Consider the following 144,179-nt stretch of genomic DNA (forward strand, 5'->3'; position numbering starts at 1 on the left):
CCAAACGTTGCCTTTTCGATACTTAGTTGCATGCCAAGCCTCATGGCTCAAGGACGCTCGCGAGCGTTTCCACTTCTCGGATGCTGCAGTACGGGAGGCCTTGCGTAACTGCTTTGCTAACATCAACTCTCTTGCTTTCTCAATAGTGCGAGTTCTCCCAAAGGTGTGCCTAAAAAACCAGTTAAACATCTCTTGGAGGTAATTGGAGTGTGAACCACCACCACCATGCTGAGTATTCTTGAAATAGACTCCTTTTGCTCGATAGTGGGACTTCTCCATGCCTTGTGTACTCCATATATCAAGCGAACCATAGCGGTCCATGAAGTATGCACCATGCGCATAGAGAATGTGCTAAAACAACCAAAAAGGAGATAAGCCAATGGAAAAGTTGCATTTTCAAACATTGCATATGTATTAAGTCCGTTAAAACAAACCATGTAGTGTGTAATCTTGCTTTCAGACCATCCGTCCTTAGCGGCCTTTGTGAACTCATAAAGCACCTTCTTGAACTTCTCTCACTGCTCAACGGTGGTGCTTGAAATATTCATCAATTGCACAACCTTTTGAAAAGATGACCATACTAGCTTGTGTTGGTTAGCAACCTCCACATTGGGATCTTTGTCCGTCGTGCATGAACACAAATCTTTCCACAACTCCCACCGCTTCTCACTTGCTAGATCGACACTTGCCTTGGGTACCTGCATTGGAGACTTTGACATCTTCTTGAAAAATTGACTGCCTTGGCTCCATTCATGGAAACCTTCTGTGCCACCTCATATGTCTTCTCCCTATTAGTCTCTGCTACAATGTTCACCCTTGATTGGTGACATCCAATCTCATTAAGGAGCGTCTCCACCCCTTGCAAGGAGTCTTTTGACCGTTGAAGGGGCTTCATTGTGAAAGCATAATCAATGTGATGCTTTACGATCCTATCAAATATTCGCATAAACGCATGCAATGTACGAAAGTGAACATTGTTGAGGGAGAAGGGAATTATGGGGTTCCACCCAGGATCTTTGCTATCCCTATTGGGCACCTCTAGCATATCACATGAAAGAACTGAAGTTTGCCACTCCCTATTTATATGATCATCATTATCTTTGTCTTGACCTTCCACTTGAGTTGCTCGACTTGTCTTGTGCCCTTTCACACAAAATGGGCAGGAAGGTAAAGAATTTGCACCTTGTTTGCATCCAAGCATGCACTTTATGGTCTTTAGATCACCACCTAAATGCCATTCAACATCAAACTCCCCACGCCCTGGAACCATGAGCTTCTCACCATTTATTTGAGCTTTAATGACCTTTGTGACCCATGGGATTCTACTAAAAATCCATGCAAGGACTTCATGTGTCTCTTTTGGAACTTCAATTGCACCAAGCCACCATATATCCTTCTCTGATTGCACACTAAAAGAGGGCTTTGGCGCTTCACTCAAACTGCAAGATTGTTTGGCATAAGCTAGGGCTTCATTCATAAGCGTGATGCTCATTCTCTCCAACTTTCTCCCTTTTACAATTACACACTCATCCAACTTCAGCACAAACACAAGCTTGCCTTCAAGAACTACCAACAATATAAAGCCTCAGAATGCATGTTATGACACATCATAGAGCATGTAGGCAACCCTAAACTAACCTGCATCACTCAAATTGTAAAAAACAGCCATGGACGCTGCAATCGTATCAAGTCCACAAAGATATTGTCGAATTTGATGTAAAAAAAGCCTTCGGTCCGCAACACACTGTTAGAAACAGCACCGCTTCCCTTCCCGCGGCCCTTCCTTCCTTGTGATTTGCTACGGAGCGGCTGAAGAGGCATCGTGTCTTCAATATACAAGTAGTCCCCTAATCGGTGGACAACATCTTCATTTAACACCCTCTTGGCAATCGCCACTCTGTGAGGAAGTGGGAATAGGTTTTCCGTGACTCCTCGACTTCTTAATGCATCTTTTAACACTTGATGTATTGCTTGATAGCCCTTCGTACTAATCCCAACAGCATCACAAATATCCTGAACATCTAGATCAGTGACAATATTAGAAAAATCACTAAGAACTCTCTTAGTGATTGTGTCTTTCAAGTGTTTTGCATGTGGAGCATCAAGCATCCCAATAAAGTCCTCTTTGTTGAAACAAGAACGAAGTAAAGATGCCCGAGCTGACGCATTCTCGTCGTCGCACATTTCTTGACGAAGTTCCTACTACTTAAAACAACAATGATGAGCGGTACTAGACTTAAACAACATGAGGGGCAGAACATCTTACCTCATAGCTGTCACCCTTCGTTTTCTTGCCCCACCACGTGGTGCAAGAGTCTGAATTTCGGACAACTCCCATTTCCTCACCCTACCTCCCATGGCAGTACTCTTCATGTGTGAAAGAGTATCCCCAAGCTTTTTAATTACATTTTCCTTGGTTGCGATGGTGCTCTTTGCCTCCTCAAGTGCACTAGTAGTTGTTTGCATCTGATCTTGAAGATTGTGGAAACTCCCATTCAACAACTGCCAATGATGCAAGTAGATCTGAGACCGAGCAATCTCATGTCTGTTGAGTCTCTTGTAGTAGCCCAACAAACCTTGCTCTCTATTTCCAACATATTGCAACAGTGATGGAATGTTTGTAAAAGGCGGATGGACATTGAGAGAAGGATCCTTTGGGTACAAGCATCCCTCTGTCCAGAGATCCACATTCTTCTCCCCTTGAGCGCGGCGTTCGTTGGCTGAAGGTAATGTACCCAAGCATGTCTTCTTTGTCGGAACATACTCTTGAGGTAGGCGTAGGAAAAGCCCTGGAGACCTACCGTGTGAAGAGCTTTCTAGGACATTGGTCACGTCGTCAAGAGGCATCGTAGGATGGAGAAATGGAGCTTGAAGGATGGAGAGATGGGTGTGTAGGTACAGCAGCAGGTGCAGGTGCAAGGGGGATGGGTGTAGGAGAGGAGCTTAGATTAGGAGGGAAGGTGGTCAATTTTGGGGGGAATTTCCTAAAAGTTTTGGAGGGAGTCAAAAAATGCTGAATTATAAGTAATTTAGCTTTAAAATCTTTTTTTTATATGCATATATGTTGGGGCTACTTTTTAGGGAGAAATAGAGTTTTTTTGAAAGTTTTTGAAAAAAGTCACTTTTTTGACCTCTTTGACCCACGGATTTGATTAGGTGGCATGGGAGAGTTAAGAGGCCACTTACAAGTTGGCTTTTAAAGCTTAAACCCCCCCCTTTCCCCTACCTTTTTAGGGGTCAAAGGTGGAGGAGACCCTACCAAAATAGCCCTATTCAAAGCCTTTGTCCCCCTTAATCTTGGCAAGCTTCCTTGAAATTAGGGATTTTTACAAGGCCCATGGAGAGTCCATATTTTTCCTAATGTTAGTGCTACATGGCACAAACTTTTTTTAAAATTATTTCTTCTAGGTCTTTGTGAGAGGTGTTGACAATTGTGTACCTCTGTATTTAAAGATTTAAAGAGAGCCATTAAATATTGGTTTAGTCATCATTTTTTATGACTTTGGAACATATTGTAATCTAAGTAAGTCATTGTTACACTTGTTTCCAAAAACTGTAATTCTCTTCTGTGAACAGAAAATGCTAGTGTCACTTTCTCATTTTTCCTCTCACGAAGAGTCCTCTTATTATTATATTCCTCTTAATAGCGTTATGTAGGCCATAGACTCATAGTGAACTTTCACCTTGTTTGAAATGGAATTTAAAAATCCATTTTGTTAATGGATTGCTGTTAATTTGTTTAAAATGTTTGCATAAAAACTTTTCTTGATTAACTCACGTAATAAACTAACATCATTACATAGGACATCCTCCAACACACACATACACGCACATTAATTGGACCACATAGTACGATTGTGGATTCATTTGTTTTAATAGAATCCATGAAGATGCTTCAAGGGGAAATAAAGGCAAATGAAAGATCCGTAGGACGGAAGGGGGAACACGTGGAACATTATGCAGGCACTCCTAAGCGCAGGGTTGCAAGGGAGCTGCGACGCTACCATTGAGGAGACAAGAGTGTGTGGGGGGTCTCAGTTAGGTGGCGCAAGCCAAGGAAAAGCGATGCCAAGTGAAGAGTTGAGGTGTCGGAGCTGGTAGTTGCACTAGAGGAGATATGCTTAGTGTTTTTTATATATGATTGTCTTGGCGTCTTTGACAGCCCTCAAGCTGCGTGAGGTTGTCTCAGGCCGTTGACGAGTTCTCTAATCGTGACATCGTGAGATCGATGCATGCATCGTCCTACTTAATTGGATGGTTGGAGCGGGTGGGATCTCTGAAGATCCACCTCATAAGGTTGAATAGAGGAAGCAAGCTAACTTTCACATTTCCACGCACATTGTTAGATATTTTTAATCCATTTTGGTGAACACATGTGATATAGGAAAATTTTACATAAGCCTTGAAGAAGAAAGAATATATCATGAGCATAGCAAGTGCAAGAGTTATGCAAGGTTGACAAATGTCGATGAAGAACAAAATCACAGTATTATCTCTGAGATACTAAAAGTACTGTAGTGATCAGACCCAAATCATGGAGAAACTAGTAAATTTTGAAATCCTTAATTGAATTTTGGAGCAAAGCCTAAGGTAGGACTAGGCATGCCAAGGGCCTTAACACACATGCAATACAAGGGGCCTATATTTAGCATGGTCAAGGGCCTATATACGGCATGGTTGGGTGTAGAAGAGCATGTGCCAGTCCCCACTCTCTATAATGATATCAGAGCTCAGGGAATCCATAGGGGAGGGGGAGAAGCATGGAAGAGGCATGAATGATTTTTGAAGTGTGCATGGACTCTCTCTCTCTCTCTCTCTCTCTCTCTCTCTCTCTCTCTCTCTCTCTCTCTCTCTCTCTCTCGTGAAGTTTCCATGGTGGGCCGGGCATGGAAGCCATCCGTTACACTCACAAAGAAGGCATTAATGTTGAACTTCACCAAAGAGGCTCCAATTTCTCTTGACAGGTTTGCAAGGCTAGAGGCAACAATTTCTGTTTTTGAGGCATGCTTGTTGAAGCTTTCCATCACCCGTTGGTTCTTCCTCATGCTCTTCACAGGTGTCGTTGTTCACCATAGCCGTGGGTGAGGCTTGGATTGACACCCTAAGGTTAAAAAGAGGGTGGCCAAAGGTTGTAAGGGGCTTTTCACCCGTTGCAATAGTTTCGAGCTATCGGGCTAAGGAATGCAAGGGGATTTTTTCTCGTTGCAACAGTTTTGAGCCCCGTAGCTTCATGCAAAGGCAAGCCCAAGTATGCATGGACATACAAAGAAGCTCATTGTCGATGACATGGAAGATCTTTCATGCAATGGCCAAGCAAAGGGAAGAAGATGTTGGCAAGGTGAAGGACAAGGTGCCAATGTGCAAGCATGACTGACAACAAAGTGCAAACGTAGAGATGGTAACGGCAATGGCCTTAGGATGAAATCCATGTAAAAGAATATGCATCGCATAAGATTTCAAAACTCGGTAATTACACAACAAAGAAACCTCAAGCTTGAAATTGGCGATTTTTTGGAGCTATATCATGCAATGGCTCAAGTTGTATCCGTTGATTGTTGTCGACAACAAAAGCTTGAACACACAGACCATGCGGTCGACAAAGAAAATCGACGTGAGTAATTAATAAGGTACGCATTTGATTTAAATGTTTTCAAGAATATGTCGGGTAGCTATGGCATGCAACGCATGTACACAATGCCATGGAAGTTTTTCCATACTCATGCAATTTAAGCCATCAGGGCACAAGCAAGGCTTGTGAAAAGTACCATAAACAACAATTTTTTTACAAATACACTATTCGCAAAGAACAAAGATTGGTTTGACGACCACAATCAAGCAAGGCTTGTGCAAGAAATGGCCTCGATAAGAGGGCTCGCTCTCAACAAGGTGGCCTTCTCAAGAGACACTTTCAAGCATGACTAAATAGAAACATGGGTTTGGTAAGACAAAAAAAAAAAAAACATTGAGAGCAAGATTTAAGACGTGATTTTGCATGTGGAAGCGAGGCTTCTACGCACCAAAGGCAAACTACACCACGTGTGGATACGACTTCAAATGCCAAGGGCAGTAATTCAAGCACGTCGATAAGCAAGCTAAATTTAAATTTTACAATTTTGAACTGATTAAATCTTGCAAAATTTTCTCCAAAGCCAACTTGGCAAGTGAAAGTTGCTTGGATTACAAAAGGGCTTGGCACTCAGATAAAAGGGCTTGGCACTCATATAAAGTTTAATAGTTAAAGTTCTTGAGCTATCTCATTTCAGCATTGGGCAATCTAAGGCACTTTTATGATTCTCCATAAGACATTCGATTTGATAAGGTCAATTCTTTGTGAAAGCTCAACACGGTCGATTTTATTTTTCCATGACATAGGTAGTGGCAAGAGCATCCGTTAGCTAGAGCACATAAGTGCCATCATGTTTTATTCTTACAATGTCCTTATATGAATCTCAGCTTGCATATTGGAATACGCTATCGACATATGAACTTAGGGGGCCTTTGCAACATGTCTGAATGATATTTCATTGGGTGTCAGTATGAACCAAGCCAAGAGGGCATTCGTAGTACATATGAAAGCTCTCAATTTCTCAACGCACATGGCTATGAACCAGATTCAAGCAAGGACAACAAAAGCAAACTAAATTTCACTCTCAAGCGAGAATTCACTATTGAATTTTAGGAAAAGCCGCAACAAAGGGGTGACAAGTTTAGAAAATTTCACGCTCTTCTTGTTTTTCCATGTTTTAACCTTTAGCTTGGATAAGTTTTCATGTTGTGCAAAGAAAAGTGCTTTGAAATACTTAATGAGAATCAAGGCTTCTAACCCGCACCAAGGTATTACCCATTGACTTTGGATGGGCATTGGCACACATGTTTGGGAAATTGATATTGTAGGAATATAAGCTCACATTTTACGCATGCTAATTTTGAATTGTGATGTATCCATGCCAGTACATAGATTGTGCAAGGCACTTATGTTATCAGCTCAAACTATTGAGGCCATCATTCTAGCCAAGGGCTTATCACTTTATTTTTCTCATTTGCATACATGGCGTACTAATAAGGTGGAATAAATTCCACCCCATTTTTGTTTATGCTTTGGCTATAACATCAACTACTCTTTCAAGGACAATGTAAGATTTTGTTTGTTTCAAATAATCTTTATTGATGATTCTTCTATTAATGTTGTTGTCGTAGCTACTTATAACCATAACCTTCTATGTAATAACAGTTGAGGCTGGTATACTTGCTTGTGTTTGTTGCATATGATTGCAGGGATTGATAGTGTATTTCTTTGGTTATATGCACAAGGTACATATAACCTTCGATGCAATAACAATTGAGGCTGGTATATTTGCTTGTGTTTGTTGCATATGATTGTAGCGATGTATAGTGTATTTCATTGGTTATATGCACAAGGTGCATGCACTACAGATGATGTTTTTTGTCTATACCAGGTAGAAATGGCCTCGCTATCAAGCAAATAATTTATGGGATATCATGAATCTGCTAAGAGAACCTCAAGGTAGGTAATTTCTTGTTTTAGAACATCCAAAGAAAATCTAGTATGACTACCTTCTGTTTGGTTTGGGGATCTTTCTCTTCTTTCAATGAAGAGATATGATTGTTTCAAGATCCAATTGTGAAAAAGATTCCAACTTGAGAGGATCTGTTGTTTAGTTTATAACATTAATTGTGTCTATAGAAGTGGTATTTTCAGGGGGACGGCTGAGCTAATGAAAAATACCTCAATAAGTATTGATGGTGGTTATTAATTGGCCTCTTCACAATTGTACTTTCAAGGAAATAAGTTTTCAATCTACCATGGGGTAGTACATAAGTTCATTTTTCCTAGTGCTTACAATCATTATTAGTAGCATGGCAGCCTATGCTAGTCTCAACTACCTTCTTCTTTGCAGAATCAAACCAAGGGGTTTGGATTGTTGAGGCTACACCCATCATCATCAATTGAATGTTGGATTATTTTCACTAGTTCTCATTTAGTGCTTAATAGGTTAAAGAAATACTATGCCTTTTGAGGCTACACTTTTGGTAATGTACCTTTTAGGTTTGAAAAGTTCACTTGACCTTTAGATAAGTGTAAGATATTTTCCACCTTATAATAAGCATATGATTTGCTTTAGTTCCATTTTTTACTATCCTTTGATTGAGTTGTCTAAGAGGGACATATTTTTTGGAATGCTTTCATCCATTTTTCTCTTTAGACACATGATAAGGTCATGTAGGAGAAAATAATTTTGGGACGATCAAGTACTACATTTCTACAACCTGCAGTTAAAGGCCCACATGGTAGGGTTTCATTTGACACATGTTTTTGTTAGTCACAAGGTGTGCAACATGGTCTAAGAACTCATGGAGTTTGGTTTAGCCAGTATGGAGCAAGGCTCATGAAGGTCCCTCTCACTCATGTCATTGAGGGTTTATAGTTACCTCCACACACAAGTACATCTCATACTTGATGGATGTCACTTTTTCTAACATCATTCTATGAGACGAGGGATTTAATATTCATGTGATCACGTGAAACTTCTTGTCATCACAATGTTTATAATCACAACTAACGTGATCACAAAAAAGCCGATAAGTGGTGATGTGGCAACCCACCAAAACCCCACCGAGGTATGTTTTTTTCTTGCCAAGTTTACTAGGAAACTATGTGAACCCTAAACTGAGCCCATTAAGAAATGAAAAAATTACAACGAGCTTACCAAATTGGATGATCTTTATAGGTTAAGGGGAAATCACGTGAATGTTTAACGTGATACGTATTTTGGAATGTTATCACTCAATGTTATTAATGCGTTCACATGTTTGTGATCACGTTAAAGAAATCCCTATATGAGACATATTCCACATGTGGAGAACATAAGTCTTTGGGACTCACGCTAGTGCCTGTTTCACTAATTATGTGTTGCAAAAGAGTCCCTAGGTGCTGGTCAAATATGTTTATTAGACCATTTTGAGCCATAGTGTCAGGAACAATATCAATGGCCATAAATTGTTGGATATCTAGTATGAACTGTTAAGGTTACAAGTACTATTAAACAACATTAATTGATGATTGTTTACGCATATAGCATGTCTATGTATTGTTAATGAAAATGTTATTGTTTGTACCTAGAATTGATTATTTTTCATGTTTTATTATGGCTCAAATGTTTTAGAAAATCTTTTAAGTGATTGCAGGGGAAGTTTACTCTCCTCTTCCTGTGCGCTATGAGCATAACATTTGCCTTAAGCATTGGCAACTATAGTCATGGAAATGAAGGTTCGAATCAATTTTTGCTAAATGCCTGCACACTAGGTGTTATGGGCCCTAGTGTCTAGTAGAGGCAAATTTGGAGCCACGTGCAAAGCATAAAATTGATAGCTTATGAATAATTTTGCACCATAGGTATAATATCTGAATGAGATTCATTGTTGCAGGTCTACCAACCACCATATGAAGTGATCTCCCGGTATGGGTGCTTGTAGATGTTACCATATATATGTGGTAATGACATGTGTAAACACACTTAGGACCGTCCAGACATACAAAGTGATTTTTTAATATGGGTGCTTGTAGATGTTACCATATGCGGTCCTAAGTATGTGTGACCGTCATGGCATTTTTTCCCTCACTAGGAGGTTTTTTCCCCTGTGAATTGTATGTACGCCCATCACTCTAGGAATAACTTATCTTTCCCTGCACACTAAGCAATACTACTCTCTGTTGTGTGCCTTGAGCTTCTTTGTCTTCTCCAAGCTGTGTGTGTTTCCTTGCAGCCATAATTCCAACAATTGGTATCAGAGCAAGTTGCATCCTTCCAAGCATAGTTGCCAGCACACGCCTGATCACTTTCTCTGATTTCAGTGTGCTTTGATGATCGTCAGTACTTCAAAAAGTCTTGTAGAGCCCAGTTTGCTTAGATTTTCCATTCGGGCTCCATTTCCACTACAGATAATACTATGCAAGCAATTTGGTCATTTTGTGTAGAATTTCTATCGCAGTGTCATTTTTTGCATAACATGTTGTTGGTGGATATACCGCGAGTAGACACTAGCATAGCAAAAACTAAACCAACATACCAAAATGTCGGCCAAGGATGTAGCTCAACCCGTAGGCACGTGGAAGCAAATAGATGGTTGTCAATCACCTGCTCTACCTTCAATAAAAATCACTAATTGAGGAATTCAAACCCAGACATCCTATGTGCTTACGATTGCAAAACAATCTACAACGCTCATGCTACCAAAATCAAGAACAAAAGTCCTCCAATTCCCTCAAAAATCACAGGGCATACTTACCTAGATGTCACTACTCTATGGACTTTGACCCTATATCCTACCCATAACCACTTGGTGTAGAAAACGTGTATGAAGACAAGCAATCTATTACAAGTTATCGATTCTCAACTTGTATGATCCTAATGTGTAGCTCTACTCACTGTGAACCTACTGGTATGAAGAACTCGCAAAGCAGACATGGTTTGCAAGATAACTCACTCAGAAGCTCGTGGAAGCTCGCCTCACAACAGAATGCAAGCTTGGCATTGGTGTGCAGCCCTCATCGTTGCTAACTCTTTGGTGGTGTTGGCTTCACAATGGCTACTCCATAGCGCGCGTAGCAAAGAGATAAGACCTCTCTCTCTCTCTCTCTCTCTCTCTCTCTCTCTCTCTCTCTCTCTCTCTCTCTCTCTCTCTCTCTCTCTCTCTCTCTCTCTCTGTGTGTGTGTGTGTGTGTGTGTGTGTGTGTGTGTGTGTGTGTGTGTGTGTGTGTGTGTGTGTGTGTGTGTGTGTGTGTGTGTGTGTGTGTGTCACACGGACATGGCACAATAAACACAATAGTTTGATTAATTCCAAAAGTCTTCCCCTTAGGGTTACAAAACTTTGGCTTATATACATTCCTCTTGAGAGGAACATTCCCATAAAAAATAATCTCTCTGATATATCAGAATTAAATATTACAAAAAATGGGTGATCCTTCTCAATGTTTTATCAGTCAACACTTCCCCCCTCCACGTCCATGTCGTCCGATGACATGACTGGTCCATGACTTTGTCTTTATTTCATTCCTTTGCTCAATAGAACCCCTATGGCTTAATCATCTTCAAGTAAGGTTCGTATTTGATGTTGCCGATGCTCATCATTGGTCCAAAAATCTAGTTGTCATATGTGAAAAAACCTGGGTAGAAAGCCTCTTCAAAGGCTTGCATGTGGAAGCTAGGTAAAAACAACAATCGTTGGTAGAAGTGATGTAGCACTTGTGGAGAGGTTGTAAGCCAATTTGAGGAGAGTTTTGCCCATTGACAGTAGACTTGAGTCCATAGCTTTGTGTGGTGTGAACACCTCAATGCAGGCTAGCAGTGTTTTCCAAATCTTCCTGAGAATCAGCACGTCAAATCAGGAGAGCCACTAAAGAGCTAAATGGCACCCGTTAGGGTTTCCACCATATAAGTTTCACTTATTCTGTCTCCTTCTTTGGGTGGTGGAAGCTTAGAGTAATTAAGCCAGGTTGGATGCTTCTCCAAAATCCTTGAGTGGTCCTTTCATGTTCTCATCCTGGGTACTGGGCAGAAAGAGATCATCTCTAACAGACTTTGGAGCATCAACCAGACATACTAGGTATGATGGGTACTTTGTAAGCCAGCCTTTTCTCCATTTTGGTTGTGAGTCTACCATTCTCTTGGATACTACTTGATCTTTGATGTCTCCCTCAAATAGTGGTGTCGTCTCTTCTGCTTGAATCATTTTCTTTATAATGAACACTTCATACTTGAGAAAAGGGTAAGGGAGGGATGGCTGCATCCACTCTTCTCTGATTACATTCATATCTAGCCGTAGCACTCCCACAGAGTGCACCATCTTCTGCTCCAATTCTATATTTGCTTTGACACCTTCTTCAATGGATTTCTCTATCAAACTTCAAAGACAAGCCTCGTCCTCCGTGCTGTCAGCTCTTGCCCTTCTTCTTGAATTTGTGGAGGTATCTCCACCAATATAGGTTCCTCAAAGATTTCTAGAATCTCCATAGGCTCTTGTTGGGTGTTGACTCCTTAGTCACTTGGACTCGGATCTGTATCTTGACCTTTGGCTCTCTCCACCTCTTGTCTTTATTCTGCTAGTTGTTGTTGTATCAACTTGTCTCTTTTGGTGGCCTCCTCTACATTGCTAACTAGAAGCTCTTGCAGCGTTGATAATTGATGATTCAGTTGGTTATTCTCTTCTTAGAGCTCTTGCTTCTCTTTCTTGAGTCTTTCTTCAGCTTCCAAGCAGCCTTCTGCTATGTGAACTCTTTGCCTTTGCTCCAGATTCAATTCTTTTTGCAATGCCATGATCTAAGCTTCCAAGGCCTGTATGGCCTCACTATTCGCTCTTACACTTGCTCTTGCATCGTGCTTCTTGCTCTCTCTCTGCACTTTTTTCTCTCTGAATCACTCTTTGCAGTTCGTTGGTGAGGTTGTCATGCTCTTCTATCAAATTTTTCTCTCTCGTCTTGGGCATGCTATTTTCCTCAACCACAGTGAGAGATCTGGTTGTGATTCTATCCAAAATTTTGTGGGCAGCTCATACATCTTCTTCATTTTCTGCTAACACACTCTTTGCCATTGGCCTAGGTAGTGGTCCAGCCAAGGGAACTTGGTGGCCCATACTTAGCGGAACTCCCGATGGAGGAGGACACCACGGTCTTTCCAAAGGCCTCCACCTTGGTACTAGTGCGATCTGTACAAGTCCCGGTACTCCAGGTGGTGATAAGTGCACTTATAGTGCTCATCTTTGAGTATCTAAGGGTCGAGAGGTACTGCCGCTAATTTTCTTTGGGTCTAGTACCCAATACTCCTCAAAATCTCCATTTATGCTCGCTCGACTTTGAATTGCTCAATCATTCTCTCGATGCAAACTGCCTTTTGCCTGGTGGTCTCTTTTGGCTTCTCCTCCCTGGTCATTACGATCTTTCCTTTCTTCTTTGGTGGCTCTTCAAATTTTTCTTCAGGCACTGTCTCTAACTTTCTTATGAGCCTTGTTGAAACAGTCGTTGCCACTAGTGGTTCATCTTTTGCATCCTCTTTCAACCTTAGCCATTCATTTTTGAGTTGGTGAGTCTAGCCACTTTCCTCTTGCTACAATAGCTTCATATGAAATTTTGGTTAAGACTTTCACTCCACCAATGTATGTGGGATTATCAGCTCCCAAGCCCACTACCTGTTCACATCACTTCTTCTCAGTGTCCAAGTGAAGGTGGTGGCAATGGCATGAGGTGGTGTAGTGTACTTTTGTGTATGCCAACATGTCACTTTCATGGAAATTTGAGAAGCGTTATTCTTGCATGTTTCAGTAACTTCAAATTTTTTGAAACCTAGTCATTCATTTAGTCTTAGTTGTGATAAATCGTTTGAAATACTCAAGTGAGCTATAAATAGAGTCTACACACTATTTTGGATATAATTTGGTTACACAAACGGCTACAAATGGACAACAATGTGGACAATCAAGATGTTTTTCTTAGTTTCATTGAACCCCCTACTGAACCATGTATTGGTCAAATGGACAACTGGACCCGGGAGGGATACTGCTATGGAAAACATTAGTGTTCTTACAAATATATCACCACTTTTGTTTTGGAGGAAAACTCTTCTTCAAGGGGGAAATTATGTCAAGCCTAAGGTAGGATTGGGTAGGCCAAGGGTCAAAATGCACATGCAGTATAGTGGACCTATATTTAGCATGGTCAAGTGACTATATATGGCATGGTTTTGTGGAGAAGAGGATGTGCCAATCCCTAGCTTCTTATAATGTGATCAAACCTTGGGGGAGGAGCACCAAGTGCAAGCAATTTACTAGCCGATTTCTAAAACACATTATCAACAATTTCTAAGCAACCCTAAGAAAAGGACGAGTTGTTTTTGAAGAAACGTGTTTTGGCAATGCTTATGAGTGCATTTGGAGACTTGCACATGGCTAAGGTTGTAAAGGTTTTGCAAGTTTTAAATACATCTTTGTAAAGGGAAAGGTCTAGTGTCCAAGACACCTGTGATCATGGATTCGGCTTATTCTCATTAGTAACATGTTGAAAGCAACAACATGGCAATACCATTTTTTAGGAATTTGAAGGAACTACTTACTCATTTTGGCAATCCAAGTCATGTTTTCCTCCCAATAAGAAGGATGTTTGTAGAAAAATAATGGGGATGAACAGTGACATCAAACACCCAGTTAATCTACTTGTTGCACCATACATGGTGTATTAGGCCCTTTTATGCCAAGAGGATACACAAGTAGTACTAGGAAGACATCACCTACATGCACCAAAAGTGCCTTAGTTACCCCTATATATGGGACTCTCCATTCTAAATATGTCTTTTTGGCTTACACAAACCCCTATTGTACACTCACGTGACATCATATGGTAACCCTTAATGAATGCCCTTTTATGTCATTGGGCATAAAAGGACCTAAAAGAGTACCCACAAATTCTCTACTGAATTTGGGCTGATTTGGAGCCTCTTATGATGTCATGTATGATGCTAGATGAGATACCTATGCTAGCTCTATATAATGTGCCTCTACACTATATAATAATCTAGTTATCATTTTGTGCCTACACTCTACTCTAGTATCCTTTGTGTGATTAAGATTGTAATTAGCATGACATTACAATGAATGGTGATATTCTTTATCCTCCATAATCCCTACAAATGGTGTCACAACCATTAGAGGTGATTAGCATTTTCTAATCATCCATTAGGATCCATAGGTTAATTACTATTTAAGCGCTTTATGTGAGCATTTTCTTGGGCCCATACATTCAAGCCACTACTCGCCATTTTGATTAGAATTTCAATGATCATTGGACATTTCCGATTAAGAATTTATGCATTTGCATTGTGCACTAGATTTCTTGCATTTAGAGGTGATTTTGTTCCTCTTTAAGATCTAATTACTCCACACTTAACCACATATTCAAGACTCATTTATGTGTCAAGAACCTCTACTATGAGAGCTTTCATATGCACCCTCAAACTCTCTAACTAACCATCATTAGCACTTTTTAACAAAATTGATTGAGTGCTAATGTGTGTGTATGTGGTTTTCCTCTACCGAGCCTAATTTGACCTTCAAGGTCATGGGCTCAAGTCTTACAACCACTTTGGGACATTGGGCAGACACAAAAACCAAATTTCAAATTACATTATAAAGGCAAATAGGGTCAACAAGGGTAGGCTAACACAGAGGTCTCTTTGGCGTAGCATGCAGATGCAAAGGCATCATGCAAAGGGACTCAATACAGTTTCAAGTTTGTAGGGGTCCCATCCCGTACTATAGCCTTTTTTTTCCACTAGACCAAATGCCCTCAATGTCTCCCTCCCCCAAAGAGTAATTTTCCACCTCTAAGTGTCCCTCAACTTCAAAGGGGAGTTCTCACTAATAGTGAAGAAAGCATTGGTAATATTCCCTATTAAGCAGAGTTTTCCATGCATAGTAAAAATTCAAAGAAAACAAAGTCCTCAAGGTATTTTAGCAAAGAGGTTTGCCGTCATCAAGCAAGGGTGCCTCAAGATACCAAGGCCTACCCAAGGTAATTTCAACCAATCAAGTGGCTCTTCCGAGATCTTATAAATCAAAGGATAAATCATCACCTCTCTTCTTTCCTCTCTCTTACTCTCTACCTTTGTGCGATTTGATGCAGGTCGACGAGCTGGATGTCTCCCTCTGTGAGCGGTAGGTCCCGCGCTTTGCTTGTCGAGCACAACCCTCGAGGTTTGAGCCAAAGCTCTGATACCAGTTGTTGTAACTTGAGCTAGGGCGGGTGGAGCCGGAGGATAGCCATGGTGTGGTGCTGAGAAGCAGATGCGAGAAGGAGAGAGAGAGAGAGAGAGAGAGAGAGAGAGAGAGAGCAGAGATTCGACACAGAGATGCAACAAAAAAATAACGCTATTTTTCCTTGATTGACAACCTTACATATATAACTTTGGTCATGCAAACTAAAAGTGCTTTGCATGCCTTTAGGAGGCATTTCCCACTGACCGGCAAAGGGCTTGAACCCAACAAGAAGAGGGTGTCAATCTCTTGGAAAACAACAGACAGCTCGCGTCTAACTCAAGCTACACTCAAATGACCTAAGTCATCAAAACCTAGTCGCTAATCCTCAAGTGAAACATGATCGTTACATCATCAAAAGACATCTGAATGCTATAAAACTTCTAGGACAAGTATATAAGACTTAAGCACACATGCTTATGGTCTCAAAACTCACTTTCAATGAGTAGCAAAAAATGCGATTATTAACAGCAGTGAGATTTTGACCTAGTCATTTCTGACCCCGAATGCATCTAAATGCTTAGCAATGATGCCCCGATACCCCGTCTATACTTACTTTGTAATTTCCTAGCTTAAATTTCTACTTATGATCATTTTTAGGCCGAGGATCGATTTAGCATGATATGCTTACGTCAATGCGTAGAGCTCTTACCCATGGTTGCAATGCAACAGACGACACTGCAATGTGACAATCAACATGGGAGATAGAAGCATGAGAATGAGAGAGAAGAGCGCCATAAGCTCATGTTGTGTATTTTATTATCCAAAAACTTAATAAAAACTTTACAAAGTTGGATTATATACCTTAGCCAAGGTTTCTTAGGTCAAAAACTAATCATCTGAGAGCTCTAACCAAGGATTAACTCATACAATCTGGAAGCTTATAGCTCTCTGGCTCATAGATTACAATATCCACTCCTCACATAGGAGTTACAATATTCCCAATTTATCAAAAGAATAAGTGTTTTTACAATAAAGCTGCCGAAAAATGTTACATGGGTTAGCTTGCTGCTAACATTCCTCCCCTCCTCGATTGTGTCATCCCTTAACAGAGTTTCATGGACTAAAGTAGTCTTCGGGTTGACGGCTGGCGAGGCGGTCTTTAAGTGCTTGAAGAGATTTTTGATATCGGATGCACCGTTCTTTCTCAGGGACTCGCAAAAATTGAATAGTAACTCTATTCTTTAGTTCTAAGGCTAAATATCCAACAAACCTTGCAATTAAATTGTTGATCATCGGGCTTTAAAAAAATGTACGCCATGTGAATAATGTTGGGTTTCCAAGCCCTCGTTCAGTGGTATCAGCCCGTGGGAAACGCCTCATAAGGCATGCAGATACACTTTAGTCTCCTTTTAGAATTTTGCATGGCAAGGCCTCTGATATTGTAAAGTTTTTTGTTTTGTTGTGCCGAATCTCTCTCTCTCTCTCGTTCATCCCTCTCGTTCCTTGCACCCATCTCCAAGCTCTCCATGGCTCCTCTCAGACGCCACCCTCCATAGCTGTCATCAAACCTAACACTGGTATCAGAGCCTTAGGTTTTGTCAAACCCTAGGCGTCTTGAAAGGCGCTTGTTGCAGGCGAGCAAAAACTCTTAGCAAGCGGAGACAGGGTGTTTTAAAATGCCACTTAGATGGTGCTTCAAAGAGCCGATTTCGTGCAATTCGCAGAACTTCGTCGTCCCAGGCAGGAAGAGCCCCAAGCGGTTTTGCAGGCAACATTTCAAAATGCCATTTTCTTTCGTGGCCAGTGTCGAAGAGCCCAAGTCGTGCGCTACGTAAAAGTCGACAATTTCGGGCATATCCAAACGTTGTCGTCTGTTGCTAGTCTGTGAGTAATTGATGTGCATCTCAAAACACCCATTGTGTTCAAAACAAAAGGCCTATCAACGAAGGCATCTCAAAACGTTGCTATAGAGCAAAGCTAGTAAACGAGCAACTTTTCAGAGCGCTGTGTATGCTTGGTCACGTAGTCGGCAGGTGAAGGTGCTTATTTTTTGTATCATATCAAAAGGCTGTCTTAGGTCCTTTGCAACCAAGCTTAACAGTTTTTTTAGCATTTCAAAAGGCAAGCAATAGAGGACCAGTTCTTTCGCACTTTTCACAGCATCTCAAGATGTTTATGTGTACCACCTCACAATTGTTGCCGAACACCTACTACTACTGAATCTCAAAACTTTGATATGGCATGGATGCAAAGGAGGATTTGGGTATTTTAAATCTTTGACAAGAGTTCAAAAAGTGGGAAAAACAACATGCCATATATGTGTTGAAGGTTGTTCCAGGAATGCATTGTCTACATATGAGTTGTGTCTGAGGCACATGAAAGAGAGGAGATTTTGGAGCCATGTTGTTCTATATGAGGCATCGACAGTTATGCACAAAGACTTGCTTGAAGAACTTGGTCCATCAAATTTTTTTTATCTATCTATTGTCAACACAATCACAATTATCTTTTAAAAGCCTTACTTTAGCCTATAAATTGTCAACTATTGCCATGATAATTTGTACGGGTTAGACACTGCCACACATACATACGTGGTAAGACCTCCCAAAAACATTTGTTCTCAGCCCATTTTTGTCCTGCTTCTCATGAGGTTATTAGGTACACCTTAAACCCCAAGGTTTGGTAGTGAACCAAAAACTCCATTTATTGGTAGCTAATTTTTGACATACACCCTATCTGTTCAAGGGGAGGTTTATTATCATAGCAGCAGGTTATGGATACACTAAAGTCCTTGGTTGTGAGAGAACCTAAAACTCACCGTTGACGAGAACACCAAAAACTCGAGGTATCATGAGAGTGGTCTGCCTAGTTCGGGCTTGAGGGGGGGATTGTTGGGTTTCCAAGCCCTCATTCAGTGGTATCAGCCCGTGGGAAATGCCTCAGAAGGCATGCAGATACACTTGGAATAATTGTGCATGTTCCTTTCACAAGTTTCAAGTTGTCACAAAGACATCCAATGTCCATAGACAACCAACTCCCTCTTTGATCGAACTACAACCAAATAGATTTTAGAACAGCAATCACATTCACTGTAAATATGGCGTATATAGAACACTCTCTGCTTTGGTTTGATTTATTGAGAGCTGATCTAACACCTTATATCTACATATACATGCCTTATGCATGTATTGACTTGCCAGAGGATATGGAAAAAATCAATTGCATAAAAATAGACATAACATGTAACAAACATCAACAATTCTAGTTTGACGGTTTTTGTGCCATAAATGGTTATAAATTAACCTCCAATCTGATCAAAAGCACAACATTGCAATCATGCCTTCTACTATTTTTGGTGCACTCTCTCTCTCTCTCTCTTCCCCTCTCCCTCGTGTTCGCGCAATAGTATTTAAAAGTTCCAGCTATGTCTGTGTGATTGAGTAAAATGAATGTACTCAGTCATCCCACTATGAAAACACTTTTCTTCAACCTTTCTTTCCCTCTTCAAGAGAAGATAGAATGTGACGGTGCGCTTTTACCTACTGCATCTCCCTACATGCAAAATGCTTCAAGACATCCAACTGTGGGTCTTATCTTTTGATCTCCACTTTTTTTATGCCTCACGACCATAACTCACATGTCTGCCCATTGCCTAGCCGAACATGATCTTTAGTGGTCACATAAGAAGTAAACCACTCCTTGTTTGGAGACACATGAAGTGATGCCCCTGAGTCTATAATCCAGTCACTCAGTGTATTTCCATCAGATGCTGCAAGAAGAGCTGAGTCCATTGTATTCTTCAAGAAGTAGATGTCTCCTGATACTAGACTGTCATCCTCTGTAACAGTGTTTGTCACATTTATTTCTTGAATCTTCACTGAGGACTTGTTCTTCTCACCATGGTCTTCAGCTTTCTCTTTGCCTTTTTCTGCTTTCCATTCTCTGCAGTCTCTTTTCATGTGACCCTTCTTGCCACAATGGTAGCATTCTATGTCACTCTTGCCTTTAGCACTACGGGACTTGCTACGAGACTGATTCCTCTTTCCACCTTTGTACTTTTCTTTGGTCCTTCCCCTGACAACTAAGGTTGTTCCTTTGCCTTTGTCCATTGTCTTTCTATTGGTTTCTTCAGTAAGCAGACTTCCTTCTACACCTGCTATGTTCAAACCATCTGGAGGTGCAGAATTACTCAAAGCTGTGCGAAAAGTGTCCCAACTTTCCGGTAATGTGATCAACAGGAACATAGCTCTAACAGGTTCATCAAACTTGACACCTTGAGCTGACAACTGATTGTAGATTGTGTTGAATTCATTCAGATGATTGGACATAGGTGTCCCTTCTTTCATCTTCAAGTCAACAAGCTTCTTAAGCCAGTATACCTGTGAAGCTGCACTCTGCTTCTCATAAAGATCACTCAGCTTTAACCATGCTTGATAAGCCGACATCTCGTCTGCTACATTGAAGTAAACGCTTTCTGCCAAAGTCAGCATAATGGTAGAAAGTGTCAATTCATCCATTTCGCTCCATTCATCTTCGTCCATATCTTCTGGTTTTATCCCCTTGAGCTTTATAGGTTTTATCTGCTTCTTTTGTACCAACACATGCCAAATCTGCTTCTTCCACAATGGGAAATTAGTTCCATCCAGCTTCTTGATATTGTAAAGATCGAGCAGTGTCCTGTGATCCAGCCATAGCTACGCTTCACAGTGGTTTACTTTCCTGGGAAAAATTCGGCAGAGTTTCCCCTGTAAACTGACCTCTGAACCAATATCAACCTGTCAAATGAACCAAGAAAGCTTCAGATTCTGCATAAATTTCAGCAGAGTCTCCTTTGTAAAATGGCTCTGGTGTACTCAAAAAACACTGTCTCTCTGACACTGTAAGCTGCGGGTAAACCTGTCCTGCACCTGTACTGTCTCTCACTGTCCTGTCACTGTCCTAGAAGCATAGACTGTGACAATGCCTCAACGGCAGTAAAGCAAAGATGCAATCCCAATTGTCTAACTCACAGTCAATACATCCTAGCTGCCTATCTAAGGGTGCTCGAGGGATCGCTCCAAGACCTGTATCACCGAAAGGATCTCAACATTCGAGAATCTCCCAGCTCAATAAAACCTCACTCGACCCTCAACAAAGGCTGCAGTAAATCTGACACTACATAGACTTCCCACAAAGTCATACATCCACAAATTTCCCACTGTATGTTGTAACCGCTGCGGCGGTTGTTTGCTGCGTGACTCACAGCCAGCAAACCCTCAACAGACATACATCATCTCTGACAATACATCCCATGTGGAAGTACCTGCAATGTCAGGATGAAATCTGGAATATCAAGCAGCAAACACAAGCTACATGATGAACTAGTGGATGTCGCCTACAGTCTGTGTGTAGATGCGCCCGTGTCGTATGTGACACGCCTCCAAGAACTGTGAGACGTCCTTCGATGTGTAGACAGCCACAAATCAACACTCTGGGAGTGTCGATATCCTCAGCACCTGCAGTCGTAGGCTGAAAACCCCAAATTTGCAGAGTGGGATCTGCACCCGCTGAAACCACGTAGTCGAAAAAGGCCTGCGCAGACCTTTGTCGAAGCCGAACGGTGGCCGAGATGACCTCAGAATGAAATTTTGAGAACACCAAGCCGTTCGGGCTTTCCCACAAGATTTGGGGCCGTGTCTTCGCCTGTCGAATTTCACTCCAATTTGAGCTGGTGACTCTAGCCTCCTGCAGTGTTGCCCCGAGCCTCGATCTGAGCTCTGATACCAGTTGAAGGAGTACGAGCGGAAGCGCGACACGAGAGAGAGTGCGAGAAGAAGAGCACGACGATATGGTGAACTCGCTCTACTGTAATGTGTAGAGCATAGTGAGTTATTATTAGGTTTTTACAAAAGAATATGTGTACATACCTGGCGGCCCGCCCACTTACCTGGGCGACCACATTGGGCTTTATACCCCAACAAATAGTAAGCCACACATGAAAGGGACATGTGTGTGTGTGTGTGTGTGTGTGTGTGTGTGTGTGTGTGTGTGTGTGTGTGTGAGAGAGAGAGAGAGAGAGAGAGAGAGAGAGATCCAACTACTAATACCTGGTGGGGATGGTCAATACTATTCATATTGAATACAGCCATCATCTTATGATTAACTTGAAACTTGCACTTCCTTTTAAAGATAAATCTAAGCTCTTCTTGGATTTCTCTAAGTAAATATGGTATGTAGCGACAAATGAATGGTAGGCAAAAGCAAAAAATGCACCAAAAACCTGAAAGTTTGTTAAATTGGATTTTGCATTTCTATGCTTGAATAGAGAGCTGGTTATTATATGAGAAAGCCAAGAAGTTTGTGAGAGGTGAGCAAGCCTTATATGACCTTTGTGTATTAAAATACTCTAAAAGATATCAAAAAGATTTTCCTCAAACGGGAGAAAGTTTAGCTCCCAATTTGTCCTATGGATTTGGAATATAATTAGTTGTGTTTCATCTATAACTATTCTATAACAACGACGTATCTCTGTTGTTCATGATGAGGCCGACGGAAGGCAGAAAAAGAGTAAATGAGGGAATCACTTTTGTAGTTTTGAGGGTGTGCTATGTTTGTATCTTTGCATCTAAAAATGCTTGCTTATTCAAAATGTGTTCAAAAATCTAATCAAACTTTCAAAGGACAGCTTCACTATTTTGAGTAGATGGATCAATAATTATATAGGTTATTTAGTGATGGTCGAAAAAAAACTCATTACAATCGCATGATGCCAAAGTGAAGCAAAGCTTCATTTTTCAGCTTGTTTAAATCAAGAGCTATGTTTAAGCCACGTGGTTTCTCGAGGAGCTTTATTCCAAAAAAAATCAAGATACACAAAACAAGAACAAGAAAAACAAGTGATAAAATCACTAGGCCTGCCAATAAAAGGGGCGCATCAATCCAACCTAGCTTTATCAAAAACATTTACACTAAGGTTAAAGGTTTCTTTCTCGCAAAAAACTATCCTCTATGTACAATCAAACCAAGGATTGGTCAGAATTAGCGAGGGCTATTGGAATCTCTCCTATTTGGAGAGCATCTTCTCCAAGGCGGAGGATGGATGTTCTTAGAAATTTGTACTTGCAACATGCCTCCTCGCGTGTAAGCATGTCGACTTCATAGTGTTTCCAATATGAGTCCCAACTTATGCACTTGGATTTGTTGCGGCCACGTCGTCGTCAACCTTCATGAGCTTATCCTTCTGTCTAATTTTGGATGGGATAGATAAGCTTCAACGGGCTAATAGTCAATATTGTCAATAGCCGGGTACATCGAAGCAAAGGGCGTCATCATGCCGATGATTGAGGGAAATCCGCCAAGGCAGGAGCATCAAGGATGAGAGTGGAGGCTTGGTAGCTGAAGTGCACGTGCATGCGCTTCGGCTTCAAAGCTAGTGACTATTCATTCACAAGAAGATTTAGAAATTTTCTCATGTAGGAAAATGGAGTTTTTTTCAGTGTTTTTCATACAATGCATAACATCATGAGCTTCTGCTCGAGAGGCACCGCATACCTAGCTAGGTACGATTGGGGGCAAGGGCGGTCCCCTGCCCCCAATCGTACCCAGCTAGGTATGTGGTGCCTCCCTCACAGAAGCTCATGATGTTGAGGTAAGTCACAATGTGAGAAAGCCGGCGGTCCCCTGTCCCTAATCGTACCTAGCTAGGTATGCGGGGTGCCTCCCTCATAGAAGCTCATGATGTTGATGAAGCACGAGTCGATAGACATGGAAAATGATCACTACAAACTCTCTCTCTCTCTCTCCTTTTTATTAGCGAAAAGTGTGGAGACCCTTTGGGTTTGCCAAAAATACACAGAAGATAATAAATATATCATAAAAATGTAACTTCCACCCTACGAATGCATGGAAAACACTTCAATCGCCGGCCATGGGGCTCGAACCCATGACCACAAGGTTAAGAGCCTTGCGCTCTACCAACTGAGCTAGGCCGGCCGGTGAAAACCAAAGCAAACTTAAAAACTTTAATTAAAATCCACTATAATATACTATATTATAAGCGCGCCTTTGAATGCATTCTACTGTGGTGAACTAGCATCAACCTTCCCATCTTAGGTAAGAGGACAAAGTTGAGAAGGATATTCAGTTGGATCAGATAACAACAACGCCAGCTTCCAAGCCTCTTTGCCCTTCATATTTTTAGCACACCATGCTGCATTAAGTTTGAGACGATTATTATTCCATAAAGAGGCTTTCAACTTCTAAACCACCAACATGGAGTGTGTGTGCGTGTCTGTGTGTGGTTTTTTCGTGTTAGGGAAAATTACCAGTATTCCCCTGAAATTTGTGGAAATTTCGTACCATACTACAAAAATTTCCCAAATTGCTCTAATCTTCTTTCTTTTTTTTTCCCAAAATGCCCCATATCATTTTTGGACCCAAAATGCCAAAAAAATCTCATAGGCCCTTTAATTTTTACAAACTTCCCAAAACATACCCATGTTAAGATGTTATGATTAGGATGAGTCCAAACAAAGGCTTTCAACCTTTAGGGCATCAACATGTCAACATGGACTGATACAAAAATAATCTTTTGTTGGGTGCACGCACTCACGCAAAATGTTCGTAGGAAACCGGCTGTAGTGTATTTTCAACCAGCTAAATTTATAAAATCCACTAAAGGTTTTGAGTTTGCCTTGAGAAAACCGGTATAATTTTACAAGTTTTGGTGTAAAAACAAGGAAATTCTTCAAATTTAGACCTAAAAAACAAAAGAGTTTCAAGTGTGCCATTGTTGGAAAAAAAGTTTTTGGTGAGCCATATGCGGAGCACTTTTTTATTTAAGAGAGAATTACCAAAATGCCCCTGAAATTTGTGGAAAAATTATACTGCTCAAATTTCAAAAGATTTCCAAAATATCACATTTGGTAGATTTTGATGAAAATTTCTCATAGGCTATTTAATTTGTGCAAAATTTCCAACTGACTCCTTGTCAACCTCGCCAGCATATTTATGTTGTGCAACTCTTCATAGTATGATCATTGATGGGTTTCCCTCAATGAGATGTTATAACTGGGATTTTTTATATAATATTGTAGGCTCTTGGAATGAAACAGTTGGGGGGGAGGACTAAATTCTCAGTTTTGCTGAGTTCTTAGTTTTCTCAGGAAAAAAAATTTAAAAATTAGTTTCACATTGTTGAAGTTAAGCAGTGCTTACAAAAATTGCCATAGTAATGATCATGATAATAGAATTTATGAAAAAGGACAAGCAAAATCCTGATCCATTATGGGTCAACCATTAAAGCAACTTTTAGAACCAAAGATATACTTTCTACAGCAAATGTTTTGCAATTCACAGATCCACCATGGAGATGACCAAGAATCAGATCAAGCTTTTGATCAAAATCACATAAAAAAAGGGAAACCCTTACCTTGTTTGTTACTTATAGAGAGATTAAACTGGCTCTCTGCATCAAATTTAATGGCAGGAAAAGACATACAAATGACATTAAAGTTGAGATTGGATATAGAGCACTTTGAAAGCAAGCTATGCTACAAGTAGGATTCACACAACTGAGCATGGTGACCATAAGCTGCTCAGTATCAAATTTAATGGTGGGGTAACGTGAGGCCGAATAATAAAGCAAACAAAGAATTGACATTGTTTCTCTCGAGTCCAATGCCCCACAAAGGTCAAGGATGCATTCCTGTACTACTGTATTCATTGATTCTGCCAAAGTCCATAACCACCGACCTTGTAAAGTACACATAAATGGCTCCACCTCAATGTCATCATTAGCATGAGTCGCATCCCACGATTTGAACTTGCAGTTCTGAGCTGGCTGTTTCAACTGCCACAAGCAAGGCACTCCTCTTTATTTTCAATGGAGCAAACCATTGGTGCCATCCTGACCTCGGTATCATCGTCAGTTGACTGTGCTGACTCCTGCACCAAGAAGAAAGGCAGTTAACCCTCTGGCAAATGCATCAATTTTTTGAAGTTTTTGAAGTGCGACAAAGAACTCCAAAACTGCTACACGCATATCCCAAAACCATAGTTTTTCAGATGGGCTCATAAGCATAGATCCCCCAAGAATTCCATGTCACTAATAATAGTCTACATACGAGACTCAAAACAATTTAGGGGAGCCCAAACCATGTAAGGTCTGTGAAACACTAAAGAAATTTTAGCATCTAGCTCGATCCATGATCAATCATCATATCACCTACAATGACCATCATGACTGAGTCTCATAGTAGATACTAGATACTAGAGACGTGAGTGGCATGTATTTTTGATAGATGGGCAAGTAGGTCTCCAAATTGAACTCGTCCAGAAAAAACAATGCCTAAAACTTTTGCGACATGTTTTAGCAGACAGGTACCTTCATGGATGAGGGATCAACTGTGAACTTGATAGCATCAGCAGCTGCCCTAGTCCGAAGATAATACATACCTGTCTTCAAGCCCTGCATTATATAATAACCAGTCTGCAGATCAGACCAAAAGTACCCTTGCCACAACATCAAACATTTTCAGAAGTAAAAGTGTACCTTAGACCAAGTGTAGAAGTGCAAAGAAGTCAGTTTCCCAAAATTTGGCTGGTCCATGTGTATGTTAAGACTTTGGCTTTGGTCGATATAGCAGCCCCGATCAGCAGCCATGTCTACGATGGTCCTCTGCTTGATCTCCCAGACAGTCCTGTGCTCAAAACTCGGGTAAGTAACATGCAAACCTTCTACCAGGTCTGTCACACAACCAAACTTTCCAGTGTTCTTACTTGTACACTGCTTTCAAGTCTTCTGGAATTTTGTCTACTTTCTGAATAGACCCATTGTTGAGAATAATTCTGTTCTTTAATTCCAGGTTCCAGAGTCCCATGTCCGTCAAATCGTTCAGAAGATGTTTGTTGACGACCACAAACTCACCACTGTAAGAAGATACAAGTCCAAACCCATTCAGACCAAAGAAAAACCACTGAGCAAGTCAAAAAGACGCTAAGCCTAACTATCTCCAAACCTTAACACTCGTCTACTGTAGATGTTTGAGGTGTATGGTTCAAAACACTCATTATTGCCCAATATTTGACTGGTAGAGGCTGTCGGCATTGGTGCAACAAGAAGTGAATTTCTAACCCCATGTTCAGCAATCGTTCTCCTAAGGGTAGCCCAATCCCATCGATCGGATGGCACAATCTGCCACATATCTGGTTGCAAAGTTCCCTATACAAGGTCCAAGTGTCAAGATGAAGCTATCCTAGGCAGCAGTCACAATATTCAATTCATGTTGTACAAACCTACCTTACTCATGGGACTTCCTGCATAGGTTTCGTACGGCCCCTCTCCCATGGCAAGCTCCACTGAAGTTCTAAGAGAATGGTAGTAGATAGTTTCAAATATATCTTTGTTAAGCTTTTGAGCCTGCCACATAATTAATAGCAAATCACTACACTGGCATTCAATATTTTTTTTAAATCTCAAAAAGTAGATCAACACTACCTCTTCAGAATCAAAGGGCATTCCCATCAGAATAAAGGAGTCAGCGAGTCCTTGCACACCTATTCCAATAGGTCTGTGGCGGAGGTTAGATCGCCTAGCTGTCTCCACCGGATAATAATTCACATCAATAATCTTGTTCAGATTACGAGTGGCTACAGCAGCAACCTGTAGAAAATATTCTCATTGTCGATAGACATGATCAAGCATGAGATAAGAAGACTTTAAGGAAGGCTCAAACCTCTCCGAGCTTTTCGAAATCAAAATAGCGATTCTGATAGCCCCTGCTACCGACTAACTTGGAAGGATGTGACTCAAGAGGAACACCCTACGAAGCATTACTTGCACATAAGCAACCCTTATATGGTTTGGAAAAATAATGTATGCTTCAACATAATTGAATTCCTAAAAATACCTTTTCTCTAACAAATCGTGGTAGAGCAATCGACGCAAGGTTGCACACAGCCGTCTCGTCAGGGCTGGTAAACTCCACAATCTCTGTGCAGAGATTGGACGATTTTATGGTTCCCAAATTTTGCTGATTGCTTTTGCGATTGCAAGCATCCTGACATTTACTTCAGGACTCAGAAACCACAGCAACAATTTCAGTTCAAGATAGCAAGCAGTGTGAAAGCAGAAGACCTTACCTTGTACACCATGTAAGGATTCCCTGTCTCGACTTGAGCTTCCAAAATAGCAAACCACAGCTTTTGAGCTTGGACCACTCTCTTTGCTCTTCCCTGAGAACCATACCCCAACAATCAATCAAAAATTATTCTAATAAACTTGGAAATTGCAGTTGGCACACAACAATACCTCTCTTTCGTAGTGAATGTACAGGGTTTCAAATTCTTCACCCCAGCAATCAGCAAGGCCAGGAGCCTCATTCGGACAAAACAAAGACCAAAGCCCATTATCTTGAACTCGCTTCATGAACAAATCAGGTGTCCACAAACCATAGAAAAGATCTCGTGCTCGGGTCTCTTCCTGAAGAGAAAGGTGAGTGAGTAAACCAGAACCAAACTGTCATAAAACATCTCAACATGGCACACTTTCCAACCTTTCCATGATTCTTTCTAAGGTCTAGCCAATCAAAGATGTCAGCATGCCATGGTTCCAGATAAATAGCAAAGGCACCTACAGAATCACAGAATCGTATAACAATTAGCATCCACTACGAATGGTGTGCACATAGACATTGCAATAGAAGCAACTCATACTGGCAAGCAATCAAAATGGCTTTACCCTTTCTTTTGCCTCCACCTTGGTCCACGTATCTAGCTGTGTCATTAAACACACGAAGCATGGGAACCACTCCATTTGAAGTGCCATTGGTTCCTCGAATGTAGCTGCCAGTTGCTCGGATGTTGTGGACTGACAACCCAATACCTCCAGCAGATTTGCTGATTATTGCACACTCTTTGAGAGTATCGTAGATACCCTCTATGCTGTCATCCTTCATGCAAATTAGGAAACAGCTACTGAGCTGCAAGTTTCAAGAAGCCAAATCATAACATAAGTCCATCATTCACACTGGAATAAATTCTCGAGGAAGTAGAGTAAACGAGACTATGAACATGCCTGGGGCCGGGGGGTTCCAGCATTAAAAAGTGTGGGTGAGGCATGTGTGAACCACCGTTGAGACATCATATGGTATGTCTTGATAGCAGACTCAATTTCATACTTATGAATTCCAATTGCGACTCGCATAAGCATATGCTGTGGCCTCTCCACCACCACACCATTGACTTTTAATAGGTAGGACCTCTCAAGAGTTTTGAACCCAAAATAGTCATAATCAAAGTCTCGGTCGTAGATAATTTCACTGTCAAGACGAGCGGCATTCTGGAGTAGGGGAGAGCAAAATAGCGAATGAGTCAAATTCTCCACATTAAACTCAATCACTATTACCTATTTGGAAGAAGAAGAAAAACCTGAATGACAATCTCATGAACATCACTGGCAATAAGAGGAGCTGGCAACTTTGAATGTTGATTCACATGGTTGTACATAATCTTCACCCTGCAGGGTTATATTAACAAATTAAGCTTAAAGGAGAGTTTCGAAGAGCTCGAGAGGATCTGTAGTAGCAAAGTGTTAAATGTAGACTCTCTGTAAGAATAACTAAATTTTCACCAGCCTAGACATTATTGACAAACATGCAGTAGCCAAAGTACCCACAACTAGGTATGAAATGGAAGGAACCACAATTCAGCATGCACAAGCAGACATAGCTTAATTGGGCCAGCATCTAGAAGAAACACAATTGGCAACAGCTCATCATTCTTTTCTGAAAGAGCATAAGATCATTCCAGTAATTACAGTTACTAAGAAAATTGAGCGTACGTCTCAGAAAATGATTTTTTGGTGTTCTTGTGAAGATTGGAGACGGCAATCCTCGCAGCAAGCTGCAAAAAATGGAGGACATTCGTCAAAACTGTGGATATTCGGCTAAACCTATGAGAATGCGCAAGCAGAGAAGCATACCAGAGCATAGTCGGGATGATTAGCAGTTAGGGCAGCCGCAGTCTCAGCAGCAAGCTCGTCGAGCTGACTTGTAGTGACTCCTTTGTAGACACCCGCACAGACCTTTTGTGCAACAAGGACGGGATCACAATGATCGGCATTGAGACCATAGCTGAGCTTCTTCAAACGAGCTGTAATCTTGTCAAAATGCACAGACTCCTGCCTCCCATCGCGCTTGATCACATACATGTTTGTAGAGGAGCTTCAGCGTGGGGATGGCCCTATAGAGGATAAGTGTCTACAGAGCACGCAGGCTTCGTGCGCATGTGAGAGTAGTATGTGGCGCGTACACGAGCTTCAAAACCTTCCCGTCGCCCCCCTCCCGCGCAAATTTTTGCCGCTCACTTCTTTGCTTTATGCCCTAGCTGCTAAGAGCTGTCTGAACGGACTCTGATGCTTGGCGAGCCAGTCGGGGACTAGACATCCCTGTAAGCTGAGGTGGCATGCATTTCTCATAGGTATGCCTTCCATACCCATACTAAAAACCCCACAGGGTATTAATGAGGGCAAACCGGTGGGATCAACAGATATTGATCCTTTGTGGGAATCTCAAGGCTCAGAAAAAACGGGGTGCCTGCTTTGGGCCCCCCGTGCTTGAACCCACAATCTCCCCCTCACGAGGCTGATGCTCTAACCACTTTGCCCATGCACACGATGTGAAACCCATGGTGGAAAAAAGCCTGATAAGTAAACTTCGATGTGTGTCTCCCCTGTCCGAGTTCACAAAATCCATCCTAGTTTTCCTTTTTGAAATTAGACGGGCCTGCGCATCTTGTGCTTCCCGCCTTGAGTTCAACGTCGTTTATGCCATGGCTAAGGCTTAGTACCCCGTGCCCTTTAGTGTTGAGGGCTGATGGGGGGCTGTATAGCAAAAAGCCTTTGCTTTTGCTATCAAGCTACATTGTTTTTATTTCCTTTCCTCTAGAGTCTTTAGTCCTCTCTCTCTCTCTCTCTCTCTCTCTCTCTCTCTCTCTCTCTCTCTCTCTCACACACACACACACACACACGCACGCAGTGAAAGGCAATGCCTTTGTCTGTCTCTAAATGTGTTGTTGCAGTTTGTCAACACAAGTTGTCGATGTTGACTACCCCTCCATATATGTGTGTGCGCTAAGGTTCTATTTGTAAAATGATTGAGCCACTAAGACGAACTTTGAAGGCCTCTGCCCAATTTGGATCCACTACCATTCCTACTTAGGGAAATTAGTGGATGGTAGCCCATTGTCTTTTAACCCGTTTGCCTATTCTCGTCAATATGATGTTACTAGTATGTGACCCGCGTGTTGCTACGGCCAAAGAAACATTGCTTCTACTCTTGTAGGTCTATCTTCTCTTTCAAGTATAAAAGCACTATCAATACGCTCTTCCTACATGTATATTCTATTGCATTTCTAAAAGAGATACATTACACAACCTCTTTAAGATTCTAGCAAACATAAATATATGTAAAATAATGCAAAGCATTCTTTGATGCCAAGCTTGGGAGCTTCTCATAGACATTGTTTTTCATGAGTTTTTAGCTCTTGTTCAACAACTTAGGAGTACTCTACTTCTATTGTGGTAGAGATAGAGAGAGAGAGAGAGAGTCATCCTTTTGGTGTATCTTGGTCTAGCAGTGCTACCAATGTTGATTATACAAATTAGGTAAGTTAGCATGGTGAGAAGAGATGAAATCCGACTAAAAAGAATGTAACAATGAAGCTTTTTTTGAAAATGGAGTGGGTTCTAGGATTGGTTTCAACAATAGGAACACAATCGGGTTCAATGTCTCTACTCCACTCTGTTACTTGCTTCTATCCTTGTGTCTTCCTTATGAGCAAGACATGGTGAAGTGTACATCATAACCTCCTATATAGCAAGAAGAAAATATTTCCCTTGGTCTACCTAGGGTTGACAAAGATGCTACCAAGTCGAGAAGTACAAAGTGGATAAGCGAGCAAGTGTTTAAAGATGAGGGTCCATAATTGCTACGGTGAGTAATTATAAAACTCTTCATGTCTAAGAGTAGAGTTATGAAAAGATAACGGCTCATAGTTTCCAATGTACCAGGAAAGCTTTAAGTGTCAAAGAGATGAGCTAACTTTTTTTTAATATTAAGAATGTGATTGACCCTTACATCTATGCTGCTCTCTAGATGCTTTGCTTGCATCTCTATCTATGTTCACAAGTATGGTAATGGTTTACATCATCACTTAATCACAACAATTCATAGGTAGCTTAGTATGATAAGGTGCACACTATTTGTTCACGTACACTTTCACATCATTTGCATCTTAAAATGTGATAGAAATGAAAGCAAAATAAGGTTGCTCAATTGTTTATTTTGGGAGGAGATTTGGTCATTATGTTAAATTGAAGGACGTGGTGTAAAATTGAGGTTGTGACCTAATATCATGCACGTCGTTAATCTCTATCTCCCTTTATCCTCTAATTATAAAAGCATGTTCCTCTTTGAGAGAGCGTATTGTATTCAACCAACATGCTTGAGCCTATTTCCTTGCGCACAATCTATACTATACCAACCATTTAGCTTAGTTATTGCTCTATTAAATGCGAGATTGGACATTGAGGCAATGTAGCACAATCTTCTTTTGTGCACACACAGGCAATGCAGCTCTCTCTCTCTCTCTCTCTCTCTCTCTCTCTCACACACACACACACACATATTCACGGTCAATAACATGGATAACGACTCCTTCATTTGCATGTATTTCCTCAAAGCGAAACAACCCCAAGTCAACACCACACGAGTTTTTTTTTTCAATCTCTTTAAAGAAATACAAACTTTTATTTTTTTAGAAACTATCAATAGTAGTCTTGAAAAAAAACCTCATGAAAAGATAAAGCCAATATATATCTTCAAAATTAAATTTTAATTAAATAATAAATATCCACTAAATTTTGTTCTTTATTGCTATGTGCATTTAAACCAATACATTTATTATATGTAGAGTAGAAAGTCTTTCTATTACTAAAAAAAAAATTCTAATAAAAAAAGGAAATTCTTTTTGACTTTACATTTTGACAAAAGTTGCTTGTTATTTCTTACAATCTTACTCTCTCTTTTGCATTTTAGATTAGATGTTTTGTAAGATTTTCTGTGAAGTGAACCAATGAGTGACACATGGAGGCCCTCTCCTTCCTTGAAAATTTTAAGCTGCATTATATATAGTATAGATGTTATCTAATAGCATAACTTTATGTGGAAATGGGTTTTTACTTCAATGCTTCCACAAACTCTTCACTAGATGATATTACTGCCAAGGTATAGGATTGATGTCTTGTTATCTAGGGTTGATTTCTTACTTCAATGCATCCAAAAATTCTTTCGTCCATGTTCTTAGTACGAAGTACCAGTCTAAAGGTGTGACTATCATGAATACATGATGGAGAGGTGTTTTTAAAAGCTTTTTCGATAGGTCGAGAAGTAGAACTATAACAACAAGGTGAAGTCTTCACATGGGCTTCAAAAGGCAAAAAGTGAATTTTGAGGGGTCATGAGAGTTAAAAACCTATTTTAAAAATGTTAAAATTCATAATAATTTGAGAGAGAGAGTGAGAGAGAGTTTGTATGTATATGTGTGTGTGTATGTATCTAGGAAAGAGAGAAAGATTTAAAAATCTACTTTAAATTGATGTTTGGTTTAACATTTACTATAAGAGACTACCAACGTCCAATGTTCCAATGATGTGACAAATTATATACTCACAATTATGAGTTTGAAAAAAAAACATTTACAATATGAGATGAAATTTTTTCATTAACTCATTGCACAAGAGGCTGTTACCATATACATGTGGTAGTGATGTGTGTGAACACACTAGGACCGCCGGGGCATTTTTTCCCTCTTTAGGAGGTTTTTTCCCCCGTGCATTGTATATACGCCCATCACTCTAGGGCTATCTATCTTTCCATTGCACACTAAGTAACACACTCTCTATTGTGTGCCTTGAGCTTCCTTCGTCTTCTCCAAGCTGTGTGTGTTTCTCTGCAACCCTAATTCCAACAATTGGTATCAGAGCAGGTCACGTCCTCCCGGGCTTAGTCGCCAGCTGCTCCAGCACACGCCTGCTCACTTTCTCCGATTTCAGTGAGCTTTGGCAAGCGTTCGCAGGTCGTTTCGGGCTCATTTCGGCCTCCGTCTCCACTACGGGCAGTACTGCACAGGCTATTTCGTCATTTTGTGCAGATTTTCAGTCAGTGCCGTTTTCTGCATAACAGGTGCCTTATAGTCTTCTACGGTTTGTGCTATATAGCACAAGTTGTTCCCGCTCCATTTCTCCTATTTTCGGGCAGTTTTCACATCAGGTGCAGCATTTACCATGGCTGACAACAACAACACAGATGTGTTCAAGATGTTTGCTGCTGAGGACAGGTTGGATGGGGACAACTACCCTATGTGGGCTTATATGATGCAACACGTTCTTGTGTCAAAAGGTGTCTGGAACATTGTGCAGGGCATTGATGTACGTCCTGGTTCTGAAGATGTAGGCGATGTTGAGGATGTTGCAGGTCTTGCTGCAAGGATTGCAGCTGTTAGAGTTGTTTTGCCTACAGCAGAACAAGCTCGTTGGGATGTTAAGGATGCGCAGGCTCATGCATTGATTGCGTTGTCTGTGAAGCGCACCATTATTCCTCACATCCGTTCAGCAAAATCTGCAAAACAGGCTTGGGATATTCTAGCAGGTCTTTATGCAAGCCGCAATGAGGCTAAAATTGCTTTGCTGCGTAAAGAGCTAGAGTCGAAGATTATGCATGAGGAAGATGATATGGACACTTTCCTTGCTAGTGTCAAGGATATCAATGAGCAACTCATTTCTGCAGGTGAAGTCATTTCTGACAGTTCCCTTGTGCAGACTGTTCTTGATGCCTTACCAGATTCCTACCAGACTTTTGCTAGTACTTGGAGACTGATGACCCAAGGAAATCCTGAAGTTGTCAAGTTTGATGCATTATGCACATTGCTGTTGCAAGAGTCACTTTCTAGAAAAAACAGGACTAGGCAGCGTGCAGTTGAACAGGCTTTTATTGCTTCTCAAAGAAAGGGTGGTAACAGTAATGCAGCCACTTCTTATGGTTCTGCTGCGAGTGGCAAAAATTTTGTTCCTAATGCTTCTGCTGGCAGCACTTCGTCTGGCAATTCTGGTGATAAGGGCAAAAAGAAGATGCGTTGCCATTATTGTAAAGCCAATGATCACTTGATCAAGTCGTGTCCTAAGTTGAAGGCCAAAGAGGCTAAGAAGAAAGAGGGTGGTTCCACTGCAAATGCTGGTTCCACTACAAATGCAGCCATTGTTGAGTCTTCTGTGAAAGGAGATTGTGATGCTGATGTTGATGCAGAATGGGCTTTTAGCGCAGAGTGCACTTACAATCCTGTTGTCCATGATGCATGCTTGTCAGTTGCTGCAGATTCACATGTGTGGTATTTCGACAGTGGTGCTACAAAGCACATTACCTCACATCGTGAATTGTTTACCTCTCTCGAGTCTGTCCCTCATGGGAATTCAGTCACTTGTGCCAACAACGCCTCTTATCCAGTTCAGGGAGTTGGAAAGATTGTGCTCACTGCTGCTAATGGCAGTTCCTTCACACTTGTTGATGCACTTTATGTACCTGGGATCAAGAAGAATCTATTGTCTGTATCCGCACTTGCTAGACTTGGACTTGTAGTCAAATTTGTGGATGACAGATGTACAGTTCATGATCTCAGTTTTGGTGATGAAATTGTTGCATCTGGGCTTTTGTGCCGTGGGCTGTATAAGCTCACTTTGTATGACAAGTGTGGACAAAATTTTGCAAATGCTGTTGCAGATTCAAGGGCTATTTCAGATGCAAAACTTTGGCATGCACGTTTTGGTCATCTGAATTTTGCCAGTTTGCTGCGTTTGCAAAAATCTGATATGGTTGCTTCTTTGCCGCCTCTTGAAGCACCTATCAAACATGTTTGTGAAGGCTGTATTCTGGGTAAAATGCAGCGTTCTAAGTTTCCAAAGGATGGTTCAGTTAGGGCCACATGCAGGTTGCAGCTTGTGCATAGTGACGTTTGTGGGCCCATGCAAACTCCGTCCTTGGGCAATTACCTGTACTTCGTGACTTTCATTGATGATTACTCCAGGCATGCGTGGGTATTTCCGCTTAAAGCGAAGTCCGAAGTTTTTATGTGCTTCAAACAATTTTTGGCTATGGCTGAAAATGTCTCAAAATGTACTATGGGCACCCTCCGTTCCGATCGAGGGGGGGAGTATATGTCTCATGAATTTAATGCATTTCTGGCTAGTCGTGGGATAAAACACCAATGTACAGTGCCTTATACACCTCAGCAAAATGGTGTTGCTGAGAGGAAAAACAGGTCACTAACGGAAATGGCACGATGTATGGTCAAAAGTCAAGCTTTGCCGCATTCTTTTTGGCTTGAGGCCATCATGTGTGCCACTTATGTACTTAACAGGTGTCCTACGAAAGCTTTGCAGTCTATTACTCCATATGAAGCATGGCATGATAGAAAACCTTCTATTGAGCACATGCGTGTTTTTGGCTGTTTGGCATATGCTTTGGTGCCACAAGTGCAGCGCAGAAAATTGGATGATAAAGCTGTCAAATGTATTTTTGTTGGTTATAGTGCTGAAAGCAAAGGTTACAGGTTGTATCATCCGCAAACAAAACGTATTTTGGTTTCACGGGATGTAGTGTTTGTGGAAGATTCTGTTCAACCCTTGCTGTCATGTACTAGAGACAGTAATGTAAGCTCACAGGACATTTATGACACTTTGTTGCCTCTTTTCAGTGGTGGAAATACGATTGTAAGTTCCAATGAGGCAAATGTACAGCCTATGGGGGTTTCTGAAAATGTTTTAGAACAGCCTATTACTGATGCAGATGTACATGATGTACTTGATGAGGAAAGGGCTGAAAATGAGCAGGCTAGAGGTATGCCAAAATGGCTGGTGCACACTTTGCGTGACAGTAAATTGGATGCACCTTTATCTAGTCGTACTCGTTCAGGCTCTCGCCATGCATCTTATGCATCAGATTGTTATGCTTTGGCTGTGTCTAGTTTACATGATGTTGAGGAGCCTCTGTCTTTTGATGAAGCACAGAATTCAGAAAATTGGATTGCTGCCATGAAATCAGAATATGATGCACTTATAGAGAATGACACATGGACTTTATGTGATTTGCCTCCTGGCAAAAAGGCCATTGGTACGAAGTGGGTTTACAAGTTGAAACGCAAGCCGGATGGTGAGATCGATCGCCATAAGGCTCGACTTGTTGCAAAGGGTTATGCACAACAAAAAGGCATAGATTATGAAGAGACTTTTGCTCCCACTTGTCGTATGACTACTGTGCGTTTTCTATGTGCATTGGCAGCTCATTTTGGTTGGGATGTACATCAATCAGACATTGTTACTGCTTTCTTGAATGGTGACATATTTGAGGAAGTTTATGTAACGCAGCCTCGCGGTTTTGTCATAAAAGGACAAGAGGACAAAGTGTGCAAATGTAAGAAGGCTTTGTATGGGTTGAAGCAATCTCCTCGTGCTTGGTATGAGAAAGCTGACACTCATTTGGTTAAACGAGGCTTTCGTAACAGTCCAACAGAAAGCACATTGTATGTAAAGCGTGAGGATGATGTATTTCTCATTGTGGTTCTTTATGTTGATGATTTGCTGATCACTGGACCAAATGAGAGACATATTGCTGAATTTAAGGCTGATTTGAATGCTACTTTCAAGATGAAAGATTTGGGGCTGTTGCATCATTACTTGGGTATACAGTTTAAGCAGTGTGATAGTGGTATTGCCTTGTGTCAGAAAAGTTACATAGAGACATTGCTATGTAAGTTTGGACTTGAGGATTGCAAACCTATTGCCACTCCCATGGAAACAGGTTTGAAGTTGAGTCTACATGATGCTGGCGATCCTGCTGATGTCACTCTTTACCAAACTGCTGTTGGCTGCCTCATTTATGTATGCAACACGAGGCCAGATATTCAGTTTGCAGTCTCGCAGGTCAGCAGATTTATGCATAGCCCAGGGTCTAAGCATTGGCAGGTTGTCAAGAGGATTTTCCGCTACCTTAGTGGCACTTTACATCTTGGCTTGTTTTATCCCAAGGGGGGATCATTGCCGCCAGACTTACATGCTTTTTCGGACTCAGATTGGGCTGGTTGTTTTGACACGCGAGTGTCCACAAGTGGTTTTTGTTTCATGCTTGGCAGTTCATGTATATCATGGTTGAGCAAGAAGCAACCTACTGTGGCCACTTCGAGTTGTGAGGCTGAGTACAGGGCAGTCTTCACAGCTACGGTTGAGTGTGTATGGCTCAGACGCCTTATGGCTGACTTGGGTGTTGGACAGGACACTGCCAACACTATCTACACTGACAATCAGAGCGCATTGGCAGTTGCGAGGAACCCAGTTTTTCATGCTCGCACAAAGCACATTGAGGTGCATTACCACTATGTCAGGGAGAGGCTCTCAGCAGGAGAGATCAGCTTGGCTTATGTGCCAACACAGGACAACCTTGCAGATCTTTTCACAAAGGCATTGTCTCGTGAGAAGCTTGAAGCTTTCCGCAAAGCTTTGGGCTTACTCCCCTTTGTGGACTGATCCTGTCCTCAGGGCATGGCACTTCCCTTTACTCATGTGCCAGCTCTCGTTCACCACATCACTCCAGGGGGGATTTGTTACCATATACATGTGGTAGTGATGTGTGTGAACACACTAGGACCGCCGGGGCATTTTTTCCCTCTTTAGGAGGTTTTTTCCCCCGTGCATTGTATATACGCCCATCACTCTAGGGCTATCTATCTTTCCATTGCACACTAAGTAACACACTCTCTATTGTGTGCCTTGAGCTTCCTTCGTCTTCTCCAAGCTGTGTGTGTTTCTCTGCAACCCTAATTCCAACAGAGGCATTGCCTTAAAGTGCCTCACTCTTTTTGCCTTGACTAAAATGGACTTTGTATTTTTTTGAGAAAATAAAACCCTTCACCAAATGTCTTAATTTCAAACTGAGTAAGTTTGCTTAATTTTGAACCCATTTGTTCGCATAGGAATCTACAAAGATGCCTTGACAACTTTGAGAAGAAAATGGCACGTGCAAGAGAGAGAGAAAGAGAGAGAGAGAGAGAGACTTTGAGGTGGAAGATACAGAGAGCCTTGGCATTTGAGGACGTGGTTGAGAGCCATGGCCCACCAATCTAAGGGCATAGTTAGAGAGACAATTGATATGTACGAGCATGATGACGATGGCAGAGATAGAGATAAAGAGATGGCAAAGATTTGTGCCGACAAGGTAGAGGGATGCTTCTTTTCCTTAGGCTTCACGTATCCGGACTGAATCTGAGAAATGAATGGGTTTTGGATTTGTAGCTAGAAGAAATGTAGATTTGTAGTTTTCTAAAGTGGTTAGTTCTCCACAATTTGAAAAAAATAGAAACTCCATCTAAAATGCAAAAAATAAAGGGTGTAGAAAATGAAAAGCTTCCTGCATTTGGGAAATCAGAAAAATTTTATTATATACTAGCGCAACCGGTGGCCTTCGGCCGCCACTCTCTCTCTCTCTCTCTCTCTCTCTCTCTCTCTCTCTCTCTCTCTCTCTCTCTCTCTCTCTCTCTCTATGCGTCGGTGTGCTCTTGGAGCTGCAGGCCACACCCACCGCTTGAAGGAGCTTTTGACACGGGGGGGAGGGAATCCCTCTCCCCAGTATAATTAGTATAGATAAAGGGGTGGCCTTGCCTATATGCAATGTGCCATGCTTCTATGGAATTTAGTTGATTTTTAAATTATTAATGGTACATTTAAAAAATCAAAAGTTTTGAAAATTATTAGATTCAAACTTCAAATCATTTGTTGCACCTCCCTCCAAAAGAATTTGAAAAACTGAATAAAGCTTTTGGAAAAGATCATTCAAAAGGACATGGTTTTGGGAAAGATCATTTGAAAGGACACGTTTTCTCTCTTTTCATTTCTCTTCAAGACTTTTTAAAGCTCTTTTGAAGGACACATGTCAAGCAAGAAAATTTGAATGACCTTCATCCATATGGATACTATGGCCTTTCGAGGCCAAAAATATGTATTGATGTATTGGGTTTATAAGCAAAGAACGATCCTATGTTGATGCCTAGAGCTTAGACTGACCTTATGCCAGTACCATATACAATTTTTGAAAAGTCCATTTAAAAAATCATCTTGAGTCAAATTATATGAAGTAATAATGAGTGCCAAAAAGATATGATGTATAGCTCCTTATATCAGATCATTGCCATTAAGTATGGTTGCATCCTTTTCTTTTTACGTTGCAATTCATCATTATGAACCCCCTATTAATTGAAGCACCCACTTGTGATGTCAATCCCTGTCGGAGAATTTAATACTTACTTTAGATTTAGAGGAATTTAACTTATGAAATGAGAGAGTTTCCCTTAAGAGAATTCTGAGTTGAGGTTTCAAGCGAGCTTTTGGAGTGAGCTTTTTTCAGATTTTGCTCAACAGACCAATTTTTTTAAAAAATTCGCTCCAAAATCAATTTTTGAACGAGCTTTTCAAAGCGAGCTTTTTTATCTCTCTCTCTCTCTCTCTCTCTCTCTATATATATATATATATATATATATATATATACACACACACACACACATATCTTCCCTCTTCTCTCTCTCTCTATCTCTATCTCTCTCTATATACATATATCTTAGTCTCTCTCCCCTCCTCTCTCTCTCTCTCTCTCTCTCTCTCTCTCTCTCTCTCTCTCTCATGTACAAGTGAGAGAGAGAGAGGGGGGGGGGGATAGAGGAAGATATATATATATGTATAGATAGATAGAGAGAGAGTGAGAGAGAGAGAGAGAAGGGGGGAGAGAGGAAGATATACGTGTGTGTGTGTGTGTGTGTTGATGGCCGGTCTTCGAAGACCTTGGCTGTGGTTACTAACCCCAAGAGAAGGGGAGCTTTATAATACAAATAAAAAAAACATATTTTGTTGCTGCAGCTTGCCGCCACCACCCTGCCTCCTTGACCTTGCACTCACAGAGGGGCCGCCACCCGTGGTTCACCCTTTCTCTCTCTCCCCCCAGCTTGGCGCCACCCTCCCTCTCTCTCTCTTCCATTATCAGTAAAGCCAACTCTCTCTCTCTCTCTCTCTCTCTCTCTCTCTCTCTCTCTCTCTCTCTCTCTCCATACACACACACACACACACACACACACACTCATCCTCACACCTCTCTCTCCATCTCTCTCGACCTCAACTCTCTCTCTCCATACACACACACACACACACTCTCTCTTGACCTCATCTCTCTCTCTCTCTCTCTCTCTCTCTCTCTCTCTCTCTCTCTCTCTCTCTCTCTCTCTCTCTCTCTCTCTCTCTCTCTCTCCACACACACACGCACACACACTACACGCATACAACACACGCACACAATCACATACGCACCAACAATGCACACACAGGAAGCAAAGAAAGCAAAGAAAATGGAGATCGACGCATCGACAAACGACAACAAAAACATGCAATGGCGACAACAAATCAAAGGATGACACCGAAGGCATGCCCCAGCCGGCACCGAAATTGACGAGCGCTACACCAACGCACCAGTTAAGCCTGCGATTCACTGACATCTCATCCACGATGCACTTCCTCAGTAAACATGTGTAGGGTAATTCATTTTCCGTTTTCCAAGCCAAACTTGGTAAAAAAAAACCCATTGTATATTCCACCTCTCTCTAGGTGATGGTCACAAAGGCCAACCTAGGAGAATATCATTTTCTTATTTCTCCCAAAACAAAGCACCAGTCAACCATCTGGGACCCGGCTGCCTATTTTGTCTCTCCAGCTTAGGGCCCTAAACCTAATCAATTTATACTAAACTAAGCAGCCTCCACCTATAAAAGAGCATTGAGAGGTCAATATCGGGGGGTCAGCACTTGAAAGAGAAGTCATGCACACACACTGACTCCAAGGGTCACTATGCACAAGAGTAGGATCTCTGTACACGTGAGAAATCCCTAGAGAATGCACTATAGTCAGTCTCTCACTCTCTCTCTCTCTCTCTCTCTCTCTCTCTCTCTCTCTCTCTACGGTATGATGTGTTAGTGTTATTTGAACCGTTGTTGTCTGTGTCCTAGCCGCTCAAAGCTAGGTGATGTCCCCCTTTTCACTCCCTGTGACGAGTTATGCATGCACGGGCCTGGCATAGAGGCCACTGGGCTCTGTTTTGCGCTTGCGCTTGTCATTTGGTGCCCCCACTGAGGAGGGCTTCTCGAAATCCTTCAATTTACAGCACTAAAAATGATGCATGACGTCGACCATGGACGAGTGGCTGCGAGAATTTTCCAATTGGAGAATGGAGGAGGAAGAGATTGAAGAAGCACTAGGAGCCTTCATCGAAGTGTTGCTGCCAGAATACACCGTCGTCAACATCCAGGAAGTAAGTTCTCCATCTCGCATCTCTCATTCTAACCGTGAATCAAGAGCCACCCAAGGGAGGGCAGTAGGCTGCTCTCATTTGCCATCACCCACCGCACTCTATTAATGAGTGCCATCAACGGAAGTAAAGGAGATGCAAAAATCCTCTACATTGACGTCCACCGCCAAGAAATCATCCATATTAAGGAAGGAAAGAGGTTAGTAAAGCCTCTCTTCCCTAAGGAATCTGAAAATAGAAGTGTACCCTCTGCTCCTAAGTGGCCGAAAGGGGCTGCTTGTGACAAGGGGAAAGGAGGGCTAGGCCAATCCTAAATCACATAACCCCCAAGGAAGAAGAAACACCTGGCAACGCGAGTGCTTCAAGTTCGGCTCTAGAAAGCAGAATCGTGCCTAGGCTGTCAGATTGAAGGTCATCCAAAGTAAAGCGACGGAAGATCGCCTATCGATTCGCGGCACGCATGCGAGTGCTTCCAGTTCACTTCGACAACCCCAAAGCAGAGGTGATAAGGAGGTTTCCATGCCCTAGAGAGGAGTGGTTTGGCTACTGTCCTCGCTATTTTGGAAGGCGGGTAGAGGGCCTTCCTCCTCTCCCTGTACAACTCATCCTAAAGAAACTGTCTACCACACGGGTGAAACCCAGTGGGCCAAAGATGAGCTACAATTAAATAGTGTGGAATTCATGCAACGAGCCGATTACGGTAACTACTTGCAACTGCTGCTAGCTAAAAGGCTAGGAGTGGTCAAACATGTCACCATCACTTCATACGTGATGAGCAATGAAGTGAAGGTGGATCCTATGGCGGGCGATGACCTCCTGTGGATGTGCCGACTTGTCAACACCGGCATGGTGAGGGTATAAGTGAGTACTCTATACTCTGTGCATCATGGTGGATAACGGACCAATCGCTTTTTCGTTTAGATTTTTGCAACACATGCACGTACATATATATGTAGATAGGAAAATCTTCTATCAGCAAAAGATTGTGTTCTTGTTTGGTGCTGCGGCGCTAGGAGAGATCCTTAGCTCCCCAAATTCCATCATCCTCCCCGTGCTGGATTACCATCACTCCTTTAATCTTTCAATTTTCATCCTGTTTTGATCTATCCACCCAACCTTGTAAGAAGCCGCTAAGCTACTTGTGTTTAAGGAAAAAAAGAGTTTGAAATTTTTTTTTGTTTTGCAATGGCAAACGTTTCCTTCCCAACCTTCACGGGGAAGGGCGGGGAAGATGCTTCAGATTTCCTAGATAATCTTGAAATAGCATGTGTCATCTCTGGAAGGGATGACGATGCTTCACGTCTGCGTATTTTTCCACTGTTAATGAAAGTGGAAGCAAGATCATGGTACAACGCCTTGGTGCAAGCCACCAAGGAGAGGCGGGACCTACTAAAAGCAGCACTTTGGAGTAGGTATCTCATCAGAAAAATTATGGCAATTGCTGGATGGGATTGAAGCAAGGAAGTACGGCTGAATATGTAGCATACAAATCGAAGTTCGTGGATCTATGGGGACGATGGGTTGCATCATTGAGGGAGGGTGAAGGGGCACCCGATTTCCTAAAGACCGGTTTGTGGCTGGTTTATGTCCAATTCTTAAAGACAAGGTGAAGGGAAGGTTTCCCGCTACGTATGAGGTAGTAGTTGAAGTAGCCCACCTTAAAGATAAGAAATTGCATCTACAAGCCAGAACTACCGAGGAAGAGGAACCGAGTAGGGCTCGACCACACCTAGCCGCACTTGTAGCAGCAGTCCAGAGGAATCAGCCACAAGAACTGGTTGAAGGTCAACAAGACCTGCTCGATCGAATCACCAACCAGTTAGAGAATCTTTCAGTACATTTGGTGCAGCAAGTGCATGCACCTGCCAGAAAGTCAGATCAAGGAAGAAAGTAGCAAAGACAGAATTAAGACTACCATTGTTACAATTGTGGAGAGGACGGCCATGGCATGTACTATTGTCCTCATCCAAGGAGGCAAAACTTCAATAGAGAAGGCAGAATCAGATTTCTCCGCCAAGGGTGAGGCCACCACCGTCCATGCAACTAGAGCCGATTCCACTGGTCCAAATCCTTTGACCGCCCATACAACCACCACCACCACCGCCGCAACCTCTAATTCCACCTCTACCCCCACCACTTGCTGGAAACCAAGCAGTGAGAGTCATCAATCTTGAAGCTAAGGGAAAGGGGAAGGTAGAAGAGCATTCAAAGAGAAGGACAAAGGAAAAGGAAAAGTAGAACAAGTAGATGCCATGGGAGTGAAGTGTGTTAGGCACAAAGAGGCCTCTCAAAGGGAGGAGAAGATGAAAGGAAAAGGAGAGTCTAGCAAGCATGCGCCTAAGCCTCGACGAAAGATCAACATCGTGGATTTTTCGTTGGGCGAGTATGCTAAACCATATGGCCTAGTTCAAGATGTTTTAATGCAGGGTCTGAGAATAACCTGGCCCCAATTACTCCATCTTGCACCAAGGATGAGGAGACAATGGACAAAGATGGTAAGTACTAGAAAGTCAAGACCAAGGATAGCTGGGAGGAATCTAGACAACATCCTACCTATCATGGATGTCCACATCAAGGGGCAATGTATCTCAAACATCTACATAGATGGTGGCACACATATATGTGTCATGAGTGAGAAAATGATGCACCATCTAGGCCTAGAGGTAAGTAGGTCGGCACCCTGTCAAGCTAAAATGGCAAATAACGTCAAAGTGAAGTGCATAGGCATTGTGAATGCAGTCAGAGTGAAGGCATTCAACACAGAAGTGGAGGTAGACATTTTTGTCATGCCACACAAAGGGGAGGGCTACCCTATCATTCTCGGAAGGCCATGGCTCATGGCTATGGAGGCTAAGCAAGAACGGAGTATTGGAATGATCCAGATGAAGGATGCTAAGGGAAAGCCCATATTCTATGACATGGTAAACAATGCAACATGATCTTGGAGGCATCGGAAGACGAATTCACCAATGACTTTTCGACGACCTCAGGAGAAGAGACGACAATCATTGAAGAGAGCGACAATAGCATTGAAGTGATGGGAGTCATCCTTAGAGATCCAAAGAGATTGACACAGTTTGAAGCACCACTGGAGGACCAAGAGGGACCATCAGGTACGCAACCCTTGGTGGATACAAGTAAGTTACATCGGATGCTCTCCAATGAGTTAGCTAGCAAAGAGAGAGAAGAGTACATCTCTATGCTGGGTAACTTCACCACACTTTTCGTTGACGGTTATGACAAGATCACAGTGATGCAGCACTGCATAAGACTCAAGGAAGGAAGTAAGCCTGCAGTGAAAAAGCTCAAAAGGCTTGGGGTAGTTCAACAAGAGGCATTGCTCAAAGAGGTAAGGAATTTGCTACAGGTAGGTTTCATTTACCCCGTCGAAGACTCAAAGTGGGTCTCTCTAGTAGTGGTCACGCCAAAGAAGAACGGTAAGTGGAGAGTTTGTGTAGACTACAAACCTCTCAATGCAGCAACAAAGAGGGATCATTTTCCCCTCCCATTCCAAGACGAGCTTCTCAACGAGATAGCAGGTCATGAGCGCTACACACAGAAGAAGACCAAAAAAACACAACCTTCATAACACCATGGGGATGTTTTGCTTACAGAGTGATGCCTTTTGGCCTCACCAACGCTCTGGCCACATTCCAATGCTATGTAACGTTTGTCTTCTAGCCATACTTTGGTAAGTCAATACGGGTTTTCATAGATGATTTCTGCATCTACAGCTCTCGCTCCCTCCATTTGAGCAAGGTCTATGATGGCCTGGCTAGGCTGCAAACCTTGGGTGGCTAGCTTAACATAGATGAGTGTCAGATTGGTGAAAGCAAGGTCACTCTTCTCGGCCATGTAATTTCATCCAAAGGAATTGAGGCTGACCCAAGCAAGGTTCAAGCTTTAGTATCTTTGTCATCACCCACAACAGTTAAGCAATTGGTCTCTTTCCTTCACAAGGTAAAGTATTTGAGCAGGTTCATTCACTTACTCTCTCAAGTGGTTCTCCCTTTACAACAAGTCACCCATAGAGATGTCTTCCTATGGAGTGAAGAAAATGAGCAACAGTTTAGCGAAGTGAAACTGATCCTGGCTTCACTTCCCGCCATTGCACCCCCTAGATGGGAGGAGCCATTTTATGCTAACCCCAGTGTAGGAAGTGATACACTTGGGGTCGTACTAATGCAGAAGGACCCCCAAACCTCTTTCATGCATCCTATCTACTTCTCTAGTCGTGCCATGACCCCATCAGAAAAAGGATTCACCACGGTAGAGCACATGGTTCTTGCATTACTGTTTGCCACCACAAAGTTTCGCTCTTATCTATTACATAGACCCTTTGTAATTCTAACAATGGAAGAAGCCTTTCCATATGTGATGTGACACATGGATGTCTCATCTAAGCTAGTCTAGCAGGTATTCTTACTCATCGTCACTATGAGAAGAAGCTAAAGGTCAACACAGAAGGCAAAGGAGTGACACCAATGGTAGAAGTTCCTAAGCTAGAAGGAGCCCACTCGCTTTTCTTTGATGGAGCTTACAAAAGGACAGTGGACCAGCTGGCATCGTCATTTTTAATGAGCAAAAGGAAAAGGTCTTCTCTATTGGGAAGCTACTACACTCCCACTCCAACAACGAAGCAGAGTACGTGGCCCTAATTCTTGGATTAGAACAATGTGTTTTACAAGGGGTTCAACGCCTAAATGTGTTTGGTGATGCCATGCTCTAAATAAAGTAGATAAATGGCACTTGGGTTTGTAAAAATCAGGTTTTACTTACGCCAAGTTAAGGATCTTTTAAGAAAGTTTAAAGCGGTGCAGCTATTTCATGTCTCTAGGACTAAAAATCAAGAAGCAGATGCTCTAGCCAGGAAAAGAATACAAGATGTTCCCATAGGAGCAATCAAACCGAAGCTTCCCCTCTTTCAGGGTAGTGATGCTATGTCGGATATCATCAGCTTCTTAGATACAGGAGAACGTCCTGAAGGGTATACCAAGGGCCAAAAACAATGGCTTGTCCGAAAGGCAACAAGATACCGCCTTATAAACAACACCTTGTACTGCAAGGGCAAAGACCAGATCCTCATACGAGTGCCAATCTCCAGTGAAATCACGTGGGTGATCTCAAGTTTCCATGATGATGTTTGCGGCGGCCACTTTGCTCTAGATATTACTAGGAGGAAGATTCTATACACAGGATTCTCCTGGCCTAGTCTGAATAGGGATGTGCATCATTGGTGTAAAACATGCAGAGCTTGTCAACTATCCAGTGATCGAACACTAACCTATGAGCCACAAACTCCTATAATCTCATATGGCCCATTTGAGAAGTGGGGAATAGATGCAATTGGGCCTTTACCAAGGGACCAGTCGGGTAAACTGTACATTCTAGTTGGTGTAGACTACATGATCTGATGGGCGGAAGCAGCAGCCACCACACGCATTATAGCCAAAGAAGTGGCAAAGTTCATATTTGAGCACATCTGTTGTGCCGTTTTGGCACACCTCTAAAGATAATATATGATAGAGGGCCAGGTTTAAGAGGTGACTTGGTGGGAGAACTGATGAAAAAGCTAGGCATCACACACCGACACTCCACTCCATACTATCCACAGTGCAATGGTCTAGTGGAAAAGGTAAACGGCATGATATGTAAAATCATCACAAAGCAGGTGAATAACCACACAAGTGATTGGGATAAGCATCTCATGGCCGCTCTTTGGGCCTACTGCACGACATTCCAAACATCACTAGGTTTCACCCCTTTCCATGTGGTGTATGGAAAAGAGGCCATTCTACCCATCAACGTACAGATAGCCAGCTTGCGAGTCATGGCTAGTTAGTTACAACGCCCAATTTGCCCATCTCCGCAACCACATCTTGGACCTAGAAAGGCTTCAATTGGACAGGGAAGATGCGATCAACTACTATGCAATGCACGCATAACAATGCCGACTCACATTCAATCAAGAGCTTAAGGAAAAGGGTTTGAAGAAAAGCATGTTACTATTGAGATACGACAACAGATTCGACACTAGAAAAGATAAGAAGTTTCAACCAATATGGGAAGGGCCATTCATCATCAAAAGGGGATACGCCAATGTTAGCTACAAATTGATGGAGACAGATGGTCGAATTCACAAGACCAAAGTCAATGGCTAGAGGCTAAAAAGGTTCTTCTTAAGGTTTGATCCGGAGTTCATGGTAGATATTCTAGAGGAGAGAGAACCCTCCAACTCCGCTGCTAGAGAATCAAAAGTAGAGCTACAGACATGAATGCCTCTAGCTAGAAGGGGGGGCTAATGATGGCCGCTCTTCGAAGACCTTGGCCGTGGGTACTACCCCAAGAGAAGGGGAGCTTTATAATACAAATTATAAAAAAAAATGTTTTTTTTGTTGCAGCTTGCCGCCACCACCCTCCCTCCTTGACCTTGCGCTCATAGAGGGGTTGCCACCCTTGGCTCCACCCTCTCTCTCTCTCTCTCTCTCTCCCCCCCAGCTTGGCGTCACTCTCCCTATCTCTCTCCTCCATTATCAGTAAATCCAACTCTCTCTCTCTCTCTCTCTCTCTCTCTCTCTCTCTCTCTCTCTCTCCACATACACACACACACACACTCACCCTCACACCTCTCTCTCCATCTCTCGACCTTAGCTCTCTCTCTCTCTCTCTCTCTCTCTCTCATTCTGTGAAAGAAATTCAGCTCTCTCTCTCTCTCTGTGTGTGTGTGTGTGTGTGTGTGTGTGTGTGTGTGTGGAGACGTATGCAAAGCCTTCAAGTGCCAAGAGAATTTATGCATGCAGTCTTTCGCATCTACCAAAAAGTGATATGTCGACTACATATGGAAGATGGAATTTAGAATTTTTTGCAAGCACCATTGGTGTCAAACAAGGATGCCCACTTTCCCCAACCCTCTTTGGGCTACTCATTGATGAATTGGAATGCATGGTTCTTGATTTTATGCAGAAGGCATAGAAGAGGTCAAGATCGGAAATGCGGTGATCAAGCTTTTGCTTTATGCCGATGATGTAGTGCTCTTGGCACATACTTTAGAAGATGCACAAAAGCTTATAAGTGTCTTGGAATGCTTTTGCCTACATAGCGGGCTGATCGTGAATGGATCCAAAACCAAGGTTATGTCCTCAATGAAAAAAATCCATGCATTGTATACAACAATGAGCAGCTTGAAGTGGTAGATAGCTTCAAGTACCTTGGCCTTGAGGTTCCATCCAATCATAAATGGAAGGATTGCACAATGCGGCGCTTGGAAGCCGGAAAGAGGGCTTATTATGTATTCGAGAACATGTGCAATGCTTGAGAGAACAAGTGTTGGGCTCTCAAAAAGTATCTCTTTGACACATTGGTGACACCGGTGCTTCTTTATGGAGTGGAGGTGTGGGGTGGTAGCATCGGGAAGTCTACTTGGAAAGAGTTCAAGAATGTGCAAAAGCGTTTTCTCACCAACTTTCTCCAAGTCAAGACACAAACACCCTACATGCTCTTACTTCTTGAGTCCGGATCGCTTCCCATTGAGGTCTTGGGCATGCAAAGGGTTGTGGAGTACATGCTTAAGACACAACGTAGCCCTTTGTATCGACTTCCTAGAATCGCATATGAAGCGAGTCAAAAGATCCAAAAGACATGCAAGAGCAAAATACTAAGTTTGGGGTGGATGCTTGACATCAAGAAATGGTTTGGAAGATGGGATGCATGTCACTTGGTCAAGGATGGGTCGATCGACTCCCAAGTTAATGAGGCCTTCTTACAACGCCAATGTATCACGGCTTGGGAGAAATCCGGAGGTTCTCGCTTCAACCATTACACCACACACGTTGCCCCAAACTACAAATCTCTCTTCTTCTCCAAACAAGGTAACCAAACCCATCCCTACATCCTTGAGCCCATCCCATTGAGTGCGATCCGCATCATTGCATCCATTCGTCTTAGCTCCCATTCTCTACACTGTGAGACAGGACATTGGGGCACTGGCGAGGAGTCTCATTGACTTTGCACCTTATGCCCTCGTCAAGTGTGAGAGAGTGAGTACCACACACTACTTGAGCGTGGAGCCATCTCCGCCGAGGTGGCGGGAGACTCGCTTCTTTCTCGTTCCTTCGGTGGAGGCTCTTGAGTTCTCCTTTGGGAAGGAGATGCATCATCAAGAAGTAAATTCTTGAGCCCTTCATATGGATTCTCTTCTTCTTCTCGAATCGGAGAGAGACCTCTTTTGGTAGTCTCACAAGGAGGCTTCCTAGGTGTTCTCTCGTCATGGTGATGAGCTTGGAGAATCCCGTGAGCACGGAGCTGCCGTTGCACTTCACTTTGGAGAGATGGATTGCCCATGGCTTGTTGAAGCCTAGAAACAAGATAGTTAACAAGCATTGAAGCATCATTAGTAGCTTGCTCAGGAGCAAAATCAAAGTTATCAACATTAATTTCACTCTCTTTACTATTGTCAGCCATTCTAACAACTTTTAGGTGTAAACTTTTTAGGTGTACTTTGGCACTTCAAGCCCTAGTTGCTACTCCTCTTTACCCCTTTAGAAAAATCACTCAAGCTACTGTACCCGCGGCTCGAATACCATTAATTGCAAGGAATAGAAGAGAGGGTCTTTCGACACCAAAACAGCACCGGCTCCTATCAAGCTTCTAATAGCTCAATAGTGGTTAAGCCGTAGGCAATCCCCGTAGGACTCCACTATTAAGACCATAGCTCTCGACGGTGATGCCCCGTTAACTGCACGAAGGCAGGCGCACTGCAAGGCTGAAAAATCCCTATTCTACTTACTCACAGGCAATAAATAATACCAACCATTTGTAGCTAGCTTGAGGACCTCCCTTCTTGAGCAAGAAAAGAGAAACCTTGAGCTCTGATACCAATGTAACATTTAATGGCCTAATAACTTATGTGTAGCGGAAATTAGCATGAACATAGTGGGCATTTCATTAGAGTAGATTCCTAATGAGAATTACAAGAGTGCTTAGGTGGAGAGAGCAACAAAAAGCATAACACCTAGTTAGATAGCATCGACAATACTTTCAAAAGAGAGAGCAATTAAGCTATTGACAACAGTTGAGGACCGGATTTTCATGGAGCCGGTCCCCCCTCCAAAAGGCTTTGTATTATGGTTTCTCCCATCAAGAGAGACATTGTACAATACAATTCTTTGTGTTCCTTCAAGACTAGCTAGTGCAATGAAGATGGAAACTTCATGCACTAAGCAAAACACTTAACAAACACAACTTGAATTATCCCCTTTCTCAGACCCAAGACCTCACACACCTTCGAAGATGGTGAGAGCTAGCAGGGTATGAGAGTAGATTGAGAGGAAGAAGGAGTATCTTACGAGAAAGATGTACATCTCCTCACATAATCACTCATATGTAGCATAGCTTAGCTTAGTAATTAGCTTGGTAGAGGAGATGAGCATGCATTGAAGCTTGGCTCTTGGTTGGATTTGCATCCACATGCCAAGAGAGTGTTGATGTAGGCTTCTATCTCACAAGCTTGGAGTAGGTGATGAGTTCTCCATTAAAGCTTGGGAAGAGATAGTCTTCTCTTTCTTCACACATGAGCTTGTGTGAGTGTGTGTGTGATAATGCCTTGCAAAAATCAGCCCCCTCTCTCTCTTGGGCGAGCCCTCTTGCTAAATGCTCTTCCTGAAGCCTCATTGGCCCTCCCCAAGTCAAGCCAATTACAATTAAGCAGCATAAGTGATAGCCTTCTGACATGTGTCCCCCTTTCCCCTTTTTTGAGAGCTTTAGGTAATTAAATAATTAAACTAAACTCTCATTGGACCCCTTTGCCTCCTGGCCAATAGGAATCAGGCAAGCCATGGGGCTCCTGAATGCTCATTGGACCCCTTGGGAGACTGCCCAATAGTCTTCTAGGAGACTTAATTCTCATTGGTTTCTTTTTTTAAATGTTTTTAAATTAATTAAACTAGATTTACTCTAGCTTAATTTTCATTGGTCCACTTCAAGGGTCATCCAATAGAAATTGGGCACACCTTGTGGGCATCTGGCCTAGGGAGCTGACATGTGTCCCTCATTCCCTTTGTGTAAAGGGAGCCTGTGTGTGTGTGTGTGTGTGTGTGTGTGTGTGTGTGGCTTTCTCTCTCATCCCCTACCTTTAGGGCTCGCCCCCTCCCATGTAGGGATGTGCAAAGACTTTTAGGGCACACACAAAGCATCCAATTTTCCCTAGGGTTGACCTTTGGACACAACCTTTGAATTTTGGAACCTTAGCATTTTGGAAGTCTTAATGGGCTGAACCTTAGGGTCTTTTTAGCCCATTGTTGCACATGGCTATTTTGCAGATGGCCCCCCCTTTGGATCCCTATTTTCCCTCCTTTGGATCCCTACTGTGGCCGGTCTGCTAGCTTAACCAATATTCTAGCTTTTTCTCCCCTGGCCTTCCCCACATTAAATGATCAGTTTTAATATGAGAAAATCATTTAGGAGAATTAGATATTGATTATTATGACACATGCATTCACATCTAATGAAAAAATCTCAAAGCTTCATTGCTACATCCATGTTGGGTTGCAAGCATATCCCGCAATCGATGCACTCAAATGACATTGGTAACAAGAAGCTCGACCTCATCATTTAGTGATGCATTTTTTGATAAGCACACTAGCAAATGTGCTTGCAATGCAAGGAAAAGCTTGCTTGCGTATCCCTTGTTATGGATATCCTTCTCACAAGAAATCTTCACTCTGTATTGATTGAATATAGCCATCTTGTGCATATGCTAGAATGAATACACTCTAGGTGAAGACAATCAGGATAGAAATCCCATCAAGAAATTGTCGTTCTTATGTGAGGATGCTACATTTGGCATACATGTTGAACAAAACACTGCTAAGCATACCATGTTTTTGCAAAAACCCATAAGCATCAATCTTTGTATTCATGTCAACTTCTTATGCAATGCCACAAGCCTTTGTTGGGCAATTATAGGCAATTGCATGCAGAAACATGCCTTCTCTTCCCATCTTATGAAAACAACCCAAAGATCCATTTCCACAACCCTCCTCCGCATGCCCTACAATTAGTGTACTCCTATTGATGATATTGTTGACAAGAATCTCTTCAACAACTTTTTCTTCTTCTGCAAGGATAGCGCATGCGGCAAGAAACCCCTAGTTTTTATCCACTAAAAACAGCCTAGATATTTCTTGTTGCAACAGCCATGTTGGGTTGCAAAAACATATTTTTCAAGTCCTTCATCTCAACCCATGCTTTTAGCATGATCATAAAAGAAAAACGTGTAGCTTATAGCTCTTATCATGTCCATTGTTAACTTGTTTGCAGCTTCTATGATGACAACAAACCAACGGCACTTACATGATGCACAATTCTTTGCATTCGGACTTTAGTGATGTCCTTGTCGATGAGAACACCAAATAATATTACTGCATTTGAAGAAAATAGCCCAAATATTACTCATATCTTGGGCTTCATCTATCTAGAAACCCTGAGTTTACATCTACGTGTTGGGCATACGTGCAATCAAAGCACACCAATTGAGGATCTCCTTGTTTGAGAGAATGCTCATGAAGAACTTTTTGTGTTTTTCAAAGGGCATTGATTTAGCATATAGTTGGAAATTTGTTCCCTAATCAAGTGTCTTGTTGAAGTAGCCCATTGTTGCACATCTCAAAATGTATCCCATTGATTTGGTACACCTCCTTCATCTAAGACATGCCTTTACTATAGCCATGAAAGAAAAATTCATAGCTTTTGATGCTTATATGCTCTTCCTATCCATGCTTGACTTTTGCAATGGATATTGCTTCTTTCATATATTAGTAGGCGATTTCAGCCATACAAGAATTCAATTCTTTTATCCATATCCACGTCTTTTGCAATGCCATGGCCTTCAAGGAGTGTGGTGATTGCATTTCAAAAAATGCCTTCATTTTGCTTCTTTTTTTTAACAGCCCCAAGCTTCTTTTTGAAGACATGTTGGGCATATCCTATAAGCAACATATTCCAAGTAACAACATGACAAACAGAAAGCTCACGAAGAGCTTCTAGTGATTATGCAAGCTCGTTTGGCATACATGTCGACCAAAGCACCACGAAGCAATACAAGTTTCTGCAATAGCCCCAATCTTAGTGCCAATTTTCTTATTTGTATGAACGTCTTCCACAATGCCACAAGCTTTTAGGCACAATGGAGTCATCTAGATTTTGTATGTACATATGCGATTGAAGTGCACGAGAAGGAGAAGATCAATTTTAACATGATAGAATACGTGTAAAGGTCCCTGGGTGTGAACGAATTCATGTAACCCACAAATTGCAAATTTCAAAACAGCTTACTTGACTTGGGAATGTTTTTAAGAGGGTTCAAGCTCCTTTCATTCTGCAGTGAGTATAGAACTTTCATGTATCCATATGTATACAGAAGTAGAATGACTTAATTTGAACCCAAATCCGGAGCTGCCAAGTCTAGCAGTTGAAATCCATTCAACCAAGTATTTCCCTCAAAACTACACTTAAGAGAAAGGAAATAAACTTAAACATTTGCTATGATTACCTTGATAGGAATTTTTCACAAAAAAAAACCTCATTTGAAACCTTCCATTTTCTACATAGCAATGACAAGCCTAAGTGATACACTCCAAACCTCAATAAGTGATACCTCTTTATGGTAATATGTTCAATTGGTGCAAAAATGGGCATAGTACCACAAATACCATTGGATGGCTAATCACTTGAAACCCACAAGTTAAGCTATCATACTCCATGCATGCAAACCACTACTCTTCACACATGCATGAAGTGCATTAGAGGACAAAGTCTACCAAGTAAAACCCATAAAGCTCCTTCTCATAGACCAACTGATAGTACAGTTTAGATATAGGGTTTAGGGTATGAAATGCTCGTATTCTCTAGTTTGACACATAACGACTCTCAATCAATGGTTTAGGGTTTAATTTGTCACTATCATATCTATAGTATAAAATGTTCATATTCTTTCATTTGACACATATAATAAGGTTCAATCCCGCTAATCATAGAGAGCTTTTTGTGTTTACTTTTTTCTATCATTTGCTTCATTGGCTGAAAATTAAAAGCAACATGGGAACTATTACCAACTATGTAGATTACATGATGGTAGTTGTGTGCATGTTTGATATGATTGCTTTGTCAATTTTAGAAATTTCTTTGTGCAAAATAGAATTTATTTGTCGACCATCGGAACTATTACCAACTATGTAGATTACATGATGGTAGTTGTGTGCATGTTTGCTATGATTGCTTTGTCAATTTTAGAAATTTCTTTGTGCAAAATAGAATTTATTTGTCGACTATGTGTTTCTCTCTTGCATAATCTCACTCAAATCTGGTTTACATTTTTTAAGTTCCAATAGCTTATATAGCGCATTGTGACTTCACGTTGGTATTCTATGCAAATGGCCCACGCTACAAACGACATCTAGAGCATGGACCTCGATGGTGCTTAGTCTCGCTACAGTTTGCATGTCGTCGCTTGCTTTAGTGTATATGATTGTCTCATTTTCTCTTATATGTTTGTTGTGTGCTTTAGAGCCGTTAACGAAAGTCCGCAATTCGGGTTCACGACCAAAAACAAGAGCGAGAGATGCAAACGCCAGTGGAGAACATGTTGTTTTTAACTGACAAAATCATCTTCCAATACACTTTCAAAAGAAAAGAAAAGACTAACAAGATAAACTGAGAAAATGATGGTCAACCAATCACTTAGTAAGCTAGTTGGTGGACAAGGTAAGTATACCATTACACTTTTTGACTACATGCAAGTCTCTGCAATCGTTAATTTCAACTGTGTAGGAAGTGAAAATGTTGGTAGGTTGGCATCCATCAAAGCCCTTTGACTTGTGTTTGCTTAAACCGACTCAGACAAGTATTTCTAAGCATGAATAAATAACAATCACATGACTTTCACAAATTATTAAATAACATAATCATCACATCCATCATGTGCTTTGGTCACCAGCTACTCTTTACCTATAATCTTACATGTAACCTACTATGCACTCACATTTTGATACTTATCCATGGTATGTGTACATGCCAGCAAGCAACCTCCATGATGTATAAGAATCGGCTGCAAGTATTAACATAGAAACACTACCTTGGACTCCCATCATGCTCATACATTATAAGAGGAATCACTCACGCCCCACAATTTAACAAGAACGTAATAATGAGCAGACAGAAGTTCAAAAGCCTATTTTTTTGTAATACTTTGAAACAATCACAACATGCAGCAGCTGAAGTTTCCCTCAATTCCCTCACGCCTCAACTACCAAATACAAAAAATTAGATACGCAAATGCAACTATTCCCCTCACATATGAAATCAGTATTGAAAGAAAAAATCTTACTCTCTCCTTTTGGAACGGGATACAACAACTACTTACAAAAACTTGCTACAGATTTAAAGCACAACGATTGGGAGACAAGTTACCTACTTATTCTACTCAAAACATTAGGGCAAGACCACATGCCAACTTTTACTTCCACAGTTGACGCACCAGCTACAATAAAGAATCAAGTAGAGAAAAATGCAGCAAGAGCTACATGGATTGCTCTTAACATGGATTCACGGACTCACTCTCTTCAAACAACTAACATGCTCTCTCTATTAAATACAATACTACTTTCACTACTGTTTGTAACATTCCTCTCTCTAGTGCACATTGTCAAAGTGAAAAGTATGTGCTTCCTTTACTAAAATTTGATTTGTTCCTCTGCATAAATCCAACTACAATTTTTTGTGCATTGCAATACAAGAATTCTCACTAGTCTCCTTTTAGAAGTTTGCATGGCAAGGCCTCTTATATTGTAAGTTTTTTGTTTAACATACAAGCATCAACATAGCGTGTTTTTGTTTTGATGTGTCAAATCTCTCTCTTGTTCATCCCCATCGTTTCCTGCACCCATCTCCAAGCTCACCATGGGTCCTGTCAGACGCCACCCTCCATAGCCATCATCAAACCTAACAAAGAACACGGTGTAAAGGCTTCTTCGAATGCCAACATATTGCTCGATGGCAAGAACATGCATCTGGCATAGAAGCCGTAAAGAACTTCTTCTGAAGGTTTCCGACGTAAATCATAGCATAAGCCCTAGTTACCTTCTAAAAAGGACATCCACGGGGCTCCCGCTTATTCAGGCTTGTGAAAAACTTGGATACATGTGAGCAACATTTTTGTAAGATCCCCAATTTTTGGGTCTCTTCTAAAAATAAGAAAAATAGCTTTCAATATTTATTTTGCCAAATTTTGACTTAAGGTGCTTGATTGACACTATTGGAAGGTTCTAAAGTAAAAATCAAGGTCGTTTTTATGTTCCATTAGGTTGGACGGATGTTTGGTTCAGTTTTGGAAAAAATCCACTATTAGCTTTTTCATGCTTTTAAGTGTTTTTTTCAAAAAAGCAAGGTCGGATCCTTGATCTGCGTGTTCCAAGTAAGCTATCGTTCAATTTTGCAAAAATTTGCTTTTTGAGTGCTTTTCACTCTATTTTTAGTTTTTCATGATTTTTAATGCTTTTAGTGAAAAGCCAGTCCACTTTCTTATTCCAGTGGATGAGAGGAACCCGTGGTTCAATTTTTTTTAAAAAAAAATTGCTTTTTTCTCCTTTGCTTTTTTTTTTTTTGCTTTTTACGCTATTTTTAGCTTTTTGAGCTTTTCGGTGTTTTTGAAAACAATGTGCTTTTTATGATGACCTAAACATGAAAATAATTTTGGTCTCCTTCGGATTAGAAAATGATCACCTGGAGCAAAAACGGGACCAAACGGGATTTTCACGGGAATTATTTTTATGAAAAGCAGTACCATGAATACGCCGGGGCAGTACGGGAAAGTCATAATTATGTCGGGACATTATGATACGGCATAATCTAGCTATGGTTTCCATTAGTTGGCCAGATATTGTTCAATTGAATGGTAAGTGGGAAAGTTGACCACCAAAAGCAAAGGCTTAGTTTTAGGAAAGTTGTCAAAAGCTTGTAGCTTTTCTTGGCTCAAAAAGTAGCGCTACCTTCTGGCTTGGGCATCACTCTGACCTGCTTCACTTGCATATAAATTGCCAGTTAGTGCTCAGTTTTCAGGGTCGTCTATTGCATCTACCACCGCAAGGCTATACGTATCTATTATACAGAGTGATGCAAGCTCTTCATGACCATCTCCATGAGCTCTTCTCTCAAGAAGAAGAAGAAGAAGAAGAAGGAGGAGGATACTCTTTCTCTACTTGCTTACTATCTTCTCTCTCGTTTCACGGTTTACGCTCTCTTCGAAAGCTATAGTGGCGGATACCTCTACATAGCTCTCATCACCGCTCTCTTGCGACAAAGCAAGAAGCCTTTCGACAGCCCCTAATCGATTCTAAAGCACGGTGAGAAGCTCTAAACTCCATAGCCATCATCTCTCTCTCTCTCTCTCTCTCTCTCTCTCTCTCTCTCTCTCTCTCTCTCTCTCTCTCGTTTTTCTGAGTAGTCACCCTCTCGATGATTGTTTTTTCGTATACAAGTGCATGTATGGATTAACCGAGTACGTATGAAGTTGCCCTATGATTATTTTTATCAGTTTAACACGTTGATTATGCACATGATGCGTTTATGATCACGTGCGTGCATAAAAAGCGCTTTTTGTTTCACGTCATAGAGATGGTAGGAACATTGTTTTGGTCATAACTCACAAACCATTATAAATCAGCCCGAACCCTTTAAACCACAGATAAAACACATCATTTAGAACATTTTCTCTATTGGGTGCCATGTGAAAATCACGCACAAGCTAAGAGATATGGTCAAAAAACAGCATGCTGCCCACTGCACAACCAGATTTTTTAACTCTGGGCTCTTTGGAGAACCACTATATAGATTCACCGGATGGGCTAACCCACTTAACCAATTAAAAATCTTGATAAAACTTGATGATAAATGAATTTAGGTCTCCGTTATCACCTTGGGAATGCGAGTTATTAATTGTTCATTAACCGGTTTTACCTACACGTGTAGGGGTGCTACCTAGGGGGAGTACCATATGACGTCGTGAGTTAACCAAGCCATTTATGTATGATTTATGGTTTGTTTTGGTGAGATGATTTCAACTATTAGATGTCCATAAAATTATGTGAGAGTATATGGTTAGACATCCCGAACCGCATAGGCAGATATGATTAAAGTGGTTTCTTTCAGGGTTACCATTTGTTGCGTGAGTACCATATGGGTGAAGTGATATGATAGAGTGCTAGTCTATATTATGGATTTGAGCTTGTTGCATTGGTTTGAGGTCAAATACTTTCATTTGTATGTTATGCATGCTCCTGAAAATGCCAAAAAGTTGTTTTTTGGCATATGTGTGAAGTTATGGTTTATGGAAAGGTCGAAGCTGTTTTGCAACATGTTTATGGTGATGGAATGTTATCATATAATGTATGGGAACTTATGGATTCATGTGGATGCCTCATATGCATGGTTATGATTGCTTTCCACCTTTCTAGGTCAAAACTAGCTCTATGTGCTAGGGAGGTGAAGTACAGACGTGATGCATCAACTTTGCATGGTTGGATGTTGTCAAAATTGGATTTTTATATCATTATTAGTTGCTAGTCGGACTCTTTTATGAATGAAAGGATCACATCTTAAGAGTCACATTTGTATGGACTCCGATTGATTGCAGGGGTTATGTCAAACTCCAAGTGTGGGAGTTGGTTCAGTGTGGTTATGATTTATGGTTAAGGGCTGAGATTACCTCATGGATTATGGTTGTGATTTTATGGTGGAAGCCGGTGTGGCTCATGGTTTTTTTTATGGATATGGTTATGCTGCCCAAATTTTTGCAGCCCTGTTATGTTCTAAAGTGATAATGCAGAATTGGTCGTGGCTCACCCAAGTTGGGTGGAGTGCTCACTCATGTGATATGATTGGATTATGGTTTATGGTTTTGGGAATGGATCATGAAGTGATATAGATGGTTGATGGTAGACGTGTAAGGGTAGAGACCCTGTACAATCTAGCTGCTTGGAAAAGATTGTTTGTGCATATGGGAAGTGCTATTGTGATTGGACTCATGTGTTATGTTTCTCATGGTAGCGTCGCTACAAGATTAGGATCACCTACATCACTTAGCCTTAGAGTAAAGGGTCGTTGACCTGGGGCTTTGTTGGATTGGGGGTGTTGCCTAGGTCTTCTTCTTTTTGTTAGGCTCATCTACACGGTTAGTGCGTCGGGGGTTGAATGACCTACACGGCTAACGCATCGGGGATTTTGCCTTGGCTTTGCCTAAACACCCGGTGTTGGGCATCGAAGAGGTGCGGCACCTAAACTGGTATGGTTTGTGTTGATATCCTACCACCTACTAGTACTTGGGATCCTTTCAGAGCTCGGGTTCATGGAGGGAGGCGAAGCGGCCTCAACTTATGTTTGGCTCAGGTAGGTTTGAGGTGTTCTGACTCGCTCCCAATGAAGTGAAATTCTCTTTGTCCATAGTAGAGTGGATGTGGATGGGTGGATCGGTCGATCCCTACACAGGGTTCAGTGCACTGCTAGTTATTTTGTCATAAACTTTTTGATATTATGGTATACCCAGATTTTGTCAGTGCATTAATACATGGTTGCATGTTACATTTAGAAGGGACATTTAAAGATTCTTTGTTGTCAATTTCTCATGTCTCTGTGCACTCTACTTCACCCTTCACTATATTCTCTCTCTCTCTCTCTCTCTCTCTCTCTCTCTCTCTCTCTCTCTCTCTCTCTCTCTCTCTCTCTCTCTCTCTGTGTGTGCAATGTGGTGTACACATATATTCACCCTCCACAATTTTATATGTTTTCTTGAGTACGCTTTCATTCATAACACCCATTCAGGGGTAACACTAATCATTAGGTACCTCTGGATGCAATCTGGCTAGTGGCCTAAACTCTATGCTTGATCGGGCAGTGAGAACTCCTCCCCTATGCAAATGCTTTCGCAACTCTGATGTATATTGAAAATTTTATAAAGGTGTAAAATATATATTTTGTGCATAGACCCCCGCGGAGAGGTATCTCTCACCTGGTATCAGAGCCAATGCTTAAGGTTATGGGGATAGCCTAAAGCCTGATACTAATCGGGTTAGTTATGCATTGTGCACGAATTCATGCATGCTGTTTGAGAAAAGATATTGTATTCATGATGCATCTATAAGTGACATTGGTTGATGACACTTGTTTAACTTGTCTTCTTGGGTGGGAGTGTTTGGTTTGAGTTATAGTGAAGTGGTTGACGTGTTCAAACAACGGTCTTTTAATTTCTTTGAATGTTTGTTTTGTAGTAACAAATGGCTCCCAGAGTGACAGCTGAATGCTTTAGCCAATGGAATGAGGTTTTGGCCATAGTGTTCAACAATATGGCGACATGGTTGTCCAGGGATGAACGGGAACTCTTTTACTTGGAAATCGGGACCAAAGTCTTTGGCATGCTAGAAAGCACAACTTGTTGGAAGAGGGTTGACCATAGTTACCTTACCCGTCACCAAGAACCCTTCCGTAAATTCTTCATCTATATTGATAACAATCCAAGAGATTGGTTTGCCAACCTCAGACTACTTCAACTTAGAATATGGTTAGTCCTAGAAGACATGTTCTACTACTTGACGATGCGCCCCAAATTTTAAGGATTGCTGAAGTTGCTAAGAAGTTTGAAGCTCTTGCAGGTGTCATAGGAAAAGAAAAGTTAGAAGATAACTACAGATCACGTTGTCGCGTGGGAGGTCTGAGAGATACCCTATTATGAGAGTTAAAAGAGAATTAGCTCCAAGACACCCATATATATTGTAAAGAAGTCATAAAAATCAAAATTTGATGAACAAAAGAAGCATAGACTCAGTTTTGGTTCACATGTGTACTAAGTTTTCTTTCTCTCCTTGTCTTATTTTTAGATGGATCTTCTTAATTGTCTAGATGAACTCCCCAGTGGCTTTGCGCAAAGAGTCTTTTTCAATTATGTGGTTGGATTCACTCTCCATTGGGAATTGAAGTGGTTCGAGTTTCAAAGGGAACTAGAGATTACCTTGTACCAAACACTTACGTAGCATGGGAGTTATATGTTGAAGCTCAACATAAACATCGAACATAAGTGCTTGATAGGTTTATGACCAACCCACAACTTTGGGTAAAGGAAAAGATCCAAGAAGGTGATGTTAAAGTGCAAGGATATGTTCTTTACCTTAACTTATTGTTCTCTTTTGGACATACGGAGTTGAGAACTCATCCTTTATAAGAAGGCCCTTATGCTAAGCCAAAGGTACGGCTCTTGTGAGAAGGTCATAATTAGAGTATGGAAGAAGTCAAATAGCGGCAACCAATTCTATTATGTATCCTAGTATTGGTTCAATAGAGTCTATGGACCTATTCTCAAATACAACCCTCACAATGTTACTATTACCTTTGATGACTACGAGAAACCAAGGTGCTTTGGTGACTTTGCCCAAGCACAACCAATGGCAGTGAACTCGAGTAGATATTTCTACAGAAATGATGTAAATGAACAACATGCTCATGTAAACTGCTTTAATGGATTATGACCGAAGGATGTATCATGGGGGGAAGAATGGTACAAAAAGGAAATCGTGGCTTCTAGTGCACAAGTTGAAGTGCTAAACTTTGACACCCGAGATGTAAACAAGTATAGGGATAGAACCCCGGTTATAGGAACCAAGAATTGATACATAGGACCTTTCATATTTATGTATCTCCTTAGAAACACCATGTATCTTTTTGGTCTTCTGCGGTTATAAAAATTTGATTTTGCTATAACACATATTGAATTGAGGATATAATATTTGAGTTTGAATCTTGGTTTTATCATTCTAACTAACTTGAGTGATGGGGTTTGTGTGTAGATAACTGTCATCTTACCTCGAGGGATATGTGCGGATATACTCTCCCTTCTTATGGTGGAGGAGCATTTCTAAACTCGAGTGGAAGTGCAAAGGCTTGTCACTACCACGCAAAATGGGAAAGAGAAGAAAAGGTTGATGCCTACGGATTTTATTATACCTAATACTTTTCGAGCTTGGTATCATTATGTTGCAGGGAACCCCGAGTTTAGACCACCTGAGCATAAACCCTCACCAGTTGGGAGTATCGAGTGGATACAATCCAAGTTGGGAACATAGATTTTTGTCACTAATCAAATATTCTACTTGCCCTAAGACCGACAAAGGAAACATGGATGGCCAAAAACATACTTCTTTTAGTAATGGTTACGGGATGCTTCGACATTGTTGTTTAATGTATGGGGCCATCAATGCGAAAACGATGACCGATATTCCTTTAGTCCGGTACCTTGGAAGTTGTCCTTTGATTTGTTAGAGATTCGCTAATCTACGATCCTTGCAATGTAAAAATTTTATACAATGCCTACAATAGACCTCAATGCCTTGCAGATTGCGCAAATATACACATCTCAGTTGGATGGGACACATAGGATGTGTTTCCAAAATAATATGCCTACTTCAATGATTACTTTGGGTACAAGAAGGCGATTGTCCATACCGAAATGGGGGTACCTGTAACTAATCCTTACTCAAGAATGGTATGACTCACACGCCAATGAAGAGATGTTCCAGTCAAAGATCACAAAGGATTATTGGGATCACCCATCCGATATCCTCAAGGAATGGGACAACTATGCTTCATTGGGAAGTAAAAGTGTGTGTGTGTGTGTGTGTGTGCGTGCACGCGTGCAATGTTGTGGAGGGGGGAGGAGGGTTTCTCAATACATAATATTATGGCAAGTGCTTGTAGGGAAGTTATAGAAGAAGTAGATTTGGTAGATTGTATTGGTAGGTTGGAGCCAATATGGACAATGTGTATTTGCAATCTTTGGTGCTAGATTGTACCTTATTGAAATTGGGGAGAATTTTTTTTGGGTGAGTGACTCCATTTTGTCTAGCTCGCAAAAAAGATATTTCAGCGTATAATCATGACACTTGAGATACAAAGAGGAAAAGGAAAATATCCTTCACATCACATACTTGAAAAGAATAGTTTTCATGGAATACGGACTCTTTTAGAGTTTTCATGGTGAGTTGCACAAGAGGAGGCCCCACATGAGGACTTTGTGTCAAAGGGCTGGAGAGGTGATGAAGACCATAAGGTAATGTCGACATTAACGATCATTACCACTTGCATGCAATAGCTTGGCAATCACCTCTTATGTAGTGCCTTCGCAATCACCTCGGACCCATCTTTCGACGAGAACAAAGATGAAGAGTTTGGGTGTGTGTGTGTGTGTGTGTGTGTGTGTGTGTGTGTGTGTGTGAGAGAGAGAGAGAGAGAGAGAGAGAGAGAGAGAGAGAATAAGGTTCATCTTTCATAATTGCAAGATCACTGCCGATGATTTTTTTCTCAAAAACCAGACTTTCTGGTCGCGCGTAAAAAATGACTTTAATGCACCAATGCCCTTGCTCAACAATCCCTACCTCCACCTTCTTCTAGAGTTCCACAAAAGTGGGCCTGACTCCACCACTGGGCAACGAGCTCTGCATGGAAGGGGGGTGCATGCTCTCAACCAATCTAGCCAATTACACTCTCTCTCTCTCTCTCTCTCTCTCTCTCTCTCTCTCTCTCCCCTCTCAGACTCACCGCCACCTCTAGTATTAGTCACTCACAGTGCTAAAAAAAATTCTAGGTTTACTGTAGCAAAAATCTAGGTTTAGTGTAACCCCACCTACAAATTTTAAGATTAACCTCTAAATTTTATAGTTGAAGGTGAGAAAACCTCCAAAATTTGAAAAAAAAAAGTGTAAATTGGTATTAAAACCTTCAGATTTAGTGATTTTACCTCAATTGTTTCTAACATGTAGGTTTGACAAGTTTTTGGAAAAAAGTTTTTTTTTAAGCACTGGTCACTCACTCTCAGCCGAGTTTAGTGAATTTTCAGTGTCTGTCGTGTTCACTCGCAGGGCTTCTCTCTCTATCACGCACTCTTAGAGTCTCAGAAGCCAGTCGGCGCTAGGACGCGGACAATAGTGATTCAAATAACACTAGCACAACATACTACAGAGAGAGAGAGAGAGAGAGAGAGAGAGAGAGAGAGAGAGAGAGAGAGAGAGAGACGGAGACGGAGGGGATGAAAACCCTTCGGAATGTGAGGGCAAACTTGATTCAAGATAGTATTTTCAAAACCCTTCGTTTCGGCGAGATGGATACCGCACAGAGAGAGAGAGAGAGAGAGAGAGAGAGAGAGAGAGAGAGAGAGAGAGAGAGAGAGAGAGAGAGAGAGAGAGAGAGAGAGAGAGAGAGAGAGAGAGAGAGAGAGAGAGAGAGAGACTATAGTGCGTTCTTTAGGGAATTTTTACGTGTGCAAAGATCCTACTCCTGTGCATAGTGACCCTTGGAGTCTGTGTGTGTGTGTGCATGACTTCTCTTTCAAGTGCTAACCCCCCGATAATGACCTCTCAGTGCTCTTTTATAGGTGCAAGTTGCTTAGTTTAGTATAAACTGATTAGGTTTAGGGCCCTAAGCTGGAGAGACAAAACAGGCAGCTGAGTCCTAGATGGTTGACTAGTGCTTTGTTTTGGGAGAAATAAGAAAATGATATTCTCCTAGGTGGGCCTTTGTGACCATCACCTAGAGAGGTGGAATATACTCGAATGGGTTTTTTACAAAGTTTGGCTTGGAAAATGGAAAATGAATTTCCCTATGGATGTTTACTGAGAGAGTTCATCGTGGATAAGATACCGGCAAATCGCAGGCTTTACTAGTGCGTTGGTGTAGCGTGCTCGTCGATTTCGGTGCCGGCTGGGGCATGCCTTTGGCGTCATCCTTTGATTTGTTGTTGCCATCACTTGTTTTTTGTGTCGTTTGTCGATGCGTTTGATATCCATTTTCTTTGCTTTTTTTGCTTCTTGTGTGTGCGTAGTTGGTGCATATGTGATTGTGTGTGTGTGTTGTATGCGTGTAGTGTATGTATGTGTGTGTGAGTGTGTGTGTGTGTATGGAAAAAGAAGAGAGAGAGAGAGAGAGAGAGAGAGAGAGAGAGAGAGAGAGAGAGAGAGATAGATTTTATTATCATCCTTGGAGGTCAAATATGACCTATGGGACCAAAGTTACATGTGATGTAGTATCTGTATGGCTGGTGAGTGACTCTTGATGCTCCAAAATTGTGGTGATGAGAGTCGCAATGGAGAGCCCACACTTTGGTTGGGAGAGGAAAGTGTGTAGGTCTAAGTTATGGCTGAAAATGTGAGAGAAGCAAGTTCAGATGCGACCAAAAGCTAAGCACTCTAGTAGTGTGTGGTACTCAGACTCTCGCACTTGCAGTGAGCATAATATGCACAGTCGATTTGACTCTTCTCCATTGCCCCAACGCCCTATCTCGTATCGAAGGAAATGGGAGCTACGCCGAATGGTTGCGATAGTGCGTATTGCCGACAAGGGGATAGGCTCAAGCATGTAACTATGAGTACGGTTTCCTCTTTCAGCGAAGAACATGGTTTTGTAGTTGGGGGCAATATGGGTGGTGTAATGTATGAAGCGTGACCCAACAGATTTTTCCCAAGTCGTAATACATTGGCGTTGTAGAAAAGCTTCATTCACTTGGGAGTCAATTGAAGCATCATGTACCAAGTGTAATACATCCCATCTCCCAAACCACTTCTTTATGTCTTGCATCCATCCCGTGCTCAAGATCTTGCTTCTATGCGTCTTTTGAACTTTTTTAATTGCTTCCCATGCAATTGTAGGAAGTCGATGTGAGGGGTTTTGACGCATCTTTATCATGTACTCCACAACCCTTTCCATGCCCATAACCTCAATTGGAAGACATCCCAACTCAAGAAGTAGGAGCATATATGGTGTTTGTGTCTTCACTTGGAGAAAGTTTGCGAGAAAATGCTTTTGGACATTCTCAAACTCTTTCCAAGTAGACTTAGAGATGCTCCCACCCCACACTTCAACTCCATAAAAAAGAACCGATGTCACCAATGCATCAAAAAGATACTTCTTGAGAACCCAATACTTGATGTTTCCCGCATTACACATACTCTCAAATGCATAATATGCTCTCTTTCCCGCTTCCAAACAACACATAGCACATTCATGCCCCTTGTGATTGGACAGAACCTCAAGGCCAAGGTACTTAAAGCTCTCAACAACTCCAAGTGTCTCATTGTTGTACACAATGCATGGCTTCTCCTTATGGTTGGTTTTCACAAGCATAACCTTTGTCTTGGATTCGTTCACAATCAGCCCACTATACAAGCAAAAGTTCTCAAGGACAACCATAAGCTTTTGTGCATCTTCTAAAGTGTGTGCTAGAAGCACTACATCATCCGCATACAACAAAAGCATGATTACCGCATTGCAAATAGTGACCTCTTCAATGCCTTATTCTTGCATAAAGTCAAGTACCATTTGTTCCAATTGATCGATGCATAGACCAAAGAGAGTTGGTGACAACGGACATCCTTGTTTAACCCCAATATTGCTTACAAAAATTTCTGAAATTTCTCTTCCCATGCGCAGTTGACAAATCACCTTCTCATAGATTCGAGAAACCGCAAGCATAAACTCACTTGGCACTCGGAGTTCTTCCATTCTTCTCCACAAATTGCTTCGTGGAATCATATCAAAGGCTTTCTTAAAGTCCACAAAACAACAATACAATCGCTTGCCTTTCAACCGACTTTCCTCCTTGAGAACACAAAGAGTGACAAGATGATCAATGGTGCTATGGCATCGACGAAAACCCGCTTGTCCCTTTGCATGCTTGTCATTATCTTTAGCCCAATCACTCAATTTCATCTCCATTATGCACCCAAACAACTTTCCAATAGGAGACCCAATCATTATAGTCCGATACTTGTTTACATTCTTTACATCCCCTCCTTTATGCAAAGGCTTAATCCAATTAGTACTCCAATCATAAGGCATACCATGTTGAAGTGCAAGGTTGAACATATCACACATCCACTCATGGGTAAAATCTCCCGTCCATTTTATCATCTCCGACTTGATACCTTGAAGATCTCCCGCTTTGCGAGTGGCCAACTTTTCAAGCCCACTGCATACATCATCAATAGTAAAAAAAGAAGGCATACATGGGAGTGAACCATAAAATGGCATTTTTTCAGCATTTGCTTGCTCATATAATTGCCTACAATGTGTGTACATATCCACAAGACTCAAGTTACCAAAATCCTCAACCCGCTTGCCCCTCAAGTTTCTTGAAAATCTTTCACATGCATGTGCCTTTTCTTGGACTTGAAAAAGTTGTTGCTTTACTTCCCATCTTCTTCTCTTCTTTTGAATCAATGCCTTGTATGTATGCAAACAACTTTGATAGTTGTCTTTGTCCATAGTTGCATCAAGATTTATCAAGGACTTTTGAGCATCTTGACATTCTTTATCAAACCACCTTTTGCGTAATCTATCTTTGTTGATACCATGGAGATGCTTTATAGCAAAGCATTCTTCGGCACAAAAACAAATAACTTTCTTGAAAGCTTCCCATTTAGTTTCCAATGGTGCATCATATTGAAGCTTCTTCATCCATAGATTTTTCTCAACCATTTCAATGTACATTGGTGCCCATTTGAAATCCATACATAGTGATAATTTCTCTTTCCTTTGGCTGAGATTATCCTGCTTAGTTGGTTCTCCACATGAAAGGTCAATACATAAGGTGCAATGGTTGGATTCCGGGGTCCATTGGCCAAACATAAAACTCTTTATGCGATACATGATGGCTTCGGAGAGTAGCATATAGTCAATCACACTATCCCCATTATGTCTCCTACATGTAAATCCATTGGTTCCACTCCACAAAGATACACCATTGGAAATGAGCATACCCGCGCTATTACACATGTGTAAAAGTAACTTTCATAGTGATCCTACTCTTTCTCATCCATTGAAGAACGATCATACAAGTGAACTTTCTCCAACTCCCTTGAATTGTATGGCATATCAAATTGTTGAGTATCATGTTGCAATATTTTTGTGTGAGCATTCATATCCCCAAATACAATAACATCACCTTCATACACTGCAATTCAACATCAAGTTGAGCTAGAGTTTTTCATCTATATTGTTCTATAATATAGTAGTTGGCTTTTACAATCAAATCAATGTACTCTAGCTCATTGGCTACTTTTGTAGCTATTAATGCAAAAAGTACAAATCTGTAAAATCAACCATTCTAAATCATAAACATCAATAAGTTTTGTGTAACCATGCTATCATTACTATGATCAGCTTAGGAGCCATGGTTAATAAATGTGGTTAACAACCTATGGATTGAGTGAGCTTCACTTCTCTTGGCCTAGTCAAAGAGCAAGTTCCCAATTAATAATGTCAACCCGTGGTGGGCTACCATTTGTAAAGGCTAACATGATGTTCATTAAGTACACATTGGAGAGGGGGAATGATTAATACACTAAGAATACACACACATGCCCCTATATAGCTCGAGATATTCATAGCACCCGTATTCCCCATATAATCACACACACAAGAGCATAAATTTGTGCTTGTACACACCTATGTATACACTCAAATATAAAACCACCAGTTAACACACTCATCAATGCAATCAACCCTTCACCCTCAACAACATATACCGCTTCTCTCTCTCGCTTCCTCTACATGACTCAAAAACTTGAGAGTGAACACACACACACACACACACACACACACACACACACACACACACACACACACACACACACACACACACACACACTGTCGGTAGCACGATACAAGAGCCCAATAGAGAGGAGGGAAGGAGATGATGGCAAAGAGATAGAGAAAGTAAGGGCTAGCTTTCATTAGATAACATTTTCAAGCTTCTACTGCAAATGTTTTTTCCTGCTCTTCTCTATTGTGCAACAAATCTCTCTCCCCCCCCCCTCCGGGCCAAAAAAAAAGAAAAAAATCTTCTCCCAAACATCTATAAAAGGTGTCTGCCTTACATTTTTTAGCATCTACTTATCCATCTAACACATGTCACTCAGGGGCTAAGAGTTTCGTGCATGGCCGCATAGTAATCGCTCCCTTATCTCCACTTCATGAGGCCCTTATCACACAATAGTGCCAATTAGGCGGGAGGATGCCCTCACATAAAAGGATAGGGTCCCCCACCCCCCGGACCCGAGAAATGGCCCCAATCAAAAAACACACCAATGCATAGCACTATCGCCACCAATGCTGAGAGTGTCATCGTGCAACACCAAGACAATGTCGACACACACCCACATGAGGGGGAGATGCCATAGCTTGACTCTCTTTCTCATGCTTGTGACTATGTGTATGTTGATTTTTGATATATATATATATATATATATAGCCTACTATAGTTGGCCTCAAAACCCCATGTGGGTTATAATATTTTCACATGGTAGCTTGTGAGAGGGGGTGGGGGGTGCCTTGAGCAACCCCCCAAAAAAACACCAACTTTTTTTTGGGGGCTCACTTGATCCTCCAATTTTTGATTCTGCATTTCAAAGTCTTTCAAGCCTCAAACCAACGTCCCCAAAAAGGGAAAAAAAACATCTTGTGCCCTATCCCCGCTGCAAATTGCCAACCTCAAACCGAACATATCTTGGTGCCAGAGCCTCCGATTGTCCAGCCATCTCTTCCTATTGGCTTCATATACTACATACCAACTTTTGAAACTCACGCGATCTTGAAAAAACTCTGATGGCCTTTCTCAAGGGGACCAAAATGGTGAATATCTAGCCCCTCAATGAATCTTTATGTGCTCATATGTTGGCCATTTGGACTCCGATTGGAGATATGAAAAGACCAGCATGTACCATAAATCAAGCACTTCAAAGTTGCAATTTCACAAACTTTCTTGGTGTTGAAGATTATGGTAAGGTTGGTAGAAGGTGAAGGGGCACAAAAACCATATACAATGTAGTAGTGTATGGCTTGGTATAAAGAGACCCATTTCTCAATGAAATTTTATCCAAGTTTGTGTACATGAGGTGCAATGCTTCTTATGAACTTGTGATCACTTCCACTCAACTCAAGATCGTGTTTATGAGTCCAAGCTAGTCCATCTTGTAACCTAATTTGCTTGAGTTATATCATTTGCCTGCTCTCACTTATGCATTATGGTTAGGCATCACTCACCCTAGCTCCCTTGAATCCATAGAATTTAACATGGTATCAGAGCCATGGTAGCTAGGGTTGAGTAGCGCTCTTATGAGCATAGGATCTTAGTGGAAGGAGGTCTTGTTTTGTACATCAGGAGGGTATCAAGTGTGTATAGAGTTCATATTTAATCACTCTACTTACCCTTACATAAGCTCCTTTATATCTCATGGGAGTGTGTGGAGAGAATACCCATCATGAGTTCTTCATCTAAAGCATGACTTCAAGACGGTGTGGAAATACTCGTAGAAAAAGTTTAACGTATTTAAAAAAAAAGGATAACATTGCTCAATTAGACCAAGAGCTCGCTTAGTATCCCTCTTCTCTGTGTGCAACATCTCCTCTAGGAACACGGCTGATGCCCCTGCTTCGACTGCCCTCTCCTTCCCTTTCCTTATCAAGCACAAAGAGAAGATTGCCTTTACACCCACCTTCATTGCACACAAAAGTGAAGCTTATAAGCTGCATGTGTTCACTACTTCACCTGAAGGGGTGGTTGCCCTATGTACGTGCATGCAAGAAAGGGGGAAGGAGAAGAGGAAGAGGAAGAGAGTCAAGCGTTTGGGGGAAATGTACAAATGCAAGCATATACAACTAGTGTCTCTTTATTGCTTTTTGTATATAAAAGAAATAGAGTTAGTAAGTGTAGGTTTGTGTCACGTGGGTCAAGTTAGCCACGCGATGGCCTTTACCCAACAATCTCCCACTTAATAGCCAATGTGGCTGTAAAAGTGGCGACCATATCTAGTATGTACAACAGTGAAGCACGACAACTTCTTTCTTGTACAAAAATTCTCAACCTACACACATTAACTCAATGCAATGTGCAAACCGCTCCGTAGCTAGGCTCTTTGTAAGAACATCTGCTGGGTTGTCATCAGTGTGGACCTTGACAAGCTCCAAGCACTTATTCGTCAATGCATCCCAAATGAGATGATACCTCCCCTCAATGTGTTTTGACTTGAGATGAAACACGGGATTCCTTGCCAAAGAAATGACACTCTGACTATCACAATGCAAAACTAGAACCTACTGAATGTCTAGATCTCCCACTAAACGTGAAAACCACATATCTTCTTTGCTGGCATCTGATGCTACAACATAATCAGCCTCTGTAGTGGAAGAAGAAGTACAATCTTGGAGAGACGATATCCAAGAAATGGCTCCTCCTACAAAGATGAAAATGTAGCCAGACGTAGATCTCTTACTATCTTTGCAACTCGCATAATCTACATCCGTGTAACCAATAATAGATGCATCACTATTGCCAAAGCTTAAAGACCTACCTGCTGTACCTTCAAGTATCTAAGGATGTGCTTCATCGCTATCCAATGTTGCTTGCTTGGATTAGACTAGATTAGCCCACTGCAAATGAAATTTTTGGTCTTGTAGCTACCATAGCATATATAAGACTACCTACAGCCAAAGAGTATGGCACATTTTCCATTTTTGCTTACTCAACATCTGACTTGGGAGAATCTTCCTTGATAGCAAAGTTTTTGCTCATTATTTGCTTCAATTTGGCAATCTCCTCAGTAGACTTTCCTACAATGAGCATGTCATCTACATATAAAATGAGAATGACCAAAGAACCATCATTGAGTTTCTTTGTATACAAGCAGTGATCCTCTTGACTCCTTCTAAAACCTTGGGACCACATAAAAGCGTCAATTTTTTGATACCACTGCCTAGAACCCTGCTTTAAGCCATAAAGTGCTTTCTTGAGTTTGCATACAAGCTCTTGCCTGCTAGGTTGTTCAAAATCTTTCGGTTGCTTCATGTAAACATCCTCTTCTAGATCCCTTGAAGAAAAGTTATCTTCACATCCATTTGGACAAGCTCAATGTCCTCTATGGCTACTAGGCCAAGCGCTATATGAAATGTAGTCATCTTGACCACTGGTCAAAAGATTTCATCAAAAGAAACTCCCTTTTGCTACTTGAATCCCTTAGTAACCAATCTAGCCTTGTACTTAGGCATAAGATCATTGGATGTAAATGTCTTCTTGTAAACCCATTTGCAAGGTAAGGCATGCTTTCTTTTGGAATTCAACCAAGTCCCATGTCTCATTGTTCACAATCGAGTTATACTCAAATTGCATAGCTTGCTCCCACTTCACACTATCATCCATTTGAATAGATTCTTTGTAATCGTAGGTAGTGACTTAACACATAGTCCAATCTTGCCTCAAAACGCTCAGGTGCATGACACTTGTAGATCTTCTCACTGCCTGATTGCTGGATTTTGCTCTCTATGGAGTACTACTAGTGATAGGAACTTCATCAGTAGACTGAGTTAGTTTTCCCAAATTTGTGGAGGCTACATCCTCAAATCTAACTTTTCGATATTCAGCCTCTTTAACAGGATGTCTATGCATATTAGACTCATTGAATATTACTTGTGAGCTGCAAATAACCTTTCTAGGAGAGACAATAGCTCATCGCTCCATCTACACCATAACCAATGAAGGTGAACTTGTGTGATTTGGGATCCAGCTTTTGCATAAGCTCTTTTGGCGCATGTGAGAATGCCTCACACCTAAATACACGTAATCTATCATAATTGGACTATTTACCCATCCACACTCCTGCAAAATCTTAAGATTCAATGAGTACTAGGCAATCTATTGATGATGTGTACAGTTGTCATAATAGTCTCTCTCTGAGGTAAATTTGCCATAGATAACATGGTTGTGACTCTTTTTTGAATCATGTGATTCATATGCTCAACAATTCCATTCTAACTGGGTGTGTACGGTGTAGTAAACTGTTTTTGAATCCCTTGTTTGCTATATAAATTCTTGAAATCTATGGAGACATACTCTCCACCATTGTCCATTCAAAAAGCTTTTAGATTTCTACCAGATTGGTTCTCAAAAACCATGGTTGAGAATTTTTGGAATGTAGCAAACACTTCATCTTTCCCCTTCAAGAGGTAGATCCACACCTGTCAAGTAGAGTCATCTATGAATGTCAGGAAATATAGTTCTCCCCCTAGATATTTGTGTGGCATAGGCCCACATAAATTTCTATGAACCAAATCTAGAGGGTTTCCCAACTCTCGGTGTAATGGCGAGGAAGTTTTCCTAGCTTGCTTGCCATATATGCAATGCTCACATAAATTGAAATCAAAATAGTTTAACACTGGTAAGTAGTCCAAATATTGAAGGATTTTCATTCCTTTCTTGCTCATATGGCCTAGCCGGCTATGCCACAACTCAATAGAAAGCTGCTTGGCTACATAGATAGAACTCTCTTTGACTGAAGAGACATATAAAGAGTACAATGATCCAAATTTTTAACCTTTTACGATAACCAAATTTGCTTTACGCACCATCCAAGAACCATTGCCAAAAATAGTAGGTATAACCTAGAGTATCAAGCTGATCAACTGACACTAGACTCTTAGTCAATTTAGGAACATGTCTGACTCCACAATGCATAAATTCAGTGCTATTGGTCATGCATAACTTGACATCTCCCATATCGCATATATCAAGCTGATAGGAATCTCCAAACTTGACTGAACCATGCATAGCAATATAGGTGGAGAAGTATTCCCTACGGGGAGTAACATGGAAACTGGTACCTGAATCAATGATCCAACTTTGCGCATAACACTCATAAAGAGCCAATAATGCATCTAGACTCAAATTGAAAGTGAAAACAAGCACATATGACGACTGCTACATGCTAGGAACAACCTTTGGAGATGGAGATTCAACCACATTGATCTCCTCTATCTTTACACTGCTCTTTGGAGCTTCAAACTTCACAATATTTTTACCTTTTTTACTCTAGAAACCATGACAATCTTTCTTTGAATGGCCTTTCTTACGACAATGATAGCATTCTACATTCTCAAGTCTGGCCTTGACTCTTGCTACAACTTTGGTGATCCTTATGATCCTGTGAATGATTGCGGCTACGACTACGTCCATCTCTTTGCCTATGGCAATTATGGCCACTTGCTATATATGCATCTCCATGGCCACTACTATCTAGTAACATCATTGAACTTCAGTTTACCGCATGTTGCAGAGTTACTAATCGTCGTATTGAATGTGTCCCCAAGAAGAAGGCAAAGAGCAGAGCAAGAAAATGGCCTTCATTTCATCATCAAAATTAAGCACTTTTGATGTTAGCTAAGAAAAGATGCTATTGAGCTCATTCAAGTGTGCACTAACAATGCTACCTTCTTCATATTCAAATGCATAAGTCTCTTCATCAAAAAACTTTATTAGAAGCACTTTTTCCATCCCAAGCTACACATAGAGAGTCCCAAAGCTCTCGTGTTGTAGTCTTGTCCATAATCGTGAAGAATATGGTCTCGCCAAGATGTAACCTAATCATGGCCATAACACGGGCATCCAAATCTTGCCACTAATGATCAATGTAAGCATTCTCTCTACACTCTTTCAATGGCGTTGTCAGGCCCTTGTTGACCAAGACATCAAGCATACGTTGCTTCCAAATTGTAAAGTTTGTGCCATCAAACTTCTTTATGTAGTAGTCTTCCCTTTTCAAAGCACTAATAGCAGCCATAACTCAAGAGAATGTGACCAAATATTTATGTGTTACCATATACATGTGGTAGTGATGTGTGTGAACACACTTAGGATCACCGGGGCATTTTTTCCCTCACTAGGAGGTTTTCCCCCCCGTGCATTGTATATATTCCCATCACCCCAGGGCTAACTTATCTTTCCATTGCACACTAAAAAATACACTCTCTGTTGTGTGCCTTGAGCTTCCTTCATCTTTTCCAAGCTGTGTGTGTTTTCTTGCTACCCTAATTCCAACAATTGGTATCAGAGCAGGTTGCATCCTCTTGAGCTTAGTCGCTAGCAGCTCCAGCAACGCATGCTCAATTTCTCCAATTTCTGTGACCTTTAGCGAGGGTTTGCAGGTTGAAAAAATTCTGCTCAGATTTTTGATTTGAGCTCAGTTCAGCCTCCATCTCCACTACATGTAGTACTGCACATGCTATTTTGTCATTTTGTGCAAAATTTTTGTCAGTACCGTTTTTTGCATAACAGGTCCCTTACATTCTTCTACAGTTTGTGCTATATAGCACGTGTTGTTCCTACTTTGTTTCTCCTCTTTTTGGGCAGTTTCCATATCAGGTAGTACAGGCATTTGTCTCATGGGCAACAACAACACAGATGTGTTCAAGATGTTTGCTGGCTGCTGAGGACAGATTGCATGGGGACAATTACCCTATGTGGGCTTACATGATGCAAGATGTTCTTGTGTCAAAGGGTGTCTTGAATATTGTGCAGGGCATAGATGTACATCCTGGAGGATGTAGGCGATGTTGAGGATGTTGCAGGTCTTGCTGCAAGGATTGCTAGTTGTTTTGCTTTTGACAGAACAAGCTCAATGGGATGTAAAAAATGCATAAGCTCATGCATTGATTGTGTTGTCTGTGAAGCACACTATCACTCCTCACATTCATTCAACAAAATTTGCAAAATAGGATTGGGATATTTTGGTTGGTCTTTATGCAAGTTGCAATGAGGCAAAAATTGCATTGCTACGTAAAGAGTTGGAGTCGAAGATTATGCATGAGGAAGATGACATAGACACTTTTCTTGTTGGTGTCATGGATATCAATGAGCAACTTATTTCTACAGAAGAAGTCATCTTAGACAGTTACCCTATGCAGACTGTTCTTGATGCCTTGCCAGATTCTTACCAGACTTTTGCTAGTACTTAGGGACTTATGACCCAAGGAAACCTTGAAGCTGTCAAGTTTGATGCATTATGCACATTGTTGTTGCAAGAGTTGCTTTCCAGAAAAAACAGGACTAGACAGTGTGCAATTGAACATGCCTTTATTGCTGCTCAAAGAAAAGGTGGTAAAATTAATGCAACCACTTCTCATGGTTCTTCTGCGAGTGGAAAATCACTTGTTGCTAATGTTTCTACTGGCAACAATTTGTTGGGAAATTTTGGTGATAAGGGCAAAAAGAAGATGCGTTGCCATTATTGTAAAGCTAATGATCACTTGATCAAGCAATGTCCTAATTTGAAGGCCAAAGAGGCTACTAATGCTGGTACTACAAATGTAGCTATTGTTGAGTCTTCTGTGAAAGGAGACTGTGATGCTGATGTTGATGCAGAATGGGCTTTTAGTGCAGTGTCCTTATAATCCTGCTGTCCATGATGCATGCATGGTAGTTGCTGCAAATTCATATGTGTGGTATTTTGATAGTGGTGCTACAAAGCACATTACCTCACATCGTGATTTTTTCACCTCTCTTGAGTTTGTCCCTCATGGGAATTCAGCTACTTGTGCCAACAATGCCTCTTATCCGGTTCAGGGAGTTGGAAAGATTGTGCTTACTACTACAAATGGCAGTTATTTCACACTTGTTAATGAGCTTTATGTATCTTGGATCAAGAAGAAAAATTTGTTTGTATCTGCACTTGCTAGACTTAGTCTTGTAGTCAAACTTACGGATGACAGATGTTCAATGCATGATCTCAGTTTTGGTGATGAAATTGTTGCATATGGCATTTTATGCCGTGGGCTGTATAAGCTCACTTTGTATGACAAGTGTGGGTAGAATTTTGCAAGTGCAGTTGTGGATTCAAAGGCTATTTCAGATGCAAAACTTTGACATGCACGTTTTGGTCATTTGAATTTTTCCAGTTTGCTACATTTGCAAAAATCTGATATGGTTGCTTATTTGCCGCCTCTTGAAGCACCTGTCAAACATGTCTGTGAAGGATGTGTTTTGGGTAAGATGCAGCGTTCTAAGTTTCCAAAGGATGGTTCAGTTAGGGCCACATGCAGGTTGCAGTTTGTGCCTAGTGATATTTGTGGGTCCATGCAAACTCCATCCTTGGAAAATTACCTTTACTTTGTGACTTTTATTGATGATTACTCCACGCATGCATGGGTATATCCGCTTAAAGTGAAGTCCAAAGTATTTGTGTGCTTCAATTTTTTTTTGGCTATGACTGAAAATGTCTCAAAATGTACTATGGGCACCCTCCGTTCCAATCGAGGGGCGGAGTATATGTCTCATGAATTTAATGCATTTATGGCTAGGTGTGGGATAAAACACCAATGTACAATGCCTTATACGCCTTAACAAAATGGTGTTGCTAAGAGGAAAAATAGGTCACTTATGAAAATGGCATGATGTATGGTCAAAAGTCAAGCTTTGCCTTCTTAAGCATGGGACCTTCTCCATGCAGGGTAGGCCCTTGCAATGTCCTCTCCTCTTGTATTCTCTAGGAGAATATCTACTGCTTTTGTCAGAAGAGGAGGAAGGTGAAGAAGAAGGAGAAGAGGGTGACCTCTTTCTTGCCTTTTTCTTCCTTAGTTTCCTCTTCCATTTTGGAGTGACGAGGAGAAGGACTATAGATGATCTTTTCCTCTTGGGAGGAGTTGGGGATCGTCGAGACTCCCGTCTTCGTGGAGCCACATCTTCAAAGGAATTTAGAGATTCACTTCTTGCTCGTTCACTGGATTCCTCCTCTTTTCTTATCAGAGAGAGTCTTCTTTTGGAAGTCTCAACAAGAGTCTTCCTAAGCTCTCTATCTTCTTTGAGAGGTAGGGAAGTCCCATAAGCGCGAAATTGTTGTGTAACTTCGGCTTGCAATGCAGGGTTGCCCATAGCTTGTTGCAACCTAGTAACAAGATAGTTCATAAACATTGGGGCATCATCAGTAGCACCTTCATGTGCAAAATCAAAATTTTCAATATTCATTCTAACCTCTTGATTATTGTCAGCCATGCTAATTAAACTTATGTATAAATTACTTTGTGCTTTGGTACCCTCAAAAACCTTAGTCGCTATTCTTCTTTACCTTTGAAAATTAGTTCTCAAGCAACCATACCCGTGGTTTAGAGACTGTTGATTGAAAAGACTAGTGAAGAGGGTCTAACATTGCTCGGTTGATTATGGTTCTTGTTGAGCTTGCTAGTAGCTCAATAATGGTTAAGTCAAAGGCAAGTCCCGAGAGACTACATTATTAAGACTATAGTTCCCAATGGTGTACGTCAAAATAAGTCCTTTTGAACCAAGATAATAGATCCCTGTCCCACTTACCCTATTGCAATGAACAGGTCCAACCTTTCATGGACAACTTAAGGACCTCTCTTCTTAAGCAAGAAAAGAGAAACCAATAGCTCTGATACCAATGTAATGGAAATGGCTTATGAATTGAGAATAGAAAAATTAATAAAACTATAATGAGCATTTTTATGAGACTACTTTGAGAACATAGAGGGTAGAATTAATTAGCAATAACAACATAACCATTATATTTAATTAACTTGGCATGAACAATACTTTTGCAAGAGAGAGAATTTAAGAACTTGACAACAATTGAGGACCGGATTTATGTGGAGCCGGTCCCCCCTCCAAAAGGCTTTTGTATTATAATTTCTCCCATAAAGAGATACTTGATACAACTTTGTGTTCCTTGAGATCTTGAGGGTGCAATGAAGATAGAGAGCTTCATGCACCACAATTATGCCCGTAATTTAGCTAATTGAAAGCATTAACTTGTTCCTGGCCTCAGTCCCAAGACCTCAAACACCTTCAAAGGTGCTAGCAGGGAATGAGGGTAGGGAAGAGGAAGAAGAAAAATTCTTACGAGCAAGAAATAGTTCCTCACTTATCATCACTCTTGCTGCATAGCATAACATAATAGCATAATAATGATGATAAAGAAGATGGCAAGCTTAAGCATTGAAGCATGGCTCTTGGTTGGATTTGCATTCCATAGCCAAGAGTGTTGGTGTAGGCTCTCAACTTCTGAACAAGCTTGGAGATGGAGATGAAGCTCTTGCACTTAGCACTTCACACCAAGAGAGAGAGAGAGAGAGAGAGAGAGAGAGAGACAGAGAGAGAGTATATATCTTGCAAGCAAGCCCCCTACATGCTTGGGTCGACCCCCTCTTGTAGCTCATGCCTTATGCTCATTGGCTCCTTCAAGCTTAGCCAATCACAAGCCTCAGTCAATTCAAGAAATAGAGGTAGCCTTTGGACAAGTGTCCTGAGAGAGAGGGCTTGATAAATGCCTAAAAAATTAATTATTATTCTAAATGCTCATTGGACCCCTCTTTAGCCTAGCCCATACGGCTAAGCATAGGGAGAATCTGACATGTGTCCTTGTGCCCCTTCAAGAAGGGGTGCCCTTTAGGGGTGAGAGGTTGAGTCAAACATTCCCCTAGCTTTGGGGATTGCCCCCTCCTTTGTAGGGCATCTCTTTAACTCAAGCCCCTCAAGTACCTTACCCTCCAAGTATGGGAAGCTTCTCAAGCACCTTAGTCAGCAACTAAAGGCTTGACATAAGCATAGGTTCACTCTCTCTAATGCCCCTAGCTTGTAGGCTAGCCCCTCCCCCCCCCATTGTAGGGTTTCTTGTTGACTGTGGAGCACCTTAAGCACAGGGTAAGCTTGCACATGGACCTTAGTCATCAAGCATGCCTAGCATCTTAATTATTAAACACCAAATGCATGGACCTAGCTGAACCTAAGGCTAAGGTCTAAGGACTTCTAACACTAACCTTTGGAGGTCTTTAATGAAGCTACCCTAAGGTCTTTCAAGCTCCATTAGCTAGCACTGCTCTTTGACATACATTCTCTCATTTGGACCCATTGACTTTGGCCTTGTGTTGAGATAGATCCATAAGCACATGTCTATATTCTAACTCTTGTTCTCGTTTATTCTCCCACATTAAATGATCAATCTAATATGAGAAAGCCATTTGGGTTAGTTAGATATTAAATTTTATGACACATGCTCTCTCTTGCACAATACAATCATTTCAGCATGAGCATTTTCCAGAGCATAGAACCTTTTTTTTTGCCAAAATACACATTTTTCACTTATTTATTAATAAGTGACTTTTGTTGGAAAAGTAGGTAGGGCAAATTGCTAAGAAACTATAAAAAAAAACCCATTGGGCACTCAATACAGGTAGAGGAGGTAGCAGAAGGTGGTGCACCAAGTGTTGCACCCGGTAGGTGGCCTCTCTCTCAGTAGTATCCCAACAACACTAGCATTTTTGGAGTAGATTTTAGTCATCATCATTTTTGCAATAGTACCATCTCTTTAGTCTCATCACATCCCCAATTCCATTCTTGGCAGCAGATGCTCGTTGAAAATCCATCCATCACTACAGATGTAAGTTTTTACCATTAGTGTTTTTCAACCTTGACGTCGTCGTCCTCGACACCATCGTCGTCTCGTTGACATCATCATCGTAGGTCCCGCACTTGACAAAGACCCATCGTTGTTATCGTCATAGTCCCATCGTCGTCATCGTCATTCGCCACGACACAATACCGCATTTTCAACCCTTACATTAACGCTAGTTCTCAGCCTTACAGATCATCCAATGTTTTCAATTTTTAGCCCTTAGAACAACAATTGTTGTTGACATAGTACCCGATCGCAGTAGATTCCCACGATCTTAGTTTTCAGCCCTAGCGTTTTTAGATTTCAACCCTAGCTTGTGTTGTCGTCACAGAAACATTGTCGTGTCGGTGACAATCATCATCGTCGTTAGCATCATCATCCTTGTTGACATCATCATCTTCGACATAGACCAGCGGTACCCATTGTCGACTCCATCGTCTTCGACACAAACCAGCAGTTAACGTTGTCGACATCATTGTCTTTGACATAGACCATCAATACACATCGTCAATATCATCGTCTTAGACATACCTCAGTACACCTTCAGTACGTCAGTACCCAGTACCTAGTCCCCAACATCAATAGCATCAATATCCATTAGCAGCATTACCTCAGCATTTGGTCATTGTATCAGTGTTGTACAAGAATAAATAAAGTACTTGCTCTGCAATAGAGCAAGGGGGCCCTTGAGGGTTGGGACTCGACATCCCTGTGTCGTCTCTTTTTTCTCTCTTGTCTCTCTCTATCATTCAGTTCATTTCAGCTCTTTCAAGTGAAGTAAAGTGTCCCTTGTATTTGTGTGCGGAGTACTAGATCCGAGCAAAATCCTTATTCTCTTCCATTGCACTAGACATTGGTATCAGAGCTCTATGAGCGTTGCACCTGATAGCTGCATCTCCTGATAATCGAGCACTTATGGTGCCACTGTCATTAAAAAAACCATCCTTTACTACCGTACTAGATGACCCAACCAAGGCAAGGAGGTAGCTTAGGCTTGTCAGACCTAACTGGATCACTATATGTGTGTACTACGAAACTCTTCAACAAAGGCATGCTCTTTGACGTTGCTTTCCTTCTTGGCTTTTCCTTGCACAAGATTGTCACTACAGCCCTCATGGACGATCGATCCCGTGGTGACTTACCTATGTAGAGCAGTGCTATTCTTAACACCAAAATCATCTCCTCTTGCACCATGTTGCATGTGGCCCTGATATTCTCATCCAATGTGTCCACAATGCCTGTGGAGCTTCTCATCTTTCTCCTCACCCACTCCATTGTGCTCACTGCCTCCCCTAATTTGGCAACCGTGGGCCATCTGCTTGTCAAGAGCTCCAACAAAACCACTCCGAAGGTGTAGATGTCAATCTTCTTGTCTACTTTGAGGGTGTATGCATGTTCTACATGCAAGAAAACACCACTTCAGTTAGAAGAAACAATTGAAATGGAGACAAGTGCATGGCAATATCAACATGGGTTCCTCTCTTATTTACATTGAGCAACATAGGGAAAGAAGAGCCCTAGCACCAGGAATTACAAGGCGCGATGTACCCGTAAGAGCATGCATCATCGATATAGCCTCATTGCTTTCTACCAGCTTTGCCAATCCAAAATCTGCAAGCCGAGCCTCCATGCTGCAATCTATCAAGATGTTGTTGGACTTGATATTGGGATGGGCTATCTATGGGAAGCAATCATGGTGCAGATAGCAGAGACCTTATGCGATTCCCATTGCAATATTATATCTTGACACCCAACCCACCAGAATTTATGTCCTGTCCTCGGCATGGAGTGGATCATTTAGTCCGCCATTGGTCATGTATTCATAAACAAGCAAAGTGTTGACATTGTTGTAGCAATATCCAAGCAGAAGGATGATGCTCCGATGGCATATGCTATCGAGAAAGTCGGACTCAATTTGGAACCCTCATGGTTTCCTAGCTCATCCAAAGGTTCTTCACAGCAACTGCCTCACCGCTCGACATCTTTTCCTTGTACACCATCCCTATTGCCCCCTTCCTGACAATATTGTCTCCTTTGGGCGTATTCAAAACGTCTTGCTTGTGAATTCCAACCTTTGCAATGTAGTGAGCCTCCATGGCCACTCTTCCATGCCTTCAATTGTGTCCTTGCTACACATTTGAGCACCATACCATTTGAACAAGTAGCGACCACCTGCAATCAAAATTAGCAAAGAAATGGCATCCAATGAGTTATGGAAGGTTTGAGCTTCTTCCTTTGGTCTTCCCCGAATGGTCACTTCCACCATCAAAGCCGATGCAAGAACATGGCAACATGTTCCCACATAAATTAGGGTTGCCAAGAAAAGAGCTTATGCTAGCTGTTTTGAGCATACCCTCTAATGGGATTGGGCCTAAGAGATTGTTATATAACACATTGAAAGCTTCTAAAGTAGTGGAGTTTTGAGATTGGTAAGGGATTTCACCTGTGAGCAGGTTTTGAGACACATCAAGAACTTTGAGATTCAACATGCTTGCAAGCTCGACAGGGATGCTCCCACATAGCTGATTCTCTTGCAGTTGAATGGTTATGAGGTGGCGGCATATGCTCATATTCACTAGAATGTCACCCATGATGTGATTTTGAGACAAGGAGAGCACATATAGGGGAGTGCAATCTTCGAAGTCTATCGGGATAGAGCTTGTACGTTGTTACCAGATGCGTAGACGCTTTGAATGCTGGTCATTCTCCAAATGGTATTGGGAAGGCCACCATAAAGAAGGTTGTAAGGCACATCAAGGTAGCTGAACTTCAAAGAGTTGCCAAGGTTGACAAGTATGGTGCCTGTGAGCCTGTCTGTTTGAGCTCAAGGTTAACAAGCTTGGGAAGCTTCCCAAATCCAAGAGGGATAGGGCCAGTGAAGGAGTTCCCTTGGATGTGTACGTGAACAAATGATTCACAGTTTGCAAGACCAGATGCAATTGGACCATCTAACTGATTGGAGAAGAGGATAAGGTTGGTGCAATTAGAGTGGAGGTAGAGGTCCGGGGGGATTGGCCCTTGAAAGAGATTCGATGACACATCGATCCATTGTAGAGGCAAGCTTCTCTCCAGCCCTTGTGGGAGAACTCTGGTGAATGAGTTGTATTATATAAGCAGATCAAGCAGGTTTTGGTAAGAGCCCGGCGACTTCGACGGGGAGCAGGCCATTCAAAACATTCACACAACACTTAAGAAGGTCAAAGTCCGTAGGTTGCCATATTCCATTGGGATAGTGCTGGTGTAATTGTTGATGGTCAAGTCCAACGACATTGAAGAGGTCATGCTGCTACCAAGCTCTGGTGGCAGGCTCCCTATTAGGATGTTGCAATAGAGGAAACGCGTGTCAAGAGACTTGAGATGGTCGAGCTTGGGTGATATACTACCAAATAAATCAATGCAGTAGAGATCCATGTATTCCAATTTGGATAACCTTCCAAGCTTTGGTGGGAAGCTCCCATTGTATCCGTTGTAGTAAACAACTAGATGCTCAATGTTGGCAAGATCACCTAGCTTTGGTGGATTCCTTCTGATGAGGAGGTTACGTACAAGAACTAGATATTTCACGCTTCAAAGCTTGCCGTATGCGGGCGGAATTGTGCCAGTGAAGTAGCTGCCACCAAGATGAAGATGCTAAAGAGTAGAGATGATGGAAGTAGAGTAGAGAGAGAGGAGTAGAGAGTTGATCATAGAATACCACCTCACATAGAGAAAAGAGATATGGAGACAACTCACAAAGCAAATTACAAAGAAAGAAGCAGAAAGGTTAATTCAAAAGACAGTGTGAACGAGAGATAAGCAAAGGGGTCAAATCAACAACAACAACAACAACAACAACACACACACACACACACACACACACACACACACACCCACATATAGACAGAGAGAGTCTGAGTTGCTATGACTCTTTGTATCTTTCTTTCTCTCAGATGAATGTATGTGCTATTCTTAAAATTTGACATTTTCGAAATTTGTAAACCCACTTTACCAAACAAACATTCTGTTGGCTGACTTATTTCATCGTTTTGTCTGTCATAGTGGAAAAGTACTCACATAGTTAGCGAGAGAAGAAATTGGGTTACAAGTATGTTCGATTACTTGTTTTCTGTGTGTGTGTGTGTGTGTGTGTGTGTAGCTATCCCTTTCTGTCCCTCTTCATATATGCATATCATATGTGTGAATAGTTGTTTAAGTCTCTTTCTGCTTCATTTACAAACGGGCTAAAGAATAGGTGCATAGATACCTTGTGTAAAATAAATGCATTCATGTAGGTATGTGTGTCTTTCATGATTGTCAATTTTGAAGTTTGAAATGGAATTCATTATGAACGTGTTGGGCAGCAAGTTATGTCTTTACGTTAAATGACTTATGACGCTTGGGGGTTAAATCTATTGTATATATTCTTGGTCAAGTGTATATATTATAGATTCTAGATGTGTCTTGTGTGGAATATTTAGTACTTTATTGAATATTTCCATTTTAGCTTTAGATTTTGATATTCAAACATTTTGTATGAATAGTGTAGTGTTCTCTCTCTCTCTCTCTCTCTCTCTCTCTCTCTCTCTCTCTCTCTCTCTCTCTCTCTCTCCCCTCCTTGTCTCTCTTGTTACCACATATGTGGAGTGAATAATTGATGTATATATACTATATTGCTCGCTCATAAAAATACTTCTCTCTCTCTCTCTCTCTCTCTCTCTCTCTCTCTCTCTCTCTCTCTCTCTCTCTCTCTCTCTCTCTCTCTCTCTCTCTCTTCTCTCAGTGCACAATACATAGTTAATGCATATAATATATATTGTATAGCCACCAAAAATACAAAATGTGATTAACAACAGAATTTTGAAAGTCTCTCTCTCTCTCTCTCTCTCTCTACCACATACATACAAATTGAAAGATTGATGCATACCTACTATATTGTTCTCTGTGTGTGTGCACGCGTGCATGCACAGTAAAGAAATAATATACAAAATTTATATTGTACTACAGGCATAAAAAATACAAAATGTAGTTGAAAATATTTTTTTAATGGTATCCATTCCAACCTTTGCCTCCGTAATTCTCTCCCTTTCCTTCTCTGCACACACAAATATAAAAGAGTGAAGAGAATGACCTACTTCTAAATCATTCAAAAACACTAAATATAATTTATTACACTCTCTCTCTCTCTCGCTCTCTCTCTCTCTCTCTCTCTCTCACACACACACACACACACACACACACACACACACACAATTGTGTTCATAAATATATGTACATGTTGTTGGAATTAGGGTTGCAGAGAAACACACACAGCTTGGAGAAGACGAAGGAAGCTTAAGGCACACAATAGAGAGTGTGTTACTTAGTGTGCAATGGAAAGATTAGATAGCCCTAGAGTGATGTGCGTATATACAATGCACGGGGGAAAAAACCTCCTAAAGAGGGAAAAAATGCCCCTGCGGTCCTAGTGTGTTCACACACATCACTACCACATGTATCTATGGTAACAAATCCCCCCTGGAGTGATGCGGTGAACGAGAGTTGGCACATGAGTAAAGGGAAGTGCCATGCCCTGAGGACAGGATCAGTCCACAAAGGGGAGTAAGCCCAAAGCTTTGCGGAAAGCTTCAAGCTTCTCAAGAGACAATGCCTTTGTGAAAAGATCTGCATGGTTGTTTTGTGTTAGCACATAAGCCAAGCTGATCTCTCCTGCTGAGAGCCTCTCCCTGACATAGTGGTAATGCACCTTAATGTGCTTTGTGCGAGCATGAAAAACTGGGTTCCTCGCAACTGCCAATGCGCTCTGATTGTCAGTGTAGATAGTGTTGGCAGTGTCCTGTCCAACACCCAAATAATCCATAAGGCGTCTGAGCCATATACACTCAACCGTAGCTATGAAGACTGCCCTGTACTCAGCCTCACAACTCGAACTGGCCACAGTAGGTTGCTTCATGCTCAACCATGATATACATGAACTGCCAAGCATGAAACAAAAACCACTTGTGGACACTCGCGTGTCAAAACAACCAGCCCAATCTGAGTCCGAAAAAGCATGTAAGTCTGGCGGCAATGATCCCCCTTGGGATAAAACAAGCCAAGATGTAAAGTGCCACTATGGTAGCGAAACATCCTCTTGACAGCCTGCCCATGCTTAGACCCTGGGCTATGCATAAATCTGCTGACCTGTGAGACTGCAAAATTGAATATCCGGCCTCGTGTTGCAGACATAAATGAGGCAGCCAACAACAGTTTGGTAAAAGGTGACATCAGCAGGATCGCCAGCATCATGTAGACTCAACTTAAAACCTGTTCCCATGGGAGTGGCAGTAGGTTTGCAATCCTCAAGTCCAAACTTACATAGCTATGTCTCTATGTCACTTTTCTGACACAAGGCAATACCACCATCACACTGCTTAAACTGTATACCCAAGTAATGATGCAACAGCCCCAAATCTTTCATCTTGAGAGTAGCATTCAAATCAGCCTTAAATTCAACAATATGTCTCTGATTTGGTCCAGTGATCAACAAATCATCAACATAAAGAACCACAATGAGAAGTACATCACCCTCACGCTTTACATACAATGTGCTTTCTGTTGGACTGTTACGAAAGCCTCGTTTAACCAAATGAGTGTTAGCTTTCTCATACCAAGCACGAGGAGATTGCTTCAACCCATACAAAGCCTTCTTACATCTGCACACTTTGTCCTCTTGTCCTTTTATGACAAAACCGCGAGGTTGCGTTACATAAACTTCGTCGAATATGTCACCATTCGACAAAGTAGTAACAATGTCTGATTGATGTACATCCCAACCAAAATGAGCTGCCAGTGCACATAGAAAACGTACAGTAGTCATACGACAAGTGGAGCAAAAGTCTCTTCATAATCTATGCCTTTTTGTTGTGCATAACCTTTTGCAACAAGTCAAGCCTTATGGCCATCGATCTCACCATCCGCCTTGCGTTTCAACTTGTAAACCCACTTCGTACCAATGGCCTTTTTGCCAGGAGGCAAATCACATAAAGTCCATGTGTCATTTTCTATAAGTTCATCATATTCTGATTGCATGGCAGCCATCCAATTTTCTGAATTCTGTGCTTCATCAAAAGACAGAGGCTCATTATCATCATGTAAGCTAGACACAGCCAAAGCATAACAATCTGATGCATAAGATGCATGGCGAGAGCCTGAACGAGTACGACTAGAGAAAGGTGCATCCAATTTACTGTCACGCAAAGTGTGCACCAGCCATTTTGGCATACCTCTAGCCTGCTCATTTTCAGCCCTTTCCTCATCAAGTACATCATGTACATCTGCATCAGTAATAGGCTGATCTAAAACATTTTCAGAAACACCCATAGGCTGTACATTTGCCTCATTGGAACTTACATTCGTATTTAAAGAGGCAACAAAGTGTCATAAATGTCCTGTGAGCTTACATTATTGTCTCTAGTACATGACAACAAGGGCTGAACAGAATCTTCCACAAACACTACATCCCGAGAAACCAGAATACATTTTGTGTGCGGATGATACAACCTGTAACCTTTGCTTTCAGCACTATAACCAACAAAAAATACATTTGACAGGCTTATCATCCAATTTTCTGCGCTGCACTTGTGGCACCAAAGCATATGCCAAACAGCCAAAAACACGCATGTGCTCAATAGAAGGCTTTCTATCATGCCATGCTTCATATGGAGTAATAGACCGCAAAGCTTTCGTAGGACACCTGTTAAGTACATAAGTGGCACACATGATGGCCTCAAGCCAAAAAGAATGCGGCAAAGCTTGACTTTTGACCATACATTGTGCCATTTTCGTAAGTGACCTATTTTTCGTCTCAGCAACACCATTTTGCTGAGGTGTATAAGGCACTGTACATTGGTGTTTTATCCCACGACTAGCCAGAAATGCATTAAATTCATGAGACATATACTCCCCCCCTCGATCGGAACGGAGGGTGCCCATAGTACATTTCGAGACATTTTCAGCCATAGCCACAAATTGTTTGAAGCACATAAAAACTTTGGACTTCGCTTTAAGCGGAAATACCGATGCATGCCTGGAGTAATCATCAAGGAAAGTCAAGAAGTACATGTAATTGCCCAAGGACGGAGTTTGCATGGGCCCACAAACATCACTATGCACAAGCTCCAACCTGCATGTGGCCCGAACTGAACCATCCTTTGGAAATTTAGAACGCTGCATCTTACCCAAAATACAACCTTCACAACATGTATGACAGGTGCTTCAAGAGGCGGCAAAGAAGCAACCATATCAGATTTCTGCAAACGGAGCAAACTAGCAAAATTCAGATGACCAAAACGTGCATGCCAAAGTTTTGCATCTGAAATAGCCCTTGAATCTGCAACAACATTTGCAAAATTTTGTTCACACTTGTCATACAAAGTGAGCTTATATAGCCCACGACACAAAAGGCCAGATGCAACAATTTCATCACCAAAATTGAGATCATGAACTGTACATCTGTCATCCACAAATTTGACTACAAGTCCAAGTCTAGCAAGTGCGGATACAGATAAGAGATTATTCTTGATCCCAGGTACATAAAGTGCATCAACAAGTGTGAAGGAATTGCCATTAGCAGCAGTGAGCACAATCTTTCCAACTCCCTGAGCTCGATAAGAGGCGTTGTTGGCACAAGTGACTGAATTTCCATGAGGGACAGACTCGAGAGAGGTAAAAAATTCACGATGTGAGGTAATGTGCTTTGTAGCACCACTGTCGAAATACCACACATGTGAATTTGCACCAATTGACAAGCATGCAGCATGGACAGCAGGATTGCAAGTGCACTTTGCGCTAAAAGCCCATTCTGCATCAACATCAGAAACACAGTCTCCTTTCACAGAAGACTCAACAATGGCTGCATTTGTAGTGGAATCAACATTTGCAGTGGAACCACCCTCTTTCTTCTTAGCCTCTTTGGCCTTCAATTTAGGACACGACTTGATGAAGTGATCATTGGCTTTACAATAATGGCAACGGATTTTCTTTTTTCCCTTATCACCAAAATTTCCAAACGAATTGCTGCCAGTAGAAGCATCAAGAACATAATTTTTGCCACTCGCAGCAGAACCATAAGAAGTGGCTGCATTGCTGTTACCACCCTTTCTTTGAGAAGCAATAAAAGCCTGTTCAACTGCACGCTGTCTAGTCCTGTTTTTTCTGGAAAGTGATTCTTGCAACAACAATGTGCATAATGCATCAAACTTGACAACTTCTGGATTTCCTTGGCTCATAAGTCTCCAAGTACTAGCAAAAGTTTGGTAAGAATGTGGTAAGGCATCAAGAACAGTCTGCACAAGGGAACTATCTGAAATAACTTCACCTGCAGAAATAAGTTGCTCATTGATATCCTTGAGACTAGCAAGGAAAGTGTCCATATCATCTTCCTCATGCATAATCTTCGACTCCAGCTCTTTACGCAGCAAAGCAATTTTAGCCTCATTGCGACAAAATATCCCAAGCCTGTTTTGCAGATTTTGTTGAACGGATGTGAGGAACAATGGTGCGCTTCACAGACAACGCAACCAATGCATGAGCCTGCGCATCCTTAACATCTCAACGAGGTTGTTCTGCCGTAGGCAAACAACTCTAACAGTTGCAATCCTTGCAGCAAGACCTGCAACATCCTCAACATCGCCTACATCCTCAGAACCAGGACATACATCAATGCCCTGCACAATGTTCCAGACACCCTTTGACACAAGAACATGTTGCATCATATAAGCCCACATAGGGTAGTTGTCCCCATCCAACTTGTCCTTAGCAGCAAACATCTTGAACACATCTGTGTTGTTGTTGTCAGCCATGGTAAATGCTGCACCTGATGTGAAAACTGCCCGAAAATAGGAGAAACGGAGCGGGAGCTACCTATGCTATATAGCACAAACTGTAGAAGACTATAAGGCACCTGTTATGCAGAAAAAGGCACTGACAAAAATTCTGCACAAAATGACGAAATAGCATGTGCAGTACTGCCTGTAGTGGAAACGGAGGCTGAAATGAGCCCAAATCAAAATTCTGAGCAGACCAAGCTCTATGAGCTATCCCAAAATATTTGTCGACCTGCGAACGCTCGCCAAAGCTACTAAAATTGGAGAAAGTGAGCAGGCGTGTGCTGGAGCAGCTGGTGACTAAGCCCGGGAGGACGGAACCTGCTCTGATACCAATTGTTGGAATTAGGGTTGCAGAGAAACACACACAGCTTGGAGAAGACGAAGGAAGCTCAAGGCACACAATAGGGAGTGTGTTACTTAGTGTGCAATGGAAAGATTAGATAGCCCTAGAGTGATGGGCGTATATACAATGCACGGGGGGAAAAACCTCCTAAAGAGGGAAAAAATGCCCCGGCGGTCCTAGTGTGTTCACACACATCACTACCACATGTATATGGTAACACATGTACATAATTTCTACATGCTCAATAGGAAGAACAATGCAATCTCATACTACCCCTCCATCTCTCTGTGTATATGCAAATATTGTGTACATACTAGATAGTAGAAATGGTGCAATCGCATTCTCCCCCTTAGTTCTTTATACACATCTCTCTCTCTTCTCACATGTGTTTATATTTCTCTAATATTCAGTGTATCTCAAAGTGTCTTCCACAGAGAGCAGTAAATCTAAAATTGAGGCAAAGCATATGTCGAGCTCAAGCTCAATGGAGGTAACAAATTACTCTTTCACTTGCAGCTTTATATTTTAAAAAACATCAGTGTGCACATTAAATCCATGTAATGAACTTAAAAAGGAAAAAGGCAATACTCCAATCCATATACAATTTGACTGTGCTTATTATTAAAGAGTAGTACTGGTAAAGTCCAACATCAAAAATGGAAAGACAATTCTACACAAAAATTGTCATTGAGGACCTTCTGTATATGGACAGAGACGAGCTTATGAAATTATACTCACGGCAAAAACAAGAAAACATGAGTGTGTTCCTTCGGATATCCAAGAAGGTCTTAATGAAGCTTTCAGTACGTTGGCTAAAATTCCAAGGACGCAATGAACCGATTAAAGTAAACGAGGGTTCTCTTTATAATGAATATAAGAGGATACTAGGTCAGATCCGACAGAGTGCAAAGGCTATACACTTTGACGAATTCTTGCCTAGTTTCCTTTGAGAAAGAATAACCTTATCAGAGTCGTTATATTCTAGTTACAAAAGAAAAGCACCAGCAAAAGTGACGCACAATGCAACATCTGAACCAGGAGATACTCCAACGATCAACCTTCACAAATAAAATTCCTCTCAACAACATGTATTGGTTGAGGGGAGCATACCCGTGTCTACAAAATAACCATCAAATATAGGGATTTCAAAGATCCACACTACAACTTCAAGATTTTCAATCAAGACAACCACGTAGGATTGCAAGCGTGGCCATACAAGTCTCTATGTTTATGAAGCGTCACAGTGGTATTGTACACCCCTTCGCAATTTCAACAACCCTTGATTCACCAAGGATTGTGTACAGATTTTGGAATGGTTGATGCTTAGAGAGATGGCTATACTTGGTGACAATAGATGGGAATAGGCCAATGCCAAGTTCCTTTGTTGATATAGGCAAATTAGAAATGGTGAAATGCCAAGGCATTGAACTTCTTTACTCTCTGCTTGACGCAATACACTTCTTGCACTATATTGGGACTTTACATAATAACATCTGTAGCGAGAAATGTTGTTCTCCACTTCGACCAAACATCTCATAATGTTTACTTGGGAATTGTCGGGCTCAATTGAAGTGCACAAGACGTCCAAACTGATGCCAGATACTGCATTGCATACAATACGAACTTACAAGCATAAGTATCTCCATATAGAGCCGGAGTGTTTCTCTATTTCACCTCTAGCTTACACCTACAGACATGATATGTACTCTACATCTTTCCTTATCTATAAGATGCTCAGAGCTTGTACTCCAAGAAACATTGCGGAGGATTACATTGTCGATAAAATAGGACAAATTTGTGAAAGAACTTTGGCCAAGGACTCAACATACCGACCGACGCTATCAGACTTCTTCGTTGCATTCAGCCCTTTCGACAGGGACTACGCAGAGGAACATAAGCTCCTTCGGTTTTGTCCTGTTGTGTTGGACTGAGTTGTGAACCCATCCATGAAATTTTTTTTTACATGCCTCCATTTTTTTGTATCAATCTAGTTATTAATATATCTATAAATTTTTGGAGTTCTCCTCAATGCAAATAAAAATTCACTACTAATATATTTCTTTTCTGTTGTCCTATAATTGGCATGAATTTTTTGAGTACTCTAAAAATAAGCAGAGCTTTATAAGAAATACAACCTAAATTGGATAACTTCATATTTTCTTTAATACTGTTCTCACTAGAATTATCTATGCATAATTATGCTGGCCTCACCAAAGGTGCCCTCTTTGACCATTTTGAAATTGGTGACATATCTGAGGAGATGTCACACGAAGAAACTTTTGAGGGCTATATTTTATGTAGATATGGCACATATGATCATTTCCTAAGTGCAAAAAACCTCAATCTACGTGCAGATCTAGTCAATGACGAGGGCTTTGCGACAATCATACTATTGGTGGATAGAGACTTTATACCTATTTTCAAGCCTTTCATAAAGAAAAGGACATGGCTTAGAGTGGAGAAGTTTGCAATACAAAAAGGCAAGCCAATGTTTGATAAGGGTGATGCGTCCATGGTGCTTGTCGTGAATGGAAATTCAAAAGTAGCCAACATATCTCCGAAGGGATTGAATATTTTATTCTTCTCAAATACTAGCTTGTCTAGTATAGTTCAATTTGAGGTAGCTAGTCCAAGAGAGGATACTATATCTGCTGTACTCTTCGAGGACAGAGGGAAGGAAACAACGTCATATGACAAGGTGATCCACACTGTTCGCTGCACTGATGGTATTGAGGAAGCAGACAAACATATCGTAGATACTTTTTTGCCTCATTTACAACCATATATTTAAGTGCTCAGATAAATAAGCCATGAGCTAACTTCTTGTTGGAATTAGGGTTGCAGAGAAACGCACATAGCTTGGAGAAGACGAAGGAAGCTCAAGGCACACAATAGAGAGTGTGTTACTTAGTGTGAAATGGAAAGATAGATAGCCCTAGAGTGATGGGCGTATATACAATGCACGGGGGAAAAAACCTCCTAAAGAGGGAAAAAATGCCCTGGCAGTCCTAGTGTGTTCACACACATCACTACCACATGTATATGGTAACAAATCCCCTCTCGAGTGATGCGGTGAACGAGAGCTAGCACATGAGTAAAGGGACGTGCCATGCCCTGAGGACAGGATTAGTCCACAAAGGGGAGTAAGCCCAAAGCTTTGCGGAAAGCTTCAAGCTTCTCACGAGACAATGCCTTTGTGAAAAGATCTGCAAGGTTGTCCTGTGTTGGCACATAAGCCAAGCTGATCTCTCCTGCTGAGAGCCTCTCCCTGACATAGTGGTAATGCACCTCAATGTGCTTTGTGCCAGCATGAAAAACTGGGTTCCTCGCAACTGCCAATGCGCTTTGACTGTCAGTGTAGATAGTGTTGGCAGTGTCCTGTCCAACACCCAAATCAGCCATAAGGCGTCTGAGCCATACACACTCAACCGTAGCTGTGAAGACTGCCCTGTACTCAGCCTCACAACTCGAAGTGGCCACAGTAGGTTGCTTCTTGCTCAACCATGATATACATGAACTGCCAAGCATGAAACAAAAACCACTTGTGGACACTCGCGTGTCAAAACAACCAGCTCAATCTGAGTCCGAAAAGGCATGTAAGTCTGGCGGCAATGATCCCCCCTTGGGATAAAACAAGCCAAGATGTAAAGTGCCACTAAGGTAGCGGAAAATCCTCTTGACAGCCTGCCAATGCTTAGACCCTGGGCTATGCATAAATCTGCTGACCTGTGAGACTGCAAACTATATATCCGGCCTCGTGTTGCATACATAAATGAGGCAGCCAACAGCAGTTTGGTAAAGAGTGACATAAGCAGGATCACCAGCATCATGTAGACTCAACTTCAAACCTGTTTCCATGGGAGTGGCAATAAGTTTGCAATCCTCAAGTCCAAACTTACATAGCAATGTCTCTATGTAACTTTTCTGACACAAGGCAATACCACCATCACACTGCTTAAACTGTATACCCAAATAATGATGCAACAGCCCCAAATCTTTCATCTTGAAAGTAGCATTCAGATCAGCCTTAAATTCAACAATATGTCTCTGATTTGGTCCAATGATCAGCAAATCATCAACATAAAGAACCACGATGAGAAATACATCACCCTCACGCTTTACAGACAATGTGCTTTCTGTTGGACTGTTACGAAAGCCTTGTTTGACCAAATGAGTGTCAACTTTCTCATACCAAGCACGAGGAGATTGCTTCAACCCATACAAAGCCTTGTTACATTTGCACACTTTGTCCTCTTGTCCTTTTATGACAAAACCGCGAGGCTGCGTTACATAAACTTCCTCAAATATGTCACCATTGAAGAAAGCAGTAACAAAGTCTGATTGATGTACATCCCAACCAAAATGAGCTGCCAATGCACATAGAAAACGCACAGTAGTCATACGACAAGTGGGAGAAAAAGTCTCTTCATAATCTATGCCTTTTTGCTGTGCATAACCCTTTGCAACAAGTCGAGCCTTATGGCGATCGATCTCATCATCCGCCTTGCGTTTCAACTTGTAAACCCACTTCGCACCAATGGCCTTTTTGCCAGGAGGCAAATCACATAAAGTCTATGTGTCATTTTCTATAAGTGCATCATATTCTGATTGCATGGCAACCATCCAATTTTCTGAATTTTGTGCTTCATCAAAAGTCAGAGGCTCCTCAACATCATGTAAGCTAGACACAGCCAAAGCATAACAATCTGATGCATAAGATGCATGGCGAGAGCCTGAACGAGTACGACTAGACAAAGTGTGCACCAGCCAGTTTGGCATACCTCTAGCCTGCTCATTTTCAGCCCTTTCCTCATCAAGTACATCATGTACATCTGCATCAGTAATAGGCTGATCTACGACATTTTCAGAAACCCCCATAGGCTGTACATTTGCCTCATTGGAACTTACATTCGTATTTCCACCATTGAAAAGAGGCAACAAAGTGTCATAAATGCCCTGTGAGCTTACATTACTGTCTCTAGTACATGACAGCAAGGGCTGAACAGAATCTTCCACAAACACTATATCCCGTGAAACCAGAATACGTTTTTTTTGCGAATGATACAACCTGTAACCTTTGCTTTCAGCACTGTAACCAACAAAAATACATTTGACAACCTTATCATCCAATTTTCTTCGCTGCACTTGTGGCACCAAAGCATATGCCAAACAGCCAAAAACACGCATGTGCTCAATAGAAGGCTTTCTATCATGCCATGCTTCATATGGAGTAATAGACTGCAAAGCTTTCGTAGGACCCCTGTTAAGTACATAAGTGGCACACATGATGGCCTCAAGCCAAAAAGAATGCGGTAAAGCTTGACTTTTGACCATACATCGTGCCATTTCCGTCAGTGACCTGTTTTTCCACTTAGCAACACCATTTTGATGAGGTGTATAAGGCACTGTACATTGGTGTTTTATCCCACGAATAGCCAGAAATGCATTAAATTCATGAGACATATACTCCCCCCCTCGATCGGAACGTAGGGTGTCCATAGTACATTTCGAGACATTTTCAGCCATAGCCACAAATTGTTTGAAGCACATAAAAACTTTGGACTTCGCTTTAAGCGGAAATACCGATGCATGCCTGGAGTAATCATCAATGAAAGTCACGAAGTACAGGTAATTGCCCAAGGACGGAGTTTGCATGGGCTCACAAACATCACTATGCACAAGCTGCAACCTGCATGTGGCCCGAACTGAACCATCCTTTGGAAATTTAGAACGCTACATCTTACCCAAAATACACCCTTCACAAAAATGTTTGACAGGTGCTTCAAGAGGTGGCAAAGAAGCAACCGTATCAGATTTCTGCAAACGCAGCAAACTGGCAAAATTCAGATGACACAATTGTGCAGGCCAAAGTTTTGCATCTGAAATAGCCCGTGAATCTAGAACAGCATTTGCAAAGTTTTGTCCACACTTGTTATACAAAGCGAGCTTATACAGCCCACGGCACAAAAGCCCAGATGCAACAATTTCATCACCAAAACTAAGATCATGAACTGTACATTTGTCATCCACAAATTTGACTACAAGTCCAAGTCTAGCAAGTGCGGATACAGACAAGAGATTCTTCTTGATCCCAGGTACATAAAGTGCATCAACAAGTGTGAAGGAACTGCCATTAGCAGCAGTGAGCACAATCTTTCCAACTCCCTGAACCGGATAAGAGGCATTGTTGGTACAAATGACTGAATTCCCACGAGGGACAGACTCGAGAGAGGTAAACAATTCACGATTTGAGGTAATGTGCTTTGTAGCACCACTGCCAAAATACCACACATGTGAATCAGTGGCAACTGACAAGCATGCATCATGGAGAAGAGGATTGTAAGTGCACTCTGCGCTAAAAGCCCATTCTGCATCAACATCAGCATTACAGTCTCCTTTCACAGAAGACTCAACAATGGCTGCATTTGTAGTGGAACCAGCATTTGTAGTGGAACCACCCTCTTTCTTCTTAGCCTCTTTGGCCTTCAACTTAAAACACGACTTGATCAAGTGATCATTAGCTTTGCGATAATGGCAACGCATCTTCTTTTTGCCCTTATCACCAGAATTGCCAGATGAAGTGCTGCCAGTAGAAGCATTAGGAACAGAAGTTCTGCCACCCGCAGCAGAACCATAAGAAGTGGCTGCATTGCTGTTACCACCCTTTCTTTGAGAAGCAATAAAAGCCTGTTCAACTGCACGCTGTCTAGTCCTGTTTTTTCCGGACCGTGACTCTTGCAACAGCAATGTGCATAATGCATCAAACTTGACAACTTCTGGATTTCCTTGGGTCATCAGTCTCCAAGTACTAGCAAAAGTCTGGTAGGAATCTGGTAAGGCATCAAGAACAGTCTGCACAAGGGAACTGTCTGAAATGACTTCACCTGCAGAAATAAGCTGCTCATTGATATCCTTGACACTAGCAAGGAAAGTGTCCATATCATCTTCCTCATGCATAATCTTCGACTCCAGCTCTTTACGCAGCAAAGCAATTTTAGCCTCATTGCGGCTTGCATAAAGACCTGCTAAAATATCCCAAGCCTGTTTTGCAGATTTTGCTGAACGGATGTGAGGAACAATGGTGCGCTTCACAGACAACGCAATTAATATATGAGCCTGCGGATCCTTAACATCCCAACGAGCTTGTTCTGCCGTAGGCAAAACAACTATAACAGCTGCAATCCTTGCAGCAAGACCTGCAACATCCTCAACATCGCCCACATCCTCAGAACCAAGACGTACATCAATGCCCTGCACAATGTTCCAGACACCCTTTGACACAAGAACATGTTGCATCATATAAGCCCACATAGGGTAGTTGTCCCCATCCAACCTGTCCTCAGCAGCAAACATCTACAACACATCTGTGTTGTTGTTGTCAGCCATGGTAAATGCTGCACCTGATGTGAAAATTGTCCGAAAATAGGAGAAACGGAGCGGGAACAACCTGTGCTATATAGCACAAACCGTAGAAGACTATAAGGCACCTGTTATGCTGAAAACGGCACTGACAGAAATTCTGCACAAAATGACGAAATAGCCTGTGCAGTACTGCCTGTAGTGGAAACGGAGGCCGTAATGAGCCCAAATCAAAATTCTGAGCAGACCAAGCTCTTTGAGTTTACCCAAAAATTTTGTCGACCTGCGAACGCTCGCCAAAGGTCACTGAAATTGGAGAAAGTGAGCAGGCGTGTGCTGGAGCAGCTGGCGACTAAGCCCGGGAGGACATGACCTGCTCTGATACCAATTGTTGGAATTAGGGTTGCAGAGAAACGCACACAGCTTGGAGAAGACGAAGGAATCTCAAGGTACACAATAGAGAGTGTGTTACTTAGTGTGCAATGGAAAGATAGATAGCCCTAGAGTGATGGGCGTATATACAATGCATGGGGGAAAAAACCTCCTAAAGAGGGAAAAAATGCCCGGGCGGTCCTAGTGTGTTCACACACATCACTACCACATGTATATGGTAACACTTCTTCTCTACTATGCTAGATCCTTTTCACAAGTTTTTCTAATGATGACTTCGATTATGTAATTGGTGAATTATGCAAAATACCATTTGTATTTAAAAACCTTTACTCATACATTTATAATGCAACTCTCTCATTCCAATTTTAAACGACAACAGCAGTTGTGCCCGTGGAAGATGAAGAAACCAATACACAACATGTAGCAGATTATTGGAGAAAACAACTCACCAAGCTCACAGAGGTAAAGTCTTCCTTTGTCAATGAAAAATTATTTGTAAACTTCCTTCCAAGTAACGTTGTACGATTCACAGATAAATGGCCACTTGAGCTTCGTACCATGCGCACGCCCTTACTATCTTGGATGCAAATACTGCAATACACGAATTCAAAGCCAACTGAACACAGAGACAAGTGACAAAAACGCATGTCCTACTATAAACAATGTGGTATTGAAGTTGAGTTGATAGTCATACCATGTTTGAAAGGATCTATTCAAACCAACACGGCTTCTACAACGGTCAATGTTATAAGTGGTCTACTACAACAACTTCTACATATTGAGCAACCAATAGAAGAATATTTCAAAGCATCCAAAATAGACTTTTATCAAAAGTTGAACAAAGCAAATATTTACGGTCTTTTCAAGATAAACAGTGCGAACACCATTATCTCTTACAATGGCACACATGTGAAAAGACAAAGAATTACTGATTTGTGTTAGGTACGTTACACATGTCAGTAGAAATAAAAAACGCAATGCCATTTCTTGCTTCTGACAGATCTAATACTTGCTTGTTTATTGTTTTAGGTTTTTTGCCATGCGCTCATATGACCAGGAGAGATACCATACAAAGAATTAATGATTTATGTTAGGTACGTTACACATGTCAGTAGAAATAAAAAACGCAATGCCATTTCTTGCTTCTGACAGATCTAATACTTGCTTGTTTATTGTTTCAGGTTTTTTTGCCATGCGCTCATATGACCAGGAGAGATACCATACATATACCAACGTCTTAGAAGGGAGCTCGACATTTTATATTGTCATACCTTCAGCACACAACTTTTTCATACATACATTCTCTCGCGTTCCCATTGATATAGTCCTCATTCAGTTCATTGAGCTTTTTAAGAAATGGCATTCAGAGTAAGCAACGAAGAAGAAGATCGTAGGAGGCGTACATATGTTGAAAATGATCTTCACCCTACAGAAGAATTTGTTTTCACTGCAGGAGACGGTTATTTTGATTGCTTGCAAGATTTACTCAATTACCATCACACAACATTGGACTTACGAATACACATAATAAAAAACTTCGTCAACTCATTCAATACAAATGACTCAGATGCATTTTGACGCTTACAAACATTCCTAAACTTGGATTTGCCTTTAACTTTGCATGATGTTCACACAATAAATGAATATCTTTCCTGAATGCAATTACCAGCTTCCGAGAAAGGGGTCTGGGGAGAACATTTTTGCATATATTGGTCAACAAAAACATTCAAACGGAGTATTTGACTGTGGTCAAAACAAAGAGAAACAAAAATATAACTTACTTTTCGCGTTTAAAAGACACATTGCACATTCTCTTCGATGACCGACCAAACCATGCTGGCCACTCTGAACCTTTTATTCCATCTAAGAAACATGTAACCATAGACAAAAAACTCATTGCACACCAGACGTTGCAGCAAAATATGAGATGCTTTTTGACGATCTCAAAACAACACATAATTTTCATTACAATATTGGAAACTGCCTACTTGATAGCATTGCACTCCTTGACACATACCATTTCCAATCAAGAACTACGACAAATTGGACTCATGAAACTCCTCATAAAACCCTCAAAACAGTGACTCACAAGCATTGGAACATGTACAAGTACACCTAACAACAACATTCCTTGAAGACACTCACAATATAACACATTTACCCAATATATCAAACTCATGTCAACATCCTCAAGACATGGTGGGCTCTGGGGCGATGCAGTGATTTTGTACTGGATAGCAAGAGCATTGAAACTGAATATCGATGTATGTAGCTCCTCACTATGTAAAGTTAGCTACAATACAAATTTCTCTCAAGAACATAAAAGGATTCATTTACGGTTTCACGATGAAAATGGGAACGATGGCCATTACGAGCCTTTGCAACCAAGACAAAGCAGAGAAGATGTCGTCAATCATGTCAAACCTTCTTTGCAGAAAAGGAAACATCAGAAAGAGGATACCCTGTCAAGCGCAAAAACCAACCAAACAAACCATTTGAAAAAAAAAGAACATAATACAGATGGAACAAACAAGTTGAGAATCAATTAATACAACTCTTGTAAACTGCATAAGTTGGAAATCTCAACTATTTGTGATATTTTTTGCAAGAGCATAAGGACATCCCCAAAAAAGTGTGAAATACATCAAAAATAAAAAAATCGCATTCCCAAAAATAGCTCCAGAAATAAGACAACTATATGGACAGAAGAGCTAGAGAGTAACCTGTACTTGCTACAAATAGCACATCCTAGTATTTCGCGGGCTACACTCTGTAAGAATTTCTTAGAAAACAACAACCTGCCGTCACCACTTCTGGAGAGAACACACACTCATCTATACCGTCTCATTAAAAAAAGAGAGGAACAAAATCTTCATCAAAACACAACACACACAACGCATGACGATCACACAGAGAGGTGCCTACAAAAATTCCTCTCAAGCATACAAGAGAAACCAATTTGTCCGTGCAGTTGTTGTAAATGATTGTACTTTCCATCACAATTTTCAAGATATTGCAAACATGCAATAGAACTAATCAAGAACTATACCAAAATATCATTGCAAGTAGATTCTAATGGTAAAAAGCCAATCTGTAATGGTTGCATTTACTACTACAATAAAGGAAAGGTTCAAAAATATTGCTCTCCCACTTTCATAAGGATGAACTCAACAATTGAGGAAGTGCAATCGCTAACATACCTTGAAGAGTGCTTAACTGCCCCAAGGAACACATTTGCTCAGATACGCCAATATCTGCACTAAGATCAATACCTTTTAAAAGGAAGCATTATAAACATACCTTCAAACCTTGATATAATCCAAACAACATTACCAAGAATAGACCTTGAGCACACAATTGATATTGCAATAAAAGGAAACTACAATACAAATCGATATACAAGAGCGGACAAATACATTAAAAAAAAAACCAAGGCTTTAGAGATTCTACTGACTACTCTGCTATTTAGAAAGTATAATATTCAATTACTACTAAAAAATTTTACTGCTTTGAACAACAAGAACTATCACAAAGTTCAAAACAATGACATGAGTTGACGAATGATAATCAAGAAGACATCCTGCACGATCAAGAATAGAAGACTGAACTGCATACTGATACGTTATTGTACAACTTTATAGATTCCAACGAATTTTACGATGCTACGTTGAAGGTTATGACTACAGCTCGATGTGTACAACAACAACAACCACTAGGCTTGTTTTCAGATAACTTACTGTGAAGACCTCAACTTTTCCACCTTGTTCTACAGTAGTCAACGTTACACATCACTTCATCTACCAAGAGTTGTGTCAATAGGAAATAATGAACGTCGATCGTTGCTTTGCATATCGCATCACAAACATATTTTCAAAGTGATTAAAATAATAATTCATCAAATTTGGACATCAGCATGGGTGCGTATTCGTAAAGTTATGCTACATAATCGAACTATATGTGCTAGAGAACTCAAAGACTCAACAGACATTGAAAGCATAATAAAATCATGTCGGTTATAAAAAACTGCAACGGTTACAAAATTTGCCAGATTATTATGAAGGCCTACGAAAAAACATTTTCACTATGATCCGATAACCGGGACCTCCAACATTCTTTGTTGACTTTCACAATTGGTGAAAAAAATTGGCCTCCTCTGTATGAAGCACTAGAGCACTTCTTCAAGAAAAGTAAACACACTCACATGAATAACGGAACCTTGAATGACTTGATACGAGAGGACTCTGTCACTTGTGCAAGATACTACCACCACATTATCTCAAACCTGCGGAGATTACTAAAAAAGACATCACACATATATGTAAAGATAACCGATTATTTCTTTGTCACAAAGTTCCAGTCTAGAGGCAGCGAGCATGACCATTCTACTATAGATTGAAGATACTCCAATATTTGATGGCTCAAACAATGAAGCCATAACAAAATTCATTGACACATACTTATCGTGCAATAAAAGAGATATACACGAACATTTGCGGAGCATCCAAACACACCTAAACACACATACATGTAGCAAACAAAATAGAAAACAATGTACATTTAAATATCCTCAACAACCTTTCTCACAGACAACTATTCCAAACCCACTAGATGACAAAAGCGATAATGAAATTGCAAGCGCAACAAAAATCTTTGAACAATACAAATTTATGACCTAGCTGAACATGACATGGAGTTCAATACTTTTCTCAAAGAAATGAACATGACGGAAGAAACTTACAAGAGATCAATTTCTAGTACTTTGAAACATCCCACAGTTTTCCTCAAAAGACGAAATTCATATGTATGCACAAATGCGCTTGTAAAAAAAACCTTGTCAACTGGGAAGCAAACATAGATTCACAATTTATACTTGAACCATATGCAGCTGCAACATATTGCACATCTTATCTGACAAAAATGGACAATACAGTCACCAAGACATACCAACAATTACTAAGCTTAAAGAAAAATAAAATGATGTAGCTTCTCAAATAAAACAACTAGGTTCCACATTGCTCAACACACAACAAATGTCTATACAAAATGCAATATATTTCATACTCTCATTCCTCTCTTTCATTCGTCAAGACAATTCCAATTTGTAAACACGGCTCCTACAAATGAACGTGCTATCATTCTCAAATGCCGACATCAACTTCAAGATCTGCTTGATGACTCCACAAGTATTGCACAAGAATCAATCATAGACAAATACAAAGAGTGTCCAACAAGCTTAAAAAAACAAACCTTAGCCGACATTGCAACGGAGTATAATTACAACAAAGACTTCACCCGAAGGAAGAAAGCGAGAATCTTGAGAAGTATACGTTACAACAAGAAAAAGGACAATGAGAGTCATTACAAAGAAATGCATCTACTACATGCTCCTTTTCTGCAAAAGAAAGTGAACTCATTAAAGACCATGCAACCTGGAAGGAGGCATATGTATCTAGGAAAGACTCCATACTTAAGAACTACGAAAAATATAATTATAGCAAACCAATAGCGAATAGAAAAGAATGGCACAAATTAGAAAATATACCATTACAAGCACATGAAGAAGACACATACGAACAACCATAGATCACATCAATATTACCAACACACAGAACATAGAGAGCTATGACCTCAATCTTGATTTTGAAAATCCACATAGAGAAACAAAGAACTCACAAAAAATCCAATTGCTTCTTGCACAAACAATAAAGCTCAACACACAAGATCATTTCAAAAACATTAGGAACTTCAATCTCGAACAACGCTGCATATTTGATGACACCATGTTCAAAATAACATATGAAACCAAACAGCAAATACGTGCCTTCATCATAGGAGGAGCCAACACCACCGGGAAAACAAAAATATTGAGAATACTGGTCGAGCACTTAACAAGATTCTACAATACAGTCCACAAAAGTGATCCACTTAAAATCAAAGTACTCAAACTGGTATTCACATGAAAAGCGGCATACAACATAGATGGAACAACGATACACTTCGCGTTACATATACCCATCAATAAAAACGTGCTCACCCAAGTGTCCAATGAACAGTTGGATACTTTGACAAAAAATAATAGCAAACTCAAAGTTTAGCAATGAGATCTCACTGGTCAACGCAACAATGTTGACACTTATCAATAAAAGGTTGCAAACAATCCAGCACACACATCATTTTCCCTTTGGAGGGCTACATGTCATATGTTTTGGTGATTTATACCGTGAAAGACAAATGGATTTTCAAAGACATTACACCAATGCACACAAATTTATGGCGAGCAAAATTCAAAAAGTATGTACTCACACAAGTCATGTGCCAAACAGGCCCCACTTTTGTAAACATTCTGAATAAAATAAGGAAAAACAATCATGATATCCAAGACATTGAGTACATGAACAACATATGCTTTGCAAAAGAAACATGCGATTTTCACATGCCTCATCTGTTTTACACGCAGCAAAAAACACAAGAACATAATAATTTACTATTCCAAGAAATTGAAGGTATACCCTAATAGTGATAGACTCCACTCCCCTCCAACATTGCCTTCATGAATTGCACAAGATATTAACAAAACAATAGGCCTTCAAAGAGTCTCAAGCTTACACCAACAATGCTCATTGAGCTTTGCTCATGAAATTACGACATAGCAGACGGCCTTCAGGAATTGCACAAGATATTAACAAAACAACAAGCCTTCAAAAGAGTCTCAAGTTTAAACCAACAATGCTGAGCTTTGCTCATGAAATTATGACATAGCAGACGGCCTTGTCAATGGTGCCGATGAGCAGTAGACAAATATCAACCTACAAGAACCAAACAATAATTTGGATACAATTTCTAAATACAAAGGTTGGCAATAAAACACGCCAAAAATACCACCATCTTTATACTGATAACATAAAATCTACATGGACATGTATTTTTCCAATCACAAAGGAGTTTCAAATATAAAAAAACAAACACAACCAAACTATTCAAAACACAATTTCCCATTCAACAAGCATCAATAAGAACTATCCATCAATCCCAAGGGTTATCTCTAGACACCATGGCCTTCTCACCTGACAAAGCACACACACATGGGTTAGTCTACACGACGTTATCTAGAGTTAGAACCAAAGAACAAATATTTCTCTTACAACCGTTACAAGCAAGAAATTTCTCCCTGGATCAACATGTACAAAATGAAGATCATAAACTGTCCACAAAAGGGAAATGCAATTCTCAATAGACCCAATTCTCTTAAACAAAGATCAAACAACCACCATAAGTACTTTGAACACTAGATAACTACCTAGTATTTTGAGGACTTAAAGGCACACCCACTTTATAGTTATAGTGACATCATTTGCCTTCAAGAAGCAAAAGACACCAACTCCATCATAGCAAATAAGCTAACATTTTACAATGCAATTTCTCACCCTCCACAAAATAGCACAATCACACTGTACAATAAAAACTACACACTATCAACCAAATCAATACACAAGCATCCAAACCACGAAATTGTTGAAACATTGCTTCCGACAGATACTAATCAAGCAATCAAAATTGTTAACTTGTATCGTTTGCCAACCAGCAAAGACACACACACATTCTTCAAAACTCTGAGCAGCACCTTGCAACGCACAATCCAATCAATGACACAAATTCCGAATTACTAACAACGGACCAACAACAATCTACAAATCTCAACTAGATCATATATGGACAAACTTTACAGACTATCAAATCATATAAAAAAATTACCCAGCATCTTGGACAGGTCACGATGCAATATACATAACCCTCAACAACAACAACAACAACAACTACATTCCTCGGACATTGCCACCAACCACGGGTAAACCCTTCTCAACTACACTTTGCATATCTCTGCCTTCCTGGGGTCAAATCCGTACTTATGAAAGAATCTTCCATACGGTACTATGCCATTTTGGAAGCTGATCGCCAGTGAAGCATAGCGCGTCCCACTGCAAAGCACCAGCTCATACACACAATCCCATTGCGGGCTTCTTCTGACTTCGAATCAAGGACACATCTTACGGCATAGGGTTATCAACTGCTTGGCTTCGTCCAGTGGACGTTGCAAAGGCTCTGCACAGGTTGCTCCCTACAAAGTCGACAAGAGCAAGGACGTACACACTAGCACTTCAATGTAGATGTTCCATTCCAACTCTACATCGCTCGGGCCTAAGGAGGTTGGAGGACGCTACATATTTCCTCTTACATAGAGCACACTACATCAAAACAAAGATCATCGCTCCATCGTCTTCAACAACCAAACTAGACATCTCCAGAGACTTCAAACTTTCGGAACATAGAAAGTTGGTTAGCCAAACAACTCATGAACATACGTGTTTAGCATTTCAATTTGCCTCGTTCTCTCTCTCTCTCTCTCTCTCTCTCTCTTTCCATCTTGTGTGTTCTCTACACTCCAATGCAACAAATGAGACCATTTCCCTATGTTTCTGTGACTGAGTGTAACCAAATCCCCCCCCCCCCCCCCCCCCCCCAAGCACTAAAGGGCATGGAGCTTTTAATGAAGATTGAGTGGTGGGATCAATGGCAAGCAAACTAGGACGCGGAGATCAAAGCGCGCGCAACCCTTGATTTTGGGGGTAAACTAGGACAAAATATAGTAAACTTGGTCAGGCGGGGAACTTGTCCAAGTTTATTTATCATTTTATGGTTTGCCACATGTCAATGTGCCCGACGCGGACGTAACGCGTAATGCATTACGACGGTGGGAGGGTTCGAGTCCCTTTGCTTGCGAACGGCGCCTATTTTTTTTCGCCATCCATTCGCCTCGAGATTCCCCCTTCACCGAGGATCCCATCTCTTTCCATCCGTGCCCTTTAGTGTTAGCCCCCCCCCCCCCCCCCCCCCAAAATAGCCATGCCTGTCACCCTGCCGTCTGGAGGACGGGTGACACACTCAAACTTAATCAAATATCTGTTTGCCGTTGGTCTGCTAGCAGCTAGGGCTTAAAGCAAAGAAGTGAGCAGAGCGCGACGGGAAGGTTTTGAAGCTCGTATAGGCGCCTACATGTACGTGATCATATGGGAGGCAGGAGTCTGTGCATTTTGACAAGATTACAGCTCGTTTGAAGAAGCTCAGCTATGGTTTCAATGCAAATCATTGTGGCCCCGTCCTTGTTGCACAAAAGGTCTGTGCGGGTGTCTACAAAGGAGTCACTACAAGTCAGCTCGATGAGCTTGCTGCTGAGACTGTGGCTGCCCTAACTGCCTCACCCACACTTCTGGAACACCCAGGCCCCATGCATGTTCATAGTGAGTCCAACATTCAGACTAGAATATATTCTCAAGGAAGTAGTAATTGAGACGTTATGATTTGGCTTCTTGAAACTTGCAGCTCAGTAGCTGTTTCCTCATTTGCATGAAGGATGACAGCATAGAGGGTATCTATGATACTCTCAAAGAGTGTGCAATAATCAGCAAATCTGCTGGAGGTATTGGGTTGTCAGTCCACAACATCAGAGCAACTGCCAGCTACATTCGAGGAACCAATGGCACTTCTAATGGAGTGGTTCCCATGCTTCGCGTGTTTAATGACAAAACTAGATATGTGGATCAAGGTGGAGGAAAAAGAAAGGGTAAAGCCATTTTGATTGCTTGCCAACATGAGTTGATTTTACTGCAATGTTTAAGTGCTCGCCATTCTTAGCGGATGCTAATTGTTATTTGATTCTGTGATTCTGTAGGTGCCTTCTCTATTTATCTGGAACCATGGCATGCTGACATCTTTGATTGGCTGGACCTTATGGAAAGGTTGGAAAGTTTGCCCTGTTGAGATATTTTATGACAGTTCGGTTGCAGTATTCTTATCTCACTTTTCTCTTCAGGAAGAGGCTGGGGCCGAGATCTTTTCTATGGTTTGTGGATGCTTGATTTGTTCATGAAGCGAGTTCAAGATAATGGTCTTTGGTCTTTGTTTTGTCCTAATGAGGCTCCTGGCCTTGCTGATTGCTGGGGTGAAGAATTTGAAACCCTGTATTTTCACTATGAAATAGAGGTATTGTCGGGTGCCAACTGCAATTTCCAAGTTTGTTAGAATAATTTTTGATTGAGTGTTGGTGTATGGTCCTCAGGGAAGAGCGAAGAGAGTGGTCCAAGCTCAAAAGCTGTGGTTTCCTACTTTGGAAGCAGAAGTCGAGACAGGGAATCCTTAGATGGTGTACAAGGTATGGTCTTCTGTCTTCGCACTGCTTGCTATCTCGAACTGAAATTGTTGCCGTGGTTTCTGAGCCCTGAAGCTAATGGTCAGGATGCTTGCAATCGCAAAAGCAATTAGCAAAATTTGGGAACCACAAAATTGTCCATTCTCTGCACAGAGATTGTGGAGTTTACTAGCCCTTAGGAGACGATTTGTTAGAGAAAAGGTCTTCTTAGTAAATCAATCATGTTGAAACATATATTATTTTTCCAAACCATATAAGGGTTGCTTATGTGCAAGTAATGCTTCGTAGGGTGTTCCTCTTGAGTCACATCCTTCCAAGTTAGTTGGTAGCAGGGGCTATCGGAATCGCTATTTTGATTTTGAAAAGCTCGGAGATGTTTTAGTTTTTGTTAAATTCTTCTTACCTCATGCCTGATCATATGCTATCAACAAATAAGATATTTTCCACAGGTTGCTGCTGTAGCCACTTGTAATTTGAACAAGATTATTGATGTGAATAATTACCCGGTGGAGACAGCTTACTGAATTAACCTCCACCAGACCTATTGGATTAGGTGTGCAAGGGCTGCCAACACCGTTGTTCTGATGGGAATGCCCTTCGATTCTGAAGAGGCAGTGTCGATCTTCTTCTTGCAATTAAAAAAGACTGAATGTCATTGTAGTGACATGCTATTAATTATGTGGCAGGCTCAAAAGCTTAACAAAGATATACTTGAAACAATCTACTACCATTCTCTTAGAGCTTCAGTTGAGCTTGCCATGGAAGAGGGGCAGTATAAAACCTATGCAGGAAGTCCCATGAGTAAGGTAGGTTTGTACAGCACGAATTGAATTTTGTGACTGCCCTAGGGTAACTTCATCTTGACACTCGGACGGTGTAGAGGGAAATTTGCAACCAGATATGTGGCAGATTGTGCCATCTGATCGATGGGATTGGGCTGCTCTTAGGAGAATGATTGCTGAACATTGGGTTAGGAATTCATTTCTTGGTGCAACAATGCCAACAGCACAAGAAGTTTTGGACAGATTCTCACAATAATTCCCACATTATGACTTACCTCAACATCATGAGCTTCTGTGAGGGAGGCACGGCATACCTAGCTAGGTACGATTGGGGGCAGGGGACTGCCAGCCGGGTGGGGGGGCCCGGTGGTCCCCTGCCCCCAATCGTACCTAGCTAGGTATGCGGTGCCTCGCGAGTAGAAGCTCATCATATTATGCATTGCATGAAAAACATTGAAAAAGGCTCCCTTTTCCTACATGAGAAAATTTCTAAATCTTCTTGTGCAGCTTCTACCAGTTAAATATTGGGCAATATTGAGTGTTTTGAGTCATACACTTCGAACATCTACAGTGGACGAGTTCTAAGGTTTGGATTTAGTTGGGCTTAGCTTCTTTATGAGTCACTCAGTGGTGTTTCTTTGGTCTGAATGGGTTTGGACTGTATCTTCTTGTAGTGGTGAGTTTGTGGTCATCAACAAACATCTTCTGAATGACTTGACGGACATGGGACTGGAATTATTCTCAACAATGGGTCTGTTCAGAAAGTAGACAAAAGACTTGTACAAGTAAGAACACTGGAAATGTATGAGACCTGGTAGAAGGTTTACTTACCCAAGTTTTGAGCGTAGGACTGTTTGGGAGAGCAAGCAGATGACCATCGTAGACATGGCTGCAGATCAGGGCTGCTATATCGACCAAAGCCAAAGTCTTAACATACACATGGACCGGCCAAAATTTTGGGAAATTGACTTCTTTGCATCTCTACACGTGGTCTACTTTTACATCTGAAAATGTTTGTGATGTGGGTACTGGAAAGGGTTTGCTTGTCTGATCTGCAGACTGGCTATTCTGTATTATCTTCGGACTAGGGCAGCTGCTGATGCTATCAAGTTCACAGTTGATCCATGAAGGTACCTGTCTGCTAAAACGTGTCACAAGATTTTTTTGGACGTGTCCAATTGGGAACCATACTCCCGGATGGGGTTTTGGACTTGCACAGATCCACCATGGAAATAATGGCAGTCCTATTGAGACTGGTTCTAAAAACTGTAAAATCTTGACTTTTGGTGATCCAAATGCAAAAAGACTTGGGGGATAGCCTTAAAACATCAGTGTCTACAAGCATGCCAAATTTGGTCTAATTTGGGCTCCAAACTACGATCGCGATCAGTGTATCTCAGTCCCAGATTTTGACCAGATTTCATTTGTGGGATCCTCAGGTGTATACAAACATAAAAGTCTAAAGGACCTAGGGTCAAAAACCACAAAAAACAGATCAAAACCACTGAATACAGATCCAAGTCAAAAACTGCTAAACTGGCATAGAAATTGACTTTTAGTAGACCAAAACACATCAAGACCGGGAAGAAACCATGTAGAGGGATAGCATGTGCACAGGACAACCCCAAATAGCTTTCATTTCCCAAAACAAACATCAAAATCAAGTCAAATTGACAGATTCTGGAAATCAGACACTTCAGACCAAGAAACTGCAAATTCTTGACTTTTTTGAGTCCAAATTCAAAAAGATTTGGCAGGTAGTCTTAAAATAGCTTAGTGAACAAGCTGGTGAAGTTTCATCCAATTTGGGCTCCAAAGTACGATCGCGATCGGTGTACCTCAGTGCCAGATTTTGACTAGACTTTACCCACACATACACCTAGGTTATATAAGATAGCAGGAGTTTTCAAAATTCAAAAAAGTGACCTTTCCTAAATCCTATTATCATGATCAATACTAAAATGACAGTTTTTGTAAGCACTATTTAAATTCAACAATGTGAGACTATTTTTTTTCAAAATTTTATGAGAAATCTAACAACTCCGCAAAACTGAGAATTTAGTCCTCCACCCTTGAAATAAAAGGAAAATTGCCAAAATGCTCCTATATTTTGCAAGTTTCCAAAATACTCTTAAAATTTTAAAACTTCCTTGAAAGCCCTTGCTCCTTGTTTTGGATGGAATTCTTCGATTCACATGGTTTATTTTTTTGATAGTGGATATCTTCTTTTAAGTATCTTAAGGACAATTTCCATTGATAAAGATCTCACAATATTATAAAAAATCCTAGTTATAACATTTACCGAGAGAAACCCATCATATTGTGAAGAGTTGAAATTTATAATCATGCTTGCGAGATTGACAAGGAGTATGTTGGGAATTTTGCTCAAATTTAAGGGCTTATGAAAATTTTTTGGCAAAATTTACCAAATGTACTTTGGAAACTTTTGAAAATTGAGAAGTGATTGAAATTACCACAAATTTCAGGGGTATTTTAGTAATTTTCTCTTTAATAAAAAAGTGTGCACGTGCTTACACACATAGACACACAAAGCTCCATTTTTGAATCAGTCCATGTAAAGATGCCCTAAAGGTTGAAAGTCTTTGTTTGAACCCATCCTAATCATATCATCTTCTATTGAGGGGGAACCCATCTTACTAAACATGTTTGTGAGATTAGGGCCCTCTAGTCTGAGAAAAATAAAAATCCTTTCAAAACATCTCGAGTGCATAACTGAAGGGTTCCTTATAAAGCTAAAAGAGATGCTCTAGTGCACATTGAGTCATTGATACTTTTGTGTTTTTCTAATGCTTTATGTCCCCTTTAATGTTTTTGGCATGCTGAAGGTCTTAGTTCCATATGGATGAAGGTCGTTCAATTTTTATTGTGAGACTTGTGTCCTTTCAAATACTATTTCTCAAAGTTGGATTGAGTTAGGCATAGTGGCAGAGGCTAGCCTGCAGGCTCCAAGGCTCGAGAGTGAGCCCGCATTGGCTCTATGGTTGGAAGGTGAGCCTGATGTCTGCTCACTATGTGTGTCTAGGTGTAAGTTTGGCTTGTCATGTCATGTATGCAGGATGGATCCGACAAGGGATTAACACTTACATTGTTTGAGATGCACCCTCCGTGTGTGTTCCTAAGCATGCGTCTGTAGTAACTCACCGTCATGAATATCAACATTATCCAACCCTTGGTACAAACAAAGCAATGCGAAGCATGGCACATTTTTCATAGAGCCTATGACTAACAACCTCATCATGAATTCACATTATTGGAGATGCACCCTCCGTGTGTGTTCCTAAGCATGTGCCTGCAATAACTCAGTGTCATGAATATCAGCATTATCCAATCCTTGGTACAAACAAAGCAATGCAAAGCATGGCACATTTTTCACAAAGCCTATGACTAACAACCTCATATCTTAAATGTTATTTCGGTTTTAAAATATTAAATGAATCTTTTTATTTCACCTTTTATTTCACATCCTCAAATGGCTTGAGCTCTTGCATTCTATTCTTTTTGAATGTTAAGGTGCAGCTTCACCTTACACGATTCTAGTAAATTCTACACACACACACACACAAAATCATATTTATATTTATATATATACACACATCACACACACATATATATAGATTGATGAGTTTATATATATATATATATATATATATATATATATATATATATATATATATATATATATATATATATATATATATATATATATATATATATATATATATATATGTGTGTGTGTGTGTGTGTGTGTGTGTGTGTGTGTGAAAAACCGATGAAATACGTGAGAATTTAGTTCAAAAATTCATAGATTTTGACATTTTTGCTAGTATTTTCGGTTCGCTTCTTTGCAAGAAGGAAACTCGGCCGCTTCATAAAAGAGACATTCTTGAACAATGCTTCACCTTATATAATTCTTGTTAAACTCAACGTAATGATTTTATCACTTTTTTATTGTTTTAGAAAGCCACATGACCCTTTCACTTGTTTTTCCTTGAAAAAGTCTTTAGAGAACATAGGAGTTTGATCCATGATGTGAAGTTTTGATTCAATATTTTTTTTTAATAATTTGATTTGTAAAAAGTCATTTCATTTAGGAACCACAAAAATTCATTTCATTAGATTGCTTTATTATTTTCTATGCATATTGAATCTACCTTTTTCTATGGACATTAAAATATTCTTTTGTTTTAGTTTTTCAATATATTTTATGTTATTGTTTTTAATTTAATCTAATTTAATTTTATTTTGGTTTCAAATGATAATATTTAATAGACACCTTTTATTTTACTATTTTGAAAACTATACCAAAATATTCCTATAATTTTCAAAATATTCCTTGAGTTTTGAATTTTTTTGAAATACCTATTTTGCTTGGATTGTTGAAAGGTTTTTGGATCTTTATTCCTTTTTTACAATTGAAATCCGTTTTTGAATGCTTAGCATGGAATCTGTCACAAATTACCTCGCAAAAAAGGTAATTATGTCTAAAAATAATGAAGCAATTCATCTCCAATGCCTACAACTCCAACTCAAATTCTAGTTTTAGCGTCTTGTATTGATAGACAGTGAGTCTTCTAATGAAAAGCTACAATTTAAAAAAAAAAATCTTTGGAGATATTTAATCTCACAAACCAAGGATATTTTGAGAATTTTGAAAAATTTGAAGGATATTTAGAAATTTATGACAAAATATTGGGGGTACTTTGGAAATTTTTAAAATTTGAGGGATATTTTAAAAAATTTTATAAATTAGAGGGATATTTTGGTAACCCATTTGTGATTATGTATGTAAAATGGATAATATAATTTTATATTAACACAACAAAAATTCCATGTGAGTTTAGGAACTCATTAAACCTTACTCTCCATAAATCTCATCTTTTCCTTAACTTAGCAAGCCTTCATGCTTTCTCACCTTGTTTTCTCTTTGGAGTGCTTTGCACCATGTAAGTAGTGAATATATATTTTCTGAAGCCATTAGGAAAACCTTACATTATAAATTATGTTCGTGAGATTGACAAGGGGTATTTTGGGAAGTTTGTAAAAATTTAAGGGCCTATGAGAAATTTTTGGCATTTTGGGGCAAAAATGATATGGGGCATTTTAAGAAAAAAAGAAGAGATGATAAGAGGCATTTTGGGAAATTTTTGAAATTCTATTTGAGTATGATAAGAATTTTCGGTAATTTTCCCTAAAATGAAACACACACACACACACACACACACACACACGCTCGTGCGTACACGCGCACGCGCACACACAAAAAACAAAAGAATTTCTGTATCGCTCCATCACAAGTAGTTTTGGATAAATTCTCACAATAACTCCCACATTGTGACTTACCTCAACATCATGAGCTTCTGTGAGGGAGGCACCGCATACCTAGCTAGGTATGCGGTGCCTCTCGAGCAGAAGCTCATGATGTTCTTCATTGTATGAAAAACACTCGAAAAGAATCCGTTTTCGTACATGAGAAAATTTCTAAATCTTCTGGTGTGCATGTTGATGCGTTCTAAGTTGAAAGCCTCTTTTTGGAATAATAACGAAGCATGGTGTACTAAACATTAAGGGCAAACAAATTTTGAACCGTCAGAGAAACAAACGCAATCATCTTCATCTTAAAGGAGAAATCAATTATTTTCGGAAGTGTCAGTCCACAATGACATTGCAAACAGGCTTGGATGATGGCGTTGTTTTAATGTGATCCAAGGGAATATCCTTCTCAAATTTGTCAGAAGCTTCTTTTTCAACTACGATGGGAAGGCTGATGCCAGTTCACCACAGCTGGATGCATTCAAAGACGCACACAATAATGGAAAAGGCTGATGCTAGTTCACTACAGACATTAATTAGGAGATTCTGATAATTATAATGTTACTTATGTTTTACTTGTATTCGATTTGACATCAGCCGGCCTAGCTCAGTTGGTAGAGCGCAAGGCTCTTAACCTTGTGGTCATGGGTTCGAGCCCCATGGCCGGCGATAGGTGTATTTTTACAGAGCTTTTCTGAAACACCGACCATTACTACCATTTGTTTTTTTAATGTTTGGCAAACTTGAGGTCTTTGTGATGCCTCCCGTCTATTTGGCACTTCCGTTAACGCAGGGTCTAAGGGGAGGCCTTCGTGATGCCTCCCGTCTTTCAATGAAATGAAGAGGTTAGTGCCATTGAAAGAGGTTATTGGCATTGCCGTTAAGGCAGGGTCTAAGGGGAGGAAATTTGTCCCCATGACCATTAAGGCAGGGTCTAAGGGGAGGAAATTTGTTCCCATGATCATAGCGGCTTTGGCCAATCAAAATTTGGCACGAGGGGTTTGTTTTTTGAGGTGGACGGCATGCACAAAATTGCTAGGCGCAACGGTTTCAGTACTAAAGGTGTTTTTTTGAATTGCTGCTTCACTTCTGTAGTGCGTGCGCTCTCTCTCTCTCTCTCTCTCTCTCTCTCTCTCACACACACACACACACACACACACACACACACACAACCGTGCTGCGCAAGGCTTGGTAGCTACAAAAGCTGACACCAGTTTCAATACACAATATCCAAATTCCAGGTATGTGGAATGTGCTGTGCTGCAGGTATTTCTCTGTGTATGCCTCGATTTGAAATATCGACCTCCAAATTAAATGCAAGAAGATTAGTATAGGCACCAACAACCTTTGGGAGGGCAAGTATGCTTTTGATATGAAAGTCTTAGTGAATTTCACACGGCTGGCAAATGATGCTTCTTTCCCCTGCCCCTGTTCGGCATATCCTGCACGTAGTGTGTATATTAGGAGAAATACCCTCACTTTGCATTCTGAAAACAGTCGGTTGGAGCTTCGCAGCCCTATCCCTGTTGGGTATATCCTGCAATCAATGCACTTCAAGAGATGCCATTCTGGATATGCGTGTTGACCAAGGCAGCGCTACATGTCTAACACATAGGTGATTGTATCTGGAGAGATGTGCTCACTTTGCATCAGCTAAAATCAGCCCAGAGCTTTTTTGCCCCAGCCCTGCTCGGCATATCCTGTAATTAGTGTGTACACTAGGTGACTGCATGTGCAGAGATGTGTTCGCTTCACATTAGTTGGAAACAGTCCATGACTTCTTGCAATGCTAGAAATGAAGTGGAGAGTTAGTGCGATCTCCGCATTGGAGGTGGTTGTGTTGTCTGTACTATAGCAAGACATGACAGAGATGTAGGTAATCGGGATTATCATGGTAGTCAAGCTAGACTTCAAGGACCAGCAACGAATCCTTTGGCCAATTAGCCAATTACAAGGCGGGGTCTCCCTAATTGCTAGACCTCAATTCTGACCTGGAGTGAAAGGGAAATAAGTCTCTGAATCGTTTCTGCAGACAAAATTGCTATTTTTTGTTGTTCGTCTAGTAAGGGCGCAGCGGCTTCAGTACTAAAGGTGTTCTTTTGAACTGCTGCTTCACTTCTGTAGTGCGTGCTCTCTCTCCCTCTGTCTCGCTCACTCTCCCTCCCTCTCTCTCTCTTTCTTTCCCTCCGGGCAAACAGCCCAATCTGAGTCCGAAAAAGCATGTAAGTCTGGCGGCAATGATCCCCCCTTGGGATAAAACAAGCCAAGATGTAAAGTGCCACTAAGGTAGCGAAAAATCCTCTTGATAGCCTGCCAATGCTTAGACCCTGGGCTGTGCATAAATCTGCTGACCAGTGAGATTGCAAACTGAATATCTGGCCTTGTGTTGCATACATAAATGAGGCAGCCAACAACAGTTTGGTAAAGAGTGACATCAGCAGGATCGCCAGCATAATGTAGACTCAACTTCAAACCTGTTTCCGTGGGAGTGGCAATAGGTTTGCAATCCTCGTCCAAACTTACATAGCAATGTCTCTATGTAAATTTTTTGACACAAGGCAATACCACCATCACACTGCTTAAACTGTATACCCAAGTAATGATGCAACATCCCCAAATCTTTCATCTTGAAAGTAGCATTCAAATCAGCCTTAAATTCAGCAATATGTCTCTGATTTGGTCCAGTGATCAGCAAATCATCGACATAAAGAACCACAATGAGAAGTACATCACCCTCACGCTTTACATACAATGTGCTTTCTGTTGGACTGTTACGAAAGCCTTGTTTAACCAAATGAGTGTCAGCTTTCTCATACCAAGCACGAGGAGATTGCTTCAACCCATACAAAGCCTTCTTACATGTGCACACTTTGTCCTCTTGTCCTTTTATGAAAAAACCGCGAGGCTGCGTTACATAAACTTCCTCAAATATGTCACCATTCAACAAAGCAGTAACAATGTTTGATTGATGTACATCCCAACCAAAATGAGCTGCCAATGCACATAGAAAACGTACAGTAGTCGTACGACAAGTGGAGCAAAAGTCTCTTCATAATCTATGCCTTTTTGCTGTGCATAACCTTTTGCAACAAGTCCAGCCTTATGGCGATCGATCTCACCATCCGCCTTGCGTTTCAACTTGTAAACCCACTTCGTACCAATGGTGTTAACCCTCACGGCTCACGGACACCCTATCACCTACGAGACGGACGTTGTAACCTACGGTGGACATTGTATTATTTATTTGGTAGAGTCAGGTACCGGGCTTGTCGGTCCAATAGGAAAAGGGTAAGAGTGATCGCCGATGAGAGGCGCACTCTAACTGGGACATTCAAGGGATTAGTTGGCTAAGCATGGGCGCCCAAGTGTGAATGGGGTGAGCTCATATAAAAGCCAACTAAACCTAAAATTCACTCATTCTCTCATTTGTGCAATAGAAGAGTGCTCTTGCGCCATCTCCATCTCCATCTTCTTCTTCTTCACCTCCTTGTGTGTGTGTGTATGAGAGAGAGAGAGAGAGAGAGAGAGAGAGAGAGAGAGAGAGAGAGCGATTGAGCATTGCGGTGGCACGACGGCGGTGAAGCGGTTGAGCGCGACGTAGCGGCGTCTCCTTCTTCTTCGCGGCGAGGAATCCTCCACGGCAGGAGCATAGAGCGGTGAGTGACACACCATTGCCCTCTTTTGAGCTTACTAGTTAAGCTAGTTGTGTGCTTGGAGCCGTCTGTGGCTCGCACATAGTGTTAGGCAAGGCTCTTGCTTCGACAGTGCGGCAAGGAGCGCACATTTTTGGCGCCGCTGTCGGGGAATCGCCCTGCACTAAGCCCAAGAGGCACTTTGTGCTTCTTCTATGAGTTGTTTGTAGTAGGAAAGAAGAGGAAGAGGAAGAGGAATGAGTTATTTTTCTGCAAGTTGTTAATTTCTGTATTGTCTGCAAGTTCTGTGATTTCTGCATAATGTTGTGTTTTCTGTTTGCACACAGTCTTTGCACAATTAGTAGTCGTTAGCTTGTTCGCAGTGAATGAATAAGTAGGAAGGCAGTTAGCAATTTCTGTTTGCACACAGTCTGTACACAATTTTCTGTCAAGGTTTGCCTGCACACAGTCTTTGCACAGTAAGGTAGTGAGAGAGGAAGTAGGTGGACAGTTAGCCCACTGTCAATAAGCAGTTAGCAGAGTGGTTAACAGATTAGTTAGTGGTTAGCAGCACTGTTAGTAAGTAGATAAGGTAGTGAGCTGTTGACAGAGAGGTTAGGTAGGTGTTGACAGTGTGTGTGGCCACGAAAGGGTCACCTAAACCGCGCGCTAAAATTTTGATCGGGATCATTTCCCCAAGCCCAAGCCCAAGCCCAAGCCCAAGCCCAGGCCCAGGCCTCAGTCCTCAGTCTTATGATGTATACTAGACTCACTCTTATATATATACCCTACCCCCTCAAGAGGGAATGAGAGCATGTGGGGCGAGTCCTCCACTCTCCTCCCTTCTCTTCCCACTTGCACCCTTAGACTTTCTAATTTGGGCTTAGTTCCCTACTAGAAATTGACGGTTTTAGGGATTCCGAGGGCATAAAGTGACGAAACAGAGGGCTGTAAAGCACGGCACGTCCCTCTGACCGAAACGCTCGTTTTGAGTTATCATACGTTCTATTATATAGCTGGGTCAGAAAAAAAGGACCAAAAAATCAAAAAAAAGAAAAAAAAAGAAAAGACGGGTTGAAAAACACCCAAAAATACTAGGTGAGCAGCCTTCACGGGCACTCACTGACACTTCTAAGGGATCCAAGTCATATGAACCTACGCTCTGGACGAGTGTTAGAGCACGAGCATATTGGTAGTGCCTCCATTTACGCGGGCACCCATTATTCCTCCACCTTAGGTTCTGGACCTTTGGCCGGGACTCAAGGTAGCGCGACCCAAGATCCTCATATCGTGTCTAGTGATTCTTCCTCTGACTACGAAGTCATGGAGGGGTATCCTACACCAAACCCTGATAGTTCAAGTCAAGATATGCATGCCATGGACCCACAGCCCGGGTCCAGCGTGTTTAGCCGCTTAAAAGAGACCCTTAGTAGAGCTACTCGCTCCGAACATGCGGTTAATGAAATAAATGAAGGGAGTGGGGAAGTAAATTCGTCATTCATGCCTAAAATAGACCCTATGCTTCTTGAGAGTGTGCATGTGAATGTTCCATCCACTGCACCTTCTGATCCTTTAGGACTATCTCCCTTTGAGGTTTTACTACCCGATGGTAGGAGTCTTGCCGAAGTACAAGAGATCGAACGCTATATGCAAGCAACAAGGGAGAGGGAAATTGAGAACCTACGAAGGCTAGAACAAAGTCGAGCCCTGAAAGCAAAGGCTCCTATGACAACAATCATGCCAGCCGAGCAACCGAGTGCTCCCAAGGTAGCAGTCACCGAGGGGCAAGCGATGGGGAGCAATAATGCTTCCACTTCGAGGGAAACCTCCAGCACGCCAGGCCTAGATGGGATATTCCTAAACGAAAATTGGGAGTATGACCTACAAGCAAAAGCTTTAACTGATCGGTACACAGGACACACCTATCATGTGGGTTGGTTAGATGTTCTATAATCCACATCGGGTGCTACTAGCATAGATGAGCAACAACATAAAGTCTGTGATGTCCTCCATAGGATTGTCGAGTTAGAAAGACGGAACACAGGGATCAACATGCCTTCAACAGGCCCAATGAGATTCTTGGATACGGGAAAGACCAACCAACCAACCCTATCACAAATGGAGACTCCCTCAGTGAGCCCCATTGATCCTCCATATGTTGTTTCGCCAGGAGCCTCAATACAATCTGAGCCCACAAGTGGTAGCTTTACCTTCCCAGATCTAGCTCATCTTTCTCTTAATGACACTACGACTACCATGCATATCCCAGTGGTGAGCATGACAAGAAATACACCATGGAGTTCATTTGTTAACACTGCGCCGATGCCTAGTAGCACAGTGCCCCCAACTATACCTACATGTATGTATCAATCGTGTGCACCTGTCGTACCTCAGCCTCATGTAGCTCCTACACCTCCGATAATTCCAAGAGCTTACAATCCACAATGGCATTATCCAAGCTCTTATACAAGTGGAGTCATGCCATTTAATAATAACATGCCATATCAGGCACCCCCTATGCCTAGGGCCACGCCTGTAAACGTTGGACCACCGTCTGGTACACAATCATACGAAATATGGGACCCAAGAGCCGCGCGTATGCCAAGGCCAAGGCCAACTCCCATCTCACATGTGGTTCCAGGAGCACATACACCCATTATACCTGCTCAAATAGGAGATTTGGTAGCATTTGCTCAAACTATTGGTCGCTCTATTGCGGAAAACATGCGTAGTGCACCTGATAGAGAGCCTAGGAGCAAGGCAATTCAAGTAGCTAAGCTCACACAGAAATTCAGTGGAGACGGAGATGCTAGAAAGCATATGGAAGTCTTTGAACATGTGTGCGATTCTTTGGAAGAGCACAATGAGCTACATAAGTGTAAGGCTTTGAGTTTGACCCTAAGCGGAAAGGCTGGAGATTGGTATAGAACCTTAAGAGTAGAAGAGAAAATGATCTACTCTACTCTTAGGAGACTGTTCTTAAAAGAATACATACGAGAGGGAGTACTTTGGGGTGTAGCCTCTCAGCTCCAGAAAGCCCAACGAGAAGAAGGTGAATCCGTGAGAGACTTCATTAGTCGCCTAAAGAATTTGAATTCTCGATGCAATCCAAACGAGCGATTCAACAACAACCAATTGCTCGATAGATTCATTAGGGGACTACGACATGAAAGTATCTATAATGGCCTAGTCATTAGAGGTATCACTACTTGGGAAGCAATCACCATGAATGCAATCCAATTGGAGGATAATTTAATGATTGTATGAGAAAGAGTGTCCGCCGAGCCAAAGTCTAGTAGCTCGCAAGCGTTAGGGCATGAGCCAATGAAGATAAAGCCAATCGTGAAAGAGCAAACGATATCTGAGATGACTTTGGCAGATCTCACCAAGGCCATCCAAGAGAGCCTTAGGGGTAATCGTGCTCCACAAAACACTCATATGTATCCAAGAAGGGAGCAACAATGGTGCTCAATTTGCTTGGGCCCACATACTACGAGTGAATGCCCTACTTTCAGAGTAAAGTTTAACGGGACTTGTAATGCGTGTGGTAGGTATGGCCATCAAGCGAAGGATTTCCTAATGCTTAAACGCATCATGGAAAATAGACCGCCTATAGCTTGGGCAGACTCACCTCGAGTTTCTGCATTGATGCCTACCCCACCCATGGAGCAACAGTTGCCATTATAGCACATGGTCCCTAGAACCCAAAATGTGGTCCAAACCACACCGTTGCCACCTCCAGTGCTAGGACCGCAACCCCCTCATCCAAGAGTTACACCTATGAACCAAATAGGTTGCGAGTCATCTAGTACTTATGTAGATTGCGAAGAGGACATAGACTCTAGTATCACCTATGGAGTCGACATGATTGAGGAGTGTCCCATGTACTATATGGAAGACCATTGGAGACAAATCAAACCGGTATATCAAGCTACTGCGCTAGCAGCAAGAGGCCAAAACATTAATAGTTTTGCCAGGAGACCACCTCTTCAGTGCTACGAATGTGGTGGACCACATCGAGTAGCTGAGTGCCCCATTAGAATGCAAAAGAATGCTGCACTAATGCAAACAAGTCAAGGGAGTGCATTGGCAATGCCAATACTCACTTGTAATCGTTGTGGCATAGATCATTTGATCGCACAGTGTCCTAACAATCCAAACGCACCGAAAATCACACCATTGAACTTAATAGAGATTTTTGATGGCACTCACACGGTCGATGCTCCAAAAGCAAAATTACATACTTGAAGAGAGAGATGCTGCATCCATTGGCCGAGCGAGAAAGAAGAAAACACGAAGAAAGAAATCCCTTAATGCTTCTAGCTCAAAACCTAGTTCAAAGACTAACATAGGGACAGGAGAGGATCCCGTGTATATGAATGACCCTGAGGATGACTCAGATTCGATAGAGACCACGGAGACCAAAACTGTTACTACAAAGGAAAAAGCCAGTGAGGAGGATCATGAGAGGGAATTACGACGAACACCAAAAGAGTATTCAAAGTTAAACCACCCAGTTGCGAACCCCCAAGATAAGCCACGAGAGACAAAAAATGAGGATTGCAAGAGAAAGATTGGAACCTATCCAAACCCAACAGTGGAAATTGAACGAGTCCAACAACTGAGGGGTTTGGTGGAAGAAACTCAACGAACATTAGAACCTGAACCCAAACATATCCAGATGTCGGACACAGTGTTTCCCACACAAGTTCAACCTCACAAGAACTACAGGCCGTTAGCTTTACCCAGTATCATTCGGGAAGAGAGTGAGGGTAGGACATCTGAAAGTGGACACACACCTTTCCTACTAGAGAGAATGTTTGGTGAGGGAAAGCCCGACCCCCTTGAGGAAGTGGAGATGCCATCTTCACCATTCTCTTGTCAGGGTCCTACGTCCCACAAGATGCCATTAAATGTTGCCAAATTGATGGATTTCATGTCTTCAGAAGTTAGAACCACCATCATGTCCAAACTATATAAAGACCCCGAGCTAGTCTCAGCTCTTCGAGCCTTCCTCAATGGAGAATTATAGGCCGGATTACCACAGTTTTCACATATGAACAAACCTGACTCGGTAATGAATGATGAGGAACATTTAGCACCACCATCTGACCTAGCGGGACATGAATCTATAATTGAAATACCCGTTAACAAGTTGGGGCAATACTTTGAAGGTGATGAATCTAATGCTACTCTACCAATCACTACTAAAGGATTAACTGTAAAGGGGGTCCTTGACGGTGGTGCGGGAGTCAGCATGGTGACAAAGAGTTATTTGGAGTCTATGGGGAGACCTCACCTTGAATCCACAAGCGTAGTGGTAAAAATGGCTAATGGATCTATTGTTACGCCTATTGGAATGCTAAAGGATCTCAGGATCAAGGTCTTGGGACACAAGGTAAGGCAGACTTTCATTGTTATGGATTTTTCCAAGCATCCTATGTCATTTGAAATGATCTTAGGGCGTCCATTCATGAGGGAAGCAAAAATGGTGCATGACTAGTCCAAAAATCACGTCTACTTACAGTTCCAAGACTCTGTCATTCGAGTTGATCTTTTAAGTGGTTTAACGCATCCTCTAGGAAATAAATTCATCATTGATAATAGATCAGACACAACAATTCACTCAGCTCCATTACAGTATTGTTACACGTGTAACGAAGACACGGATATTGGGGAGAACTCTCCTTATATGGATATCCTACCCGGAATGGCTGAGTCAGACAATGTCGATTGGGTGCACCTAGCGGCAACTATAGATACATGGGGAGCTAGAGGAACAACTTGGGTAACACCAGATGGGGAAGAGATACCACACATTGCACCAGTAAACATGTTAGGTGTAGCGCATGTAACATCCGATGATAAGAAAGAGGCACACCTACCTGAGAGTGAAACCGATGATTCCTCAAAGGCTTCAAGCCAATACACATCAGAAACGGAATCTTAAGGAGAAATGGATTCAGAACCTGAGGAAACATCGAGTGAACCAAGTATAGAAACTGAAAACTCAAGGCCTAGTACGACCATCTATGGTAATTTATATGAGAGTGAAGAAGATACAAGCGAAGACCTATCAGGCGAGTCGAGTTCAAACATTTACCAAAATCAAAACCTTAACAAGAAACAAAGGTCATATAAGAGACGACGATATCGAGAAAATGTGAGAGCTAGGATAAACAAGGAAAGATCTACTGCAGAATGGCTTAGCTATCTAGGGGCATGTGATGCTCATTGAAAGCTAGTAGACAATTGGGGTGAACATCTCCAGAGTGTCATGTGGTGCAGCCCGCGACCCATTGACCTCGCTCAATTGGAGGTTACAGAGCCGAAATTGAGTCAAACTATAAGAAGACGTCAAAACCGAGAGTTAGCACAACAACAAAAGGAGGCAGAACTAAAAGAAAGGTCTCTGTCAGGACAAGAGCCTGCTAACTTACATACGACTCATGAACATTTTAAATCTTTTACCACGGGCGAGCGAAAGGTTGTGTATGCCAAAGCCCAACGAATACCTACCAATGGAAGCAGTGGAGTCTATGATGGTCCAGCGGTAGTTAAAGAGATAGAATTAGCAGAACTAGGTGAGGAGTCTAAACCAGTCTTTATTGCTCAAGACCTTACCGAAACTGAAGAGGCTGTACTTAAGGAGCTCCTCAAGGAATACAAGGATATCTTTGCTTGGACATATCATGACATGAAGGGCGTTCCACCTTCTGTGGTGCAACATACAATTCCCATGATCAACATTGCTAAACCCGTCCAGCAACGACCCTATCCAATGAATCCTAAGTACGCCAAAATTGTACAAGAGGAGATTGAAAAACTTATCCAATGTGGATTCATATACCCTATTGAGCACTAAGAATGGGTTTCTTCAATAGTCATTGTGCCAAAAAAGAATGGGAAACTAAGAGTGTGCGTGGACCTCAAGAAAGTTAATGCAGCTACTAGGAGAGATCATTATCCCTTGCCATATTTAGAACACGTGCTTGAAAGAGTTGAGGGCAAGGAAGCTTATAGCTTTTTAGATGGGTACTCTGGTTACAGTAAAATCACAATTGCATTAGAGGACCAAGCTAAAACTGCTTTTATCACAGAGTTTGGAGTGTTTGCATTTCGTGTTATGGCTTTTGGCTTAACAAATGCCCCTGCTACATTCCCACGATTAATAAACACTGCGTTTAAAGAATTTCTAAGGGAGTTTTGTGAAGCTTTCCTAGACGACCTTTGTGTTTATTCTTCTTGGGAGAAGCATTTGTTATATCTATGAAAAATATTTGAAAGGTGCAGATTTTATTGCATCTCATTGAACCCTTTCAAATGCCAATTTTGGGTTAAGCATGGAGTCATTCTAGGGCATATAGTGTCCAAGAACGGGATATCCACAGATGAGAGTAAGATTAAAGCCATTGCTGATTTGCCACCACCTACTAACTATAAAGGAGTTCAAAGATTTATGGGCCATGTTGGTTATTATCGAAGGTTTATTTTAAACTTTGCCGAGATAGCGCGTCCATTGCACAAGCTTCTTATCGAGTTTCACTAGACGGAAGAATGTCATCAATCTTATGAGTTATTAAAGAAGGCCCTAACAAGTGCTCCAATCCTGCGAACACCTGATTGGAATGTACCTTTTCATGTGCATATTGATGCATCAAAATTTGCTATTGGGTGTGTTCTAACTCAACCAGGAGAAAATAAATTGGACTACCCTATTAGCTTTGCAAGTCGCCAATTAAATGATGCCGAGATGAACTACACTACTACAGAGCGCGAAGGTCTAGCTATGATTTACGCAGTAAAGAAATTTCGCTATTACCTTCTTGCTACCAAGTTTGTGTTTTATGTGGATCATCAAGCATTGCTATATTTGGTAAACAAGCCGTGTTCCACAGGTCGAATTACACGATGGTTGTTAATTCTTCTTGAGTTTGACTTCACCGTTGTTGTGAGGCCTGGGAGAAAACATGTCATGGCGGATCATTTATCTCGTATCCCTAATGGCGAAGCTCCTACGGGGGTTGATGATGAATTGCCTGATACTCCTTTCTTCATTGTTGAGACAATGCCTGAATGGAGTGAAAAGATTGTTAACTTCTTAGTTAATGGTTTTCCACCCAAAGAGCTGCGAAAAGATATAGCTCGAAAATTAATCAAGGAATGCGAACCCTATTGCTTACTGGCTGGAACTCTCTATAAGAGAGGAAAAGATGATGTTCTTAGACGCTGTGCCCGCGAGGATGAGTATTTATATATTCTACAAGAGGCACACATGGACGTAGCTGGTGGTCACTTTTCAGAAAAGTTGACTGCCCGAAAGATCTTACAGTCAGGCTATTGGTGGCCCACTCTGTTTAAGGATGCATCACTTTTTGCAAAGGGATGTGATGAATGCCAACGCTTCAAGAAGCCACAAAGAAGTGATAGGATGCCTCTACATCCCATCAAGGTAACCCAACCATTTGAAAAGTGGGGCTTAGACTTTGTAGGACCGATTAGTCCGGCTGCACGTAACACGCAATCACGATATATCATTGTGGCTACCGACCTTTCTTCATTGTTGAGACAATGCCTGAATGGAGTGAAAAGATTGTTAACTTCTTAGTTAATGGTTTTCCACCCAAAGAGCTGCGAAAAGATATAGCTCGAAAATTAATCAAGGAATGCGAACCCTATTGCTTACTGGCTGGAACTCTCTATAAGAGAGGAAAAGATGATGTTCTAACCCCTTAGTTGAGCGATTATATATCCTGGAAAGGCTAGATGAAGAGAGGCAATTAGTTGTGCGAAATGCTCTAGTGGAGAAGGATAGGAGAAAGAAGTGGGTTGATAGCCATTTAAAGGATAAAGACATCAAGGTTGGTGATAAAGTTCTTATGTACGGGGTACGTAATGAAAAGAAGAAATTGAAATACGCTGGTAAGGGACCATATCGAGTGTGTGAAATTACCCCGCAAGGTACCATTTGTGTGGAGACTCTAGATGGAGTTGAAACCATTGGATTCCTTAATGGGAGTAAATTCAAAAGATATTATGATCCTCTAAGCCAGGAAGAGTTGCAAGCCATCCATCAAAAGAAGGCTGCCAAGGAACAAGCAGAGCTTAAAAAAATCCAAGCAACAGTTGAGGCTCGAGAACGACAACAACATCTTAGACGCCAACGAGAGGCTAATCTGGGAATCACCCAAGCATTTTTCGAGGACACAGATGACGACTCATTAGAATCTGAGCCACCCCTACGATACCCAATTGAGCTAAATAGCCCCTATGGGAAAGTACTATACAATGCCTTATTAGATACGGGAGCTAAACACAATTTGTTATCCTATGGAGTTTGGTGTCAATTAGGGAAACCGACCCTATCCCCGAGTACGATGCAAGTCAAGGGCACTAATAAAAAGAAAACTGCTATTCTTGGAGTCTTTCAGACCCCTATTGTCTATGACAATGGAAGCATAGTGCAGAGGTTTCTAGTCATGCACGCCAGAGCTATGGAAGGCAACGTAAACCTGGGACGCATGTGGATGTTGGCAACCAAATGCACTATTGATTGGGATACTGGTAGTGTCACGACGCGACCACCGACTCTTATCCCTATCATTCAAGCAAAGTCACCTACGTTGCAAACTCTAGTAAAGTTGAAGGATAGCCAACATTCACAAGCCAAGGTGGTTAACTCGTCTTTGCCAGCTACCCATGAACCTAGCACTTCAACACTTGTAGTTGCAGCAAGCAATAATATTGCAAGTACTCAACCTGCACGACCTAAGAGTACATATCAATGGGTCCCCAAGGCCTTACTTCCAACTACCTCAACCCTCCCATCCATTCCAAGAAAAAATTTCCCTGGAAAACCAAGAGCGCGCTCTAGGAGGGTCAAACCAAATCACGATGGATTCCAAAACGACTATTAGAAGCCCAAGGCTACTATGATGGAAATGAGCAAATCTGGGTACCTAAACGTAAAATGTGTCCTTCCCTATCGACAACAAACCCATATGAGTCAAACAGTGTAACGCTAAAGCCAATGGTAGACCGTGGGAAGGGAAAGATCACAGAATGCTACACCCCTAGTCCAGAGCTAGTTTGGGCTTCAAGGCAAAACCAATTTATTCCACCTAGCTCAGGAAGGGGGGAGTTCCATGAAGCTTCTAGCTCCTCATGTAATACATCCATAGAGGTAAAAGCTTCTACACAGCCTCCACCTACAATAGTGGACCTCCATGAAGCTACAAAGGAATCCACACCTTCCAGTGTTCAAGAATCACCTAATGAACCACTTCAAGTTCGATCCTGGGAGAGTACCTTACCACCCTTGCAAGTCGACGAGGCACCTAAGGTAATAGAAAACTACTGGCAAAAATCTTCAGCTATAACAACTTGGAACAACTGGTTTCAAAGGGTGACGACATCATTTCAAACGATATGATCTACCCAAGGAAGGGGGGAGTGTTTGTGGACATCCATTATTCACTTGCTTCCCTCTCAACCTTTCTCCCTGGCCTCTTAATCTCCAATCTTAGGGAATGTATATATAAAGCCTTATACTCACAAAAACAAGATAAAAAAGTAAAAGAGCAAGAGCCATAACACAAATCATAAAAACAAATTATGCACAAGAACACGACCCTTGTAATATTTTCACTCTAACCATCATCTATTTGCGTGTACAGATATGGCTAGTACGCTAGAGTCATCCGCTCCTGCCTTGGGTGAGAGATACCCTCGTTACTTTCCACAAATATTTCACATGGTCTTTCCAGTGCTTGCATGTGAATGGGATTTGATAGGTACGCTAGCATGTGAGAGGAATTTTGAGGAGTTAGAATGACTGATACGTCTCTTGACCACGTCTGATCCATACTTAGTAGAGAGAGTTTCTCCCATTGCACAAGCCTACCCTTTTGACCAAAATGACTATAGGCGTCTAGTGACCTTCTTAGTAAACATGGATACCTATGATGAAGAAGAAAATTTACAGGACTACACGGATGGCACATATGGTCTCATGGATGATGACTTTGTTTATCTCGACGACGAGGATAGGGGTTTAGCCTTAGGGTTACCCCCCAACCTCTACAATATCCTATTCCCTTGACTCTCTAGGGGAGTGCTAATAATTAGGTTAGGGTTCCTTATGTTTTTTGTTGTGTTCAATAAGTGTTGGTACCTTTTTCCACTAATGTGCCTCCTGGAGGTATTCCTTTTGTTTCCTAGTGTGTACAGGAGCGTGTTGCTATTGATAGGATTTGGACCTTCATGAAATCTTTATCTCGACTCACTCTTCAAATCAAGCGCGACCATCGACACAAATAGGTGTTTCTTGTCCATTAGCATTGCCCCTTATCTTTTTTGCATCTATGATTGTCTGCTTTGATTGTGATTGGTAGGATAATATCCATCACATTTGCTTAGTAACAAACATTTAATTCAATGTAATTTTTTGTCATAATCACTTTTCTAGGTTTAAAAATCAACCAGTCCGACTAAGCTAGTTTGACCAAGTTAGGTGTTAGAGATCTTCTCTTAATACCATGGGGAATGCCTTCCTAATAATCAATGGTTACTTAGGTTCTTAATCCGATTTAGGCAGCATTGTGTGAAATGTACTAGGGATTTCTGGTGGGCTTGACCCTATTGACCTTTCGCTTAAGTATTATAAAGGGAGTTTACTAGTGTGATGAGCCTGGGGAGGTGTATTAGTGTTATATGACCCCCCAAAGTTACAAAATTAAAATGCTAAAAATGAAAAAACAAAAAATCAAAGTGCCACAATGTAAAATCTTAAGCTGGAAGAGAAATCTCAGCTTGATTTGGTACTTCACTCACATGTATTGCCTATGGTACTAGAGCCCTAGAGGTTCCCAGTGTGGGCGCTTTTCCTTGAAAAGCAAAAAACCCAAGGCATACAAAATAAGCACACACATCAAATTGAATCACTGTGAAAACACTTTGGGGGGTCAAAGAAAAGGTAATCAGTCAGGCGATGATTTCATGAGAAATTCCTTTTATCGTAGCTTAACTACAAGGTCTTCTAGGTATAGCCTCTAGTCAGCCCTCGAACATGAAATACTTGGCTCTCGCGATTAAACAAGTTAATTAACCAGAGAAAATTAAGAAGCTTACCCATGGTATTAATAGTCGATCTCTAGTGCCTTTCGACCGTTAAATTAGCGACCCCAGACTTGTTTAATTTTTTACCTTTACATCTGTTTATGCATTTGATTACATTGCAATTTAATGCTTATTGCTGACAAATTGTTTAAAATTCTGTTACCAATCAATTGTCTGCCTAAAATTGCATATGCTTTTTAATCGCTTATGAAAATGCAATTACTGTGCAATGTTGTTTGATTTTGCAGTGACTAATGAAGGATAAGGACATTCATCTCAAATGCTCTTCCACCTCGACCAACGAGCTTCAACTCAATAGCTTCCAAGGACGGAATCTACATCAGGAAGGGGGGCATGTTAACCCTCACGGCTCATGGACAACCTATCACCTACGAGACGGACGTTGTAACCTACGGTGGACATTGTATTATTTATTTGGTAGAGTCAGGTACCGGGCTTGTCGGTCCAATAGGAAAAGGGTAAGAGTGATCGCCGATGAGAGGCGCACTCTAACTGGGACATTCAAGGGATTAGTTGGCTAAGCATGGGCGCCCAAGTGTGAATGGGATGAGCTCATATAAAAGCCAACTAAACCTAAAATTCACACATTCTCTCATTTGTGCAATAGAAGAGTGCTCTTGCTCCATCTCCATCTCCATCTTCTTCTTCTTCACCTCCTTGTGTGTGTGTGTGTGTGTGTGTGTGTGTGTGTGTGTGAGAGAGAGAGAGAGAGAGAGAGAGAGAGAGAGAGAGAGAGAGAGAGAGAGAGAGAGAGAGAGAGCATTGCGGCGGCACGACGGCGGAGAAGCGGTTGAGCGTGACGTAGCGGCGTCTCCTTCTTCTTCGCGGCGAGGAATCCTCCACGGCAGGAGCATAGAGAGGTGAGTGACATACCATTGCCCTCTTTTGAGCTTACTAGTTAAGCTAGTTGTGTGCTTGAAGCCGTCTGTGGCTCGCACACAGTGTTAGGCAAGGCCCTTGCTTCGACAGTGCGGCAAGGAGCGCACAAATGGCCTTTTTGCCAGGAGGCAAATCACATAAAGTCCATGTGTCATTTTCTATGAGTGCATCATATTCTCATTGCATGGCAGCCATCCAATTTTTTGAATTCTGTGCTTCATCAAAAGACAGAGGCTCCTCAACATCATGTAAGCTAGACACAACCAAATCATAACAATCCTATGCATAAGATGCATGGTGAGAGCCTGAACGAGTATGACTAGACAAAGGTGCATCCAATTTACTGTCACGCAAAGTGTGCACCAGCCATTTTGGCATACCTCTAGCCTACTCATTTTCAGCCCTTTCCTCATCAAGCACATCATGTACATCTGCATTAGTAATAGGCTGATCTATAACATTTTCAGAAACCCCCATAGGCTGTACATTTTTCTCATTGGAAATTACAATCGTATTTCCACCACTGAAAAGAGGCACAAAGTGTCATAAATGTCCTGTGAGCTTACATTACTGTCTCTAGTACATGATAGCAAGGGCTGAACAGAATCTTCCACAAACACTACATCCCGTGAAACCAAAACACGTTTTGTTTGTGGATGATACAACCTGTAACCTTTGCTTTCAGCACTATAACCAACAAAAATACATTTGACAGGCTTATCATCCAATTTTCCACGCTGCACTTGTGGCACCAAAGCATATGCCAAACAACCAAAAACACGCATGTGCTCAATAGAAGGCTTTCTATCATACCATGCTTCATATGGAGTAATAGACTGCAAAGCTTTCATAGGACACTTGTTAAGTACATAAGTGGTACACATGATGGCCTCAAGCCAAAAAGAATGCGGCAAAGCTTGACTTTTGACCATACATCGTGCCATTTTCGTAAGTGACCTGTTTTTCCTCTTAGCAACACCATTTTGCTGAGGTGTACAAGACACTGTACATTGGTGTTTTATCCCACGACTAGCCAGAAATGCATTAAATTCATGAGACATATACTCCCCCCCTCGATCGGAACGGAGGGTGCCCATAGTACATTTCGAGACATTTTCAGCCATAGCCAAGAATTGTTTGAAGCACATAAAAACTTCGCACTTCCCTTTAAGCGGAAATACCCATGCATGCCTGGAGTAATCATCAATGAAAGTCACGAAGTAAAGGTAATTGCCCAAGGACGGAGTTTGCATGGGCCCACAAACATCACTATGCACAAGCTGCAACCTGCATGTGGCCCAAACTGAACCATCCTTTGGAAACTTAGAACAATGCATCTTACCCAAAATATAGCCTTCACAAACATGTATGACAGGTGCTTCAAGAGGTGGCAAAGAAGCAACCGTATCAGATTTCTGCAAACGCAGCAAACTGGAAAAATTCAGATAACCAAAACGTGCATGTCAAATTTTTGCATCTGAAATAGCCCTTGAATCTGCAACAGCATTTGCAAAATTTTGTCCACACTTGTCATACAAAGTGAGCTTATACAGCCCACGGCACAAAAGACCAGATGCAACAATTTCATCACCAAAACTGAGATCATGAACTGTGCATCTGTCATCCACAAATTTGACTACCGGTCCAAGTCTAGCAAGTACGGATACAGACAAAAGATTCTTCTTCATCCCAGGTACATAAAGTGCATCAACAATTGTGAAAGAACTACCATTTGCAACACTAAGCACAATCTTTCCAACTCCCTGAACCGGATAAGAGGCATTGTTGGTACAAATGACTGAATTCCCACGAGGGACAGACTCGAGAGAGGTAAACAATTCACGATTTGAGGTAATGTGCTTTGTAGCACCACTGCCAAAATACCACACATGTGAATCAGTGGCAACTGACAAGCATGCATCATGGAGAAGAGGATTGTAAGTACACTCTGCGCTAAAAGCCCATTCTGCATCAACATCAGCATTACAGTCTCCTTTCACAGAAGACTCAACAATGGGTGCATTTGTAGTGGAACCAGCATTTGTAGTGGAACCACCCTCTTTCTTCTTAGCCTCTTTGGCCTTCAACTTAGGACACGACTTGATCAAGTGATCATTAGCTTTGCGATAATGGCAACGCATCTTCTTTTTGCCCTTATCACCAGAATTGCCAGATGAAGTGCTGCCAGTAGAAGCATTAGGAATAGAAGTTCTGCCACCCGCAGCAGAACCATAAGAAGTGGCTGCATTACTGTTACCACCCTTTCTTTGAGAAGCAATAAAAGCCTGTTCAACTGCACGCTGTCTAGTCCTGTTTTTTCCGGACCGTGACTCTTGCAACAGCAATGTGCATAATGCATCAAACTTGACAACTTCTGGATTTCCTTGGGTCATCAGTCTCCAAGTACTAGCAAAAGTCTGGTAGGAATCTGGTAAGGCATCAAGAACAGTCTGCACAAGGGAACTGTCTGAAATGACTTCACCTGCAGAAATAAGCTGCTCATTGATATCCTTGACACTAGCAAGGAAAGTGTCCATATCATCTTCCTCATGCATAATCTTTGACTCCATCTCTTTACGCAGCAAAGCAATTTTAGCCTCATTGCGACGTGCATAAAGACCAGCCAAAATATCCCAAGCCTGTTTTGCATATTTTGCGGAACGGATGTGAGGAACAATGGTGTGCTTCACAGACAACGCGATCAATGCATGAGCCTGTGTATCCTGAACATCCCAACGCGCTTGTTCTGCCGTAGGCAAAACAACTCTAACATCAGCAATCCTTGCAGCAAGACCTGCAACATCCTCAACATCGCCTACATCCTTAGAACTAGGACGTACATCAATGCCCTGCACAATATTTCAGATGCCCTTTGACATAAGAACATGTTGCATCATGTGAGCCCACATAGGGTAGTTGTCCCCATCCAACGTGTCCTCAGCAGCAAACATCTTGAACACGTCTGTGTTGTTGTTGTCAACCATGGTAAATGCTGCACCTGATGTGAAAACTGCCTGAAAATAGGAGAAATAGAGCGGAAACAACACGTGCTATGTAGCACAAACCTTAGAAGACTGTAAGGCACCTGTTATGCAGAGAATGGCACTGATAGAAATTCTGCACAAAATGACGAAATTGCCTGTGCAAACCTGCCTGTACTGGAAACGGAAGCTGAAATGAGCCCAAATCAAAAATCTGAGTAGACCAAGCTCTACGAGTTATCCCGTATATTTGTCGACCTGCGAACGCTCGCCAAAGCTCACTAAAATCGGAGAAAGTGAGCATGCGTGTACTGGAGCAGCTGGCGACTAAGCTCGGGAGGACACAGCTTGCTTTGATACCAATTGTTGGAATTAGGGTTGCAGAGAAACGCACACAACTTGGAGAATACGAAGGAAGCTCACGGCACACAATAGAGAGTGTATTAATTAGTGTTTGCAATGGAAAGATGGATAGCCCTAGAGTGATGGGCGTATATACAATGCTCGGGGGAAAAAACCTCCTAAAGAGGGAAAAAATGCCCCAGTGGTCCTAGTGTGTTCACACACATCACTACCACATGTAAATGGTAACACGATCTCCGCATTGGAGGTGGTTGTGTTGTCTGTACTATAGCAAGACATGACAGAGATGCAGGTGATCGAGATTATCATGGCAGTCAAGCCAGAATTCAAGGACCAGCAGCGAACCCTTCGGCCAATTAGCCAATTACGAGGTAGGGTTCCCCTAATTGCTAGACCTCGATTCCGACCTGGAGTGAAAGGGAAATAAGCCTTTGAATCATTTCTGCTGTTAATTACTTTGAAATGGTTCTGCATGCATGATCTTCTCAGAGAACTTGATTCGATATATGTCTAGAGTAGCTTACTTAATATTGTCTTACTTTTTGATCGATGTTTCATGCAGGGGACGCCTTGCATGACTGTAATACAGAGTGTTTGGGCTGGTTCTTTTGTGCGCACGTCTCTTTATACGTCCACATATGTCGGAGCATGACGTGTGTTGTATCTTTGTCTCTATAAAGGGTCTAGTTGGAGTGCTTGGAGCAGGGGCACGTATGGTGTTGCGACATCTGAGCACAATAGACCTATCAATTTTGCGTCCTTGAAGTATCTCTTATGCTCGCCTATAGGAACAAGACTAGAAAGCCTTGGGATGGTTTCAACGAAGGTAGAGCAATAGTTTCTCTAGACGTACTGTGGTGGATTGTACTTTAAGAGGATATGCATGGCAAGGGCTCCCCAAGCAGACATCTCTCAATAGATGTAACTATCAAAATTTTCAATGTGCTCAATGCACGGTGTTATGCAGGTCTAGATGACTAGAGCCAAATGTATGTTAGTAACATGAGAAGAAATATAGCATTGCATCAGACAAAAAACCATGCATTTGCATGGTTGATCCCTTTGACAAAGCTATTTGGGTAATATTGCTGACCCACATTGAAAGGCAGATGGATGTAAGAGCTTGCATACCTAGCAGCAGATGGCAACAACCCACGTTATGGAAACCTTTGAAATAGGTGCCGAGTCGCAAGTAGGGTGATTATGAGAGAGACACAAAGAGAGAGAGGTTCATCTGCGCTCATAGCCCCACCTTCGCCTGCGCTTAAATAAAATGTATCAGCATCTTCCTTTGCTGCCTTTGTTCATGGTATTTCGTAATGCGTGTGTGTGTGTGTGTGTGTGTGTGAGAGAGAGAGAGAGAGAGAGAGAGAGAGTACAAACGACGTTATGTTTTTTGTTTTTTTGCAGGTTGTCTGGTTGTAAGTGGTTATTGCTGTTAGGAAGCAAAAAGGTCAGAAGTTGATTGTTTAGTTTTCTCTTGCATATGGCTATCATCTTTTGAGTATTTCAGCTTCTGTACAGGGTCCTTTATTTTGCTCTTCTGCTTATTACCATTTTTAGCATCATGAACAAAATTAGCACTACATTTTGGTTTGAGCGTGTCATCCTTTGCACATGATTCTTGTCTTTTGTTTACCAAGAGACTAGATTGCACGGGGTGCCCATTCAAGGCAACACTATAACTTTGCTTGCAAGGTGTTTGATTAGATGTGAAAGTCATGCGTTTCACAAGGTTAGCTGATTTTTTATTAGGATCTAGCATGTCCACAATATGATTGTTTTTCTGGTGGTCGACTCTTTTCGGCAAATTGGGCGGTGCCACAATCTGTTTGAGGTGTTCATTTTTTTAATTTCCATTGGCAGTGGGCATTTAGGAACGCTCTCAAGGAAATGATGAAGCATGAGTTGAGAGACATGGAGAAGTGGCACGAATCTCTCTCTCTTTCTCTGTGTGTGTGTGTGTGTGTGTGTGTGTGTGTGTGTGTGTGTGTGTGTGGGCAATGGGCCAATGACATGCATGCCAACAATAGACATTGGCTTTGAAGTTGAAGCACCAATTGCATGTGCTTTTGACTAGCACTTCATGTACCAAGCCTGCGCCCTTCTCCTCGTTGTACTCGGCTTAGGACAATGTTGACTATTAGCCTATTGAAGCTTATCTATCCCATCAAAAAATTTGACAAAAGGGTGAAGCTCTTGAAGATTGATGATGACATGGCCACAAATAGATCAAAGTGCCTAAGAAGCTAGGACTAGCATTGCAAAGGCTTAGACATGAGGCGGCATGGTGCAAGTAGAAATCCCCGAGAACATTGTGGCAAGGAAGCTCTGGGCTGTTTTTACTGAATGCAAAGGGAAGGCCTTTTGCCAAATCCAATGGCCTATTCTTGCACCTTGAAGACATGTGGCCCTACGTAAGATCTTCACATGTGGCCCTATTTCATCACAATTATGTTCTCCATCCTCTGCCTTGTTGGTGAAGATGCAGTCCAAAAATGGGTTTGTAGGAGAGATTCAACTAACCCTCACTAATAGGCCTTGATTCATCGAAACATCAACTGATGTGTTGTGTTGCTTTTATCATCTCACCAATCCTTGGTTTGATTGTACATAGAGGATAGTTTTTGTGAGAGAGAAACCTGTAAGCTCAATGTAAATGTTTTGGTAAAGCTAGCTTAGATTGATGTGCCCCTTCATTGACAGACCTCGTGATTTTACCAGTTGTTTTTCTTGTTTTGCATACCTTGGTTTTCTTGATTGAAGCTTCTTAAGAAATCGCATGGCTTAAACATAGTTCTAGATTAAAAAACCATCTGATGGCCACAATCATATATGCTTTCCTATCCTTAAAATATGAAACTAGAATGAACGTAAGTAGCGATGCTCAGAGGTTGACTCCACAAAAAGAAAACTCGACACGCCTTGACTAACATCCATGTTGCTAATGCTAGATTTGTATTAATCGGCCACACCAACGGCTCCTACTCCTTCATGGTCATTGGTCAAGGGGCTGTAGTTTGCAGCCGTACATCTAGTGTCCATTTACATCGGAATTCTCAAGTCGCACCATAAATTTTTTCAAAAGTTAGCGCACAGAATTAGCCACAAATACAATCATTCGCCACCTCAACATATGGAATAAAAGATGCCATCAACTTCGCTCAATCGTTGTTACCTTGGTTGAATTGCTATCAAACCCGAGTTCTACTTAGACCCTCTCCCAATGACCACGTCCATGAAAGGACATGAGTGTCCTTTCCCTCAAAACATAGCACCCGCCATGGCTTGTGGCCTTCCCGCCACTCGCCATGTGGTCACCAGTTTTTTGGGGAAAGGACATTGAGTGTCCTTTTCCTAGTCTTTCAAGGTCATCATGAGAAAGCCTTCATCGCGCCACATGTAACATCAATGAAAATAGAAATAAACGATGTAGATCGCCTTGGTAATCACCATCCAGTAATAGTCAACAAGGCTATAGTCAATTGTAACCACTTGTACATATCGGATCAGGCATTATCAACACAATGATGGAGATTGTGGTAGACATGAAAGAAGTACCTTATCTACTCAATTCACACTCAATTGTAGCACCTTCATGTGCAAAATCAAACCTATCAATGTTCATTCTACTCTCTTGGTTTTGTTAGCCATGTTAACAAAATTTGTGTACGTACTTAGTGTATGCTTTGGCAATTCAAAACCTTAGTTGCCACTCCTCTTAGCCTTTGAAAATTGGCTCTTAAGTAAATGATGATGCTCCCATGTTTTTCAATTATCTCGTTACTAGGTTGTAGCAAGATATGGGCAACCCTGCTTTGCAAGCCAAAGTTACTCAACAACTTCACGCTCACGGGATTTCCTTTCCTCTCCAAGAGGAGAGAGATCTTAGGAGGCCTCTTGAATAGACCCCCAAAAGAAGACTCTCTCCCATACGAGAGGAGGAATCCTAAGAGCAAGAAAGCAATGAAACTTTAAGTTCCTCTGAAGATGTGGCTCCACAAAGATGGCGGTCTAGACAATCACCAACTCCTCCCAAGAGGAAAAGATCAACACACATTCCTTCTCCTCGTCATTTGGAAAGGGAAGAGAGGAAACAAAGGAAGAAAAGAGCAAGAAAGAGGTCACCCTCTTCTCCTTCTTCTTCACCTTCCTCCTCTTTTGATGAAATCTATGGCTATTCTCCTAGAGAATACAGGAGGGGAGGAAATCGCAAATCATACCCTGCATGGCAAAGGTCACAAAAGCTAAAGAAGTTCAAAGAGGGAGGAAAGAGTATCTCTTTTCTCACCTATGATGGCACCTTTGATGCTCTTGAAAAGTGTTGGCCTTCATCCAGCAATTTGATGATCCTTTGGAGACGAGGGCTTCACTGTCCTCCAAGCTACACCATGTAGCTATGCACTTTCAAGAATTGCCTTCATGGAAACGGAAAAGCCCCAAAGACATGGAAAACTCTATGAGTTTCCATTATGAAGCAATTCCTTGCAAGCGATGCAAAGAACAAAGTGCTCATCGAATGGCACAATTTGAAGCTCTCTCCCATGAGTCTATCCACAAGTATATAGACAAGTTTTGGGATTTACATCTCAAGGCTACTATCTTCCAAAAGATAGACTTTGCCAAGAAAAAGCAACAATTTTGTGCGGGATTACTTAAAGAGATGGCCAAACACGTGAATCTCAATGGTCTGGTTATATCACCGAAGTAATCCATCACACTATGGTTGCTTCACACATCAATTTCCAACAAGGGGCTAGATGTAATTTCAAGCCCATGGAAAACAAAGATAAAAATGATGCAAAGGGGAGAAACAATGCCCAAAATTCTTCCCAAGGCACTCCCAACAACAACAACAACAATCAGTCCAAGGAGAAGGGAGTTTACAAAGGCAAAAACAAACTCTCTCCTGAAGAGCTTGAAGCTTTTCGCAAGGACCATAAGTGTTTTAAGTGTGGGGACCAAGGACATGGCTATTGTTCTTGCCGCAAGAAAAATGCTCGCAATGAGACTCCTAGGGCTTCCACCATCAAAGCTCCAAAAGAGGATGCTCATTGCAAAGGTTCACCTCTCTCCTATGCTTGGGGAAACGTAAGGGAGCATGATGCCTTCATCTTGTTTGACCATGGCTCTAATCACAACTTCATATCAATGGAGTTCGCCACCAAGTTGGGCATTCAAGTTTTCAAGATGGGAGATGTTGTAACGGCGGCCGACACTGCTTTCAAAAGACAGCAAGCCTCCGTTACTCCCTTGATTGGGAACTTGAGGCTCCATGTCCAAAGCTATGTCAACAAAGAAGAATTTTTCATCTCTCCTCTCCAACATGAAGATGCTATCCTAGGGGCACCATGGTTTGATCTCATGGCTGCCAACCTGAAGTTCCCTGAAAGGAGAATCTACTTCACCTATAGGGGAAAGAACATGTATATAGATGCTAGTGAGTGTGGTCATACTACACCACTTGGAAATCCTCCTGCTTTTGATAAATCAATGAAGAGCTCAGTTTTTGCGTACATGATTTTTTTCAAAGAGTCTCTAAAAGATCCTAATGTTTCATGGTAGGAATCAAGAAGAGTTAGACTTGTCTAATTTTCTAGAAGGATTCAAAGATGTGTTCATCGATAATTCTCAAGCTCAACAAGAGGAGATCGTGAGCTCAACAAGTACAAGAATTAGTTGACAAAGGGATGGTGAGACCTAGCTCCTCTCCCTTTTGTTCTTCAGTTCTTTTAGTGCAAAAGAAAGATGGTACGTACCATGTGTGTGTGGACTATCGAGCACTAAATCCTATCACTATCAAAACAAATCCTTTTAGTGCAAAAGAAAGATGGTACGTACCATGTGTGTGTGGACTATTGAGCACTAAATCCTATCACTATCAAAACAAATTTACCACGCCTTGGGTAGAAGATCTGTTTGATAAGCTACAAGGCTCCACCTACTTCAGTAGGATTGACCTTAAAAGTGGCTATCATCAAATAAGGATAGTGGATGAAGATATCCTAAAGATCGAGTTTCGCACAATGTTTGGTCCTTATGAATATCTAGTCATGCCTTTTGGCTTGACTAATGCACCGGCCACGTTTAATTGTCTAATGGAGAAAAATTTTAGACCCTACAACAAATTCCCTGGAGTGTTCTTTGATGACATCATCATCTACTCCAAGTCTTTGGAGGAGCATAAGCAACATCTCCAAGTGATTTTTCAAGCATTCAGGGAAAACAAGCTTTTCCTCAACCGAAAGAAAAGCAAAATTTTCCTTCAAGAGATTCAATACCTAGGTCATATTATCTCTCAAGATGGTATCCGTATGGATCCATCAAAGTTAGAGGTAATAAAAGCATGGCCTAATCCAAGGAATTTGCATGAGCTAAGAAGCTTTATTGGTATGTGCGCATATTATAAACGCTTCATGGAAAACTTCTCTTAAGTAGCATGACCATTACAAAACTTAACAAATAAGAATGTTAAGTATTTATGGACTACTAAGGAGCATAATTCTTTTGACAAGCTCAAAGAGAAGCTTACCTCTCAACCGGTCCTCATGCTTCCGGATCTCTCAAAGCCATTTGAGGTCCAATGTGATGCCTGTGGTGATTGCCTTGGAGCAGTTTTGCTTCAAGAAGGGCATGCCATAGCATATAAGAGCCGAAGGCTCAATACGGATGAACGAGTCTTGGGCATTTATGAGAAAGAGATTTTAGTTGTTCTACTTGCCCTAGACACATGGAAGCACTACTTATTGGGGACTCCATTCATTTTCCAAACAAACCACCAAAGTTTGAAGTATTTCATGACTCAAACCAAGCTTTCCGACAAACAAATGAGGTGGGCAGATTTTCTTTCACAATTTAATTTTCATATTGCTCACATTGCTGTTAAGCACAATCAAGTGGGGCTGATACACTTTAGAGACAACCAAAAGTTAATGTGGTGTCTATAGCTACTGACAATGATCTATCTTCTATGATAGATGAATATGCTATTAACCCTGATTTTAGAGACATAATGTCAGCCCTTGCTTTGGGGAAGAAAGAGGAACCATTCACCTTGCAGGATGGTTATCTTCTCCACGAAAATAGGCTGTGTGGTACCCATTTCCTTCATGAGAAAGTTATGTATGAATCTCACGCTCCTCCCTATGCGGCGCATAGAGGCATTCAACCTACTCTTCACGGAGTAGAAACATATTTGTATTGGCCTACCATGAAAGTGGACATACAAGAGTATGTTTCACACTGTGTAGTATTCCAAAAGACCAAATGTGATAGAGGGAAGCAACCTGGATTGTTCCAGCCATTGGCTGTCCCAAATTCACCATGGAAGAGTATATCCATGGATTCATCTTTGAATTACCCAAGTCTATCCATGGGAATACGAGAATATGGACAATAGTCGACACGCTTAGCAAACAAGCAAACTTTATTCCTGTCAAAAAGACTATCAAGGCACACCAAATGGCAACTCTCTTCATATCACAGATTTTCAAAACCATGGATTACCAATATCCATCATGTCAGATAGAGATCCTAGAATGACCAATAATTTCTGGAAAGTTTTCTTTGAAATTTTAGGAACAAGATTGGATTTCTCTTCGGTATATCACCCACAACAAATGGCCAAAGTGAGATAGCCAATCTTACAATACTCGATCTACTAAAGACTTATGTTACAGAAGTAGATCAACGCTCACAATGGGAAAAGTACTTACCTCTTGTAGAGTATGCCTACAGTAATATTGTACATACTTCTACGGAAAAAGCACCTTTTGAGATCATTGAGGGAAGACTTAAAAGTCCCTTGCTACTCAAAGTACATGGAAAGATCATTGCTGCCAATGAGTATAGCCGTGACCTACAAGAATCTTTTCAAAAGATTAAGGAGGCTATATCCATCTCTCAACAAAGGCAAAAAGCTGTTGCTGACAAGCACAGAAGGGCCTTATCATTCAAAGAAAATGATTGGGTCTTACTTAAGTTTCCTAAGGCTCGATTTATGCAAACGACGAGCAAAAATCCTACGGGCCATCAAAAGTATTATGCTAAGCTAGCAAAAATATACTATGGTCCTTTCCAAATCTTGAAGCCTATCAATGACGACTTATCAACTAAAGTTGCTCAATCATTGGCTCATACACAATGATTTTAAGTGAACCAATTATTGAAGACCCTCTCGAAGTTGAAGACCAAGAAGAGGTGCTACAACCCAAAGCTATTCTTTGGCATGAAGACAAGGTACTACGACATGGTAAGATTATCCGACGGTATCTTATTAAGTTCAAAAATTGTCCTCTTGAAGATGCTACATGGATGCAAGGAATACAGCTTAAGGATAGTATGAACCTTGTCAATGCTTACAATGCTACATTAGAGTAAGCCAATGTACAAATTTCTTTTAAATGACCAATGTTTTTTCCTTATAAGACTAGT

At 41.4% G+C, this 144,179-nt stretch overlaps 2 protein-coding genes, 2 non-coding genes and 1 pseudogene across 4 annotated transcripts; 2 read left to right on the plus strand and 3 right to left on the minus strand.

The window, feature by feature from the left end:
- Positions 1-23,660: 23,660 nt before the first annotated feature.
- Positions 23,661-23,733, minus strand: TRNAK-CUU (transfer RNA lysine (anticodon CUU)). The gene has a single exon. It is a non-coding gene; the product is annotated as a tRNA-Lys (tRNA).
- Positions 23,734-25,112: 1,379 nt separating this feature from the next.
- Positions 25,113-30,205, minus strand: LOC147422336 (ribonucleoside-diphosphate reductase large subunit-like). The gene is made up of 17 exons (XM_086502689.1): positions 29,723-30,205; positions 29,582-29,643; positions 29,170-29,257; positions 28,817-29,080; positions 28,481-28,721; positions 28,296-28,372; positions 28,052-28,222; positions 27,883-27,975; positions 27,651-27,800; positions 27,477-27,563; positions 27,239-27,403; positions 27,041-27,160; positions 26,760-26,962; positions 26,521-26,670; positions 26,294-26,441; positions 26,126-26,209; positions 25,113-25,686 (listed from the first exon to the last, which is right to left on the minus strand). Exons 1-17 carry the CDS (start codon positions 29,948-29,950, stop codon positions 25,588-25,590), a joined length of 2,430 nt encoding a protein of 809 aa, XP_086358815.1. The 5' UTR covers positions 29,951-30,205; the 3' UTR covers positions 25,113-25,587.
- Positions 30,206-43,993: 13,788 nt separating this feature from the next.
- Positions 43,994-104,695, minus strand: LOC147422337 (uncharacterized; annotated as a pseudogene).
- Positions 104,696-108,345: 3,650 nt separating this feature from the next.
- On the plus strand, positions 108,346-110,752 carry LOC147422338 (ribonucleoside-diphosphate reductase large subunit-like). The gene is made up of 10 exons (XM_086502552.1): positions 108,346-108,732; positions 108,815-108,911; positions 109,024-109,055; positions 109,164-109,230; positions 109,305-109,474; positions 109,551-109,565; positions 109,609-109,643; positions 109,727-109,841; positions 109,929-110,015; positions 110,090-110,752. The coding sequence occupies exons 1-10, from the start codon at positions 108,724-108,726 to the stop codon at positions 110,162-110,164; spliced, it is 702 nt and encodes a 233-aa protein (XP_086358678.1). The 5' UTR covers positions 108,346-108,723; the 3' UTR covers positions 110,165-110,752.
- A 5,597-nt stretch (positions 110,753-116,349) lies between these two features.
- Positions 116,350-116,422, plus strand: TRNAK-CUU (transfer RNA lysine (anticodon CUU)). The gene has a single exon. It is a non-coding gene; the product is annotated as a tRNA-Lys (tRNA).
- The last annotated feature ends 27,757 nt before the right edge of the window (positions 116,423-144,179 follow it).

This window comes from Adiantum capillus-veneris, chromosome 27 (genome assembly GCF_014529385.1).
Source record: "Adiantum capillus-veneris isolate H3 chromosome 27, ASM1452938v2, whole genome shotgun sequence".
NCBI lineage: Eukaryota > Viridiplantae > Streptophyta > Polypodiopsida > Polypodiales > Pteridaceae > Adiantum > Adiantum capillus-veneris.

Bases quoted from the DNA above. Each gene is read 5' to 3' on its own strand.
- LOC147422338 (XM_086502552.1), top strand. The intron at 109,231-109,304 runs GTTGGAAAGTTT...TTTTCTCTTCAG, and splicing joins TGGCTGGACCTTATGGAAAG to GAAGAGGCTGGGGCCGAGAT. The intron at 109,842-109,928 runs GTCTTCTTAGTA...AATGCTTCGTAG, and splicing joins GACGATTTGTTAGAGAAAAG to GGTGTTCCTCTTGAGTCACA.
- LOC147422336 (XM_086502689.1), bottom strand. From the start codon at position 29,950: ATGTATGTGATCAAGCGCGATGGGAGGCAGGAGTCTGTGCATTTTGAC. The intron at 29,644-29,722 runs GTATGCTTCTCT...CATTTTTTGCAG, and splicing joins ATCATCCCGACTATGCTCTG to CTTGCTGCGAGGATTGCCGT. The intron at 27,976-28,051 runs GTATTGTTGTGT...TATGGTTCTCAG, and splicing joins ACATTCACTACGAAAGAGAG to GGAAGAGCAAAGAGAGTGGT.